The sequence below is a fragment of the Gastrolobium bilobum genome, unplaced genomic scaffold (genome assembly GCF_033153095.1).
Source record: "Gastrolobium bilobum isolate Gb01-03AN ecotype WA unplaced genomic scaffold, APGP_CSIRO_Gbil_v1 utg31179, whole genome shotgun sequence".
Lineage (NCBI taxonomy): Eukaryota > Viridiplantae > Streptophyta > Magnoliopsida > Fabales > Fabaceae > Gastrolobium > Gastrolobium bilobum.
This window is the reverse complement of record NW_026896052.1, coordinates 1-111270: the sequence shown is the minus strand read 5'-3', so window position 1 is coordinate 111270 and position 111270 is coordinate 1. Positions and strand designations below refer to the sequence as shown.

Below are 111270 nucleotides of genomic sequence, written 5' to 3'. Positions count from 1 at the left end.
GTATGACATTAATCATAAAAGGGTGAGTATAATAGATAAAGTGAATTGTATTATTATTATGTATTTTGTTTTAGTAAAAGTTGTGATGAATCTTTGATCTGTAATAATAAAGAAATTTTCCTAGTTAGGGTTTTGGCTTTTGAAAGTGCAATATTCAAAAATAAAATAAAAAAATTACGCTTGCAGCGCAAACCTTCAAATGATTGAGCGCTCAATGAAGCGCTGAGCATTAATTAATATATATATATATATATATATATATATATATATATATATATATTATATATTTACGTATATGCGTTAATAATAATAATAATAATAAAGAAATAAGTAATTACTAAAATAAAATAATAATAATAATAATAATAATAATAATAAGTAAATTGATAAATGAAGAAATATAGATATTTATATATATATATATATATATATATATATATATATATATATAAAAACTACATAAAACAAAAAAAATTAAGTTTTCAGCACTGAGGCTGCGCTTCTAGCATAGAGGTTAGAGGTATTGGATATGTATATATAATTACTTATATATATGTATATCATAATTGTAAAATAATTATTAAATAATAAAATATAAATAAATAATAAATATAACAGCAATATAATAAAAATAAAATAAAATACCATAGTAATAAATAAATATTAAAAAGTTAAAATAATATATATATATATATATATATATATATATATATATAGTGTATAATAAATTGAAAATAAAGGACAGAAATTAAAAACGCTACGTGGTAACACCCCACATCTCCAGCACAATGAAAGTAGAAGATTCTTTTAACAAAACAATCATTACATGATCTAGATATTATTTAGGAAAAGAAGAGATTACATAATATGAGTTACGTAATCTATACACGTAATACATTTTTCTCTATATAAATACGTCCTTGCATAAAATGAAAGGAAGAAGAATCAAGACAGAGAGTAAGAAAGAACATAAGAAAATCTTAAGAGAGAAAACAAGAGGAATTGGGAGGAGAAAAGGAAACAGAATCAAAAGAAGGTAATATTGGGTGATGACAAAAGTTCTCTCATTTTTTTTTATTTTTTTTTTCAAAACAAAGATTTATTTACAAGCCTCTGTTGTTCTGCCAAATTATTCTTTACTTGGAGTTTATTTCGTCACAGTAGTTTGATTTGTTCAGTATTTTATTTCTTACAGTATCTATAGTTTCTTTTAAATTTTATTTCCTTTCACATACTAATTATATAGTGGAGTAATTAATTGGTACCAAATAATTACAAAGAAAATGTGTAAATTTTAATAAATTTATAGATTGTAGGACCAATGTAAAATAACTTCCGTATGTACCTGACTTAATATTATCTATAAAGTAGTGTTGATAGATGTTTATATAGTTCCCTTTTTAATTGTTCTTATCATCAATAGTAAATTTTAATAAATCAATCTATATTAATTAATAACATTAACTCCTTTTCAACTTATTTATCACCGATTATGCATAAAGAGAAAGCATAATAAATTAAAAAAAATCATGTAATATTCCTTATAAAAGTTAATGTTAATGGATGTTACAGAAAGCAACTAAAGTGTCACTCCAAAATTCGAGGAGCTAGTAGATTTGTGTTGGAACAAGCCGCTTGCGAGGTTTCTCAAGAATTTGTGCTCTCCACACAACTATATGTTCTTCATCCTTTGAGGGATTAGGAAAATCACAGACATTCTAATTAAGATAGCTGCTAAACAAGAAGCTTTTCTTATTTGGAACTCTCATCTTGATTGTTGCGTCTCTCCCTACTTCTAGATACAAATATACGATGAGAACAAATAACTCCTTAGATGTCCTTTTCTTTGTGCCCTTTGCACCATAGAAATCGTATATGTTCCTGTGAGACAATGAAGTATAATAAATGAGGCTAAGCTTTGTATATTCTTTTTCCACCATAATTCGAACATAAATTCTCAATTGATCATCAGACATTCTCCCTATTAAATTCCATTTTTTTTTGGTTCCCAACTCCTCAAACTCAAGATATCCTACCAAGGTGAGCAGAATTTCTTACCACATAAATAAATAGCTGTTGATTTTTTAAGCTTTTAATCTGTGTTTTCGGACTTAATAATTAAATTTTATTTATTTATCTTTTCCTCATTCGATATTAATGTTGTAAAATTGGCACAAACCAGCTGGTTCAACTCGGAAACCAGCGAACTGGTTAGGTGACAGGTCCGAGCCTCACAATGGATCAGACATGCTACTGAACCATCGTGAACCGGATTGACTCGACAATTTTCTGCAAAACCCGGCACCCGATTGGATGGGGCATCAACTAGGTTCGTTAGCTTTTAGTGAAAGCAAAGTGGACATACGTGCGCAAGCTTCACATCCTGTTCATGCGGTCACATGGTTTATAAAGAGTAATTTCTCTCACATTCAGAATGATGTGGAAAAAACTCCTTCTTTATTCTCCATACTTTCCCACTGCCACTGGAAGGCTTGTCTCAATTTTTCCAGGCTCAGTGTAACGCGCTCGAAGGATCACTCCCCCCAAGTTCATTTACAGGTATAATAAGTTCAGTAGAATAATAAAATGTATAATACTAGATATATAGCATGTAACATGTGCAATATCACTATCTATTGACCAGAGGACAATGTAGGCATTACACACGTCTGCAACCTATCCAAATGTATAAGGATTCCCCTCATACCTTACTCTCAGGCATCGTCATCTCATGTAGGTACACACTATCACACCGCATATATATCAACATATTATGTCACAAATCATTTCCAAAGAAATCAGATATATTCAGTGCATAAATTATTTTCTAAAAACATATAATGCATATAAACCAACCTCCCATGGAGTTTGGTGGAACAAACAAAGGATTAAGCCTGAGAATCGAAAGCTTACCTGCCACAAGAGAGTCCTCCAAGAATAACTCGGTGTCCGAAGATCACCAACACGGTATCCAACAATGTCACAACCTATTTTTCAGAAGGTAAAGCCAGTCAATAAACATTTTCTAGTCTATCATGTCTAGAAAGACTCTATCTCTTTTTTGCGTCTTACGTTGAAGGCTTCTTCCAAAGCCATAAATACGGGTTACTTAAGTTATAACTTAAACATATTTTTACCAAGGTACTTACTGATCTCCTTAGGGTTCTTAATCATTAACAAGGGTTCATGAATCCTTCCGTTGAAGAACAATTCAAAGAAACGAACTCTGTTACCTGGTTTGGCACTAAACCATATTTGATCTTTTTAAAACTGGAGTTGCATCTCTTTATCAAAAATTCTAATATTCTAAAATGTTAAACTAGACATCTCAAGCTTTTCAATGATATATGATATGTCTCGTTTGGAGTTGTATAACTCTGGTTATGTCTTTCTCAAGGTGACTGCTGCAAACTGAATTTCCAGCAACCAAGTCGCGACTTCAAACTTAAATTTTGATTAATCCACTTATCCAATGGCTACAAAATTTTACAAGATTATAGTTCTATGTGTTAGATTCACATAGGTTTAAACCTCACTCAATTTGGAGATATATAGCTCGAGATATTGCGATTTTACTAAACTAGTTCGCTGTTGTCATTTTTCAGGAGGGAATTGATTCCTCCTCACTGGTAATCGATTCCCACACTAGGAAATCGATTCCCGATTGCAGGGAATTGATTACCACATGGAAAAATGCAAAAAATTGCGCTTTTTATGATTTTAAGGTGTTTCAATAGCATCCCAAAGCTTCCAACTCAACTTTTTGTTATCTAGCCCATCTTCTAACATGTTACCAAGATATAAACAACCTCTAATACTTAGGTTACCAAAATTCTCTACTTTACACACCCAAAACATGATTTTTACATGTCAAAATCCATTCTTTTCACAAAAACTCAAAGATAAAAGGTAATGGCATATACTCAAAGCTCAAAACACAGGAAATGAGAGTTCATTGAGGTCTTTTGTCCACTTTAATCCTCTCTCCAAACAAAGAGCAAGAAATGGCTTGACAAGTGGTGGTTCTTTCTCCAAAAAGAGCCTTAAAACAACATGTAGTGATACTCCAACCTCCTAAAACGAAGGGAGTACACCCTAAGTCCCCCAAGACAACAACAAGAATACCCCAAGAGTGGGTTTTTCTCACCCAAGACATTAACTTTTAGGTGTTTATGGAGATCGGATGGAGGAAAAGTGAGGAAAGATAAAGTTTTAACATAGTTTCATAGAGAAAGTCATAAGCTTTTATGGAGAAGAAGAGAGTAGTGAAAGTGTTTTCTAGGGTTTAGAAATATGAAGGAGTGATAATAAGAAAGAAAAAGACTAAGTCTAAGTCATTTAAGTGGGCCTTTTAACCCTAGTTTGCATTTATTCACTTAATTTTCACATTAACTCTCTCCTTAACTTAACTTAGACATTTCTTATCATTTTTAATTCCCTAACGTTTAGAAACAATACTTATTAAGTTATTTTAGTTACCGGGTAATTTTGTCTGTACACAATTTTACCGCGAAATAAACAGTGTTTGCACTTTTCTCCTAAAAAGTGATTTAATTCCAAATTATTATTTTCTTCTAATTATGCTATTTCAATTATGGAATAATTTTCCTAAAATAATTTATTATTATTATTATTAATTTACTAAAATTCCAATTTAACGGTGCGGGTTCTTACGTTCAGCCTCACTTCAACTTTAATGGAGGAATTGAAGCAATAACTACAAGGTTAGTGCAAATACAAACGAAATTGGAAAAAACAAATTTGAAAGCAAACAATTCCGTTACTTTTTAGTTTATGTCAAGGAAGTTTCTTGTTTTTTGAGATTGAAGGAAATTAAAACAAAATACACAAATTTCTCAGTAATCTAAGGCACAGAGCCTAGGCCAACGAACCCCTATCTATACAACCAGATGAAGGATTGTCAAACACTTGAACCGACCAGAAGAAGCTATATGCCTATACGAGTAACAACCAAGCCAATCAACAATGTTGGTCCATTCTTGGTGAGTGTGGGAGATATGGATTTGCCATTTCCTCTGCACCAGTCTTCTAATATGCTGCACCAAGGTAGTTGACGGATGAGAAAAGTGACTTCCATTCATCACCATCTACAACGCTGATAGAGAATCCCTTTCTAGCCATACCCGTCTAAATCCCCTGCTCCAAGCATGCCCATAGCTTTGCATCTATAACAGTTTTGGTTCCCATATTTTTGCAAATGTCAAGGAAGTTTCTGCATCAAAGTTAAACGACTTGAATTCGATAATATATTTATAAAAAGGTAAATGTAATATATATAGCGAATAGGGTGTATATTGAAAAGCAAACATTAATTCTTTTAAGATTTATAAAAAATATTAAATTAATTAAATTCATACATATTTAATAAATAAATATTTAGTTAGCTAGAGCAAAGAATAAATGTCAATGCTATAAACAAGAATATAATTATTTAATAACATCTGGCTACATTAGGTTGTTGGTTAAATTGCATTGTTAAAATATTTATTAAATTACTTTGTTATTTAATAACATTTGGCTATATTGGGTTGTTGGTTAAATTGGTTTGTTAAAATATTTATTAAATTACTTTGTTATTTAATAACATTTGACTATATTGGGTTGTTGGTTAAATTGTGTCGTTAAAATATTTATTTTATAATTTTGAGTATAAAATAAATTTATATATATCTATTCGGGTCATGCGGTTCGACTCGTAAACCACTGATTGAACCAATGACCTAGTACCCTGACTGAGTCGATAACCGATCCGAGTTTAATAAAATTATTCGATATAATACCCTCTTATCATTACTAATTGATTTTGTTAATGAAATAATATTTCTCTTGCAATGTGGAAATAACTTTATATCCTCTAGTCATACAAAAGTAAGTGAGATTTATGAGGAGAGGAGAGAGAAAGGAAAAAATGAATCCCACCCACTTTCACGTGAGCGCAGGAGATAAAATTATCTCTATTTTACGGGAGAAACATTAATTACTTCTGTTAACTATCAAACACTATATCACATTACGAAAAAAGTATGAAACCATTATTTTATCTTATAAAAATAAAAATTCAAAATGGTAAATATAAAAGATAATAAATAAGAATAGAAACTTGGAAAAATTATAATGATTATGTGTTTTTATATTAATCGAAAAATACAAACTAAACTAACAAGATTAAGAGTGTAAATCAGCCAAGTCAAACAAGACTTTGACCAAAATGGATTCCGTCTATAAAAATATTTCAAGCCCAATTTGACTTGTTAGTATAATACAAGTCAAATTATAATCTTGGCCTGACTGGCTTTTAAAAATAAAAGGCTTGATCTGACTTATCAAATCTTTAAAAATGACATTGCATTCTGTAAAATATATATTGCGATTATTATTTTTTATATATATTTAAATTGATGGAAAGTCAAAATAGTATAATAGCTGAAGCCACACAAAATGCAAAATATTATTTAATTAAAAAATAATAAAATATTATTTTATTAAAAAATACTAAAAATTTATTTATTAAAAAATACAAGCTAGGCCTTATAAAACCGACTTGTGACTTGATTTCTGAAAAGATCTTCTAATAAGGTTAAGTTTGTATTATTTTAAAAATAAACCAAGCCAAATCATGCCAAATGCAAGCCAAACTATAAGCTCATGACAATCCGCTGATTCCTTTACGCACCTAAACATGGCCTTAATCGAATTAGTTTAAGGGTTTTGATTTTCTCATATTAGATGAGAATTTTTTTTTCCTCAGTTTAATTAGGATTGACTAGACCCAATTGAACTTTATTAGTTTAGTTTTTTTTTTTTTGACTCACCCCAGCCAAATCTGCGTATAAATATCCCTAGACTTGCGAGTCCAAATCTAGCTGCATGAGACAGTTACCAAAAAAACACACACACACACAACGTATTTTTCTTAATATTTGTTCTTATTGCATGAAAATAAGTTAATAACAACCTTAAAATAAACCATAAATGAGACTAAATAATTGAGGGATTAATTTCGTAAAAATCATAAAATCCAAATATTATTTTCTCAATTTCTTTTTGATAGATAAAAATTAAATTAGGAGGAAACAAACCCGTATAAACTCATGAAAAATCTAAGAATCAAACTCAAATCATGATAAATATAAGCAAAAAGTTCAACTAGATATACCGAAGCTCATTGGATTATTCTCTCAGGGAATATCAAACGTTCTCAAATGATACTTTACAAAAGACACAAATAAAAAGTTTTGCATAGTCTAACTTCAAACGAAAAGGGGCGTTTTCCTATACCAAAAAAAGAAAAAGGGCGTTTCATATTCAATACAAAAAGACTAGTTTCCAAGCATTTTGACATTTTTCTAATTATATAATTTTTTTTATTTTATAATTACTATAGATTTAGTGTTTATTCTTTTAAAGGACATAATTTATATCATTTTAAATGAGAGAAAGACACAAGTAATGAAAATTATGGAAGAGAAAATGAGTAATTTTTTTTTAAATTTAAATTTTAAATAATAAAATACTAGATTGTGTCTTTCTCTCACTTAAACTGACACAACTCTATATACTTTAAAATGACAAATATTTTTCCCTATTACTATAAATAATTTTCTAAAAGAAAATAACAAACAATAGTCACGTAATACTGTCAAAACTTATTCCCCTTTCATAGTCAATTTCTTACATAAATATTGGCACGACAATAACATAAAAAATATCGAAAGAAATTTTTTACAGTAATGGCATCCCAAAACTATCCTGATGAAGTTTAATAAAATACTGCTTTTAGAAATAAATAAGCAAAAAAGCACAAGATCTTTGCTATTTTAGACATTAAAACTGTTATATTTCATTTTTTATTATGTTAAGTTACTTGGCTAATTGACCGTTTTATCCTTATTATAAAATCAATTTATTTTTTTATTTATTTTTTTAAACTATATATTAATCTGTGATTCTTTATTTGACTTTGAAAAAATCACTACAAAATATGAATTTTAGCCATGTTTAAATAGATTGCACCGACACCGACATCGACATCGACACGAAACTCCCATATTTTAATTCTAAAAAATATTAAATTTTGACACGTTAGAATATATTTTGATATTAAATAATATTTCTAATTTATACAATGTATATTATATTTTATATTCAATAATTTGACAAAAAAATAAAGCCAAACTTATAATATTCATCAATTTTGCAAATAAACATAAGATATTCCAAATATTTATATTAAACTCAATAAAATGATAATTATAATTCAACGAATCTAATAGTTAAAACTAAAAACACAACGCATCCTTTAAACTTTTTTTTTGAATACGTGTTGAAGTGTCGAATAGTGTCAAAAATGTCGAAATGTCAGAAAATTTCAGACACAACACATCAGATTTATTAAAGTGTCGGTGCATCATAATATATTACATCCATCAATCAATTAGTATATATTTTGCACTAAGAATTTGTATATACATGATTTATTACTATTATCCGTAATTTAAGATTTTAATTATCTCCACTATTATCAAAAGAAGATTTAATTTATTTAAAACTTATTACTACTTATTTTTCCTAAATATAGGTTTTAGTTTTAATTTCACCAATTTATATGATAAACAAACAAAAATAAAAATTCTAATGGAAAAAAAAAATCAATGAAAAACACAAGATTCTCCTGCGTGATGTGAGTTTCACGCAAGTGTAATTAATATTACAACAAACGCTAATGTACACTTGAAAAAAAAAAAAAAGCCGAAAGAAAGAAAGAAAGAAACCGAAGGTCCTATTCAATCGTTACAACAAAAGACTCGGAAAAAATGGTTAAAATACAAAGGAGGTGATTTCTAGCACCAAACAAGGACTGTACATATTATGAACGTCAACCACTTCTAAAAAGCAGTGCTTCAAGCTCATGGCTAATCACGACTCTAGTTATATCTTCGTGAGTTGTTGCTAGTTCTTCGTAGACTCCGCATCATGGTTCCTCATTGTTGTTGACTCTAGCCGATCAAGATGAACTGTTCTCCATGAACATGAATTGGAGGATTTCAATAACAAGCCCAGAGCAGCAGAGCATGTTGCTCTAACAACAGCATCAGGTGATCGACTCATTTTTCCCACCAGCATACCAAATACCTAAAAGAAGATATACATAGATCTGATGAAACTTCAGTTTTAGCTGAAATGTCAGAAAATTGCAAGCACATCCAGAAAATACCTGTGTATAGTAGACAGCTAAAATATGCTGATTATCCGATAGAGAGAGCATGCTGCTGCAGAAGTAAATAGCATTTGCCTGAATTATGGGCCATGGTGCATCAAAAGCCTGCCTCATCAAGAAAGTAAACAGCTAAATTCTCAAAACCTTGGAGATTTAATCAGAAGGAAAAATAATCCACAAAGTATTGGGTTGAAGTCTTCTCATGGCTTAGTTTTCAAATAAAAAATAAAAAAATAGTCTTCTCATGGCTTTATTATTATTGTAGAATTATTCCATGATGCACAATACTCTCAATGGGGGAAAATAGTCAAGCAGAAAGTCAATGAAAAGAAAATCCAGCTAAAATCGAAGCATGAATCAGATAATATTCAAGATATTAGGCCTCTTTTTATCCTAAATGTACCAAAGCATAATACTCTCAATGGGGAAAAATAGTCAAGTACAAAGTCAATGAAAAGAAAATCCAGCTAAAATCGAAGCATGAATCAGATAATATTCAAGATATTAGGCCCTCTTTTTATCCTAAATGTACCAAAGGCCAGCCATAGTTGAAAGATCATGCTTACTATTAGAACTACACGCATGAAAGAAATGTCTCGATATTTGTAGTCATACAAAAGGACAAAATGAAGAGAAGATGAGGAATGTGCAATACAACTAAACATAGAACAGTCGGAAATAACTACCAAAAAAGAAAAGGTGAAATTTACAAAAAACTGACAGTATCCTGTTACATTTGGGAAAAGGTTTAGCTCGCATAGATGGCCAAGGAAATTGGAGGATTTTGCAGTTTAAAGTCATGTGATAGCCAGCTTGGCAATGGGATATTAGCAATGCCACGTAGGATAGATAGAGAGAATGTTATTCATGTAAGTAGTTACTGTAGTTAGTAGGAATAATGGAGGGCAAACAGATGTATATAATAGCACTGTGTAACAAGATTTGATCATCAGAATAACAACTCATTTTCATCTTTCAGTTTCATCTCTTTTCTATCTCTTTAGGGGTTAAACCCTAACATTGTTGTTATTCAGATGATCAAATCCTGTTACACAGTGCTATTATATACATCTGCTTTCCCTCCATTATTCCTACTAACTCTATCTATCCTAATATCCCATTGCCAAGCTGGCTATCACATGACTTTAAACTGCAAAATCCTCCAATTTCCTTGGCCATCTACGTGTGCGAGCTAAACCTTTTCCCAATGTAACATATCCACATTAGAACCATACAGACGTTTGTGTTACATAAAACATTTGAGTCCTTTTAACTATAATGGAAAAAGAAAAATGATTACAACCCATAGGATCAAAGGAGAGAAACAGATTGTTTGGGAATGGAAAACAGCAACAAAAGAAATAAAAGGGCACCCCTTGATAACCCGAGTGCATGTTTGACTTTGATTAATTTTGGGAGTGTCAAAGAATGGTATAAACCATTAAAAAGCCCTCACCCAAAAGCTTAAACTGTTGGATTGAATTGGTTCTTTACATGATATCAGAGCCTCAGTATTCCAAATTCGATCTTCACCCCCCAAATTTTCTTTGTGGAATTTTGTAGCACAGGTAGACTAGACTTGATGCATCATCCACCTTTCAATTGGGCTTTCTTGTGAGAGGACATGTTAAAGTATAATATAAACCGTTAAAGAAGCCCTCACTTAATAGCTTAAGCTTTTGGGTTGAATTACTTCTTTACATGGTATCAGAGTTTCAGCGACCACAAGGTCACGAGTTCGATACTTACCGCCCCCCACTTTCTAGTGGAATTAAAAAAAGCACAAGGTAAAATAAAAAATTGGGCCTGTGTAATATCCACGCTTCAAACCCAAAGGGCTCTTGCGTGAGGGAATGTGTTAGAGAATAATATAAACTATTGAAAAGGCCCTCACCCAAAATCTTAAGGTTTTGAGTTGAATTGGTTCTTTATAAGGAGAAAAATTGTTTTTTTTTTTAAAAATAAAAATAAAAATCAAATGTTCTCTCTATAAGATTTTGATTATAAGCTATGATGAATACAAAATAAGCTAATCCAAACACACGTAATCTAAATTTCAGTCAGTAAAGAAATCATGACTGATTCAATGTTATAGCAAAAAGCATGTATTGAAACTAATTAGTTATGATGTAAAGCAGCATGACTTCAACACAGGTACGAGTCTGCCCCACCCCCACCCCCACAAGTATAGTGAATAAGAACCTGCATTGCTGATGCCATATAAGTATCAACTCTTGAGGGAAGATGTTGAACAAATTGTTTTGCAATGTCTCGGAGAAGGTCCTCGTAGTCACTCCTAAAAACACAGATGTAATATATTCTCATTGGAAAATTCTTTAAAGTAATTGCAAAACTACGAAATTTTAAGATCAGTCAAACCATACCGATGATCGGAAAGGAAACTGTGTGTGTTTAGCAGAGCAAGCAATCCTTCAATTTCCATTAATGGGCCAACCCGTTTCAGGGTATTCTGTCAGCCAGTATGTTTCAAAAAGATATAAATTATCGTGTTAGAAGTTTCTTTACAGATCTCCAATTCAAGAAAATTCAAGATGGTGGCTGATTACCCGACAGGCAAGTCGGACACTAACATCATCATCATGAAGATGCAAAACCAGGCGAGGAACAGCAGCATGTACCTTTGACAAACAATCATTGGCATGGAATGAGCTTGCCGAAATATGAAGCTAAAATATGACAATCACCGATTCAGTTGGTCAATCATGCAATCACAAGGTAATGAGAAGACATATTACCTTCAAATGTCATGCCAACTTGGTTGAAAATATTACGAAGATTATGCAAAAAAATTTCACATGCTGAAACTGATTATATAACGAGAAATTTACCTACTAAAAGTTCATTCGCACATAGACTTTATTATCTTTTTCTTTTCATTTATTTTGGTTCTTTTCTCAATTTCCCTGGTAGTTTATGAAATATTTCACCAAGTTCTGAAGTTGGTAAGTTGAACTTTCCAAATCGGGTTATTGGTTAAAAAACTAGCTTTAAATTGGAACTACAGAGAGAGTATAGACAAAAAATTCAAAATCAGAAAATCCGAAACTGTCATTTAAACAGATCCGCACAAAACTTTCTAGCAACACTACGAAGTAGATACGAGAGAAATTCTGTATTTGGAAATTGGTAGTTCATTTGAGATGATGGAGGAAAATGTCTGGGCGTTGAAGATTGCTCAGGGCTTTAGCATGGGTAAGAAAAGGAATCATTGGTTGGAAGTGATACAAAGGCAGTCCATTGGCAACAAATTAAAATGTGGCCAACTTTTTTCTTATGTTTTTACCAAATTTATAGCAATTATCAATTTGTTAGATTAGCCATGCACCACAATCACGAAAATGAACAAATCATGGAAACATTATTATATGCTAGTTATGTCACTAAATATTAAATGAAAAATAACAAAGAACTGCAAATCACACGTATGCCAGTATGCCCCCATGGAACAAGTTTTCCTTATTAAAAAAAGATAAATGCCTTTTGCAGTTCCCATCCTACAAATTCAATTATTGACAACCATCAACTACATATGGCTTTCCTGGTGAACAGATGGAACAGAAAGAACTGCAAATCATGTCAGTATACCGACATGGACAAGTTTTCCTTATTAAAAAAGATAAATGCCTTTTGCTGTTCCCATCCTACAAATATCAATTATTGACAACCATCAACTACATATTGGCTTTGCTTGTGAACAGATGGAGCCTAATAATTTATTTCGTAGTCATAATTTAGAAAAAGGAAGGAAAAAGGTTAAAAACTGTACAATCAGAATTAGCAACATACCTGCTCAACAAATGCCTCATTTAGTGCTCCGATTCCATAGTTGCTTAGAGCTCCAAATGCTGCAAAAGAACTGGCTCGCATCTTTGCATTCATGCTTGTCTGATTTTTACCAAAGTAGATTAATAAATAAAAAGATCTCTAATGCTTTTATAAAAACAAAATATTTATTAGTATATTAAGGGAGGATAAAATATCCTTTAAACAGAAAATCCCACAAACAAGAAGACACTAGCTTTAATGACTACCCTATTTACATAGTTCCTTCACTGTGAAGGTGGAAAGCCAATTTCTTAACTCCCCCATGTGACTCTCATTGGGATGCTATTCTCAGGATACTTTGATACATCAAAAGAGCATCAAGTAGAGGCTTATTATATGAAGATAAGGGAAATTTGGAGATTTGTGGTTATACAAATACTGACTAGGTAAACTCGAAGAAACTAGCTTTAATGACTACCATATTTACATAATTCCTTCACCGGAAAGGTGGAAAGCCAATTTCTTAACTCCCCCGTGTGACTCTTATTGGGATACTATTCTCAGGATACTTTGATACATCAAAAGAGCACCAAGTAGAAGCTTATTATATGAAGATAAGGAAAATTTGGAGATTTGAGGTTATACAGATGCTGACTAGGTAAACTCTCTGTAAAGAATCAATTTAACGCAAAAACTTAAGATATTGAGTGAAGGCCTTTTTAATGATTTATATTATACTCTAACACGCCCTCTCATATGAGAGCCACTGGGCTTGAAGGGTGGATAATGCACAGACCCAACCTACCTGTGCTAAGAAATTCCACAAAGAAAATGGGGGCGGTGAGGATTGAACATGGAACATAAGACTCTGATACCATGTGAAGAACCAATTCAACCCAAGAGCTTAAGCTCTTGGGTGAAGACCTTTTTAATGGTTTATATTATATTCAAATCCAATAAAAATGCTCTCACCCAATAGCTTAAGCTTTTGAGTTGAATTGTGTTGTAAATATTATTATTTATTTATTTGTTATTTGTTGTATTGGGCTTAGCCCATTAGGTCAAGTATTCTAGGTCTTGTATTCTCTATAAATAGAGAACCCTTTTGTACATATGATTTACAATTCTATAATATATTAGAATACTCTTTTTCAAGTTGGTATCAGAGCTCTCGATCTAAGGGTTCTGCTTCCGCGCCTATTTGCCTTTAGAGTAAAAAAAACCCTGATCCCTTTGCCTCTTGCTGCCATCAGCCGCCACAGGAATTCTTTACGTGATATCAGAACTCTCGATTCTGAGGGCTCTGCATTCGCAAACCACTGCTTTTAAAAGCGGAACCCTATCTGCCTCTCATAGCCACCGGAAAAAATTTTCAGGGACATTTTTGGACTGTGAGGACTACTGTTTCACTCTGTTTTTCTCAGATCTATCATTCTATGGAAGTTTCCCTTTCATCGGACGACCAACACAACTCCAAAACGACCAGACAACACTGTTCCGACGCAAAAGAGCACTGTTCCGGCAACTTTTTGACTCCAACCAGCTATGGACAGGTTCGCGCTCGTCGGAAGACCTCACCGTGAAAAGCCCAGCTCTGACAGACCTCGCCGTACGACCACAGACATGTAAGTCCTGTTGATCTCATGAACATTTTTTTTCCTTCTGTTCCAATTATGTAGAGTCTCCAGTCTCGAGTCTTTGGATGTGTTGCCTTCGTCCATATCCATAAACAACATCGGAGTAAATTAGAGCCTAGGGCCCTTAAGTATGTCTTCCCTGGTTATGCTCCCAACAAGAAAGGATACAAATGTTACCACCCTCCAAGTCGTAAATTCTGTCTCTATAGATGTAAGCTACCATGAATCTGAGTCCTACTTTCTACAGCCCCAACTTCAGGGGAAGAACAGTATAGAAGCTTCATCCATTTTCTTTGAGTCTGAGTCTCCATTTCCGTTGCCTACATCTCCTACCCTAGTAGTTACACTACATGACAATGAGAAGGAAGACTTACTTGTTGATGCTGAAAATTCATTTGATTCCTCATGTGACATGCCTCCTATCGATCGACAGAAAGTACGCCAAGCTGGGACACCCGAACTATTGTACCAAAGGAAGAAACAACCCACACTGCTCCACTAGCAGCTGCAATCGCCTGAACTGCTGGTAAGTATTGAATACACTACTTCTTTTATTCCTGAACCAGATATTAATTCTGATGACTTACCTATTGCTGTAAGGAAAGGGAAAAGGTCTTGTACCCAACGCTTTATTTCTCATTTTGTTTCCTATAAGAATCTCTCTATGCAACATAGAAGTTTTATTAGAGCACTTGACTTCATTTCAATCCCGAAATTAGTACATAAAGCATTACAGCATGATAATTGGGTTTAAGCCATGCATGACGAGATGAATGCATTGGAGAAGAATAATACATGGGAAGTTGTTGACAGGTCAAATGGAAAAAGGGCAGTAGGGTGTAGATGGGTGTATACTCCAAAGTATAATTCTGGTGGGACTCTTCAATATCTGAAAGGCACACCAGGAAGAGGACTATTGTTCCAGAGAGGAGGAAACCTATCCTTAGAAGTTTATACAGATGCTGATTATGCTGAATCCGTGACTAACCGACGGTCAACCTCGGGCTATTGTATGTTTCTCTGTGGAAATCTAAAAACATAGAGAAGTAAAAAGAAAAATATGGTTGCTAGATCAAGTGCAGAAGCAGAATTTCAGGCCATGGCTCAAGGTATCTGTAAGTTATTGTGGCTGAAAATCATTCTTGATGATATCAAGGTGAGATATGAAGGATCTATGAAGTTACTTTGTGATAACAAGTTAGCTATTTGTATAGCCCACAATCCAGTTCAGCACGACCAAACCAAATATATTGAGATTGATCACCACTTCATTAAAGAGAAACTAGACAGTGGACTGGTCACTACTCCATATATTCCTTTTGGTCATCAATTGGCTGATGTCTTAACTACGGGTCTTCCTAATGATAGATTTCAAGAACTTGCAAACAAGCTGGGGATGATAAATATCTATTCCTCAGCTTGAGGGAGAGTATTGTAAATATTAGAATTATTTATCTAATCATTATTTTGTGTCACTGTTTTGTAATAGTTAGAATACTCTAGAAGCTTATTTGGGCTTAGCCCATTAGATCTTTTTAGTCTCTTTAAATAGAAAATTCTTGTACAGTTATTAATACAATTCAATTATATACAAATCTTTCTTTCAATTCTCTCCCTCAGAGAGATGCTCTACGTCAAACTCCTGTGTTCTTTTTAGGGAAAATTTGTTTTCCTCGAAAAGTAAGAAGCAAACTCTGAGTATCGATCAATAGGAACTGCAACTTGTGAGCATATTTTGTTAATACTTGATCAAAGATTGAACATTTATGAAAAACAGAAGATGAAACTAATTTTTGACAATCTATCTTCAAAAAGCCAGTATTTCATGAAGGAGCTAAGCATATTGAAATTGATTGTCAATTTGTTCAAGAGAAAATTCAGTCAGGGGAGATCAAAACAACATTCGATCGTTCTGTGATCAACTTGCAGATTTTTCACTAACGATCTCAAAGATACCCGAGTCAACTATCACAAGCTAAGCTTGGTGCATATGATATATATGTACTAGCTTGAGGAAGTGTGTTAGGATTGTTAGAATATCTTACAAGACAAGTAAATAAAAGGAATTTGTGTATAAAATCAATTAGACAATTGTGTACAAAAGGAAGGAAATTATTGTAATTAATTCCACACTATTATATATAAAGCCATGTATGGTTGGCTGGTGGCAGAAGGTGTATCAGAGGCAATGCCAGAGGTAAACATGCAGGTTTGGGTGAATATTAGGCCTTAGGAAGCTAGGGTGAAACACTCAAAGATCTGGGTCAGAGGGTGAGGGACTGGCTCGAGTGAACAATTCATGAATCAGAATGAATTGGTTTTTTTATGTGGATCTTGGCTGGGAACAGTGAGGTGAGGTTGGAAAAGGATTGGGGTCGCTCAAAAAATATGGTGGCCAAAGAAAGCACAACGAGCTCACACACACTGGCATGTGGAAGGATGCACAGAATGTAGAACATTCATATGTAACTGCATGCGGAAGCCGGAGGCAGTGGATCATTGGAGGTTGGGCCGGTCAGCAAGTTCTACTGCCAATCTAGGGTTACTGGCGGTAGATGGTATCACCCAAAAAGTTGCAGCTGGTGTAGGCGCAGCTGGAATAGAGCATTGAAACCAATGTTGAAGCACAATGGTGTGAAGGATTGTTAAACCACCGCCATATAGAATTAGAAGAGTGGTTGAGGTAAAACCATGTGCTTAATCAGTCCACACAGTTAAATATTCGCACTATCTACAGTATTAATTACAATAGGAATCAATTCCTAACTTAGAGCTAATCAACGCTAATTACCTATGAGCCAATAACAGCTAATACTAATTATACTAAATCGAACGTTTAAATTTAATTCTAACAGTTATGAATATATTCCTGTGAATTTTTTAGAATCTTACCCGAAGACAATACTCAATAACTAACTTTTAACGAAAAAATGTTTGAAGCGTGTAGGTAAGCATGTTTGAATTTTATCTGGTGAGCTTTCGGTTGTACTCTTGGATCCCAAAAGTAAGAGACAGGGCGACATATTTTGTTTTTCAGCAACTAATAGGTTCAACAATAAAATTATTTTAGAATAAATCAATCCAGTGTGTTTCCTGCCAAAGCTAAACATGTAAAGACTTCCAGAAAAACTTCAATTGCACATTACAGAAGAAAAATGTCAGATGAATTGCCATTTTGACATTAATTACCAAAAATACAAAATAAAATTTAAATGATACAGAGAATAGTAATTGACGCACATGAAGATTTCGAAGCCGTTGTGAAAGATTAAGCAAAATGGGCTCAACTGCATCATCGGGTGAAGATTCTAGAATCTACAACAGGCCAAAAAGCAAAATAAATAACCAATTCAGAATGGATGAAAAAATAAACATAATCAAATACAGAGACAAAGAACTTCACCATCAGTAAGCATGACACTGCCGTTAATTGTACAGATTCATCAGAATCATCTAGCAGAGCTAATATAACACCCAAGACTTGAGTCGTATACTTCAAAATATGAATAGATGGGATCTGCAACTTCAATATTTGGAGAAGTCAATTCTATAAAAAGGGGAGCATAAGGAAGCACAGGGGAGTCCAGACAGCTCTCCAGAATTGGAAATCTAACTGAAAACATAGTTTAATACCCATACCGAGACACATTCACTGGTCATATCAGATGCACAATTATCATATATGTGGATTATTGAGATTGCATTACATTCAATAAATAAGCTTATCTAAGATGAAAGTTATTTTGCGCTTGTTTGATGTAAAATAGGCAATAGAAATTTTTTAGGCATCAATTCTTTAAATATTAATCTTCATCTCATGAAATATGAACAGGAAGTTGTGTGAGCATATGCATATTCCCTTATATTGAAGAATCAACCCTTTAAAGAAGAACAGAAAATTAGCAAGCAATAAACATTTAAAACAGCTAAATCAATGTGAAAATTACTGTAATTGAAAATGAAGAGAGCATGGTAACATGACAACATATCATAGGTTGAAACACGAGACCTGTACTAATCCTCTCAAACATAAACGCCGAACAGTTGAAGATTCATCTGTTACACGCCGCGATAAAACCTCGACCATTTGCTCCAAAAGTGAACTAAGTCCACCACTGCATAATTGAGGATTGCAATCAGTAAGAACTCCGACTCAAGAGTATGAACATCTTTTAGAATACGTCAAACTAACTAGTGAATTATTATTATTACGAGGAGAACACAATAAATTGCAATAGCTATTTGCTAAGAAGTGAGATCTTAAACTATTAGGTGGAGGCCCAAGGGAGTTTTTATATTTCTAATATACCCCTCACACAAGAACTGTAAAGAACCAATTCAACCCAAAAGTTTAAGCTGTTGGGTGAGGCTACATTAATGGTTTTATATATCTCAACACGCCCCCTCACACGAGAGCCCACTGGGCTTGAAAGGCGGACGATACACAGGCCCACCTACCTGTGCGAAGAAAGAAATTCCACTAGAAAGAAAGTGGGGGGCGATGAGGATCGAACCCGGTACACCGATGCTCTGATACCATGTAAAGAACCAATTCAACCCAAAAGCTTAAGCTGTTGGGTGAGGCTACATTAATGGTTTTATATATCTCAACAAGAACCATTTGGTCTGGAAGTGTGAATAATGTAGAAACCTGCTTTACCTTGGGAAAAATATTGAATTAAATTACAAAGGTGGTATTGATGTTGGTGTTGATAAAGAATAGGAATAGCGGGGACCAAAACTCATAACTTTTTGGTCATAGAAACTCTAGTACCATGCCAATGAACAACTCTCCCAAAAACTTCAACTATTAGGAGGAGGGCCAGATATGATTTTTTTTCTTTAACAAAAACCAAACATAGGAAGATCACCTAAGAAGTCAATAGCATCCATGTATCCTTCAAAAATTAGAAGTAATGGTTTATGCCTTTATGGTCATACAAATGTAGATCCTCAGTACCCAATATATGGACAATAAATCCTTTCCTGAAAATTACTCATGCCAGTTATATTCATTTTTCTTGTTTATGTATTTATCATCCCCTAAATATAAAGAATGCAGCCAGGTAGCATAAGAGAAAGGCAACATATCAAGTATCTGCAAAAAATCCACAATTTGGTAAAATATTCCAACATCACTAAGTAAACTATGACAACTTCCCCACCTGTAACGGACAAATTCTGACAATGCAGCAGCTGCAGCTTCTCTTTGGTATTTCTGGGGTCGATCCAATGATATTTTCAAAATTAGACAAATATTTTGTACCTACATTTTCAACAAGACAAGGAAATTTGTCCAATTTTTCATATGAGAACAACAAATAGTTATGTCTGGCCAACATTTTTCTGGCACAATCGTGTTCATGAACAATGCAACTTTGACTCAATAGCTTTCAAGGAAAGCAATTGATCCCTAATATACACCCTTTTCTATCTAATTAGTAGAAAATCATAAAGCACGAGGTTAAATGCCAGGTTAGTTGTCAAAGCAAAAATAAAACTGCAATCACTTCTGGTGGCAAGACAAGTTGTTTCACGCATGTTTTTTATTTCTTACTCAATTTCAGTCAATTTAATACTCAGGTAACAAAAGAGTAGGGAGGTGATTGGGTAGAGCTAAGAAAAGTAACCTATTCAAAAAGGAGAATAAAGCGAAGATGAGGCTTCCTCCCATGGGAAAAGAGAAGAAAAATTGAATTACAAGTTAAACATCAAACGAAAATACCACTCTAATAATGAAAAAAGGTATTTTAAACAATCAGCTAAAGTATTGTAGTAGCAGAACACTGCAGTGATGCCAAAATAACTTATCAACGTAAAGGAATAGAAAAACTGATTCTTGGAAATCATCGTATTTCATTCAAGAAGCAAAATACTCCATTACATTAAAACTTTCCATGCATACAAAGGCGTACTCCTCTGATAAGAACCTTGGGATATACCATCCCAAAAGCTAACTCAAAGGGTGGGAGTGCCCAAGGCCTTATAAACCCTACATTAGTTGCCCATACAACCAATTGGGATTCCAAGTCCCATACCTTGCAAATGGGTCCTAACATTCCACCACGCTCCGCAGCCCCGGCGCCCACACGGGCTGACTTTGCTCTAGTCTTTTACTAGCCCCGGGAAAACACTGCAATGCCGCCACTTGATTGCAACCAGAAGACATAGTGGAAGACTCTGACACCATTTGATAAGAACCTTGGGATGCACCACCCCAAAAGCTAACTCAAAGGGTGAGAGTTATAAACCCCACATTAGTTGCCCATACAACCAATGTGGGACTCTAAGTCCCATACCTTGCAAATGGGTCCTAACATCCTCCTTTATCACAGAAGCACAAAATAAATTAAAGGAAATCTTCATGACTACTGACTAGTGGGCAGGCTCACTGCTCAACAATGACATCAAACAGCCTGTTCCACATATGACTTGTAACTAAACAACGTAAAATTAAACTATTAAGAGACATTATCAAAGATAAAAACCACTAAATTATTGGCATACATTTTGATAATCAATTGATATAATTATCATGAAAGTATGTTAAAAACTAAAACAACCTAAAATGTAAAAGCTTAAGCTGTTAAAACTTAAGACCAGGTTCAAATATGGTTTTGATTCATATCTCCAACATACATACCACCTTATGCAACAGAGGCAGTGAGGATTGAACTCCTAGCCACTTGGTCATAGAGATTATGATTTATGATACCATGTCAAGAACTTAAATCAACCTAAAACTAAAAGTTTTTAGCTATCGGAGAATTTTTAGAAATGGTTTTGATTTATATCTCTAACACTAACAACAGGTATGGAAAGACAGTCATAAATCTACAATTTCTTCAATGTATACTGAGGGTCCGAGGCTATCTTATCAGCATTTTCTTTTTGGTCATGCAAATATGTATTCATCAGGATATGTAAATGTGTGCATCTATCTAACTGCATAGGAGTACACTTGAAACCATATTACCTCTTTTGGCCGTTTTATAGATATGCAGCCTGCTATGTCTCCAACGAGACTAATCCACCTCTCATTTTCAGATAGTTCCCCATCTCTAGCTAAAATCTGGATAAAGAAATATTTTACTATTTTGCTTTACTTACAAGACCATATATTATATCCATAAAATAGAGCAATTTTAAATGTTTATCTACCTTGCCCATCTCAAGGTCACCAACACATTCACAGAATGCCTGAAATGCAGTTAGAAGATTCCTGCACAAGGAGATAAAAGAGGACTTAAACATAGGATTTACAAGCACAGTTGTGCGTATAATAATATATTTGTGTGATAGCTGTAAAGTAATCATTTAACGTAAAAGCTTAAATTGTTAGGCGAAGACCATATTAATGATTTTATATTATATTTCTCTAACATGTCCTCTCACACAAGAGCCTATTAGGCTTGAAAGATGGACAATACACGGACCCACCTACATGTACTAAGAAATTTCACAAGATTTAATTATTTGTTAATAGAATGGAGCTAGTGAGAATCGAACTCGTGACCACTTAATCATAGAGACTCTGATACCATATAAAGCAACTAATTCAATTCAACAACTTAAGTTGTTAAGTGAATGTCATATTGATGATTTTATATTATATTTCTCTAACAATAACTCACAGATTTAAATATCTCCCTAATTTTACTAAAAACCTCCAAAACTAATATTACCTGTAAATTTCAAAACATACCATTTCTTATTATTATCTTCAACATTTAAATTTCATCAACCGCAGACTCCAACTAGTTTGACATAAAAGTGATGTTAATGTTCATGTATTTACAAGTTCAACAAAATCAAATAAAGGCATACTTGATATGCAGCACAAATGTGGATGCCAACATGCAAGTAATAATGCTAGAACCTTACCGCAATGGTTCATGCTGTCCAGAGTAGGCTAAACTATGACAACTTCCAAGTTGCAGCGTAAGCTCAGAAAGAACAGAAGCATAGTTTTGTTCAACAGCCCTTTTTCCAACTTTCCCCCCACCTCTGCATCAAAGAAACGTAAAAGTAAAAACAGAAGAAATTCTATTCTATTAGATATATTTTTCATGTTAATTAGACTTGAATACAAAATAATATGTTGTATATTGATCTGTGTCAGAGAGTTACAATATATAGAGACCCTAATGGGCTTAAGTGAAAGGCCCAAACCTAATCCTAATACAGTCAGAATACAGTCAGAATACAGTCAGAATATTTACGGATAAGACGAAATCCAATCATATCTAATCATATCTAATATTCTAACACTCCCCCTCAAGTTGGTGGGTATATATTATGAGCACCAAGCTTGTTACAAATGTATTCAACCCGAGGACCTCTAAGAGCTTTAGTGAAAACATCCGCTAGTTGATCAGAGAAGTTGACGAAAGCAGTCTTGATTTCTCCTGACTGAATCTTTTCTCGAATGAAGTGACAATCAATCTCTATATGTTTGGTCCTCTCATGAAAGACAGGATTAGAGGATATATGTAGCGCAGCTTGATTATCACAGATGAGTGTCATGGGTTGTTTCTGTTCACAAAGATGAAGCTCCTGAATCAACTGCTTTAACCAGACTAACTCACAGGTAGCATATGCCATTGCACGATACTCAACTTCTGCACTAGATCGAGCAACAACAGGTTGTTTCTTGCTCTTCCACGAAATTAAGTTTCCTCCAAAGAAGACACAATAGCCAGAAGTAGAGCGCCTGTCCGAGGGTGATCCTGCCCAATCAGCATCTGAATAACCACAAATTTCTGTATTTCCCTTATCTGAATACAACAAACCTTTTCCTGGTGCTCCTTTGATGTATCGGAGGATCCTCACAACAGCATCCCAATGTGAATCACAAGGGGAATCAAGAAACTGACTAGCCGTACAAACAGCGAAAGAAATATCTGGCCTAGTCACAGTAAGATAGTTGAGCTTCCCAATTAGCCTCCGATAACGTCCAGGATCAGATAACGGCTCCCCCTGTCCGGGCAATAACTTGACATTAGGATCCATAGGTGTATCAACTGGTTTACTCCCCAACATACCAGTTTCTTCTAGGATATCCAAGGCATATTTCCTTTGACAGATAGAAATGCCCTGTCTGGATTGCGCCACCTCAATTCCCAAGAAGTAACGCAGCTTCCCAAGGTCCTTTGTTTGAAATGTACTAAACAAATGCTGTTTTAACTGACGAATTCCGTCTTGATCACTTCCGGTGAGAATGATGTCGTCAACATAGACTAACAAATAGATACACTTATCAGGAGATGTAATCCTATAAAACACAGAATGGTCAACTTTACTGCGGATTAAGCCAAACGCCTGAACAGCAGAACTGAAGCGACTGAACCATGCTCGAGGAGACTGCTTGAGACCATATAAGGATTTCCGAAGACGACACACCTTTCCAGACTCCCCCTGAGCAACAAAACCAGGTGGTTGCTCCATGTAAACTTCTTCTTGTAAATCACCATGAAGAAAGGCATTTTTGATGTCAAGTTGAAGGAGTGGCCAGTGACGAACAGCAGCAAGGGCAAGAAAGAGGCGGACTGACGCCATCTTAGCGACCGGAGAAAATGTATCGCTATAATCAAGGCCAAAGATTTGAGTAAAACCCTTGGCAACTAAACGTGCCTTGAGACGATCAATATGGCCATCAGGTCCAACTTTCACAGTAAAAACCCAGCGACAACCAACTATAGACTTCTCTGGAGGAGCAGAAACAAGGTCCCAAGTGCCATTGGAATGAAGTGCAGTCATCTCATCAAGCATTGCTTGGCGCCACCCTGGATGGGAAAGTGCTTCACCTGTGGTCTTAGGAATAGAAATAGAAGAAAGACTAGAAACAAAGGTGAAATGAGGTGAAGAAAGACGGTCATAACTCAAAAAGGTATAAAGAGGATAAGGGTTACGAGTAGTACGTGTACCTTTTCTTTGAGCAATGAGAAGAGTCTCTGATGAAGGATCCGGAGGGGAAGAAGCAACAGCAGTGGGCGATGAGTCAGCAAGAGTCGAGTCGACACGAGGCACAGTTGTGCGACGCTGATAGGTGAGAAGTGGACGGTCCTCAGGTATAGAAGCAATAGGTTGCTCATCTGGAATAGAAGCACCTGCAGCTGGCAAAGACAAGTCAAGAAAAGGGACAGGAAGTACATGATCAACCTGTGACATCTGAGATGGGATAGAATTAAAGGGTTGTTGATCAAGAAAAGTGACATCAGCGGAAACTAAGTAACGCTTAAGGTCGGGAGAATAACAACGATAACCCTTTTGAAGACGAGAATAACCAAGAAAGATACACTGAAAGGCTTTGGATGTTATCTTATCCTTACCAGGAGTGAGATCATGAACAAAACAAGTACAACCAAAGACATGTGGAGTTAGAGGATAAAGAGGAACATCTGGAAGCAATAGATTATGAAGAATGTCATTGTGGAGCACAGATGAAGGCATGCGATTGATGAGAAAACAAGAGATGAGTACAGCATCTGCCCAGAAGTGAAGGGGAACCTGCATATGAATAAGAAGGGTACGGGCAGTTTCAATGAGATGTCTGTTTTTACGTTCAGCCACCCCATTTTGTTGTGGAGTGTGAGGACAAGTAGTTTGATGTAAAGTACCTTGTGTGGCCAAGAAATTAGAAAAATCAATAGAAAAATATTCCTTAGCATTATCACTACGTAGAATACGAATAGAAACACCAAATTGAGTATGGATCTCAGTAGAAAACTTTTTATAAATGGAAAATAACTCGGAACGATTTTTCATTAAATAGGTCCAAGTGCAACGGGAAAAATCATCAATAAAGGTAACGAAATACCGAAAACCTAAGACAGACAAGGTACGACTTGGACCCCAGATATCTGAATGAACAAGAGAGAAAGGGGCATCAGCTCGTTTATTGACTCGACTGGCAAAAGAGGAGCGTGTATGCTTCCCTTGTTGACATGACACACAATCTAAAGACTGAAGACCGGACAAAAGAGGAACCATTTTCTGCAACTTTGAAAGACTTGGATGACCAAGGCGACTGTGGATAAGTTGTGGAGATTCTGTGAGAGAGCATGCTACTGAAGGACGAGGCACATCCAGATAATAAAGCCCCCGTGACTCACGACCCACTCCAATCATTTTCCCCGTACCCGGATCCTGCACAGAAACAGAATGGTTAGAGAAAGTAATGGTGCAAGTGAGGGAGTGAATCAACTTACTAATAGAAATTAAGTTATAAGGGATGCCAGGAATGTAATAGACAGATGTCAGGGCCAAGGTAGAGGTCGGACGAGCTTGTCCAATCCCACGAACTGGGGCTTTGGTTCCATCCGCAAGGGTAAAAGACGGTAAATGATCAGAATAAGTAAGAGATGTAAAGAGTTCCTTATTACCACAGAGATGATCGGTAGCACCGGAGTCAAATATCCAAGTGCCAAGTGATGTAGAATGAGAAACACAAGCAACGGGATTACCAGTATAAGGCTGAGACTGAGGAGAAGCCTTCCTGAGAGGGGTTTGGAGTGCAGCATAGTCCGAACCTGAACCAAATGATGCATTGTCTGACTGAGCTATATTTGCAACAATAGAAGGAGAGTTAACCTCCGAGAGATCAGGAGATGCTGCTGCCATTTAAAAATAAAATATAAAAGCCGTAAACGAAGGCAAACGATATCCAATCAAGAAGAACCACGCGTCTAAGGTCAGACCCACAGAGAAACAATCACAGATCCAGAAAGGGGAGGAGAAGGCGAGCTTATCTGTCCAAGACCGGCCGGAAAAAGCCGCTGGAATAGTGCTCACGCGCCGGCAGAAGGTGGCGCGTGAAGCCCACGCGCAGAGAAGACAGGTGGCGCGTGACGGCGAGTGGAAGATGCGTTGCTGACCGGACCACCACAGACCTGGTCGCCGGGAAGAGAGGGTCCTGATCGCGTGAAGTTTGGTCGGAAAAGTGGCCGGAAAAAGTCTTTGGTTGCCTGAACAGTGATTCTGACGGCGGGCGGTGGTTCCGGTGGCCGTCGGAGGTGCTGACGCGTTTGGAAAAATCACTCAGAGGCTGTTTACAGCCCTAGAAGGCTTGCCGGAAGGACGCACGGCAAGAAAGAGGACTCCTAAGCAGTGGGCTTAGGTTTTAAAGCAAAAAACAAGGTTTCTAAGCGGAAGCGAGGGTTCCCAGAACAAAAGAGCTCTGGTACCAACTTGAATACAAAATAATATGTTGTATATTGATCTGTGTCAGAGAGTTACAATATATAGAGACCCTAATGGGCTTAAGTGAAAGGCCCAAACCTAATCCTAATACAGTCAGAATACAGTCAGAATATTTACGGATAAGACGGAATCCAATCATATCTAATCATATCTAATCATATCATATCTAATATTCTAACAATTAGGTATTGAATATACAGAATATACTTCCAAAAATAACTCCCTAAAACTATGGACATAATAATCAATTAAACAGCAACAGATATAAATGCTAATAATCAGAAAACTAACAGGGAAAAAATTAGAGCAAAAAAGCTAAACGGAATCTCTAAACAAATTTGTTAGGAATGTAATCTGTCTGTGTTCTGTCAATAGCTCTGATATTGATGTGAACAACATAAACTGTTGGATCATTTATATATCTTAAATTAAAGAAGCATAGCTGATAATACAGACCTGAAGAAAGCAGTAAGAGCAAAAATTGCAGCTTGCAGTTTTCCATCCTCTGTATGATTGTCAACCTGGCTATCCTCAACTCTATCTGCATCACCTTTAAGGATAGGAATCTGGCTAAGGACAGATATCAGATGTTCTAGAAACAAAATTGACAGTACCAGGTGCTGAGAAAATGCCTGGAAAAAAATGTACTCTAAATCAATCAATTTATAAACTTATTCTTAAAATAAGAGCATATATGACAACATGAAACTCAAACATCATACAAAGGTATTCGAAGAAGAATAGAAGTAACAAAAAGCAAGAGAAGGGAAAGTAGAAAGAGATAAAAATAGATTAAAATGAACTGGAAACTCATAACAATAATGCTCCTATGGACAATCAATCCCAATTATAGCACGCAAAAATCCTAAGTGTTGCAATCCCTAGTTTTCAGCATCTAGAATGTTTTATTTTTCCTCCTTAATCTTAGGAGTTTGTTTCGTTATTTGTTATTTAAATTCCTAGGATTAGTTTGTTTCTGATATTTTTCCTGTTTAGTTAAAATAGGATTCAGTTTTCTAGTTTTATCTCTTTCCCTGATTATAGGGATTTGTTGCACTGGAATATTTCTGGTGTCTATTTATTGTACGTTTTTTTCTTTTAGTTTTAATGGAAAAACTGGTTCCATCATTCAAACTTTCTATATGGTATCAGAGCTTGATTTTTAAGGGACTGATCCACCCATGGCTACCAATGTGCCACTCTTTGGCACCATGAGAGCCTACCAAACTACTTCTTCCAATACCACCGGTACAAATACCACTCCAACAACAACCCCACTCAATGTTTCAGCATCAAACCAAACCAACAACAACTCAGCAGCTGTCATTACCAACGATAGCCCAGCATTAGTCATCACTGGTCATCGATTCAATGGAGACAATTATTTGTTGTGGTCACGCAGCGTTCGTATGTTCATTGGAGGCCGTGGCAAGGGAGATCATCTCACCGGTACGGGTGATGCTGCTCCTCTGGAAACCAGTCATCCACAATACAAGAAGTGGTCCATTGAAAATAACCTTGTGATGTCTTGGTTGCTGAATTCCATGGTGCCTGAAATAGCTGAAACATACATGTTGTGCTCCACAGCCAAGGAAATTTGGGATGGCGTGAAGGAAGCCTTCTCTAAGGAAGATAACACAGCTGCCTTGTTTCACATCAAGGGGATTCTTCGTGATCTCAAACAGGAGGACAAGGATGTCACCAGCTATTATAATTCACTCCTAAAATTCTGGCAACAATTGGATCTTTATGATCAACATGAATGGACTACTCCAGCCGATACTCTTCAGTATAAGAAAATTGTTGAACAAGACCGCACCTACAACCTTCTTTTGGGACTCAATCCAATCTATGATGGAGCTCGCAGCCGCATCATGGCCACTCGCCCTCTGCCATCCTTGCGAGAAGTTTTTTCTGAATTAAAGTGGGAAGAAAGCCGCAAAGTTTTGACCAATAGCATCCCAAAAGTTGATGCACCTTTGGAAGCAGCAGCCTTTGTCTCTAGACCCAACAATGCAGACTCCAGACCTAGGCGAAATGGTAAGCTCTGGTGTGACCATTGCAACAGAACTGGGCATATTCGGGATACATGCTGGAAAATCCATGGCAAGCCAGCTGATTGGAAGCCAAGACAAAACAGAGACTTTAATCATGTTGCTGCAGTTGTAGAAGATGTTCCGCAAGCAAAATCCGAAGGCCATACATTTACAAGGGAACAAGTGATAGCCATACAACGCATGCTGCAAGATTGCAATAAGGACAAATCTAATCCCTCATCTGATAGTCATCAATCAGGTACATTCCATACAGCTCTCCAATCCGATCTTGATAAATGTGATTCCTGGATGGTAGATTCTGGGGCTACAGATCATATGACTGGTAATTCCTCTCTTCTTTCTGAATACTTTCCCATTTTCGAGGCAAAATCAGTAAAAACAGCAAATGGAGGCTTAGCCAAGGTTCACGGAATTGGTGTTGTTCACCTATCGTCAACCATATCTTTAACTGGAGTTCTCTACGTTCCATCTCTTACCTGCAATTTAATTTCTATTACCAAATTGACCAAGGATTTAAAGTGCACAGTCAAATTTACCCACGTTGATTGTATTTTTCAGGATTTGGCATCGGGGAGGACGATTGGCAGTGCTAGGGTCTCTAATGGTTTATATCAACTTTACACAGCCGCGGTTATGAAGACTCAAGACAGCACATTTGCAGCAACTAGCAATTTGAATAAGGCTCTTTTATGGCATTTTAGATTAGGGCATCCAAACTTTCAATATATGAAAAAGATGTACCCTTCTTTATTTAATGAGAATTCGAATTTTCCTTCATGTGATATATGTCAACTTGCAAAACAAACTCGGTCTCATTATCCCTTACAAATGCATGTTCCTTCTAAACCATTTGCCATTATCCACAGTGATGTGTGGGGACCTGCAACTGTTAAAAGCCTTACGGGTGCTCGTTGGTTTGTCACATTTATTGATGATCATACTCGAATGACATGGGTGTACCTATTAGCCAATAAATCTGAAGTCACATCCACCTTTAAAGTCTTTCACAAAATGATCCTTGCCCAATTTCAAACCCAAATCCTTACCCTTAGATCTGACAATGCACGTGATTATTTTAACTTGGACCTTTCAGCTTACCTAAAAGACCATGGCATCATCCACCAGAGCTCTTGTGTCAATACCCCACAACAAAACGGTGTATCTGAGAGAAAAAATCGCCATTTACTTGAAGTTGCTCGTAGCCTACTCTTTGCCTCAAATACATCCAAAAATTATTGGGGGGAAGCTATTCTTACAGCCACTTACCTTATCAACCGCATGCCATCTCGGGTATTACACTTCTCCTCACCTTACCAAACACTCCTCACTGCATTCCCTTCATTGACCTTAACCCCAAATCTCCCACCAAAAATTTTTGGTTGCACCGTGTTCATTCATAACTCTCAAGGTGGTAAATTGGATCCTCGGGCTCTTAAGGGCATCTTTCTTGGCTATTCCCCTACTCAGAAGGGGTATAAATGCTTCAGTCCAGCCACACATCGATTCTACATTACTAAAGATGTCACCTTTTTTGAACATCAGCCTTATTTTTCCCAAACCGCCATTCAGGGGGAGATCCCTAATTCCAAGGAATGGTTGTTTGTGACTAATACTCCAGAAAACTCTGCTTCAACAGCCCCTACACCGGTCTTAGGTGAATCTCAGGAAAATGACACTTCATCTAATGGCTTATCCTCTTCCGGCCCGCTCCAGAAACCGCCTGAACAGCAGCCCCTGCAAGTCTACACGCGACGGCCCAAATACAGAACAGCTTCTGAGATGCTTGAACATGTTGACAAACAGATTACCTTGGCTCCTGGTCCAACTGAAGAAACCATTAGTCCTGCACTTGACCAAACTGAATCCTTGCTGCCAAGTTCTGATGATGCTCTGCACATGCCAATTGCACTTCGTAAGGGGGTAAGGACATGTACAAGTCATTCCATCTGTAATTTTATATCCTATGCTAATCTTTCCTCCAGGATGCAGCATCTAGTCAAGAACATTGACAAGGAAACCATTCCTACATCCTACTTTGAGGCATCTAAGACTACTGAATGGTGTTCTGCTATCCAGGATGAATTGCATGCACTCAAAAAAAATGGCACTTGGGAGATAGTTACCTTACCACAAGGAAAATCAGTGGTTGGCTGTAAGTGGATTTTTACCATCAAATATAATGAAGATGGGAGTATTAATCGCCATAAAGCAAGACTTGTGGCCAAAGGATTCACTCAGACACAGGGCATTGATTACCAGGAAACCTTTGCTCCAGTAGCAAAATTTAATTCAATTAAAATTCTTTTGTCCATTGCTGCTTGCCTAGATTGGCCCCTTTGGCAAATGGATGTGAAGAATGCATTCTTAAATGGTGACTTAGAAGAAGAGGTTTACATGGAAATTCCCCAAGGAGTGGAAGATGGTCAAGGATCTCGAAAGGTATGTAGATTATTAAAATCCCTTTATGGTTTGAAGCAATCTCCAAGGGCTTGGTTTGATAAGTTTACTGCAGTTGTCAAAAATCAAGGGTACTCCCAATGTCAAACTGATCATACTATGTTTGTTAAAACTGCACCTCATCAGAAAATTACAATATTAATTGTCTATGTTGATGATATTGTGATTACTGGTAATTGGGAGGATGAGATAAAGCAATTAAAGGAGACGTTAGCTCACAAATTTGAGGTCAAGGACCTTGGAAAATTACGATATTTTCTTGGAATGGAAGTGGCAAGAACTAAGGAAGGAATTTCAGTTTCTCAAAGAAAATATACTCTTGATCTGCTGAATGAAACAGGGATGTTGGGATGTAAACCTTCTGATACACCAATGGAGGCGAACTACAAGATAGGACTCAAACAAGAATGTGCTTCGGTAGACACTGAGAGATATCAAAGACTAGTTGGAAAACTCATTTATTTAGCCCACACTAGGCCTGATATTAGTTTCCCTGTGAGTGTGGTCAGTCAATTTATGAACAGCCCAAATGAAGAGCACTTGGAAGCCGTCTACAGAATCCTACGATACTTAAAGATGACTCCTGGTAAAGGATTGTTCTTCAAGAAAAAATCCAGCCGTGATATTGTGATTTACATGGACGCTGATTGGGCAGGATCCATTATCGATCGAAGATCAACCACAGGCTATTGCTCATATGTGTGGGGAAATTTGGTCACTTGGAGGAGTAAAAAACAGTCTGTGGTAGCCAGAAGCAGTGCTGAAGCCGAATACAGGGCATTGTCCTTAGGCACTTGTGAGGGAATGTGGATTTTAAGAGTCCTAAAGGAGCTACACCTCGAATACAAGGATCCTATGAAGATTTTCTGTGATAACATGGCCACCATTGGAATTGTCAATAATCCAATCCATCATGACCGTACCAAGCATGTTGAACTTGATAGAAATTTCATCAAGGAAAAAATTGATGCAAATATTATTGATCTAAGTCACATTTCCACAGGGTCCCAGATTGCTGATATCTTAACCAAGTCTTTATCAAGAATTAAATTTGAAGGACTAATTTCCAAGCTGGGAATGCTGGACATCTACCACCCAGCTTGAGGGGGAGTGTTGCAATCCCTAGTTTTCAGCATCTAGAATGTTTTATTTTTCCTCCTTAATCTTAGGAGTTTGTTTCGTTATTTGTTATTTAAATTCCTAGGATTAGTTTGTTTCTGATATTTTTCCTGTTTAGTTAAAATAGGATTCAGTTTTCTAGTTTTATCTCTTTCCCTGATTATAGGGATTTGTTGCACTGGAATATTTCTGGTGTCTATTTATTGTACGTTTTTTTCTTTTAGTTTTAATGGAAAAACTGGTTCCATCATTCAAACTTTCTATACTAAGCAACAACAACAAAGATTTATCCCACTATGTTGCTTCGGCTACATGGCTCAATTGACCCTGTTGGGTTCTATCAGAGCCTAAATTTTCAATAAAACCATTTATATAGAAAAGTCTTCTTTAATGGATTCTTCTATTGTTTTCTTATGTCTTCCTATACACAGTTTAATCAGAATATCCTCCATTCGATCCACTTCTCTTATTCACATGACCCCATGAATCTCTTCATCACTTTGTAAAATGGATTCAATATACCTAAACGATGCATTCTTGTGATATGATCTGATCCCTAATTTTCACCTTCAAAATATTATTAACCTGTGCCTTATTTAACTTGCATTCCATATACTCCACTTTACTCCTACTTAACTGAAAATATTTTAATTCAAAAGCCTCTCTCCAGCTCTCCAGTTTACTTCTCTTATTCACTTAGAATTTACTCATTCTCTCAACCCAAACTAGAAGCATATCATCTGCAAAAAGCATGGATGGATGCATTGGCTCTTGGATATGCCCATTAAATACGTCTAATAATAAGGTAACAAAGGTATGAACTCATTGTCAACCCATGGTGCAAACATATTTTTATAGGAAACTCTTCCTAGTTACCACTCAATAGTTTGCACACTAGACTTTTGGCCATCATAGATATCCTTCAGGTTGAATATATGTAATGTAACACAAACTCATTTCTTCTCTAAAGCCTCCGAGACTTCTCGTGGCACCCTATCATCATAGGCTTGTTCCCAAAGCATGAATCCAAATTCATAAACACTCCCAATTATTTTAAATAAATACCCCTAATTTACCGCGAAACAAACAGACTAAAACAGCCAAATTCCTTTTGTTATTAAGTCTCATAAACAAATAATCCTCAACAAGATCCTGACAACTGCAATTAAAATAATTAGAAATTGCCTTTGCATGGCTAACATAGAGATTCATGTGAAATTATCACACAGAACCCTAAAAAAATGACTAAATATTGAAATATATAAAATCATTAATGTAGCCTCACCCAATAGCTTAAGCTTTTGGGTTGAATTGGTTCTTTACATGGTATCGGAGCTTCGGTGTACCGGGTTCGATCCTCACCGCCCCCCACTTTCTTTTTAGTGGAATTTCTTTCTTCGCACAGGTAAGTGGGTCTGTGCATTGTCCACCCTTCAAGCCCAGTGGGCTCTCGTGTGAGGGGGCATGTTGAAATATATAAAACCATTAATGTAGCCTCACCCAATAGCTTAAGCTTTTGGGTTGAATTGGTTCTTTACACTAAATTATCACAGCTATGAGCAAAAAAATTGTAAATCGAACAAGGGGAACACTATATAAGAGTGGAGTAAAAATGTTGTTGCTAAGGGAAAATGATGACAGACTTACATAGAATGCATCCTGCATTGGCCATCCACCACGTAGCCTAGATATATCCTTCGTGACTGTATCCCTTCCAGCAGTAGCCAAGACTTCATCAAAAACAGATTTTGGACTAGTGTTTTCAGCCAAAGAAGAAATCTTTTTAGCTAGTAAAGGATGAATATACCAGAGGCTAACATCTTGAAACCATCATACTAAGAGAGAGAGAGAGAGAGGGGAGATGCGGGAGGGGGGAGGGGGGAATTTCAGATAATATAAACAACAGCGTTGGTTCCAACAAGTCAAAAAAAATAATGACGAAAGACGGTCAACGAAATATACACCTTTTGAAACTTACAGGTATTAGATTAAAAATTTAAAGGAAAAAGGATACAGCACCAAGAGTCTCCACACGCAAATGCTTATCAGTTGCATGCACAGTGGCAGAGATCAATGATTGTGCTGTCCTGTAAACGTATACATTATGTGTCACCATAACTAATGCTTAAAGTTTACCAGGGCAAAAGAAAATACGACCAAAGGTGGTTTCTCGGGTAGCATAACATTGGTATACAAACTATGCTTTAAACCTTGAGATATCAATCTCCGTCAGTTCACTCGCTCTCTTTGTAACAAACTCAACAACAGCTTGAATAGCCCCTTCAGATGACTGCTTGATCTTATCACATATAGCTACTGAGCAACCATGCAGTGTAGCTACCAGCTGTAAGAGAAGTACATCAACAGGCTTGTTAATTATGACTTAAACACATGCACGCACACACATACACGCACATGGAAAATAAAAAACAATTGCCTCATCCTTTGTCAACAGAATGCAGAGGGAGGAAACAATCCTGTTGAAAACTTCTGAAGGATCAATTGAGGTATCCTGTATAAACATACATGAAAAACAAGAAAATCTGTGGTCTCAATTTTTTCTCTTCTGCAACTATAAAATGCAAGAAAAACGGAAAAAGAAGATGGACAAGAAAGGTAATAAACAAGGTGGTCAATGAACTTACATTCCTCAATATGGCTATAACATCCTCAAGAGATGACAAAGCACCATATGACAATTCTATATCTTCAGCAGACATAGATGAACCTGCAGGTCTTGGAAGTGAAAGAGAGATGCTGAAGAGTTGATCAAGCATCTGCACAACAAAATAATTAATTGGGTTATTCAAATCTGTACAATAAAACAATTAATTGGGTTGTTCAAGAACAAGAAAGCAATGTCCTCTTTATAGAAGCTAAGACTAGAGAGCATGCATTTTATAGACCATATAATATTTAAGAAACTATACAAGTATTTAAGGAGAGATTGTGCTTTTTTACATAACAGAGACAAGACATCTGAGGTCCTTACTTGCGCTGATATTTTTCTGACATCAGAATTTGTGTCTGCACAACGTGGAAGATACATTATTACCCTATCTCCCAAGCACAAAGCTTCGCGACTTGGCAATACAAATGCAGCTGGCAGTTAAAAAAAACAATTAAATATACTTTTTTTTTTTTTTTGTAAATAAATTAAATATACTTTAGAATATATAAAAGACTAACAAATCAAAGTCATGTAATGGAACATATTTACATGGAAGCTTTGAAAAATTCCCATATAGAGTACGGTCAATTTTCTTGTTATGAGCACAACTCCCGCGGCAGCCTAGGGCACAATGCCCTCTTACACAAACCATCTGAAACTTGAGAAGCATCTCATGGACTGCAAGACAACCTCTTTTCCTCTGATACTCAAGAGAGGAAGAGACAAATTGATCAATTTGCCTCAAGATAAGCAGTAGCAGCTCAGCTCGACTTCTTCCATCCTCTCCACTAAATATTAAGTTTTTACTAATTAGTACAAGTAAAAAAACACCTTTACAAACACAGGATGATATCATACAAAAGTCCTATAACTTTTTAATGGATCAATTGAGTGAGAGAGATGAAGAAAGAGATATTATGTTTCTTAAGTGTAAGATGCAGCACCAACAATAAATTACCAATGTGATATCCCAGGATGCAATTAAAACAGATATGAGAAAAGAGCAAGAAATGAATTTTTTCTGGATTAAAAAAAAAATTAATTTGAAAGGAGCAATGAAAATAAAATGAGGGCACAGATAAGAAAACAACAAATGAAGTTAAAAAAGTATTCAAAAGGATAGGTAACATAAAAAAAGTCAGAAACTTAAGCAGAATAATATGAAGCTTTTTACTTAAATTACCTTGTGAGAAGAATTGCACATAAAAGAGTGATCAGGTTGTCTATAAGGGGATTGACAACACCAATTGGATCATTTGGTATTGCAAAGAACCCCAATGTGGCCTGTCCGATTCATCGATAAACTCAGATGGCTGAAAAATTGCGAATTATACATTCATAAAATCAAATGAAAGCCCATACCTTCATTACATGGTTTCTAGTTTCAACAGTTAGTTTTGGCTCCACAGATACCAACGTAGTGCAGGCACTTATAGCAAGGGCCTAAATAAAATAAAACACATTAACAAACTCAAATTTTCTCAGATCAAATTCACTAGTGACTTCACCTTAAGCATGACTCATTCAACTTCATTTTATATACCTGAGTACGCAAAAGTTCATTGTAATCAACAAAGCCATCATTGTCATCTCGCCCCATTAAAGTTAAAATATAATCAAGCAACTCATCCCTTTTTTTCAATGGAAATGGTGCACCACTTTCAGCAGCATTAATGACAGCATTACCTGCATTACCAGAATCACATCATGAACACAATTATCAGGACAATATTATTAGCCATCACGTATATTTGTCAAACTGAAATTTGATGAAGGTTTGGTTACTCTCAACAAGAGGTGAAGCAAACTGGAAATCAGCTTCTAACACTCAAGAAGAGAGCATTAAGATGCTGCAATTGTTATTGATGAAATATAAGACAGAAATGTTCTTCATATATTGATTGACACCCAAAGGGTTCTATATATACAGATTACAAGGTAGTTAAGGAGTTGAAGTAATAAATAAAAATAAATAAAAGTACACAACAAACGAAAAGGCATCACACTAATCAAAGAGACTAGACTCTAAAAAGAAACTCTAGAATATTCTACACTCCCCCTCAAGTTGGGAGATATATATTGATCATCCCCAACTTGCAAATTAAATCCTCAAAGATGGGTTTGTGTAACCCTTTGGTGAGAATGTCGGCTGTTTGCTCCTTGGTAGGTATATATGACAAACAAACACTACCCTCCTCCAATTTTTCTTTGATAAAGTGACGATCAACCTCCACATGTTTGGTTCTATCATGATGAACAGGATTTTGAGCAATACTGACAGCAGCATTATTATCACAATAGAGTCTGACAGGTAGAGAATAAGATATCTTTAATTCTTCAAGGAGTCTTCTTAACCAGATTCCTTCACAAATGCCATGGGCTAATGCCCGAAATTCTGCTTCTGCACTGCTTCTGGCAACAACAGTTTGTTTCTTACTTCTCCAGGTCACAAGATTTCCCCAGACATAGGTACAATATCCTGAAGTGGATCTTCGGTCCATTGCAGAGCCAGCCCAATCAGCATCTGTATAGATTTCTATCATCCTCTTGTGTCCTCTTTTAAAGAGCATTCCCCGACCAGGGGTGTTTTTGAGGTACTTGAGGATTCTATAAACCGCACTAAGGTGTTTTTCCTTAGGAGAATGCATGAATTGGCTAACCATGCTAACTGCAAATGCAATATCAGGCCGAGTGTGAGATAAGTAGATCAGCTTTCCTACCAACCTTTGGTACAGCTCCCTGTCAACATCTTCTCCATCTTCAATTCCCAATTTAATATTGGGTTCAACTGGAGTTTCTGCAGGCTTGCACCCAAGCATACCTGTTTCTTGTAGCAGGTCTAGGATATATTTCTTCTGAGATAAGAAGATTCCTGTCTTGCTAGGAGCAACTTCCATTCCAAGGAAATATTTGAGTGATCCAAGGTCCTTCAGTTCAAACTGATTAGCTAAACCCCCCTTTAAAGATTTTATTTCCTCCCAGTCATCACCTGTGACAATTATGTCATCAACATAAACAATGAGGATAGCAATTTTACCACTATCAGAGTGTTTAAAAAATAAAGTGTGATCAGTCTGAGCTTGGATAAATCCTCTTCCTTTAACAGTACGAGTAAACTTGTCAAACCACTCTCTAGGGGATTGTTTAAGTCCATAAAGAGACTTCTTCAACATGCATACAGAACCATCTCCCTCCTCAAAACCAGGTGGTGGATCCATGTAAACTTCCTCATGTAAGTCCCCATTTAAGAAGGCATTCTTTACGTCCAATTGATGCAAGGGCCAATCAAGGTTGGCAGCAAGTGACAGTAGGACTCGAATAGAGTTAAGTTTGGCAACGGGAGCAAACGTCTCCTGATAGTCTATCCCATAAGTCTGAGTAAATCCTTTGGCAACCAATCTGGCCTTATATTTGTTGATGCTGTTATCTGCATTAAATTTTATTGTGAACACCCATTTGCAACCTACAGTTTTCTTTCCTTTGGGAAGTGCCACGGACTCCCAAGTTCCATTTTTTCTGAGTGCATCCATTTCTTCAAAGACTGCATCCCTCCATTTAGGGTCATTAAGTGCCTCTTGGATATTCTTTGGTATTTTTGTACCGTCTAAAATAGTGTTGAAAGCACGAAAACCTGGAGATAACTTTTCATATGAAATGTGATGAGAAATAGGATGAGCAGTGCAAGATCTAGTACCTTTTCGAAGGGCAATAGGCATATCTAGGTTAGCTGTACCAGTGTTCTCAAGTGGATTGCTGGAACAAGGACTCGGGTCAGAATCCTGGCAGTCTAGAGGATCTTGAGGAGATTTACGCCTGCTGTAGAATTTTCCCCATTTACCGGGAGGATCTCCAGTCTCTGGTACAGTTGCTGTCCTTGTCTCCTGTACATTAACTCCCCCTGTCTCCAAAGGTAGAGGAACAACAGATGTTTCAGATGTTTCCAAGGGTAAAGGTAAGACAGTAGAATTATTTGGAATCCAAGACATATCTTCATTTACACCAATAGACTCCCCCTGAAGAGAAGTCGAGGGAAAAAATGATTGTGTTTCATAAAAAGTAACATCCATAGAAACAAAGACCTTTCGAAGAGAAGGTGAGTAGCACTTGTAACCTTTTTGATTAGGAGGATATCCTATGAAGACACATTTAACAGACTTAGGATCAAGTTTGGACCTTTGATGTGGAGGAATATGAACAAAAACTACACAGCCAAACAATTTTGGAGGAAGGTAAGATAGAGCCCGAAAGGAGGAAAAAGAGCGGGTAAGGCAAGATATGGGAGAATGAAAATTCAGGACACGAGAGGGCATTCGATTGATGAGATATGAGGCAGTCAAGACAGCCTCCCCCCATAGGTATTTAGGGACATGCATTGTAAACAAGAGGGCTCTAGCAACTTCAATGAGATGTCTATTTTTTCTTTCAGCCACCCCATTTTGTTGAGGGGTGTTAGGACAAGAACTTTGATGGATAATACCTTGCTTGGTTAGGTAATCACCAAGAACAGAATTGAAATATTTAGTACCGTTGTCAGTTCGCAGGATTTGGATAGAAGTCTGGAATTGAGTTTGTACCATAGCATGAAAGTTTTTAAAAGTGGCTGCAGCTTCAGACTTATCCTTTAGAAGATATACCCAGCATACTCTGGAATGATCATCAATGAAGGTAATAAACCAACGAGCTCCAGATATATTTTTTTCACGAGCTGGTCCCCAAATATCACTATGAATCAATGTAAATGGAGACGAAACATGATAATCTCTGGGGGAATAAGAAACACGAGAGTGTTTTGCAAATTGACAATCATCACACAAAAGGAACTTGGTTTTTTATTGATAAATAAGTTTGGAAACAACTTTTGAAGATAAAAGAAATTTGGGTGTCCTAAACGACGATGCCACAACAAAACAATATTACAATCATCTGATAAACATAAAGAGTGATTGCAAAAAATCTCTTTTCATGAGAATCTTCTTCAAAATAGTAAAGCCCTTCTTCCTCTCTAGCACTGCCAATCATCAGCCCCGAATCCTGTTCCTGAAAAACACAGGTTTTGGCAGAGAATTTAGCAACACAATGCAATTCAGAGGAAAGTTTACTAATAGAAATAAGGTTACAAGTACGAGAAGGGACATGAAGGACAAAATTCAGAGTAATATGTTCAGAGAGCTTAATGGATCCCTTTCCCGCAATATTAGAGAAACTACCATCAGTAGTCCTTATCCGTGACTGGTGATAATAAGGGGTATAAGAACAGAACAAGGTTGCATTACCTGTCATATGATCAGAAGCTCCAGAATCAAGAATCCAACGACTACTACGATCAACATGGAATGCCATACCTTGTTGAGCAACATGGCTAGTTGCCTCAGCAGATTGAGACATCACCTTCTGAAATTGCTCATACTGAGCTTTAGGGATGAATACACCATCGGAATTTGGAGAGGCACGAGACTCCTCACCCTTATCATCAGAAGAGATTTGATAAGCACGACTCTTGTTCAGCCCCTTTGTTTTCCAGTTTGGTGGTTTTCCATGAATTTCCCAACATTTTTCGCGAGTGTGACCACTCTTATTGCAATGAGAACACCATCGGTCAGAACGTTTTGTATCACCAGGGGGACGAGGATTATGTTTTGCAACTAAGGCAGATACATCGGAGGATTTAGAGTTCTTGTCTCCCAACATTACCTTTCGGCGAAGTTCCTCCCGTCGTACCATAGAAAAAGCAGCTGCAATGGAAGGTAATGGGTTCTGACCCAATATCCTACCACGAACATCATCAAGCTCACGATTAAGGCCAGCAAGAAAATCATAGAGACGTCTTTTCTCTAAGTAACTCTTAAACCTTGCATTAGCTTCTAAACCTTGAAGATCTGCTGCATCATAAAGATCCAACTCCTGCCACAGAGTTTTTAAAGCAAGAAAGTATTCAGTGACAGACATCCCCTCTTGATGTAACTCTCTTACCTTGGTGTTGAGTTCAAAAGCCTGAGAAGCATTGCCCAGGTCAGAATAATATTCTTTAACGGCATCCCAAATTTCCTGAGCCGTATCAAGAAACAAATAAGTTTGACTGATATCAGGATCCATGGAGTTAGTTAACCAGGTCATGACCAAGGCATTTTCAGTCATCCATTTATCATAATCAGGTTCATCAGCTTCGGGTTTTTCCTTTTTTCCATCAAGATACCCCATTTTCCCTTTTGCTTGGATAAACAGCTTGACAGATTGATGCCATTGCACATAATTCTTACCGTTTAAACGGTGGTTTGTAATCTGTATAGCTGGGTTGTCTCCGGAAGACGAAAAATAGGGAGGAGGAGAGACACCGGAAACTCCACCGGGTGATTTGTCATAATGCTTATTCTCAGCCTCATTACTTTCATCTTCCATTGTAAAAAAAACGTTCAGAACAAAGCTTCACGAGCTTGACGAAGAGGAAACAACAAGACCCAGCAAAAAAAAGTGCTCCAATCGTGATTTAAACCCTCAGAACAGGAAGAGGGAGGCCAGGCGAGCTGTTCTGTGAAAGCCGCGTGTCAAACGGAGACCGGCAGGGCGGCGCGTGGCTCACACGCGCCGGAGAGGCTGCTCTGCTGTGGCGGCGCGTGGCTGACTTTCCGGCGACGGGGCTGACGTGGGTCGACTCGGAAATGGCTTCTGAGTCCAGTGGTGGCCTTGGTTTCGTGATTGGAGCAGTCCAGATATGAGATCTGGGTTATAGAAGACGAACAGTGAAAAGAAAAAATAGACGTAGAGGTTTACAAGATGACCACAGGATAACCTGCTCTTGATACCATGATGAAATATAAGACAGAAATGTTTTTCATATATTGATTGACACCCAAAGGGTTGTATATATACAGATTACAAGGTAGTTAAGGAGTTGAAGTAATAAATAAAAATAAATAAAAGTACACAACAAACGAAGAGGCATCACACTAATCAAAGAGACTAGACTCTAAAAAGAAACTCTAGAATATTCTACAGTTATCATGATTGCCCAAGAGCTTTTGTTAAATTTTAAAACTACATAAGAGAAGAAAAACAGTAGCAACCCAAATTACTCACAGACACAACTTGAAGTGAAAGATAAATAGCAATATTTTTGTAAGCAAAAAAGCTTCAAAACCAAAAGAAAACAAACAGCCAAAGAGGCTAAAATGTCTAAGAGGATAAAACCCAGTCCCTGTGTAGATCATAAATGTAATTTAAAACAACCATGAGCAGAGCACCAAAAATAGGTAAAAAACACAGTCCTATCCCATAAATATAGGCCTTCTACTCCAAATTAAAGACTTCACCTTCAAAGGGGCATCCATTGAATTTCCAATGCGAGTTGGCAGGAAGAAAACTGTGCCTGTCAGAAGAATGGGGGAGAAAATGGAAATAAGATTACAAGAGAAAAGTCTAGAGGAGCCTACAGACCAAACCTTTCAATCCAGGAAAGAAGGGGGACCAATAGAGGCAAGAAAACCAAGAACTGCTTCCAACTCCAGAGTTTTTCTATCAGTCAGGTCTCACAAAAACATGAAACTCCCAAGCAGAGGATGGGTTTAGTAGGAATAGAAGCTGCTAACGGGTTGATACTTGATAGTGTTAGAAGGATATCTTGGTTTCTACAGGAAACAAAAAAAGGGATATCTTGGACAGGGTTTAGGTTTAGAAAGTGGTAACTTAAAGAGGATATCAAGAGAGTGAATTCTCATAGATCTATGATTTTCTATCTGAGTGTTTCTATCTCATAAAAATCTAAACCCTTGATTTTTCCATCAACAATACTCTCAAAAGTATACTATGTACTTTGGACAATCCAGATCAAGATATCTTATTCTCATCTGATGGCCAACCCAAATTTCTTCTATTAAGAAAAGACTAAGGGTTATGAGAGAACTCAATATTATAGACAGCCTATGACAATACAACCAAACAGAGACTTAGATCTGGTATGCAGGATGCACAATATAGATAAGATGTAAGCTCCAATGCCGTTTTGAACTAAATATTTTCTACTTTGGCTTTAAGTGAATTATTGTGTTTCTTTGAAGTTTTCTTCTAAGCTTGATGAGCAGATCTTTACAAATATTCATGAGAAAGATCATTGAAGGCTGCAATGACTTGAGAAAGAACATTGAACGACTTGAGAAAGTTTCCTGAAAATTTGAGAAAGTACATGAATGACTCCTTTTTAATGGAGTGGGATACAAATTGGCGGACACTGTGTCTCAGGATGGATTGCAGGAAAGTTATTAGTATTGTGGAGTGTTAGACCCGTTTTTCTTTCTATATTCCAGATGGTCCCTTTTTAGTCTTTTTTCCCTATATCTTCCTTTATTTATTTCTTTACCTCTCCTTTTTTTCCCTTTCTTCTTTTCTTTTATTTCACTTTTTTCCCTCTCTATTTTACTTTTGTTATTTATTTATTTATTTTCTTTTTTTCTCTTTACTGTTATCTCTCAATTTCTTTAATTTTTTTATGTATTTTTACTTTTACTTTCTTTTTTTCTCTCTTATTTTCACTTTATTTTATTTTATTCTTCTTCTTAATTGTTTATTGCTATGTATTCATTTCTAGTATTATTTATATTTAAATTTCTTTTAATTTTATTTTATCCTTTCTCTTCATCAATTTTTTTTCGTACTTTTTATTTGGGTTCATCTGCCACCGACCCCAACTAGTTTGGGATAAAGGTGATGTTGATGTTGACATGGATGACTCTCAAATAGGTCCAAAGCCAGGACACTTGAGAAAATTCACATCATCCCTTGTGAAGAAAGAAGAATCTCACAGAAAAGATTAAAAGTCTCAAAGATGTCAAAAGAGCATGCTTTCCGACCAACAAAGTCAAAGTGTAGTTATATGCTGACTCTAAAAGATCTGTTACAATGGCTATTTGATTTTCAAAGAGGAACAGTCTGAATCAGAGGTACAAAGCAGAGTACATACTAGCAGCAAATAACACTGCTATTGAGCTGCCGCATGGGGCCGTTACAGCTTAACCATCATAGCTGGGTAAAAAGGAACCCACTGTTTTTTTTGAGTTTTCCAATCCATTTTTTAGGGATATTTTCATGATTTTCCATCTTTTTTGCATCATAGACATTTTAGAGCAGGTGCTTGTATAAAGCTCTGAGTGTTTCATGAGCTACTCTGTATGTAATTTTACACTTATTCATCTACTTTGATCTTGTGAGTTGAAAGTGTGAGGTTGTGGGATATGCAATTCATCTAATCTGTTTAGCCCTAAAGAGGCTGGGTGCCAAACAATACTAAAAAAAACTTGGAGAGGATGGGTGCTCAAAATACGGGAAAAAAATCCCGATGAGGAACTAGGACGGGACGTAAACATGTGGTCTTGGGCTGAATTAGTGGGCTACTGAAAAATAGAAGCATCTTGTTAGCATAGGTAATACATATTAATTTCTTTAAGTCATCCTCAACTGTATAGCCCTATACCTGCACAGCCTCTGCATCCCTCTCGTTCGGGTGTTGATTTAATTCATTCATGTACCCCTCTCGCTGGAAGCCTGCCAAAAGCCGTTTCTTGTCCGTGCCTCATCTCTTTTGCATCGGCGATCACTCCTTGTCCTTCTCAGCGCCTTTTATTTGGAATAGGTTATACGTAATCCTAATCCTTAGGGTATCCTAGGATAGTTTATTTTGGAATCTATTATAGGTAATCTTAATCTTTAGGTGATTGTAGGTTACTTTTATATGAAATTTGTTGGGTGTACCCTGATTGTTAGAGCATCATAGGTTAGTTTTATATGAAGTTTGTTATATGTAATCCCAATCTTTAGGCAATCCGTAGGTTAGCTATATATTAAATTTGTTATATGAATATGTAATCCTGATCCTTAGGGTATTATAGTTTAATTTTATATGGAATTTGTTATATATAATCATAACCCTTAGTTAATCGTAGGGTAATTATACATGAATATTGTTGGGAATTTTGTTGGGAATCTTAGCCTCTAGGAAATCACAAGATTAATTATATAATTATTTTTGGATATAATCCTAATACCTTAATGATAATAGGTGGAGATGTTGAATAATTGATATATGTGGTATGAATTTTACCTGTGATGATGAGATGTTGTATAATTGATTATGTATGGTATGAATTTTTACCTTTGATGAGATATTGGATAATTGATGTGAAAATTATGATACTCTTGGATAATTGATGTGGAAATCATGATACTCTTGGGTAATTGATGTAGAAATTATGATACTCTTTGAGGAATTTTCCAAATATGTGGTTTATGACAAGATTGAATATCCCTAATTGTGTGTGATTGTGATAATATAATAGTGGGAAGATAGCTTTTGGGATGGTACCTCTTGAAAGTGATGAACACAACCTTTGGGCTTTATGCCTTCAATGTTATATGATGCAAAATGATGTTCTTCCCAAAGTGGTACCTGGCAACAAGGTCTCCCGGGGTACTAGTAGCAACTTTGGGGGGAGAAGTGCACACTAGGATTTGATGTTTTGTTGATGGCCAAATTTGATTATACGTGGCTGGCAATAAAGTCTCCCGGGTCACGTAGGTAGGCTGGCAACAGGGTCTCCCGAGTCTACCATGGTTCTCTTCCCACTAAAAGAACTTAATGAAACTGAATAAGATTAATAATGGAAATGGCATATTTGAATTGATGCTTGAGTTGATTACGATGAGTATTTGAGTTATGATTATCATTAATGAAATATCTTCATAGATGATTGAGTTGATTATGATGCTTGATTGAGTTATGATTATCTTTATTGTGTTTTTGATTAGGATTACCAGCATTTTTGCTGACTATTTGTATGCTGCAATGATCCTTCAGGGAGCAGAGATTCGAAGGTTAGGAATAGCAATAGGCAGTGAGGATAACGTCTCAGACATTTCAAGCTAGGCCTGAAAATTTTAAATTCTATGCTTAGGATTTAATAACTGTATAAGACATATTTAACTTATACTCTGGATATATATTTGAAATTTTAAATATTTACATTGATTATATTTTGGTATGAGTATGTTAAAGTTAGCCTTGCACTTGTCCCTGTTACAAGTGCGGCGGTAACATTTCCCCAAATTGGTTTTAGATTAGCTTCCACAATATTTATGAGGTCATAATAGATAATCAAATGTGAATTTTGGCTAATTCTGCTATTATAAGAATATTTTAAAGTTGTTAGAAGATTGGGGGTGTTACAATAGGAGATCATCACTAGAAACTAAATGTTTATGAAAACTTAGCTTCGACAAGTTAGATCCTATAAAGACATGCTTGAAATTATAGGGAAGGAACAAAAGCTGGCATAGAGCTTACGAGAATCTAAACTATATAGGTAGTATGATATGAACAATGACAATCACACAAATTCATCAATGTTTCAATAGAGATATAAAACTGCTCATTCAATGAGAAGCATTGGTCACGGTCAAAAATTATCCCAGATTCCAATCCTTTAAGTGCACAGGATTGGAAGGCAGTGCAAAGATCATAGGATCACATTATGATCGTCTGATCCTATGAGTAAACATGCAATTTTGACAACCTCGGTATACATAAAAAAATGCTTGATGTAATAATTTTAAACCAGGAATTGATCACAAAACAACTTAACCACAAGTCTCACAAAACAAAATCATGTTATAAACTAAATTTATTGGCAAGTAGCAACTCATATATAAGCTAATAAATAGATAAGCATAACTCATAAGTAACCGAGTCCAAAATCCAATGTTTGTTCCTATTGAAATGATAGAGACATAGGTATCGAGGGAGGAAGAAAAGGGAGAATAAAACTGAATAATATTATACATTGACGTCATACAAAAGACAAATTAATAAGCCTTATTTGTACTATATAGGAAACTCCTAAAATAAGAAATAAAATCATGAAATATGTTAGTGTTGAGATATATAAAACCATTAATGTAGCCTCACCCAACAGCTTTTGGCGAAGCTCCTCCCTTCGTACCTCAGAAAAGGCAGTAGCAATAGAAGGTAATGAATTTTGCCCCAAAATTCTTCCACGAACATCATCCAGATCAGAATTAAGGCCAGTAAGAAAATCATAGAGACGCCTTTTCTCTATATAATTTTTGAATATTGCATTAGCGTCTAAACCTTGAAGGTATGCTTTATCATAAAGATTCAACTCTTGCCACAATGTTTTTAGAGCAAGGAAGTTTTCAGTAACAGTCATCCCTCCTTGGCGTAAATCTTTCACCTTGGTGTTGAGTTCAAAAGCCTGAGAGGCATTGCCCAGGTCAGAGTAGTATTCTTTAACAGCTTCCCAAATTTCTTGAGCCGTGCCAAGGAATAAATAAGTTTGACTGATATCTGGTTCCATAGAATTAGTCAGCCATGTCATGACCAAAGCATTTTCAGTCACCCAAGCATCATAGCCAGGTTCATGTTCTGCTGGTTGAACCTTTTTTTGTCCAGATACCCCATCTTCCCTTTAGCCTGGATAAACAACTTAACAGATTGACACCATTGCACATAGTTCCTACCCTTTAAACGGTGATTGGTGATCTGCATTGCTGGGTTGTCTCCAGAAGACGAAGAAATGGGAAGGGGTGAGGTTCCGGACGAAATTCCAGATGAATTTTCAACATTGTCAGTGTCCATGGCTTTCTAACAACAGTACCTAGAAAAAAAAGTTACTCCAAATACGATTTTGACCCTCAAAACAGGAAAAGGGAAGGCAGACGATCAGAACGGGGTATGACTTGCCGGAAAAAAATGATGGGAGGGTGGCGCGTGGATCACATGCGCCGACGAAGCTGAAGGATGGTGGCGGCGCGTGGGGGGGTTTCCGGCGACGAGTCTTTTGTTGGCTGGCTCGGAATTTTGTTCTGAATCTAATGGTGGCCTTGGTTTCTTGGTTGGAGGTGTCTAGGTAGTGATTCTGGCCTTGGCAGTGGCAAAAAACGAAAGAGAAGAGGAAAAAGACTTTAAAAAAAAATTTAGAACGGGGAAGAGACTGGAATATAACCAGCTCTTGATACCATGAAGAAAAGAAGAAGTGTTTTTCTGAATAACACAATTTTCTTGATTCATTGAGAGACCCAATAGGTCTTATTTATATTGAGTACAAAGAGCTATATTAATAAATAACAACAGTAAACTAAGAGACTTATTTACAATAACAAGAGACACTAATAAATAAGGGAATAGATAGTAAGAAAGCAATAAATGATAAATGATAATCTAGAATATTCTACAATTAGAGATATATAAAATCATTAATATAGCCTCACCCAACAGCTTAAGCTTTGAGGTTGAATTGGTTCTTTACATGGTATCAAAGCCTTGTGTCCTGGGTTCGATCCTCGCCGTCTCCCATTTTCTTTGGGAAATTTCTTAACACAGGTAGGCTGGGCCTATGCATTATCCATCTTTCAAGCCTAATGGACTCTCTTGCGAGGGGGCGTGTTAGAAATATATAAAATCATTAATATAGCTTTACCCAACAGCTTAAGCTTTTAGGTTGAATTAGTTCTTTACAAAATATAAGGGAACTATTTCTAAGAGATTATCTATGGTACTCCAAACTATTTTAAGATATAATTAAGATATTACGATATTTTCTAGGTATTCCAACAGTTCTTTTGCTTTTCTTTTTCTTACACACAGCAAAGGGAAGATTACCAGAAAAAGATGAATAAAATAGGTTTCTTTTCACACACCAAGGCAGAACAGTGCATATTGCCCATCTTCCCTTTAAAAAATATTCTGTGTCCTTTTGACTTGGGATCACATTGGATCATCCTCGACCCTCTCAACTCAGCACCACCCAGAGGATTCTGAATCATTAGTACACCATGATTCATGATTTCAGAACCATATCGCATGACTCCAGCTGTTTTGGTCGTCGTGCTATTAGTTCTCTGATTTGTATCGTTTCCCTCACAAATCATATCGAACCATTCGCTACGAATTGTGAATAGCACGAGTTCTACAACTATGTAGAGCAAAATAATCACAACTTTCACAGATGTTCATTTTCTAAAAGGGGTTTTTGTAGCAATCCATTTTAATTTATACATAAAATTTTCAATGAAGTGATGAGCTAAAAACATAAGAGAAGTTTTAATGACAAAAATAACAGCACAATCAACAAGAAAGATAACCTCAAGAATCAATAATAATAAGATTTTCAAAAGATTATTACAAACCTAGTAAATCAATTGCTGTGATGACAGCTTGTTTTGCTCTAGGGTGACGCACATGAAGAAGCCGTGAGAGCATGTTGGTTCCCTGCCCACAAACAAATAATACAATCAAATCATCTTTCCCTTATTATAAACATAACATAATAACCCAAAAAATATATGAACAAGAAGTTAGATGCCCAACCTACTCTTGTTTTGTCAAATTGTAGCTTTCATGCATAATTTAAACAGAAGATTAAAGCAGAAAACAGGAAGAGAAAAAAGAAAAAATTCAGGGTCTGCATACTGTTTCTAAAACTTTTTTTCATTTTCAAGAAGTACAAAATAATAAAATATGTTTAGAAGATTGTTTTCACTGTATAAAAACTAAGAACAGTTTCTATATTATTTGTTGAAAAAAGAGGGTGTATAACATCTTTATTTATGCTTTCTGTTTTGTGTTCCCTGAAATCTTTAAAAACTGAAGAAAGGAATATTGGAATTGCTTAGAGAACTCTCTGAAGCTATATGGTATTTATAATGAATACAATCACTAATAATGTACAAGCACTAATAATGAAAAGCATGGAGACCTATACTGGAATGGAAACCCATTCCTCAATTATACAACAAAATAAATAATGAAGATAACAGATAATGAAGGTATTCTGACAAAAACAAAGTAAACAACTTAAGAAAATTGTTTTCACTAATGAAAAAACTGTAATAATGAATTCTGAGGAAATATTATTATAAAGGAAAAGAAGAGTAACGCATCATTAGAGAAAATCCAGTACCCAGAGAAACTATCACAAAGCGCTGTGAAATAAAAAAATCATGTTGCTAATAGGCTCTGAACAAAGGAGAGTTCCAAAACAAGGACACTTGATGAGAATTGCTGAGATACCTTGGTCTTCTTTGATGAAATTAGCAAAAAGCCATATAGGTCTTGGCTTTTGGGTGTATTATAGAATAAAGATCCTTCCCTACTTGATCTCCCTCTTCTTGGCAGTGTCTATGTGTGATATCATTTTCCTTCAATCAAGGATCACCCAAATCCATATATAAAAGGATATCAACCTAGTTTAGAAACTTATTTTGTCTGAATCTTGTCGCAAATCACAACTCATTGAAGATACGTCCAGCTAGCAGAGCCTTCCCCAGTAAGATAACTAATCAACCTCATTAGCCACCCGTTAGGATTTCACTATAAATATGAGACAAATAAACTCTTCCCTTCAAACACTAAGGTCTCTTACTACTCTACAAAAGCTTCATTCCCTAGCTTATTTCAATACTGAAATCCCATCAAGAGAGCCGAAATTGCACTGACTCAGAAAGGGCTACTTCTTTTGTTACATGTTCTCTCTATCGTCAACATGAGGATACATCCTCACCATATATACTTCTCCTTGGTGTATGATAGGACCCCACTAATGATTTATCCTAAGAATTGCCACAGGGAATTATTTGGGAAGGATGACTCAGCTCATAAAGGGAATATTCAAGAGGTGAGGTTGTTGGAAGGCTCCAATTCTGTTAGAAAGGATGAGGTGGCAAAGAGAGAGGGGAGATGGTTAAAAGGCAGCAGGAAAGTGAGGAGAGGGATCTTTGGGCATTTGGAACTTGGGCATCTTAGGGTGATTTGGGAGAGACTAGGGGCTCTAGAATTCCTCTAGAATTATCCTTTACTGTTAAGCATTTCCAGATTTTGTAATTGTTACTTTTATTGTTAAATTGTCTCAGTTAATTGTCATAGTCCATTTAATTGTCATTTGAATTTCATCAATATATGAAAAACCTGATTACTCAGGCCAAAAACACTTGGTTTATTGTTATTGATCTATATTTGGGTTGAAGGTCCATATCAATTGGTATCAGAGCTCCGATCTAAGAGCTCTGTGGGATGGTTACTACCAGAAGAATGGAGAATCGATTGGAAAATTTAGAAGAGAAGCTGCGCAGGAACGAAGCACGACACAATGAAGTTATTCGAAGGATGGAAGCGAGTGAGTTGGGATTGACTGAAATCATCAGAAGGTTGGATGAGATGGAAGGGAGAAGAAGAAATCTATGGAGAAGGGAAGTTCCCAGGTTCTATGGAGAAGATGATGATGCTTGGGGATGGCAAATTTACATGGAACAATATTTCCAAAAAGAAAGAACTCATGAAGATGACAAGTTGGCAGTGGCTTTGAGGGGGCTTAGAGGTTCTGCACGGAGGTGGTCTAACTGTTGGTGTTGGCTCAATCCTAACACAACTTGGTGGGATTTTACTAAGGCATTCATACACAAATACTTACCTGAAATATGCTTGGAAGATGATGCAGAAGCAGAATGTGTGAATAAAAAAACAAAGAAGAAAACAAGTTGTGCAGAAGAGGAGAACCGATCAATTGTTCAAATAGATAAATCAAAACAGGGAAATGACAAGAATGATCCCGAGATGAAGGTCATGCCAGCCGAATTAAAATATGTTCCTACGGAGGTTTCAATCGGGTCAACAAAGAAGAAATTAGAGAGGAAAAACGATGGAGTTCAGATCGAGATCTTGTCGCGGTCTGAAGAGATGGAAGAGAAGAACTTGATGTCGTTGCAAGAGAGAGGGTGGCTCAAGCTCATGAACGTGAAGGAGACTCCAGAAAAGGTCGTTGCATTGCCAAAGCCACCGACGATAGTGGTCCAACGGCCTCCATTACCCAAGCCACCGGACTTGAAGTTGTCTGAGAAGGATGAAGGCATATTGCAAGGCAACTGTAAAGAACCTTGGGACACACCACCCCAAAAGCTAGCTCAAAGGGCGGGAGTGCCCAAGGTTTTATAAACTCCACATTAGTTGCACATACAACCAATGTGGGACTATATATCTCAACACGCCCCCTCACACGAGAACCCATTGGGCTTGAAGAGTGGACAATGCAACAGGCCCAGCCTACCTGTGCTAAGAAATGCCACAAGAGAAAATGGGGAGCTAGCTTTTGGGGTGGTGTATCCCAAAGGTTCTTTACAGCAACCATGAGAGGTATGTACTGCTGCAAACATGGGGGAATGGAGGAGAGGAACATTCTAGGTCAAAATTAGTGAAATTAGGCCAATGTGCTAGCCTTTCGGGTAAGGCCCAAAACACTCTCAACATATTCCAGGTCCAAACGGATATTATTTCTGTTATAACATTTTTGTCTAGTGAATCCATAGTTGGGTCTAAGCTAAATGGGCCCAAGAAGCCACAATCCAATGACTTACAGCAGCACTTAAATGATGGGTATTTCCAATCCCAACCCAACGATCCCTTTATTTGTGTTGGGAGTGAATGGGAATTTAAGCCCATAATTTTATCTCAAATCATTAAACCTATAACAACATATTCTGATCCAACAATTGAGAATTACACTTTCCCTATCATCAACTTCTGGGACGGCTATGAGGCGATGCTCCATGAAGACCCCTTTGAAGTCTACGTGTGCAAATCGGGTTCAGATTCGGGTAACAATAGGGGGCCTTGGAAACCTCACGACCTGTTGGGTTTCAAGCATTTAGCTCCGACGTCACTCTTCATTGGCGGCTGGAGGTTATGTTCGAAGCGACCTTGGTATAGACAAGCGGGGAAGACTCAAGCAAAGCAGATATGGACGATGGATGAAGCAAGGCAGCAGTTCCTGTATATATCGTGCCATGTCTTCATGGTGGAAGAAGACGATGATGGTGAGGAGACAAGGAAAGAAGGACCTCTGAGAGACGGTACTTTTGATTTCCAAAAGATTTCTATTTTTTTTAAAATCCTGGAAGCGATGGGTCTCTCCTCAAGAATGAAATTTCTATTGCAATTAATGTTGTTTATGCTGCAATAGACGCTGATTGGATTTTTAATTGTCAAATGGGTAAGAGTAGGACAACCGTTGTTATTGGTACAGCTTTCCTTGGGCAATTTCGAGTGGACACTAATAGGCCCTTTAAAATTTTGGGCAATATGGCCCATGCAAAATTGGAGGCTGGTTCTGTAAGTGGAAAGGAAGCTGGAGTTTATGTTACTGTGTTAACATCCAAAGCATGGTCGCTGGAAACACAGGAGAAATTAGATTATGTTGTTGATAACTTCTTGTTATTGACCATAACAACTTTTAATAATGATGTACGTGGCATTGCTGTTGTTGCACTTGCTGGAGTATTTGAAGATGAGCAATGGGATCCGGGTGGCGGTTATCATGTTTCAAGTATGTATGGATCTTTACAATTCAAGAAATGGGATTCCGGTGGAAGGCTCTTGAGGGCAAGGTGAATGTTTAGGGGGGGAGTATTGATAGGACCCCACTAATGATTTATCCTAAGAATTGCTACAGGGAATTATTTGGGAAGGATGACTCAGCTCATAAAGGGAATATTCTAGAGGTGAGGTTGTTGGAAGGCTCCAATTCTGTTAGAATGGATGAGGTGGCAGAGAGAGGGGAGATGGTTAAAAGGCAGCAGGAAAGTGAGGAGAGGGATCTTTGGGCATTTGGAACTTGGGTACCTTAGGGTGATTTGGGAGAGACTAGGGGCTCTAGAATTCCTCTAGAATTATCCTTTACTGTTAAGCATTTCCAGATTTTGTAATTGTTACTTTTATTGTTAAATTGTCTCAGTTAATTGTCATAGTCCATGTAATTGTCATTTGAATTTCATCAATATATGAAAAACCTAATTACTCAGGCCAAAAACACTTGGTTTATTGTTATTGATCTATATTTGGGTTGAAGGTCCGTATCAGTGTATAATAACCCAATAATCTATACACTGACTTCATTGAAAACAAGGGAAACAACTCATGAAACTGTTTTCATTGATGGAAAACTATAATAATATATAAACTTCCATTTGCCTTTGGTTTTCAAAAGCCATTGTGGAAATAAAATCAACCCAAACACTTTTTTTTCTCTTTCATTGGTCTTGAAAACTCTCTGTGCATGATACACTACAACAGCATTTAAAAACAAAACTGAGAACGGTTCCAAACACATCCATTTTGGTTCCTTTGGTGTCTGGTCACAGAGAAAACAAGACAAGAAAGCATAGATCCTCATATAAATACCAAGTCAAAAGCAGAGAGAAAAGATGACCTACAAGAAGGGCATTTATTCTGGCTTCAATTACTGTTGATGGGGCATACTTTGCAGCATATCCATACATTAGAGCTAAAGCAGCATGTATGTCATCAGACTCTTCTGTTCTGAAACTATCAGAGAACAATGACAGTATCCTGCAACAGATGAAAGCTACAAACAGGTCAAACAAATTCTGAATCCAATTGAATCTTAGAAAAGGGAAAGGAAAAGAAACATTCTAAGAGCATGTGAATGCACTGTTGTCATGTTCTAATGCAAAGTAATTGTTCAATCAAAGGAAATATAGATCTATAAACAGGTCAGGCATATACCAAATTTAATTCAATCTTAGAAAAGGAAAAGGAAAAGAAACATTCTAAGAAAGCTTGAAGGAAGGGTATGTAATAGTGACTCAAGACAGTACAAAGTTAGTAAGGGACAGAATGGGGATTTGGGCTGCAACAACCTCACCTACATGGCCAAGGGGTGGGAAGCGAGGAAGAAATGGTTAGGAGCAAGGCATAAAGGGAAGGAGGTGAGGTTGGATATGGGCATCAAGCAAGTGAGTAAATATTTGATAAGGGAAACCCCTCCAAGAGTCTTAAATCCTAATATCATTCTCTATTTTCCCTTTTCTACTTAGGAGAATCTATGTACATCCATTCCCTCTGTTTCTGATATCCGATTTTATTAATATAGAAACCTATAATATTACAGTGATATACAAGCTTTAATTATCATTTTCTTTACACATTTTAAAAGGCAGCACATCTCACAAGGAGGCACAATTTTAAAAGTTACAAATCAAAAGCACACTTGACTTTTTGACCTTCAATGTGAGATATATTGCACCGTGAGCATTCAAAAAGTGAAAATACACATAAAAAGGGGATAGAGGGGTGAAAGTAGATCACATGAGGGTGACAGTATGATCCCAACAATTTTAATACTTCATCAAAGAACATTTTGAAAGACACAGAACAGCATAATATACCATAGCAAGTAAAGATAATGAAACATTCAGACCACGATGAGGTACAAGAGGGAGCAGATTTAGAAAGAGACAATGATAATTTCTTGTCGTAAATAATTGTAATTAGTTATTTATTTGTAATTAGTTATTTATTTATTCATTCTAGAATCTTCTTAGGGCTTAGCCCATTAGGTCGTTTAATCTCTTTAAATAGAGAGCTCTTGTACAGTTGTAAAACACAATTTCAATAATATATTTCACTACCTTTTTCAAGTTTTCTCAATAAATTATTTCTTATATTCATATGTATAAGAATAAGTTTATGATGTGAGATGATAAACCAATCCAGAAAGAAAATTATATACACTCGGTCCTATAAGTCTGGCATAAACCTGTGAAATATGCTTTGTCCAACATTGTCTAGAATATCCTTCAGCTTCTCCAAAACTGTATCCAAGTGGGATGCAGCAACCTAACAAAAATTAGTAAGTTAAGAAGCAACAGAAAGAGGAAAAAGTATCTAACAAGATTAAAAAAAAAAAACTGAATTACCAATCCCATTGCTTTTGCCAACCCAAGCCTATTTGTTGGAATTGCAATGTTTGCCTGCTTATACATCCAATCTATTTTATCACGGACATAAGCTCTGTCATTAACCTTTTGAAGTAGAATCCCCAAGCACCTGTGTTCAAGTTCAATATAATTTTTCACACCCTTTCCAATCTTAAATGATGGGCATTTATTTTCACACAGCAGGGCATAGAGGGAGCCAAATTTCGGGAACCCATGGTAGTTGTGCCAATGAACTTAGAAACAAATACTGTGCTAGATAACCCGTTAAATACAGATTTGGAGTAAACAAAACTGCATGAAAGCATATAGGCCATTTGGTCAGAGCTGTTTTTCAGCTACTTCTCATTACATATTTCATCAGATTCCAAAAAGACGGATGATATATTTTATTGTATCTTAGAATAAAGTATGTTATATGATCTCTTAGGAATAGTTTCTTTATTTCTTTATATTTCATGATTTATTTCCGTATTTAATTTGGATATGGAGTCTAATATTATAATAAATATGGATTAGTACTTTGTAGTTTGGATCACGTCATAACACATCAAATCAATACCAGTTTATTTTATTTAGTCTTTATTCTCTCTTTTCTTCCTTCCCGACCTAAATCCCTATAATTTCAACAAAAGCCCATCATGTTTTTATATAAACATACATATATGTCAAGAACCTTGGGATACACCACCCCAAAAGCTAGCTCAAAGGGTGGGAGTGCCCAAGGTCTTATAAACTCCCACATTAGTTGCTCTTCAACTAATGTGGGACTATATATCTCAACACGCCCCCTCACGCAAGAGCCCTCTTGGCTTGAAGCGTGGATTATGCAACAGGCCCAATCTTTGGTTTACCTTTTTGTGCTTCCACTCTAAAGTGGGAGGCGGTGAGGATCGAACCTCAAGCTCTGATACCATGTCAAGAACCTTGGGATACACCACCCCAAAAGCTAGCTCAAAGGGTGGGAGTTCCCAAGGCCTTATAAACTCCACATTAGTTGCACATACAACCAATGTGGGACTATATATCTCAACACGCCCCCTCACACGAGAGCCCTTTGGGCTTGAAGCGTGGACAATGCAACAGGCCCAGCCTACCTGTGCTAAGAAACTCCACAAGAGAAAGTGGGGGACGGCGAGGCTTTGATACCATGTTTAAGAACCTTGGGATACACCACCCCAAAAGCTAGCTCAAAGGGTGGGAGTGCCCAAGGTCTTATAAACTCCCACATTAGTTGCTCTTCAACTAATGTGGGACTATATATCTCACCAATATACTTGTCCATAAAATGTGCTGTTGGGGAGGGGGGACTTCCACCACTTTACTTTAGCATTTTTCTAGAAATTATATGGCTATATGTGCTAAAGTAGTAGTACTATCCATGGACTAAAATACTATAGTTGAAAAAATGTGCTAAAAAGGGAAAAAAAAACTACACGAGCCCTAGTTTTATGCAAGCTATGGTTCCAAGTCAAAGCCTTTGACTTTTGAGGATTGAATCTCCATCAGATAGAATATTAACACCATCCTGTGTCATTGTACCTAGTAGCAACTGTCCAAAGTGTAATTTCCCCCCAAGTGTAAAGAATCCAAGTTTAATAGGCATATCATACAATAGTCCTAGCTGAACTGTAGATCACACTATCAAAATCATGGCATGAGATTAGGTGGGGCAAAAAACCATTTCTAAGTGCATACAGTCCTACAGAAGAACAGCAGAGGTCCATAAACAAAAGCAGGAAAAAAAGAGAGAAACTTCAAGGAACCAACGACCTGATAGTTGCCCAAACATTATAGCAACCTCTAGATTCCTTTCCAACGGTAGACAAATCATAACCAACCATTTCTAACCATTGGTTTAAAAACTGGTTTGACTGGACCAATGAACTGATGAAATACCAACCAGACCCCATACCAGTCTGGGTCAAACCATAAAACCACACTAGCAGTGCAACCACTTAAAACCAGAGAACCTGACCAGTAGAACCAGTTGAACAATGAAACACCATCCTCCCTGGTTCTCTCAGGTTTAACCAGTTTTTAAAATATTGGTACTGACATAAAGAAAAGCATTGTTGCTTTTTACTGAAATAAAAATTAAAAACAAAAAAGTACTGGGTTTAAACAGACAAACCATCATGAATCATCAGCTATCATTTTCTAGATCCGTAGCAAACCTAAATCTTACTAATATAAATGCAATTTATTTTCTGTCTCATTTTGAATAGATAATTTAAACTGTGAAGCAATCGACTTCTCATGCAACAGAGAAATTTTTAACAAATCATGTTTCTGTTGCATCTACAAAAGCACAATTTAGGTTAGAGCATTGATACCGGTGAAGAAGTGCAGCATGTTCATCATCAGATGTATAAAGTTCAAAATGTCTGGCAAAAACATTTCCAAGAGACATAATCCAATCTGCATCTTGAATCACATCCAAAGATTCTGCAAGAAACTACAACCCAAAAATAAAAAGATGCTATAAAAATCTCTTAAAGGCAGGAGGGTTTTGGATTTCACATTTGGCAATTGGCATAACATCGAGGACATCACGTGGTGACTTGAATTATTTTGCATAACCAGAATGAATATACTTATCCATCATTGTGCCTTTTTTTACAACCACACGAATTTCAAAAACATGTTTCACCACTTCAGCAACACCATTATTTTGTTGTTTAAATCAACCTAAATGAAGAGATATTTGAAATGCTAACCAATTAAAGAATCCCACCTACTTGAATGAAAACAGATCATACATTGACCAGAAAGTTTAACTTCACTGCATGTACTTCTTACAAATTATAACAATTTAAAAAGGGTAGAACAAGATGTTTGAGAGTCAATCACACTCACATTGATTATCATGTCATCCCAAGTCTCTTGATATGCTGGATCCTGTTTCAAGTCTTCCGTATCACTAACATATGCCTTCATCTTTGGAATCTAGAGCTTACCAAATACACAAATTAATTACATTTTGATCTATAATAAATAACCATCTCAAGATTGTAAGACTATGAAAAACTAAATTATAAAATGAAAATAAGCATGTGAATCTTTTTGCTGACTTTTCAATAACATTTACAGAATGATGCAGAAACATGTGATACAAAATTATGTCTGTTCCAGAGCGTCTAAATTGATTGCCTCATCTACAAGTTTTTAAGAGATCTGAAAGCCCAACAGCAATTGAAATTTTATAATCTCTGTATTTATATCAATAGATGCACAATTAAGAGATGACAATGCCAAAGCTCCATCAATGTTTATTTGCATAAGTATGACATACTGCAATAATAATTTATAACTGGAAACTTGACTGATTCTCAAAACCTTTAACAAAAGGTATATTCACAAAGAACTTAAGATGTCAATCTGATAACAAATAAATCCCTAGCACAAAAGGTTACCTCATCCTGCCAAAACAAATTGATATCTTTTGGAAATAGAGGTGCCAGAAGACATAGAACCTACAAAAAAAAATATGTTTGTATAAGTCATCCAAGGAAATGCAAGCATCCAAATAAATTAGAGCCTAGTCATCGATTCCAAGAACAATTCCATCACATAATATTAAGTGTTAGAGATATATAAAACCATTAATGTAGCCTCACCCAACAGCTTAAGCTTTTGAGTTGAATTGGTTCTTTATATGGTATCAGAGCCTCGATGCTAAGGTTTGATCCTCACTGCCCCCCACTTTCTCTTGTGGAATTTCTTAGCACAAATAGGTGAGCCTATGCATTGTCCACCCTTCAAACACAGTGCACTCTCGTGTGAGGGGGCGTGTTAGAGATATATAAAACCATTAATATATCCTCACCCAACAACTTAAGCTTTTGGATTGAATTTGTTCTTTACATTTGTTAGAATATTAGATATGATATGATTAGATATGATTGGATTCCGTCTTATCCGTAAATATTCTGACTGTATTAGGATTAGGTTTGGGCCTTTCACTTAAGCCCATTAGGGTCTCTATATATTGTAACTCTCTGACACAGATCAAAACACAACATATTATTCTTCTATTATTTTATATTCAAGTTGGTATCAGAGCTCTTTCGTTCTGGGAACCCTCGCTTCCGCTTAGAAACCTTGTTTTTTGCTTTAAAACCTAAGCCCACTGCTTAGGAGTCCTCTTTCTTGCCGTGCGTCCTTCCGGCAAGCCTTCTAGGGCTGTAAACAGCCTCTGAGTGATTTTTCCAAACGTGTCAGCACCTCCGACGGCCACCGGAACCACCGCCCGCCGTCAGAATCACTGTTCAGGCAACCGGAGACTTTTTCCGGCGACTTTTCCGACCAAACTTCATGCGATCAGGACCCTCTCTTCCCGGCGACCAGGTCTGTGGTGGTCCGGTCAGCAACGCATCTCCCACGCGCCGTCACGAGCCACCTGTCTTCTCTGCGCGTGGGCTTCACGCGCCACCTTCTGCCGGCGCGTGAGCACTATTCCAGCGGCTTTTTCCGGCCGGTCTTGGACAGAGAAGCTCGCCTTCTCCTCCCCTTTCTGGATCTGTGATTGTTTCTCTGTGGGTCTGACCTTAGACGCGTGGTTCTTCTTGATTGGATATCGTTTGCCTTCGTTTACGGCTTTTATATTTTATTTTTAAATGGCAGCAGCATCTCCTGATCTCTCGGAGGTTAACTCTCCTTCTATTGTTGCAAATATAGCTCAGTCAGACAATGCATCATTTGGTTCAGGTTCGGACTATGCTGCACTCCAAACCCCTCTCAGGAAGGCTTCTCCTCAGTCTCAGCCTTATACTGGTAATCCTGTTGCTTGTGTTTCTCATTCTACATCACTTGGCACTTGGATATTTGACTCCGGTGCTACCGATCATCTCTGTGGTAATAAGGAACTCTTTACATCTCTTACTTATTCTGATCATTTACCGTCTTTTATCCTTGCGGATGGAACCAAAGCCCCAGTTCGTGGGATTGGACAAGCTCGTCCGACCTCTATCTTGGCCCTGACATCTGTCTATTACATTCCTGGCATCCCTTATAACTTAATTTCTATTAGTAAGTTGATCCACTCCCTCACTTGCACCATTACTTTCTCTAACCATTCTGTTTCTGTGCAGGATCCGGGTACGGGGAAAATGATTGGAGTGGGTCCTGAGTCACGAGGGCTTTATTATCTGGATGTGCCTCGTCCTTCAGTAGCATGCTCTCTCACAGAATCTCCACAACTTATCCACAGTCGCCTTGGTCATCCAAGTCTTTCAAAGTTGCAGAAAATGGTTCCTCTTTTGTCCGGTCTTCAGTCTTTAGATTGTGTGTCATGTCAACAAGGGAAGCATACACGCTCCTCTTTTGCCAGTCGAGTCAATAAACGAGCTGATGCCCCTTTCTCTCTTGTTCATTCAGATATCTGGGGTCCAAGTCGTACCTTGTCTGTCTTAGGTTTTCGGTATTTCGTTACCTTTATTAATGATTTTTCCCGTTGCACTTGGACCTATTTAATGAAAAATCGTTCCGAGCTATTTTCCATTTATAAAAAGTTTTCTACTGAGATCCATACTCAATTTGGTGTTTCTATTCGTATTCTACGTAGTGATAATGCTAAGGAATATGTTTCTATTGATTTTTCTAGTTTCTTGGCCACACAAGGTACTTTATATCAAACTACTTGTCCTCACAATCCACAACAAAATGGGGTGGCTGAACGTAAAAACAGACATCTCATTGAAACTGCCCGTACCCTTCTTATTCATATGCAGGTTCCCCTTCACTTCTGGGCAGAAGCTGTACTCATCTCTTGTTTTCTCATCAATCGCATGCCTTCATCTGTGCTCCACAATGACATTCCTCATAATCTATTGCTTCCAGATGTTCCTCTTTATCCTCTAACTCCACATGTCTTTGGTTGTACTTGTTTTGTTCATGATCTCACTCCTGGTAAGGATAAGTTAACATCCAAAGCCTTTCAGTGTATCTTTCTTGGTTATTCTCGTCTTCAAAAGGGTTATCGTTGTTATTCTCCCGACCTTAAGCGTTACTTAGTTTCTGCTGATGTCACTTTTCTTGATCAACAACCCTTTAATTCTATCCCATCTCAGATGCCACAGGTTGATCATGTACTTCTTGTCCCTTTTCTTGACTTGTCTTTGCCAGCTGCAGGTGCTTCTATTCCAGATGAGCAACCTATTGCTTCTATACCTGAGGACTGTCCACTTCTCACCTATCAGCGTCGCAAAACTGTGCCTCCTGTCGACTCGACTCTTGCTGACTCATCGCCCACTGCTGTTGCTTCTTCCCCTCCGGATCCTTCATCAGAGACTCTTCCCATTGCTCAAAGAAAAGGTACACGTACTACTCGTAACCCTTATCCTCTTTATACCTTTTTGAGTTATGACCGTCTTTCTTCACCTCATTTCACCTTTGTTTCTAGTCTTTCTTCTATTTCTATTCCTAAGACCACAGGTGAAGCACTTTCCCATCCAGGGTGGCGCCAAGCAATGCCTGATGAGATGACTGCACTTCATTCCAATGGCACTTGGGACCTTGTTTCTGCTCCTACAGAGAAGTCTATAGTTGGTTGTCGCTGGGTTTTTACTGTGAAAGTTGGACCTGATGGCCATATTGATCGTCTCAAGGCACGTTTAGTTGCCAAGGGTTTTACTCAAATCTTTGGCCTTGATTATAGCGATACATTTTCTCCGGTCGCTAAGATGGCGTCAGTCCGCCTCTTTCTTGCCCTTACTGCTGTTCGTCACTGGCCACTCCTTCAACTTGACATCAAAAATGCCTTTCTTCATGGTGATTTACAAGAAGAAGTTTACATGGAGCAACCACCTGGTTTTGTTGCTCAGGGGGAGTCTGGAAAGGTGTGTCGTCTTCGGAAATTCTTATATGGTCTCAAGCAGTCTCCTCGAGCATGGTTCAGTCGCTTTAGTTCTGCTGTTCAGGCGTTTGGCTTAATCCGCAGTAAAGTTGACCATTCTGTGTTTTATAGGATTACATCTCCTGATAAGTGTATCTATTTGTTAATCTATGTTGACGACATCATTCTCACCGGAAGTGATCAAGACGGAATTCGTCAGTTAAAACAGCATTTGTTTAGTACATTTCAAACAAAGGACCTTGGGAAGCTGCGTTACTTCTTGGGAATTGAGGTGGCGCAATCCAGACAGGGCATTTCTATCTGTCAAAGGAAATATGCCCTGGATATCCTAGAAGAAACTGGTATGTTGGGGAGTAAACCAGCTGATACACCTATGGATCCTAATGTCAAGTTATTGCCCGGACAGGGGGAGCGACGTTATCGGAGGCTAATTGGGAAGCTCAACTATCTTACTGTGACTAGGCCAGATATTTCTTTCGCTGTTAGTACGGCTAGTCAGTTTCTTGATTCCCCTTGTGATTCACATTGGGATGCTGCTGTGAGGATCCTCCGATACATCAAAGGAGCACCAGGAAAAGGTTTGTTGTATTCAGATCAGGGAAATACAGAAATTTGTGGTTATTCAGATGCTGATTGGGCAGGATCACCCTCGGACAGGCGCTTTACTTCTGGCTATTGTGTCTTCTTTGGAGGAAACTTAATTTCGTGGAAGAGCAAGAAACAACCTGTTGTTGCTCGATCTAGTGCAGAAGCTGAGTATCGTGCAATGGCAAATGCTACCTGTGAGTTAGTCTGGTTAAAGCAGTTGATTCAGGAGCTTCATCTTTGTGAACAGAAACAACACATGACACTCATCTGTGATAATCAAGCTGCGCTACATATATCCTTTAATCCTGTCTTTCATGAGAGGACCAAACATATAGAGATTGATTGTCACTTCATTCGAGAAAAGATTCAGTCAGGAGAAATCAAGACTGCTTTCGTCAACTCCTCTGATCAACTAGCAGATGTTTTCACTAAAGCTCTTAGAGGTCCTCGGGTTGAATACATTTGTAACAAGCTTGGTGCTCATAATATATACGCACCAGCTTGAGGGGGAGTGTTAGAATATTAGATATGATATGATTAGATATGATTAGATATGATTGGATTCTGTCTTATCCGTAAATATTTTGACTGTATTCTGACTGTATTAGGATTAGGTTTGGGCCTTTCACTTAAGCCCATTAGGGTCTCTATATATTGTAACTCTCTGACACAGATCAATACACAACATATTATTCTTCTATTATTTTATATTCAAGTACATTAAGTAAACTTTGAAGAGCAGATTTTGTATGCATCTTAAGAGTTTTCTCATTTACTTTTACATTTTGGTAGAGAAACAGAAAAGAGAAAAAAAAATGCAGTTCTAAATACCAGGAAGGATACTGCACAACAGTTATGCAAATATATTTCAGTTTTAGCCGAAAGCTAATAATGGATTAGTAAATTTTGTTATATGCATCACCACAACATTACAAAACAATTATATTTCCCATTCCCACCAGTATTGAGTCTTACAACATGCTGAAGGACTTCAACACGAGAGTACACATCAAAGAATGATTCAAAAAGAAAAATGTGCAATATCTCAAGATGACATGTGCTCACTGTCAAAATCTGGGTGGCCAACTGCTCCTTCGCTAGAGGATCATGCAAAAGCACCACCAAACGGGCAAGAAGTTCCTATATCAACCATTAATTATTCAACCAGGTGGTATGTGCTGAATATAGCAAACAATGACTTTTTTAACCATTTGGAATGCAAGGAACTTTTTTTTTATAAAAAAAAAAAAAAAAAAAAAAGACTATTAAGTAGAGATCCTACCTCAGCAGTTGGTACATCAGGACAGGTTTTACACTCACTCAACATATCATTGCCATAAGATCTAAGCCGCCACAATTCTGAGATGCACCTGCAAACCTGTAAGTAGTAATGATGTCCCCTAATTTGTCAAGGAAAACTTGTGCAATGATAAAATTTCACTTTCAAAATAGTGCATGCACCTATCAATACATTTTGTAAGTCTTAGAACATGCATGAATAAGTCAAGCATCTGAGAATCGAATTGAACTTCCCAAGGAACGTTTAACAAGATATAGAATTTTTACCACGGCAACAGCACCAGTGTAGGTCCATGGAATAATCATCCTCAACAGAAAAGGCCAAAGAACGTGCTGTAAAATCCAATCTCAATTCAAAACGTTTTTTGGGGCAAAATTAGCAAATAGGGAACTAAAAGAAAAACAGGCCCCAGGAAGCAAGTTAATTCACTACCACAAAAGCAATAGATGAGGAAAGAGTAAGATTTACCTCCATTTCAGGAATTGTAATAGTTACCAAAAGAAGACCTTTTTCACAAACTGCTCTTAACTCCCCTGGAGTAACTGCTCCTATTTTTACCTGAAAATGATAAAGTCTGAAAATACAGAGAAACTGAAGAAGGGAATGAAAATGAGGGAAAACTAAAGAAAATGAGAGATATAACTTGTTAGGAAGCCTCTGCACGTGGATCATAGGAGGCACCAGAGGGGATCATTTCCCTAAATGAAATCAGCTGTAACTGATTGGGAATATTTGGGAGTGGGGAAGTGGTTACGATAGTGGAAGTGTTATTCATGAGAGGATATAAGACAGAGGGGGGGCTGTTAGGAGGGTATGCAGAAAATTAGAGAGTTGAATGGGAGAGACTAGAGCCTCTCGAAATCTAAAAGCTATTTGTATTGTTATTTCTTTCATTTTCTTGTTATTTTTTCTTCAGTCGTGGCTCTGTAATTCTTGTGAACATTTGGATATTTCTAACATCTATCAGATACAATTTTCAGTGTCAGTATTTTTCTTCTTGTTACACTAATTATCTGCCTTATCCCAATCTTAACTGAACCAAAAACTGAAGTTAAAGTTGTATTTTCTCAAAAGTGTTCCTAGAAAAAAGAACAGTATAATATTGATAGAATTGGTGAATAGAATAGGAAAGTGATAGAGAGTAGAAGAAAATGAGAGAAAAGGAGAGAGTGAGTTTGTGATCTGAAAACTGAAGAGTAAAAGTCGAGTTACACTGGCTGGGATTGTCGGATTTATAGTGAGATCAAAAACTGATTCTTTTAACAGAATCTGACTCAGCAGCTAACAAAATCTGACTAACTGTCTGACAGTTCAGCATGACTACCAACCAACTGAAGCATAAGACACATTAGTGAGTGTAAGTGTGGGGAAGCTACAAGAAATCACTACAACAAATATATATAGTTAGAGCTAGGTGGGTGAGTCAATGAAGTTCGATAAATAACAAACCCTAAGCTTGTCCTGTAATTTGCAGAACCTGCTAGTTGATAGATCCTTAGTCTGAATATATGTGCATTGATCCAGTGTAGGGATGTGAAGCACCTTGAGACTTTTGCTTATCACCTTTTCTCTTACAAAGATGAGGTCCTGTTGCATATGCTTTGTTCTGGAGTGAAACACCAGATTATGGGACAAAGATACTGTTGGAAAGAATATATTTAGAATATTTTTATTATTTGTAAAGATCTATCTCCTTATTTCATTAGGATTTAGGTTAGGTATGAGCAAAGCCCATTAATGTTTCTTTATATATTGTATTCTCCTGAATCAATTCAATATACAGATTTATTTCAATGTTCCTCTCGTCTATTGTTATTTTACATGATATCAGAGCCTAACGAGAGGAATTCTTGTACGCCTTTCCTTACTCTTTTTCATAATTTTAATATGGTAGTAAAGAGAAATCACCCACCATGAAGGATTGACTTTCCCAACTTTTCCCTTTCTCTTTTTCTCTCCGCTTCTCTTAATTTCTTCTTCTCGATCCTACCTTCGCCGCTGCAAGTGTTGTGCTCCGTCACCATCAATGACCCAGCCACCTTCCAGGCCTCTGTCCGTTTCCGTCGCCACTAGCGTCGCTGTTGCCGTCCTCGACCACCGTGCCAGTGTTTGCACGCCGTCTCCCTACGGTGCTCCTCCTCAATAGGAACTTCTTAACACTTCCACTCAAGATGGATGATGAATAGCATGAACACTCCATCTTGGGAAGAAAGAAGACTAAAAAACAAAGCTTTGTGGAACATAAGCCGGAGAAATCGGTAGCACAGCAAATCAGCTGGATGACTATCAGTCTAAAGAGTTGGTAGCAGCGGATGACCACGGCGAACGGATGCAAAACGAGATCAGATGCAGAGGCGGTGGCAAAAGAGAGACCCTCTCCTCCTTCACTTTGACCTTGCTTTAAGAAAGCAAAACAAGAAGAGTGATGAAGCGACAACAGTCGCAAACAGAACCGCATGGTGGTAGGGAGCGGCGGAAAGACAGCAGTGTCTGAGCTTTGCCGGAAAACAAGAATGAGGGACAAAGACGGTGGACAGATGTAGATCCACTAGATCTGAGAAGAACGAAGTGAAGGTCGCAACCCAAAAGATGCACCGCGACCCAAACAATCTCCGTTGAACGAAGTAAAAGAAGATATGGAGAGAGTACATCTGGGTGACCTCGTCTGGCCTTGGTTGACGACGAACTGTCGCCGAAAAACGCTACACGCACCGGAGGAAGGTGACGTGTGTCAACCACGCGCAGAGAGTGAAGTGATGCGTGAGAGCTCTGATGACGGTTGGTCTGGCGGCGTTGGATAGATTGGCTTCTTTTAAGTCCGTTGACGTACTTATTAATCAGAACGGTCATCGAAAAAAATTTCCGGTGGCCGGTGATGCTGGAAACTGATGATGGGTTCGATAGAGACAAGAGCAACATGGAAGATTTGCAACTGAGCGAGAAGATCCAATGAACAAGAACAACGGAAGAAAATTCCTCTCAAGAAGGATGATATCTTTCTACTATCATATTAAAATTATGTAAAAGAGAAATAAGACGCGGCTTTTGAGTTTTCCGACGATGTGCTGCCGGTTTGATGGTGGTTGTGGTGGCTGAGCTTTCTTAAGACCAACTTGCTCTTGATACCATATTGAAAAATGTGAAATAAAGAGTTTATTACATTGATTCACTTGATTTACACTGATAGGAGGTATTTATACAAGTGTAAATAAGGAAAAGAATAGATAAGAATGACTCAGCAATGAGTCGTCAGTCTTATCCTATGGCTCAGCAATCCTATCCTACATGACTCAGCAAATTCAAAATTTCAAATTAAGAAGAAAAAAGTAAATCAATTACTAATTTAATAGAAACTGAGAAAGTGAAGGAAAGCAAGGGAAAACTAAAGAAAATGAGACAACTGAAACAAAAAAACTTAAGCTAAAGTTTTATTCTTTCAAAAAGTGTTCCCTCAAGAGAGAACGGGTACAATATATAGTTAGAGCTATCACTCTGACTTCACCAGAATCTATCAACAGAATAACAAACTGAAAATGACACAAATGACAGCTCATAATTCAGATATTTGTGCACTTGCAATTTTTTGTTGAGGGAAGAAAGGGGGAAAATTGTACCTCCGTTCTCTTATATGGTGTGGTCTCAAGATCATTCCGATTTTGATCTGTTAGAGCGCAATGGCGTACGAGAAATTCAACGAACATCTCCCCAGATGAACCAACCAAGTAACAGTGGGAAGCCATGACCACAATTAACTACAAGCAAATGAGGAAGACAGAAGCCAAAAGATATAGGCTTACCAGTGAAGGGTAACATATTGTATTTATAAAAAGAAAAAAAAGTAGCTAAAACAATAAAGAGAAAATGGTTCACAATGACCTACCTCAGAAAGTGCCTTCCGAACACCTAAATTCTGCTCCTCTAGCAAGGACTTTACAGCTTCAACTAGTAGATGTATTTTACTATGCCAAGCTTCAGACAGCCTTCCAATAAGAATTGTAGGTCAGCTTATAATAGATAATTACGAATTATCATCATTACAATTAGAAAAAGCAGAAACCTTGGCAAAAGATGCTTCAAAATGAATAGTGCACCAAAAGTCAATGGTTCTTCCCTCAACCTGCATTTCTGGGAGCAGAGACAAGACAGCAGACAGAAGCAGAATTATTATATCATATTAGAAGAAACATTAAGAATTTTGTTATTCTTGGAAAAAGAAGAGACTTTAATAAAAACAGAGAACCAAGGAATACAAATATGAAAGATAAGGTGCCCTACTAAACTGAACAGACTAGCTAACAACAATATATACGAGGCATAGAATATGATAAATTTTAAATTAAAGTGTTGAGATATATAAAATCATTAATGTAGCCTCACCCAAAAGCTTAAGCCTTTGGGTTGAATTGGTTCTTTACATGGTATCAGAGCCTCGGTGTACCGGGTTCAATCCTCACTGCCCCCCACTTTCTTTCACTTGAAAAAGGGTATTCTGATATATTTTAGAATTGTAAATAATCTGTACAAAGGGTTATCTATTTATAGAGAATACTTGACCTAATTTTGACCTAATGGGCTTGGCCCAATACAACAAATAAATGACTAAATAATAACTAAATAATTATTATTTACAACACTCCCCCTCAAGCTGAGGAATAGATATTTATCATTCCCAGCTTGCTAGTAAGTTCTTGAAATCTGTCTGAAGGAAGCCCCTTTGTTAATAGATCAGCTAATTGACGCCCAGTGGGAATGTATGGAGTGGTAATCAACCCGCTATCAAGTTTCTCTTTGATAAAATGGCGATCGACCTCAATATGTTTAGTCCGATCATTTTGAACTGGATTATGAGCTATACAAATAGCGGACTTATTATCACATAGCAGCTTCATAGGTCCCTCACATTTTATTTTGAGATCATCAAGTACAATTTTCAGCCACAGTAACTCACAAATGCCTTGAGCCATAGCTCGGAATTCAGCTTCTGCACTTGATCTGGCAACCACATCTTGTTTCTTACTTCTCCATGTCACCAAGTTACCGCAAAGAAACATGCAATAACCAGTGGTAGAACGACGGTCAGTCACGGATCCAGCATCTGTGTAGACTTCTAAAGATAGATTGCCATCACGTCGGAATAACAATCCTTTACCAAGAGTACCTTTAAGATACTGAAGAATTCTCTCTACTGCCTGCATGTGTTTTTCCTTTGGATCGTGCATAAATTGACTGACAACACTAACAGCATAAGCTAGGTCTGGTCTAGTATGGGCCAGATATATCAATTTCCCAACTAACCGTTGATATTGTCCTTTATCAACTGGAGGACTCTCTTCTTCATAGCACATCTTGTGATTCTGCTTAATAGGAGTATTAGAGGGTTTACACCCGAGCTTTCCTGCTTCTTTGAGAAGATCAAGAACATATTTCCTCTGGCTGATAAAAATTCCTTTGCTTGAATGAGCTACTTCTATCCCTAGGAAATATCTCAGTTTCCCAAGGTCTTTGACTTCGAACTCAGAGGCAAGCCGTGTCTGCAGAATCTGTCTCTCCACAAAATCATCACCTGTGATAATAATATCATCAACATATACAAGGAGCACAGTAAGCTTCCCATTTTGGGAGTGCTTGAAGAAAAGAGTGTGATCTCCTTGACTCTGTCTATATCCTAAGGTCATCATAACCTTAGTAAACCTTCCAAACCAAGCACGAGGTGACTGCTTCAATCCATACAAGGCCTTTTTTAATCGACAAACTTTATTTTCCCCCTTCACAGAATCAAAACCAGGCGGGATTTCCATGTAGACTTCTTCTTCTAACTCACCATTGAGGAAAGCATTTTTCACATCAAATTGATTTATATCCCAATTGTAATGGGCAGCAAAGGACAACAAGATTCTCACTGTATTCATCTTTGCAACTGGAGCAAAGGTTTCTTCATAATCAATGCCATAGGTTTGAGTGTAACCTTTGGCGACTAATCGAGCCTTGTATCTCTCAAGAGTGTCATCAGAATTATATTTTAGGGCATAAACCCATCTGCACCCTACTGCTTTCTTTCCGTTGGGTCTATCAATAACCTCCCATGTTTTATTTTTCTCCAACGCATTCATCTCCTCCTGCATGGCTTGAGCCCAATTCCTATCTTTCAAAGCTTCATGTACTGATTTTGGGATTGAAGTAGAATCTAGTGCTGAAACAAAGCTTTTGTGCTGCACAGAAAGATTAGCAGAGGAAACAAAACGGGAGATAGGGTATTGAGTACAAGAGGGACAGGAAGAACAAGATTTCTTGGAACAAGATCTTTTTCTTTTTCTTAAAGCAATGGGTAAATCATCAGAAGCAGTAGTAATGGGTAACTCATCAGAAGTTTTAACATCATGATCAGAAATATGAGATTCAGGACTTACCAGTGGTTCAGACGATTGAGGTTGCTGTTGAGGCAATGTGGGCTGTTTCCTTCTTTGATATACCAATTCAGGTGTTACAATCTTCCGTATCTCTGGTGTACTTGATGTATCAGTCATAGGAGGATCAGTCAGAGGAGGATCAGACATAGACACATTAGGAACAGGAACAAGAGGAAGAGACACTGACACAGGTGAAGGAGTAGACACTGAAGATTCAAAGAAGAAAGGTGATGAGTCTTCTGGTGAATTATTCTTCCCCTGAAGATGAGGACCTTGGAAAAAGGACTCAGATTCCAAAAATGTAACATCCATAGAAACAAAAAATTTCCGACTTCCAGGGTGATAGCACTTGTAGCCCTTCTTATCAGGAGCATATCCAAGGAAGACACATTTAAGAGCCCTAGGATCCAACTTACTGCGATGCTGTTTATGAATATGAACAAAGACAACACACCTAAACACTCGAGCAGGAAGACTTTGCAAAGTTGGAACAGAAGGAAAAAAAGAAGTCATGGAGTGAATAAGACTTACATGATCGAGAACCCGAGTGGGTAGACGATTGATCAAGAACGCTGCAGTAAGAATGGCATCTCCCCAATAGCATTTGGGTACATGTGTTTGAAACAGTAAGGCACGAGCAACTTCAAGAAGGTGACGATTTTTCCTTTCAGCAACCCCATTTTGTTGAGGGGTGTCTACACAAGTAAGTTCATGAATCATACCTTGATTTTGTATAAATTGGGAAAAAGAGTGATTGACATATTCAGTACTATTGTCTGTCCTTAGTCTTTTGATTTTTTTACAAAATTGAGTCTCAATCATTTTATAAAATTGAAAGAACAGTTGTGGTACCTCAGACTTTTCATGCATTCAGTAAACCCAAGTTACACGAGTGCAATCATCAATAAAAGAAACAAACCATTTATTTCCAGAAGAATGAGGGACCTTAGAAGGACCCCAAACATCAGAATGAATAAGATCAAAAGGTTCAACACTTTTAGTAATACTAGAAGGGAAAGACACACGATGATGCTTAGCAAACTCACAAACATCACAATGAAAAGACTCAACAGACTTAGACAAAAACAAAGACGGAAATAAAGACTTGAGTAAACTAAATAGAGGATGTCCCAAGCGCTTATGATGAAGCCAAATCAGAGAATCAGCAGTTGACTGGCCATGTGACAGCAAGATGTGATCCTTAACATGAGTTGCAGGAGATTGTGACACCAGATAGTACAGCCCACCTTGCTCTTTAGCACCCCCAATCGTCTTCCCTGTGGCGAGATCCTGAAAAACACAGTGAGTAGGAAAGAAGGTTACAGTGCAATTTAAATCTTTTGTGATTTTATGAATAGAAAGAAGATTAGTAGAAAGTTTAGGGACATGAAGAGCATCTTTGAGATGTAAGGAAGGCTGTAATTTTATGTTACCAGAACCCGCAACTGATGTATGTGAGCCATCAGCTACGGCTATCGTATGAGTGCCAATGGTAGGGTTATAAGAAACAAAGGGGTCAGCACAACAAGCCATATGATCAGTAGCACCAGAATCAACAACCCAAGAATGTTTAAAATCAATACATGAAGTAAGAAAAGAAGAAATTTTGGAGCTCATACCAGTCATAGCCAAATCACTAGTACCAGATGGCTACTCAGAGAATCAAGTATGGTCCGAAGTCGTTCCAACTCATTTGGACGAAATGCAGGTTGGGTCTCATTAGGTGTAGGAGCTATATCAGAAGAAGTAAAATGCACTTGACCACGCATCCTTGCCATCTTTTCTAAGACAGTTTGTTTTCCATGGAGGCAATAGCATAGATCCTTGATATGACCTGTTCTTTTACAATAAGAACACCAGCGATCATCTTTCTTAGGTCTAGAAGATGCTCCATCAGAATATTTTGGAAAGGAACTCCTGTAAGTAGAACCATCCTTTTTTGTTGAAATCATAGCAGACCCATCAGTGGGTTTAGAAGCAGCACCATCATTTGATGATAACATGACAGATTTATCAGGGTTCATCATAACACCCCGACGATTCTCCTCTCCCCGAACAGTATTGAAAACAACAGAAAGGGATGGAAAAGTTTCTTTGCTAAGTATCTGAACCCGAATAGGATTATACTCGGAATTCAAACCAGCAAGAAAATCAAAAATACGCTCATTTTCCACCTCCTTGGCTAAAGCAGTAGCATCTGCAGTACATTTCATCTTCAAACTCTGAAATTGATCAAGTTCAGTCCATAACTCCTTCAAGGTGCCATAGTACTCAGTCACGGATAAAGAATCTTGTTTTGTAGTGAATATTTTATTGCGCAATTCATAGCGCGCAGCCATATCCTGTTTCAAGGAATAAGTGGAGCGGACAGTTTCCCAAATCTCCATAGCAGAAGACAGGAACATACAGTGACGACCCACTTCAGGAGTCATCGAATTCCACAACCAAGTCATGATAAGAGAATCCTCATTATCCCAAACAGCAAAATCGGGATCCGTGGCAGCAGGAGCAGGGCCATCAAGATGAGCAATCTTATTGCGACTCTTGATGGTAGTACGAATGAACTGAGACCACGACAAATAATTTGATCCGTCAAATCGATAACTCTGATGTAGACTTGGAAGATCATTGTGACCAAGAGGGGTCACCACAGATGGGGTAGAATTTTTTTCAGATAAGTTTAGAGTTGAATCTGCGTCGGAAGCGGCCATACTGCAAAAAAACTCGAAGAATAGTACCAAGAAGCCAAAAAATCACGAAAAATTACCAAACGACGTCCGATCAAAGAGGTGAGCACAGATCCAGAACGAGCTCGGAGAGTCGATCAAGACTGCACCAGTCCGCAGCCAATAACCACCGTCACGCGCTGTCACGCGCCAGTGAAGCTGGCGGCGCGTGGGATTCACGCGCAGGGAAAGGAGCGGCGCGTCTGACGTCCGGTTGGGCTGGGCTTTTCAGGCGAAGGTCGTCCAAGGGTTGCGAACCTATCTGGGGCTGATCGGAGTTGAATGGCCTCTAGAAAGAAGGTCAATCGCGATGAACAGTGTTCTTCGTTATTGAAAAACGCGTTTTGTTTGAAGGTGACGATGAACGGTTTTGTTTGGGGTCTTGCTACTGAGGAAGATGAGAGAAAAAAAGAGAAACAGTGATTTCTCGGTCCAAGAGGTCCCTGGAAAATTTTTCCGGTGGCGGCTGATGGCAGCGAGAGATAGGCAACAAAAAAAAAGGTTTCGTAGGCGCGGAAGCAGAGCCCTCAAGATCAAGAGCTCTGATACCAACTTGAAAAAGGGTATTCTGATACATTTTAGAATTGTAAATAATCTGTACAAAGGGTTCTCTAGTATAGAGAATACTTGACCTAATTTTGACCTAATGGGCTTGGCCCAATACAACAAATAAATGACTAAATAATTATTATTTACAACACTTTCTAATGGAATTTCTTTCTTTGCACAGGTAGGTGGGCCTGTGTATTGTCCACCCTTCAAGCCCAGTGGACTCTCATGTGAGGGAGTGTGTTGAGATATATAAAACCATTAATGTAGCCTCCCCCAATAACGTAAGCTTTTGGGTTGAATTGATTCTTTACATAAAGAAACAAGATACTACAGAAACTTAAGAGTGCCTTCGGCTTGTGTAAATGTTTTTTATTGTTTTCACCATTTCCTGTACAAATCTTTGTAAACAGAAAATGGAAATAAAACATTTCCTTACGTCAAGCAGGTCCTAAGGTGATGTTCGATTTATTTTCTGCTTCTAATTTTGATTGATATGTCTTAATAATTATAAAAATGCCACCTTGTTTTAATGCAGTTTCCTAATTTCAAAATTGTTGAGATATATAGTCTCACATTGGTTGTATGTCCAAAAGTTGCACATACAACCAATGTGGGACTATATATCTCAACAAAAATTTACTTCACAATTTTGAAAACAAGGTGGCATTTTTGTAATTATAAATGAAACTATATAAACTGAAAATGAAAACAGAGAATAAACCAAACACCCGCTGATTTTATTGATTATTTTCTGCTTTCATCCAATTTGAAGTTTCTATTCAAATTTCTTCATAATTTGATTAAATTTACCTGATGTTTTATTCGTTGACTTGGTCTACCCTCCGCTACTTATATAATTCCTCTTTTGACTCAGTAAAATATCTTTTTTCATCAACAAAAAAGGGGGAAGAAAAAATACAAACTTTTCAAGAATTAACACAACAGAGATAAACTATCAAGATTTGCAAGTACTTACATTTACAAGGAACAAAAACAAATCATCTGGATATACCAAGCCAACTGTCAGAAAGCAATGCTGCACCTCATTATACATCTGTTATACATAATTGAATAATTTAAACATTGAACTCTTTTTTCTCTGGATAAAACAAAATCAATGGAAGAAAGACTACCAGTACAAGTCAAAGACAACATCCAACGATATTCGCAAAAACGAAAAGAACTAATGAGAGAATTATCAGCTCAAAACGCTCTCCAAATCCTTTTATACTCATCTCTCCAAATCCTTTGATATCTCAAAAAGAAAAACCCTAAAGAATCCACGTTATCTAACCTGGATAAGGATCCTCTAAAGAGAGCAATTAAGGATGTATCGACTATCCACCCTTAATGTAATTTAAAAGGTATCGTGATCTTAACCCACTAGAATTCAAGTGAGACAAGCTCACTTTAGAGGAACTTTCATTGAAAAAGGCAGCATAAAAAAGTAAACTAATCATCATGCCTCCAACTGGAACTGAACTCCAAGCAACAAACGTCAACAATAATGACTAAATCTCAGGAAGAATACAAACCCATAGACACTAAAAAGACATACACCACAAAATTAGCAGTAACAAGTGCTACAGAAGTTATTATACTCAGATAATCAACAAATGAAACGGATAGTATTACCTTCAGTCCCACAGAGAAATCTGATTGATCTTTGCAGTCACTATTGATAGAAACCACAGATAGAAGTGTCGATAAAATAAGAATCAAATCCTACAAATCACCAATGAGTTTATTTGAATTTATCAAGTGATTAATCCCAGAAAGATATAGATAAAGCAGATACTTATAGAAAGAGAAACGTGAAATCGAGCAACATTTATATAGCGCCTAAAGTTGCACAGGTACGAGCCAGATAAAATAGGGTACAAGAATCCAGAAAAATTTACAGGCACGGAAATATATACTGCATAAAATATATAATTATATAGATGAAATTATGAGAGAAAAGTAATTAGAAAGGAGAAGCAACATGCCAGAGGTTGAACAGCAGAACTAACCTATGGGACACTGCCAGCAACATAAAGGCAAATTTGGGAAAGAAACAAGAAAAAAGGGATGATCAAAGTATCAAACTATATAGGCAAAACAAACGAGTGTCAATTGCATAATTAGTTCATTGAAGAGGTGATTCCTAAAGCATCCAGTAAAGAAGAAAGAAATATATCCGATATTTCAAGTGACAACTACTTATGAGTAGCATTTTAAAAACTGGTTGCACTGCCAAGCAGACACCGCATAGTCAGGGTTTAATTCCACAACCGCTGAAGTCGTTCAACCAGTCGATACCAGTAAAAACTGGAGAATCAGCCAGTTTTTTAAAAGCTGGTTATAATAAGAAAACAAATAGAAAAAGATAAACTAATTATACTAAGCCATTTCATTGGTGATGAATAATGAATGAAGTCTCAGAAATCTGCAGCCACAACGCAAAAATCTATGTTCCCTTCATCTTTGACGTCCAGCAAGATTTTGCTCTGTGGCTTAACTTCTACTCTGTCTTCGTTTTTGCCAATCTACTTTTGTGTGGTTGCTTAGGGCTGATTGCCTCCCTTCATTCACGGCAGGCTCTCTCTTGTTTATTGAAGACCAAACCAAATCATAGAATGTTTCTCCTCATTAATGTCTGACCTTTTATAGGTGAATGCAGCATGCTTTTCTTAGAGTCAACAACAAAGTCTCTGTCAACGTGAGGTTTAAGTTATCCTTTACTAAAATTATTTATTTATTTTCTCTTTATTTTATTATAGTTTACTTTCATTTGGTTATTTGTTCATTTTATATCACTATTTTAAATAATATATATGCTATAGTAAAAATGATATTAGAGTTATATAAAACCATTAATGTAGTCTCACCCAACAGCTTAAGCTATTGGGTTGAATTAGTTCTTTACATGACTGAATTTAAAACCTCATGGAAATCCCGACAGGTTTTGACTCTATGGATGGAGAGAATAAAATTTGTAGGTTAAAGAAGGCCTTGAATGGATTGAAGCAGTCTCCTTGTGCCTGGTTTTGGAGATTTACTAAGGTTATGATGACCTTAGGATATAAACAAATTCAAGGAGATCACATACTTTTCTTTCAGCACTCCCAAGTGTCATGACATTATTATAATAGGTGATGATATTGCAGAGAGACATGTTCTACAACTACGACTAGCTTCTAAATTTGAAATTAAAGACCTCGAAAGATTGAAATATTTCCTAGGGATAGAAGTAACTCATTCAAAGAAAGGAATTTTTATCAGTTAGAGGAAATATGTCCTCGATCTTCTTAAAGAAGCAGAAAAACTTGGATGTAAACCCTCTAGTACTCCTATTGAGTAGAATCACAAGATGGGTTATGAAGAGGAGAGTCCTTCAGTTGATAAAGGACAATATCAGAGGCTAGTTGGGAGACTAATATCTCAGGCTCATACTAGACCAAACCTAGCTTATTTTGTTAGTATTGTGAGTCAGTTCATGCATAATCCAAAAGAAAAGCACATGCAGGCAGTGGAGAGAATTCTTCAATATCTTAAAGCCACTCCTGGTAAATGACTGTTATTCTGGCATGATGGCAATCTCTCTTTATAAGTTTATATTGATGCTAATTATGCTAGATCTGTGACTGATCATCGATCTACCACTGGTTATTGTATGTTTCTTTGTCGTAACCTAGTGACACGGAGGAGTAAAAAGCAGCATGTGATTGTTAGGTCAAGTTCAAAGGCTGAATTTCGAGCTATGGCTCAAGGCATTTGTGAATTATTGTGATTGAGAATTATACTTGATGATCTCAAAATAAGATGTGAAGGACCTGTGAAGCTGTTTTGTGATATAATAAGTCCGTCATTTGTATAGTTCATAATCCAGTTCAACATGATCGGACTAAGCACATTGAGGTCGACCGCCATTTCATCAAAGAGAAGCTTGATAGCGGGTTGATTACCACTTCATACATTCAATCTGGACGTCAATTAGCTGATATTTTGTCGAAGGGACTTCCCTTAGAAAGGTTTCAAGAGCTTACTAGCAAGCTGGTAATGATAAATATATATTCCTCAGCTTGAGGGAAAGTGTTGTAAATAGTTATAATTATTATTTATTTTTTTTTATTTTTTTTTATTTTTTTTTTAGAATCTTCTTTGGACTTAGCCCATTATGTCATTTAGTTTCTTTAAATAGAGAATTCTTGTACAGTTGTAATACACAATTCAATAATACATTTTCCTTATAAAAATTTTACATGGTATCAGAGCCTCAATGTCACAGATTCGATTCTCACTGCCCCTCATTTAATTAAAATCTCTTGTGGAGTTTTTTAGTACAGATAGGCTGAGCCTGATATATCATCTACCTTTCAAGCACAATGGGCTCTCGTGTGAAAGGACGTGTTAGAGTTATATAAAACCATTAATGTAGCCTCAGCCAACATTTTAAGCTGTTAAGTTGAATTGGTTCTTTATAAATAAACATCAAAATAAATCTACGATACCCAATTTGACCACCAATTCAATCAATCAAACCATGAACCACTCTTTTTCAATTCTCCAGGTGAACCAATTTTTAAAACACATGTTTTGACTTTTGAAGACCACTAAATTTAATTTTTGCATTCAAATAGAATTATGACATTTAATTTGACCATGGATTCAACCAGTTGAACCATGGACCACTCTCTTTTTCGGTTCCCTGATAGAGCCAACTTTTAAAGCATTAGTTTTGATTTCTTTTAGACCCATCAATTGAATTATTGCATTTAACAACCAATCACCAAACTGGAGTTTGATCATTGGAATAACAACTTTGGCTATCATGTTACAAATTACAACTCAACAATCAGAGTATATATTTTTTGAAACAGCAAATTTAAACTAAACCACAATGGTCCTTCTAAATAGTAAATGTTTAAGAGGGTTCTTGAATATAATCCTCCTTTATATCTATTTACCTTTTACTATGAACATTAGACCAACCGACATATATCCAGAAATTATAATATTATATAAATAAAGAAACAGATATTCCAGTATGCCTATGAAGTTGTCCCCACATCCCGGTGGGAAAAGGGGAAAAAATCGTTTTTTAAGACTACCATATTACGTAGTAGAACAACAAAAAGCGCACTCAACAAAAAACCAGTAACCAATCTTTTTCCACCACTCTTTTTCCATGATCATAAGGAGATATAAGTATATGTGATATTTCGGATATTCTGAAATAATGTGGTGATCCTCCCATCACTTAAATGATATTAAAAGTGAATCAAAGATAAATTGTAAGTTCTAATAAAGACTACCACAAAACCTGAAGTAAGATAAAGAAAATCAACACACCGGAAACATTTAAACAATAACGTTTTAGTATTCATTACCTCAAAATCAAGCATAGGAGGGCCACTTTCCGACTGTAAAGATGCATTTAACAGATTGTGGAGACTACATGTAGCCAGAAAAGAGATATCTTGATCCTTTTTATACCTGACAGCAGAAAGGATGAATATGAATCTATGCTATAATACCTGTTGATATTATGAGTAGTTTTTACATTCTGGTCTGATGAGAGTGCATTCATTAAATAAGAACACCATAGTAGTTAATTGCGTCGCAATAGCGCCGCGAGCCGCGCCGTATGGGCGTTGCGGTGCCTCGCCGCAAGAAACCGCGTCGCGCCGCACTAGAAAGCAATAGCGGCCATTGCGATCGCATTTGCGGCCATATTGCTGTTATAAGGCAAAATGTCAATTTTGTCCAAAATTTAAATGTGTAATAGAAAATATTTAAGGGTTTTTTAGTCTATCCGCATCTCTCTTTGTCACTTCTGCTATCTTTGCCTTTAAAAAATGTTTCTTTTTATCATTATTTATGTCATATATCTATTCCGCTATTTCTGCAACCGCAACCCGTTATAACGCTATAGCATTTTTCGGGGTTGGCCGCGACATGCCGCAATCCGCATTTGATAACTATGAAGAACACTAGAAAAATAAAATACAAAATGTTTTGCCCACAGTCCAATAAGGCTGTTGTCTGGAGCAACATGTAGATGAATCTTACAAGTCCAAAATTGTCGGAACAAGCCTTGGTAAGGCCGCCTTTAGTTGTGTTCGTGTTATGAGACCAACCATCTGCCCCAGTGCTTCCACAGATGCTGTACGAGCCTAATTCCAAATAAGTTGAAATAACACAACACAAAAGAAAATGCACTACAATTAGGTTACTAGATCTTGTAAATGATACATTACAATAATTATCTACAAACAATTCATCTAAACGAACACCATGTGTTCAGAAATTCAGAATTTATATAGAGTGGTTTGACGTTATACTTCATATTAACTGTTAAGACCAGAATATTATTATCAATTTTCTTGTCTGACTTTTAGGTTAATGAAAACATTATAATGTCTAATTAATCCAAAAATATTGAGGGGGAAATGCATTTGTCATGCCATCTATGCAAGAATATATAAAAGAACAACATTATTTTGTAAGAATTATAGATTTAGTGATAGGGAAGAAGGAAAAGAGAGAAAGACAGTTAGTTAACGGTAGTAAATTAAATTTATGACTGATGATGTAATATGTTATAATTATAATATCCTAACCTTATACTCGTATTCATACTAATAATTAGGTCAAGTACAAGAACTACTAGTATAAGCCTAAGCCCATCAACAATAACACTAAAACCTAGAAACCCTAATATCATAACAAATTTCTTAACTTTAACTGTAAAGAAAATCATGATCATTTGGAATATATTTTATATTAAAAAAAACACTTTGGGATAAAATTATAAACAAGGAGTTAGATCTCACACAAGAGTATCACTTAATGTAAGAAAAACTTATGGTGAAAAAGGATGATACAAAGTAAAAAATAGAGAGCCACATAAGCAATTGAATGTGTCGTGCAACAAACTCTCCCAAAAGTTTAAGTTGTTAAGTGAAGACACAAATGACTTTTTTATATTATATTATTAATACGCCCCCTCATGCAAGAGCCCTTTGGGCTTGAAGGGTGGACAATTAACGAACTCTAAATCACTTGGTCATAGAAGCTCTGATACCATGTCATGCAACTGATTCTCCCAAAAGCTTAAGCTATTACGTGAAGACGCATGAATGATTTTTATATTATATTTCTAACAGAATGCAAAACCAAAAATTGAACAACATATTGGAGACAAACCTTTAGGTCCCGTGAAGCTGCCCAAACTCTCAACAAAAGCTCAAAAGAAGAATTTAGAAATGACCTGCACTAAATAGAGATATCTCTCACCCTCAGACAAGAAATAAGGGAAATGTGATGCGGTGAATCAGAAAATAAATTAGAAGACTATGCATTGATCTCACATGACATCACCATCCTGGGGAAAATGTGAAGGGAAATCTATATTACATTGCCAAGCAGCTTGACACCAACACTTAAATGCTGCAAACAATAACAAATGCTATGAGTTAAATAGATCGGTTTATCAGTAGCAATTTCACCTTTTGAGAAAAGTTAGCGTTAGGAAACTAGTAGACAAGCATGGATAAGAAACAGATTCTATTATTTTCACACTGGAAATCCCCTTACTCCCACTGCTATAGGATGTAACAATGGAAGAAGATGAACAGTACAAAGGAAATTAAAGCACTGCCTTGAGGGGCTGTATTCTCTTCTTTGTTTGGTTGAGAACGTGGAAGAAACTGAAGGAAAATGTAAGAAACTCAGCTAGAGTAGGGAGGAAGCCAGAGAGAACTTTCTGTAATCTGGGATTCTCTATTTCTCAAATGAACTCAAGCCTGAGTTCTTACATTTATACAATCAGTTAAGAACAGTTGAAGACAACTATGTTAACTAAATACAGGAGGTAGTTAAAGTCTGTTACAGCAGAATTGATACAAAACAAACTAGCTCTAGTTTGGTAGAAACAGAAGCTAAGCACAGAACTAATATATACACATGTGACATGCTCAAACAGTAGTGTACCTCCCCTTCCCCCCACCCCTCTCAAACTCAGGGGGGATGAATGAACTGAAACTGATCAAACACCCTGAGTTTGACTCTTAGACAGGAAAATCAGAGCTTAGACAAGGACTCGGTCAGAAACAACAGTAATCTGATCTTTAACAGGAACATGAGCAACAATTAGGCTCTTGTTGAGGACCTTCTCACAAACACAAAAGATGTCAAGTTCCATATGCTTGGTATGGGTGTAAAGAATTTGATTATGGGAAAGAGAGATTGTATTCAAGTTATCACAGTAGATCACACGAGTGGTGACTGCCACATGAAGTTCAGTCAGTAAAGTCTGATTCCAGAGAAGTTCTGCTGCAGTTAAAGTAAGACTTCAATACTCAGCCTCAAATTCAATGCTGGAACAAGCAACTAGATGTTGCTTTTTGGACCATCAAGAGACCAAGTTTGGTCCTAAAAACACACAGGATCCAGAGGTGTATCTGTGGTCATCTGGGTCAGATACCCTATCAGCATCACAAAAGGCTTGAAGAGAGAGAGAGAGAGAGGTTAATGGTGCAAAGCAGGGTGAAGGAGAAGACCATGTGTTAGGGTGCCCTTAAATAACATAATATTTGTTTAACCACCTTCCAATGAGATTTCAGAGGCAGAGAAGAACTGACAGACTGTTAACACTATAGGAGTTCTCAGGTCTAGTAATGGTGGCATATTTAAGTGCTCCGACAATGGATATATACAAGTGAGTTGATGAGGAAGCCATGCCAAGACCAGATCAAGCTCTGGATACCATACTATCTTTTGTGTATGAGAGAGAAAGTGAAATAAACTGAAGGAAAATGTAAGAAACTGGGATAGAGTAAAGATGACACCAAACAGAATTTTCTGTAATCAATGGATTTTCTACTTCTCAAATGAACTCAAGTTTGAGTTCTTATATTTATACAATCAGTTAAGAACAGTTGGAGACAACTATATTAACTGAACACAGGAGCTAAGCAAAGAATAATATACACACGTGCGACATTCTCTAACAGGCTTCAGCCTCGCTACAACCTAAATCACTCAATTCATGCTTACCCACTCTTAGCCTTCCCACTACATTGAACCCACTAGCCCATAACAGACTCCCTTATCTTCTATCCCTCTTCCTTGCCACTTGAACATTCTGTTATAACAATTAACAGTAACCCTATTCCCACTCTCCCCTCTCCTTGCTCACATGCTTCTTCTTAGTGTATACTTAGGTAATTGGGGATCTAACAGTTAGCCAAAGTTTTCCTCCCCCCATCTCCCCACCACAAAAAAATGCGGCCATAAATTGAAGAGAGGATCATAAATTTATAAAATGCATATTTACAATGCAATTTTAAAATATTGCATTGGTTCATCAGCAGAAATATATCACATTATCCACCATTATAAACTAAAGCTAGAATGAACTTTAAAAAGAGTGCAATGAAAATAAAATCACCAAAATTGACACATTTCAAAATGAAGGAGCCAAAAGTCTTCATCTCCAGGCTAAACTAGAAATCTCCAACCAAACTTTACCATTCATTCAAGATGTTACTCTACTAAGGAGCCCCAATTTTATCACACTAAAATTTTACCACACGATGCGCTGTCATTTAAAAAATCTATAAGATTTTCAAGCTGTTCCACAAACAAGTATATTTAATTGATTACGGTCAACCAGTTATACATTCATCCGTATTACATTATATCCTAATATGGCAAGAAATTTACAAAAAGTAATTTCACATTCAATTAAAATTGGCCAGGCAGCTTAGACATGGACCGCACTTGTTTGCAACTTCAAACTTCTAGACAATTTACCAAAGGTTATCAAAGATGGAATCACATGTTACACATCCATCAACAAAGCAACAGAAAAACTACCAGACCATTTGCAAAAATTGGCCTGTGCATGTCTCGCACATTTCCAAGAATTGGCAAAATTCGTGAAAGTACACCTTTCCAACGGGGAATGAACTGCAAGGCTGTATCAGATTCGTAAGGAAGAAAATACATCAGTGTTTACCACAGAACAAATACATATATATATATATATATATGATAGCTTAAGCACATAGTTAAGTTTGATTACTAACGATCAGTTGAAGCAAATTCTGCAAGGATTTGAACCATAGCTGGTAATGCTGAATTTGTCCCAGTTAAATGAAGAAAAATTTCCTCCATCATCTGAACACCAATTCAAGGGGGAGAGATGTTAAAGACAGAAGACCCTGTAACTTTATCTTTCCTTTCTTTATTGAACATTGAATATTTTAATACATCAACATCAACAACACTTTTATCCCAAACTAATTGGGGTCGGTGGCAGATAAACCCAAATGAAAAGTACAAAAAATTTGAGAAAAAAAAGGATAAAAATAAAAGGGATTAGTGTTTGTCTTTTTAAAAGACATAGAATTATGTCATCTTAGTCAAAACTACTGTGTTTTATAGTTAGAGAAACAGAAATCATGATGGGAGAAAGTGGAAGTTTTTTTTTTTAATTTAAATATTAAATAAATAATAGTAGTTTTAACTAAAATGGCTGTCCTTTAAAAGGACAAATATTTTTCCCAAAATAAAATTTAAAAAATATATATATATTATCCATTAAAAATAGCAATAAGCAATTAAAAGGAAAAATAAATTAAAATAAAGTGAAAATAAAGATACATAAGAGGGCAAAAAAAGAATAAGAAAGTAAAAATAAAAATAAAAGAAAATAAAGAAAAAAGAGAATGCATAAAAAAAAAATAAGAGAAGAAAGATTGAGAGGAAAAAAGAAGGAAAGAGAAAAAGGACAAAATAAAAGGGAGGTGAATTTCTTTTTTTAATACGGAAAATAAATTATTTTTAATGGTTCAAAAGAAAAAGATGATAACTCACAAGATCAGGCAAATGTGAGCCTATTGCAACAAGTAGGCTTGTTGCTGCTCGTTGCCAATCAGAATTGAATTCCTGCATAAGACAATCAATGTGAATCCAATAGAACATGGGCAGTAACATAGAAAATCTGGTGAAGCCATCGATAGGAATATCCTCAGATGACCATGATTTCAAGAAAATAGTACACAAGGACCCAATAATGAGATCAAGAGACTGACAGTCATTTCAAATAATTCATGGGAAGACATAAAAGTCATGGTAATTAAAATGTATTCTTCAGTAAAAGAGCAACTATCCTTAATCAGATTGTATTCCAATCATTGTTATATTAACAGAAATTATAGTACTTCCTGGTGAAAAATTATTGTCAGGGCTACTAGAAAACAGCTTCAACTCATAGATTTACTTATTTAATATCCAAATCTCAGTTTTTAGAAAGTAAATATATTAGAACAAGCAACAGAGTTGCACACTGTCAAACAGTTAAAACACAAAGTCAAGCTACACAACCTTTCATACTAGTCTGCACACCCACATAAACCAAGTGATCAAGCAGATAAGTCCCTGATCTCCTAAAAACCTTGTCAGATTAGGCAAGATCTCATAGTTTATAATATAGTACAACTTGTCTTGACTTGAGCTCCTTACTCATAAACTTCCGATGGCAATTATCTGGTTTCTCACTGATGCCGAAAGCACAGGTAGGCAAAACAGAAGAATTGGTAAAGATAAAGAGAAAACCTCTAGTTTCGATTACAAAATATTCAACTACTTACAATAAGGTCTTTAACACCCTTTAATAGGCCAAGTACAAATCAATTCAAAATTTAAAATCCTAAAAATAAGTAAAGTTCCAAAAGATAAACAACAATAGCTATCCCCTAAAAATACGGAAAATTTCTAAAAATAAAAATAATGAATTACATTTAAATCAACCTATTATTCTATAATTACAAGTTCAAAACAAGTCACAAATCTTAGCCCTCAAATCAAGCCCAATTTGTTGCCTTCCAATTATTGCCCAACATATTACAATCAAATATGCTGCTTCATTTAAATTGGGATTTGATTGTAATATGTTAGATTTCAAATGGCTGTTTTTTTTTAGCATTTGAGCCATGCTTAATGGGCCATAAATTTGAGTCCAAATTTCTTGAATCAACCCATTAATTGCTTGCGCCATACATAAAGGGCCAACTCTGAGTGCATCACTCACCCGCAAGTCACAACACAAGCTAGATCATCACAGGTTTAGCCATAAGCCCTTTTCTTTTATAAGTGCATTCTTTAATGTCTCCCAAGCACAAATCAAAGATGTAAGAAGGTTCAAAATTTTATTTAAATGAGAATACAGCCCAAAAACAAATCTGGGCTCCTTTGTCCTCAACCATGCAAGTTCCAATCCAACTATATATACAGTAACACATTTTTCCAATTTCATAGTGATCAAACTCCAATGTTATCAATGACTGTGTATTAATCATCTCACCATGACTAGCCCTTATTATCTAAAACCATCAATTAACATGCATTGCATGTTAGCCAACTTGTTTTTCTTCCAAACTCAATCTTGACACCCAAAATCCCTTTTATCTTTTTAATACAAATCTTTGTTTCTTTGCACACTTGCTTCCCCCCTCAACTCCGAGCAAATCATTTCCCCATGTGGGAAATGAAAGAAAGGGCTGATAAATAATTTACTTATAAAAATTGTACAACCAAATTGAAACCTTGAATCATGATTTGTAAACCATTATTTAAAAAGTAAACCATATACGTTCAACTTAAAATCTTAATCTGTTAGATGAAGATCTAAGTATGGTTCTTATATCTCTAAACATTATACCTAAATGGCTTCAGCCTTCAGCAACCAGTCCCCAAGAATCAGACGGGTTTCTTAATAAGGAAATTATCTTTCAAAATTCAAATAACAATCAACAAATAATCATGATCAACTTAATCTTCTTTACCTCTTCTATTGCAGGGAGCAAAGAAAGTAGATCAACCGAAGCATGATAGTATAACATCAATTATCAAACCTTCTAAACCCTCAAACACCATTGTTTGGGTCTTAATTTGACTGTACCCAAGCAGCAACAGAGACAAAATCTATATTACGTGTAGCACGATGATTTTTCTTCAGCTTTTGTATTTCTCATGTGCTATGTTGTTAAAATTTTCTATCAACAAAGTGAAAAAAGGTTGTTAAAAGGTATGAAGTTATGTTTTGGTTAAAGGAAAATAAATGCATCTTCTAGTAGCATTTTATAATGGCATAAGTCCCAGCCTCCCAGATGATCAAAACGAGTCCTCAGACTTCATAAAAAAAATTTCCTCTTAAGCACGAGGCAACTCCATCTAAGTGCTCCATTCTATAAAGTACGAATTAGTACGAGGTAGAAAGCAAGCTTATCGAGAGTAGAGTAGAGTAAAACACAGTCTCCAAGTACAACACACAAATTTATTTTTTCTTATTAAACTTTAGAAGTTAAAAGGAAAACTCATTTTTCACTAAATTGTGTACTAGCATAGGACTACAACAATCTGATGCAAAGTAAAATCATGTTATATGGCCATTACTGGCAGCTACTCCTGCATGAGAACAGAAAGCACCTTAGAGGATATTATCTCAGCGGTAGCAATCTTAGCAAGCTTAGACATGAAAGCAGAATCAACGTCTCTTTTGTCAAGAGCTCGAACCCCGAACGCCATCACTTGAAAAACTCCAGCCATATTTCCAAATCGCTGAAACACAAAAAAAAAAAAAAAAAAAAAAAAAAAAAGGAGCGGAAGTTAGTTAACACTTAACAGCACCAGCCAATCTATCCGTCCAACCGAAACAAGTAATCTCAAGAATCAGCACCCGACGTCCTCCGCGAGAAACCGCCGCAGAGCACTCCAGAACCAGAAGAGGATTCCTACAAATTATTCAAAAATTCGTAAGGTTCAAATAACTTATAGATAACAATAATCACAGGAGATATAGAGATAACGATAATCACAGGGCGGCAATGTCCTTGAGAGAGGACATGGAGGCCTCTCGGACGGAGGAAGAATCATCGGCTAGTAAGGAGAGGAGAACTTGAACGACCTCTGCAAAGAAAGCGAACCAATGATGTGAGAGATCAGAAGAGGAATCGAGGGAGAGGATTGCATTTGCTGAAGGAGAAGGTACCTGGTGCGGGAATTGATGTCGACGAAGCCATGGAAGATGCAGGAATCGCATGGAATGGAAGTGCCGGATAAACGTAAATATAAGTAGAGAAGCCTCTCGACTTGTGTTGCCTTGGAAGGAAATTATCTTTACTGCATTCAATTAAATTTAATAAACGACTTTTCTTCTGCACACAAGTAAATGGAATTTTTTACGGAAATCCTCTATTAAATTTTTCTTTTCCTGAATAAATAAAATTTTCAATTTGCATCCATGTTTAACTGCAAGTAAACATAAATCCTCTATTAAATTTATTTATAAACGAAATAAGGGAGGATATATTTATTGACACTAGAATGAAAATAATGAGATTTAAAGCTCATTAAATTATGTATTAATATCAAGGGTGTTGGCGGTCTGGATTGAATCGGGTTTAGAAGCAAAATTCATCTGATCCAATACCTTCGGTTTGATCATTTAATCATCCATTCGGTTTGAATTTTTTTTCAAATCCGATCCAATCCAATTTTTTTGGGTTTGGATTGGATCGATTTTCGATTTTTTGAAAATTCTAAAATTTGTTTCATGATTATTGTGCAAATAACATCTTTTTTTTTAGGTTTCAAATAACATCTTTTTGTATATATTAGCTTTGTAATTTTTATTTTTATTTTGAAATACAAAAGCATCAGTAAACGATAATATAGTTTTTTTTCCGATAATATAGTTTTTTTTTTTTTGGACAATGAGATATGAAGTTCTATACAGATGAAATTTTGTTGATGAATGTTATCAAAAAAAAAAAAAAATATTTTGTTGATGAGATGTGATTAGATTTTTTCTTGGGTGTAGTTGATGGGTTAACAGGTCTTGGGTTTAGAAATTTTTGGGCTATGATTGGGGAAAAACTCAAGTAGGTAGAGAAAAATTAATATATTGGATAGGTTTTCATCAACCCATCTGAAAATCGATCCAATCCAATTAAAATTTGCGATTTTTTTCGATTTTCGGTTTTCTGATTTTCGGTTTATTCGGTTATCTATTTTTTCGATTCGGTCACCACGGTTTGAATCGGTTTGGATCCGTTGATGAACACCCCTAATTAATATACTATGGGATGGGTTATTCTTACACCGGTAAAGAGTAAGAAGTCACCAACAAATCTCAGCATAGTTGGTAGATAGCTAGGTTTTTTAAGCATACTCGTGTGTATAGAAAGACTTTATTATGGAGGTTTACCCACTTAATGTAATCTCCAGCCTCGAAAGGATTAGTCTTCGACATGTCGGCCAGAAGAAACCTTAGGAAACCAAAAAAAATAAAATAAGAAGTCTTACATTAAATCTTAGCCATTAATTTGCTTGCATCTAATAACTCATATATCTAATGACAAACATTTTTCCCATATAATGTATTAGAGTTGTTAAATATAAATAGGATCGATGGCTAAGATTGAAATTGTAATTTACGTAGACGTAAAATGATCCTGACTCATATATTATTATATTACACTATCAATTCATTGATAATGAATCAAAAATTAAATTTATATGTCACCGTAATTATCTTTTTCATTAATAATTTAGATATATAATTAAAGTTCAACAGCATTAGGATTAGAAATAAATTATAATTTTAATATATATATATATATATGAGCTTATCGTTTCTCAAGGTGCTTGAGACAACTTTATCTCCGGCTACTAAATCATAACCGTACAAAGATGGATCAATGGTGATAAAGAAAGAAAGAGAAAAGGGAAATCATAACAATTCAAAGATGAATCAATTAATATAAAAAAATAAATAAACAAAACGACATAGTTTTGGGTAGTCGGAGATAAATATATCTTAGACAGCTTGAGAAATATTTTTCTATATATATATGGGAGGGGTTATATTGACAAACTTTTTTCTTACAAACTATACTAAATATGACTAGTCAGACTTCAATCAAGAGTGTATGACTAGTTAGACTTAGTGTAGTTTGTAAGAAAAAAAATTTGTCAATATAACCTTTACCTATATATATATATAGGGCAGGATCCTTTGACACCAGTGTCAAACTTTGAAATTTGACATCAAATCCTAACCGTTGATTTCCGCCAATCAACGGTTATCATTTATTAGGAATTACACTTATTAATTAATCATTAATTCCCGGAAATCAACGGTTAGGATTTGGTGTCAAATTTCAAAATTTGACACCGGTGTCAATGGATCCTATCCCTATATATATATATAGGGGCAAGATATTCTTACACCGGTGTAAGAGTTAGAAGTCTTACACTCAATCTTGACCATTGATCCACTTGTATCCAATGGCTCACATTACTAAAAAATTAGAACCCTTAGATATAAGTGGAATCAACGGACAAGATTGAGAGTGTAACTTACACTGGTGTAAAATGATCCTGACCCATATATATATATATATATATATATATATATATATATATATATATATATATATATATATATATAGAGTATGATCCTTTGATACTGTTGTCAAACCAAAAGTTTAACATATCATCTGAGAGGTGTTAAATCAAGAAAGATAAACGGTGTCACATACTTAAAATCAGAATCATTAGATCAAGGCAATACCAATGACTCTCAGGTGAGATGTCAAACTTTTTATTTAGCAGTCTTATCTAGTATACACATGACGATATTATTATTACACTTAAAAGGTGTGGGAGGCTCGTAAAATCAAATTAAAAACAAATACAACTTTTAAATAAAAAGGATTAAAATTTAGGAGATAAAGTTATTCTTACACACATATATAGGGGTTTGATTTTTTCATGTTGCATGAGAATTCAATTCTCATGTTGTGACTCAACTAGTGGTGGGCCTCACATTTATTAAAAAGAGAAAAAGAAAAAAAAAATTTGCATGCAAATCGAAGGGTCACAACATGAGAATTGAATTCTCATACAACATGAGTAAATGTTTTCCCATATATATAAAAGTATATAAAGGGATAAACAATTGTTATGTTGCAAGAAGGAAAATCGTTTTTCCATCTAACCCAAACAATGAGGTAGAATATTTTTATTATCAAATATTTCTACTATCAATCCACTAACACTCTAATATAACTATGTACTTCGAGGAATACATTAAAAATTATTTTTTTCTCTCTTCAGAAATATTTTAGAGATTGTCGGCTGAAAAGTGAAATTCGACAATGATTAGAGTAATAGTAAATTAGTAGTAGAAATATTCGGTACTAAGAATATCCTATCTCCCAAAACAATTGAGGAGAGAGAAAAAGTTGATGTGTATTTTTGGAGCACATCTTTTGGTGCTACAAGCATACATACTCATTTACTTAAAGTAAAAAGATGTGGTAATTTAGGGAAAAATAACCATACAAGATCCGGTAAAATGAGAAAGAAAAATATATTACTTTTTTCATATTTTGTAAAAGATGCACTGAGTCTTCAGTACTCCCGTACTATCAAAGATATTTTCATATTTTTAAGTCAGTTGGAAAAAAGTTTTTCGTTCCTGCAACATAAAAACATATATGAAATAATTTCAATTCCTACAAAACTTTAAATTAAATAACTGGGAAGAATGATTTATAACTTATCCTTTACAGTCTTTTATCTTGTGTGCAATGAATATCAAGATTTTCGTTTACATTCATAAATAGTGCCCATTGTTCCCCTTTTGTTTTTTTCTTATTTATTTTATTCTTTTGGCTGATCCAACGTCCAGCTTATCATTTGGCCTTTTTTATCATGTTCGTATTGGTAACTTTATTGTAAGGCGCTGCCAATTTGAATAAAACACACATATGAGACTGAAGATTTGGCGAATCATTTAAAACACTGACTGCTGTGAATCACCAATAATGCAGATCTAAGTGGTTGAGTAGTCATGTTCGCTATATCATTGATAGATAATGTTTCATTGATAAGTTCACCTTTCCCCTCTTTCATTCATAATGTTTCGTTGATAGGAAAGATTCCCTTCAAAGGTAAACTGTACTTGAAATTTCGAGCATGGTACAGTAATGAACCTCTCAATGTAATACTTTCCTTTTTGTTCATTCTTAATATAATGCTTTAGACCCCATAGTACTTATATGTTATCTCCATTATATAAAGGAACAAGTTATATTTACAAACTTTTTTTGTTTACAAACTTTTACAAACTACACTATGTAGGACCGGTCCTACATTAATCACACAGTGTACGACCGGTCCTACATTAGTGTAATTATAAAAAAAATTTGTAAACAGATCATGTCCCTTATATAAATATCCATTAACAGATGCCTCCAAAATCAGATTGTTCAAATTAGACCTGGAGTGTTTTTATTTCAATTTTTTATCAAATTTTTCGAATTGGTAGTTTGATAATTAACTTTGATTTGATAATATAATAACTAAGAATTGGCAACATATTGCCCAATAATAGATCAAGAAACAAGAATAAAAGTTTAAGACTCTAATCGTAGAACCAATGTACTCAAAATGAAGATTCTAATAATGCAAGAGTTTTGATGATAACAAATAAACTTGAAAGAAGACTCAAGTGTGATACATCTTACAACAATCAAAAAGAAGTCTAAGGAAGCAATTCAATAAGTCAACAAAGGCAAAACCGTTAAGTCAAATGACCAAGTCCAAAGAGAGATCAAGAATCCAGCCATCAATAGAAGAACCTAATTCCAAGAACTTAATTTACAAAAAAAAAAAATTCCAAGAACTTACTAGTAGTACATCCATAGGACTTAGATTTAAATGTAAAGGTAATTGATTAATATTGCATGGATGGGCTCAAAGAATATCTAATTTTATGCATGAATTATCAATGTCTTTAAACACTTAAAAGAAATTTGAAAATCTCATGAAAAACATCTTTGACATGCTTTATAATTTCAAAACATTTTCATTAAGTCAAAGATTTACATAAAAAGTGGTTGGAGGTAAGTTGGGATGCATTTGAACACAAAAAAACTGTATCTTTACTTGTTGTCAAGAAAATAATCGAATACTTCCTTGACAAGTAATCGAACACTTATGCTATAAACAAAAGTAATCGAATACTTTTATGGAAACAAAAGTAATTGATTACTTCTCGAAAAGTAATCGAATACTTTATGTCCAGTAAGCATTCCAGCAACTATAAATGGCTAGTTTCGGTTCAACACTTATATATATACTCATTTGTTACTCCTCCAACGAGTTTAAGTCACTATTTTATTGAATATATAAGCATTCCTTACTATTCTTCTTGAATCAAACATATCAATTACTCATTCTTACATATCTTGATCATAAAATCTCTTTGAGCTCTTTTTTTGTGATATTCATCAATAATACCTATAAGTTTCAACTTGTTTAATCCGTATTTTAAAAGTACTTACTCATTTCTAAACACTTTTCTATTGATTACTTGAGTTGAGGTAGTGAAACTCTTTGTATTTGAGAGATTACTAAATCTCTAAGTAAATTTGGAGTGAAGTGTAAAGGCATCCAAAAGTCTGAAGTCTTATAAGATTATAGTGATTTATTAAGCACCCTTAAAACTTGATAGTTTGTGAAAAAGATTGATCGAGCGACTTCAGTCTGAACGTAAGTCACAGTAATAATGACTGAACCAGAATACATCTAATTTGCAAGTTCTCTCATTTTCACACCATGTAAGTAAAACACAAATTAAAGAATGAAAATAACTTTCATTATCTTATTCAGAACCAAAAACAAATGAAAAATTGTATCCAGAGAAAATTATTAGTGATAAAAATTTAAGTTAACAAAAACACCGCATACTCTCTTATTTAGATTATTTGTTATTAAATGCAACTTTTATTGGAGAACTAATCTGATATTCCTTCAAATTGTCATATGGTTTATACAGATAATAATGAAATAAACGAGATCAAATGATACTGAAAAGTGGTAGGTACAAATCTAATGGCAAGAACTGTTAAGCAAATTTTTGAAATAGCGTAACTCGTGATTATACTGATTACAAAAAGGAAAAATCAAGTAGAGCTGTTAGGCCGCAATTATCTGAAATATACATTTATATCCGTAATCATGGTCAAAAAGGAGAACCAATTGGAGCTACAAGGCCGAGGTAACGCATTATCTTCAACCGACGAACCTTTCTTTCTGATTTCATTGGAGCTATCACCTCCTACAAGATAATTTATTCATTTTATGCACGTGACAAATAAGTTCTAAAAGTGTTCATGCCATAAGTTTTGAGTTAGCAACTCACATCAAAATGAACTTTGCGTTTACGTTCCCTTTTCCCTCTTCGTCTCTCTTGAAAATCATCGATTGTTCTGCTTGAGCTAGGTGAAGTACATTTATCTGTTCAAACCATAAATGCATATTAAAACGGCAAAAAGAGAAACAGGAAGAGTAAATCATTGTTGGTAAATGCATAGTCATAATCTTCTAATGGACATTCCTAGTTAGAAGTGCATATGAAGCAGTATCCCGTATGTGTGTGTGCATGTGTGATATGTGTGTGCTTTTAGAGACAAGAGTCCTAAATAGTTCTGTTATTGAGGCTGACAAATACACAATTTACAAGGACATAAGAAATGATATATGGATAACAATGCATGTGAGACTTTTAGAAGTAAGTGGTCCGTGTTTTTTTTAGTTAAAAATACTCGTAAAATAGAACTTGGGGCTTATGAAATCGTATCATTGTAAATGAGTTGAAACATTTTTGGGTCTACTATTTCTATTTGAAAAAATTAGAGTTTGTAACTAAAGAAAACAATCCAAGCAACAAAAATTGTCTAGGGACAAGAGGTTTTCATGGCACAAACAAGAATGGAGCATATTACTTTAGGTTAAAATATTATTTCCATTAACTCATTAATATAAAACTGATTATTCTTATTTATTCAGTGTGTTTATGCAGCCATAGGACTCAGTAACGCAATATTTTGTTCTGACACACTTCATAAAACCAAACACAATTCAGAGTAGAAATCAGAAATGTACCAGATGAACGCTCATGCTGATCAGAGTGAGCAGAACTACCAGGACTCAACTTTTGGCAAGAACTAAGTTGTGTCTTTCTCTCTAAGGCCTAGAATCATATCAAATAAGAAGACAAGTGAAAAATCTGACCAAGACATTGAGAGCCTAAAAAAAGAGAGATTAAAAAAATGCAAATTCTGCTGGCTGAAATTGTAAAATTAATTGGAGCCAAAACATACTGAACTTCTGCTAAATACTAAACATACTTGCTTTAGAGCCTTTTGAAAATCTTTTGAAGGGTTATTGCTCCTTTCTTCAAAAGACTGCAATAAAAAACATGCACAGACATGAGACGATGACAATATATACTTTAAGCAAACAGCTATAAAACTATCTCCTTTACCATTGTTGAAATCTACACCCTGTTCAACAGAAATTTGTGTAAAAAAAATCCACCCAATTCTCTAACAACCGACCTCAACAGAAAAGAAAAGAAGAATTTAAAAAAATAAATATAAAAAAAAGGTAGAATAGAAGGATTTGCTGCAGAAAGACTAGTTTGATACTCCACTACAAAAGTTTTGAGACATACTGCTGAGCAACACATTAGCTAAATTACAATTAGGCAAAATAAGCCCCTCTTCTCTTCCTTTTGTGGCTGAGGATGACAGATTCTATCTAACCCCTTATCTAGCACGACTTTATAAATGTTATCAAAATGTAAATACAAGGTAGTGACTTCTAAACACCATTAACTTGTATGTACAAAAGCATAGTGCAAGAGAAAGATCAAACTCACATCCTCAAATGATGAAATATCTGTCATCCGATCAACCCAAGCCCTGTAAAGCAATAAAGTAATATTCAGTACAATCAGTAGACAGGTTATGCAAATCCAAGAAACTCCCATGTGGAAAATATTTGCTACAATACCTGGGATGATTTCCATAAAACTGCACCAAAACATGTCCATCACTAACAGGGTTAGATAATGCAGATCTTTCTTCCATGATCTGGAAAAGTTTATTTTTTTTAATTAATATAGATGAATGGGTTATGAAATTCAAAATAAAAAAGTGACACGAAATAATCGGCTCCACACCATAGTCATAAGCTAATCCATTTCATTAACTAGTATTTTGAGAAAGTTGAATTCAAAACAATCTAAAGAAGTAAAATATATATACCTCAATGCAACATCAGTTGAAAAAGAAAAACAGAAATATTACTAATCTCTTTTGGTGAGAAAACATGTACAAAGGGTTACACTATTTATAGAGAAATTAATGGGCCCAAAGGAGTAAACCCAAATACTAAAAAATAAGGAAATACAATCTAGCTAATAAAGGAAACAATCTAGTTAATAAAGGAAACAATCTAGCTAATAAAGGAAACAAATTAGTACAAATATTTACCTTATTTACATCAAAAAGTATGACAAATTTCCAACAAGAGTTATAATAATTGTTGTTAAAATGTAGTCTCGACCCGGTAGAAACAGAAGAGTCTACGTTTCTGACACCAAAAATGTGTTGAAACGGTAGTAGAAACGGATTTTGAGTTGACTCGGTTGAAACGACGAGTCAACTCGTTGACTCGGCGAGTTTACCGAGTTGACTCAGTTTTTTATGCTAAGATTCTGCAAGTTTGTTAGCCCCTAGAAGCAACCGTTAGCGATGGAGGTGAAGTTGTTGCCGTCGAGGTAAACGGTTACAAGCATGGTGAGGTTCGCCAAAGAGGGTAACGAACTGGAGAGAGTGTTGCCTTGAAGCGAGAAGTAGGTGAGTTGAGAGAGTGAGTTCAGATCAGGTGGGAGTGTTCCACTATGTGACTTTGAAGCCAAATTGATGGTTGTTACACGGTTCGAACTATCATACTTCACGCCGCTCCAGTTGCAGAATGCGATGCTCGCCGACCACCCACTTGGGCCGATGGCTTTCGCTAGCTTCGACATGAACGCACCATCGTTGGCGACAACAGTTGTGGAGAGGAGAGAGAAACACAACAAAAGCGTAGAGAGAGAAACTAGGCCTTTGGATTTTAATTCAGGATCAGCCATTCAAATCACACTGTGTTGATGAGATTTGAGAGTATTTGTGTTGTGGAGATGAAGAGTTTAAGTAAAGCAAAACAAGGAGAACAAAAACCGCTGTACTTGAACGAGTTTTTAGGTAAAAACCAAAAAAAAAATGAAAACGTGGTTTAGGCAAGTGTGGACCCCAAGAATGCCAACTGTAGCTTACTAGATTATTTTCCCGTGTAGATCACAAGGATTTTCTTTTCTTTTTTTGGTACATAGTAATTATGTTTCGTTTATGTTTCTCAATTTTACGATTTTGCTCACCCCTACCATTTCTACGTAGAGTCTACGTTTTAACAACATTGGTTATAATAATGTAATCCATAAAAGCATTCAAGGAATTGGGTTTCCTTGTCTCTGTAGTAGTCTAACAAAATGAGAAAATTTTGACAAGTTGAGCATCATTATGTATAGGAAGTGAGTTTGACACAAAAATCTTCAATAAATTGAATGATTAAATATTTCCAGTGCACAATAATGGATTTAAAAGTTAAAACATTAAGTTTAACTTCTAGAGTTCCTGTGAGAGAACATTGTCTTACAAATCTCCAAAGGGAGAGAGAGGAACAGGGTAGAAGAGTAAACAGAGAATTAAAAAGCGAAGTTAATAATGGTTTACAGCTAAGATAATAAAGAAGATACCATCTTATATTTATATCAGTAAGTCTTAATTTTCATTATATTACATTAATTAGATACTATTAAAAAGGGAAAAAGGAAAAGATCATGAGGATTAAACTGATGTATAAGTTATTCTGATGATTATAGCAAATGCCATTTTAAATTTTAGATGCACGTTCTCCAAATTGCAAGAAAAGGACATGTTACAATATCCTGATGCCTGTGTATTTTCCAGTGAACAACTTAGGTAGTAAGTGAAGTGCAAGCAAAATCAAGATCCTTTAAGGATGCCAGAAAGAGAGGGCGAGCTCTATAACTATGGATCCCTTTTGTCTAAGTACATTTCATATTGCCCTATGCAAAAGCACATAGATCGAGGCAGAAAATAACAAATATGACAGGATAAAAAAGTAAATACCTCAGCAGGCCACCACATTTGACAAGAGGTTCTTGCCCAGACAACACTTCCCGGGGTTACAGCAAGAGAACTGTTATCACTGACAGATGATTCGCGAGGGGTAGATTCTGATGTCTTGAAAATATCAATTTTTTCATTACAACCATCCCTATATAAAAACATGAAACTTAAAAGTTTCAGACCACTTACAAAAAAAAGTAAAAAAATGGAAGGTCTCAAACAACTTATTAGTACTAGCATGCCTGTACAAAACAAACCTATTGCCACCAAGGTCGAGACCATCATCTTGGATGGCTGAACCAACTTCCATAGCTGGAGCATCAAAACATTCAGATGAACACACTGGTCTACCCTCTTGGTAATTGCTGCATCGAACCAGTGTATCTTCAGGAAATTGTTTCACTGCCATTCTCCTCTCCTGCAAACCGCTTGCAGTGACATTGGACAATCTCAATTCAGAAGATGAACCTGGTGAGGAACCTGTATGAAAGAATTGGCCAGATGAAAGATCAACCATAAGTTTCAACAAAATTCAATCAAAATTTGCTTATGACGGACAGATCCCGGATTTAAAACCAATGGAATAATTTAATTCAAATTACAGGTTACATTTAGCATGCTTAACAAAACCATGATTTTACTCCATTTTCAGAACATGCAACTTATCAAAAGCAAAAAGCGCGAAACTACATTGTTATTTCACATAGCTTGACAATTCAAACACCATAAAAGTCACATGAAACAAAATGCGTGAATGCTTACAAACAAACTATCGTCCTAACAAATTTTTAAAATAATATTATAATCCAGTATAGATGTGACATAAATAGGAAATCACACTGCACTAACCAAGGAAGGAGGAAAGAGAATTTTATAATCTCAATTAGGATTGCTTGTCTGAGTCTGACTATGAAAATTTGACAATTCAAGCCGTTTTCAGATGCATCGAAAGAAAAAAAACACACAAAAAGTAAAAATTCTAATATATCCATGTTGGAAATTGTAGTGTTACATTAAAGGCACTAGCTTTACAATTAGCAATTGAGAATTAATTCAAAAGTAAGCATAATTTGGATCCAGACAGAAGCACTTCAAAAGATTGAGATAAACATGCAGTGTACAGAGCAAGAAGTTAAAGAAGGTTAAACTACACTGATCCCCACAAGAAAAACCGATCGCCCTTAATGAATTGACAATAATAAAACCTCACAGTGAATAATCAAATCTGTAAACAAAACAAATTCAAGAAAGACTATAGCCATTAATTGAAGAAATCATGAAAGTGAATGGACCAAAATTCAGAATCCCCAATTGGAAAAAGAAAAAAAGAAAATCCTGGAATGTGATAAAGGGGAATTGAGAAGAGGCATAAGAACACGGAGAGAAAGTTACCAGTAGGAGAATTGGAAAGGGAGGAAGGAGTACACATAAACACAGAGAAATCAGTGCGGCGTTTAGGAGGTGAGCTTCTTGGCTGTTGAGAATACTTTGGTATACAATCAATTGGGGTCTTCTTTTTGTTGTTGTTGTTGTTCTTCTTCTTCTCACGTGTGTTCCTCTTCTTGGCCATTGCTGTGAAGAACGGAAGCAGCACAAGAGACGCAAAAGAAAATTACAAAGAGGAACCCTAGAGGAAAAGGAAGAGGAATTTGACAACAGAATCTGGTGGCATTGACAAGTGACAACGTTGATACTATGAATTACAAGACTTGGCACATTTATAATGGGCTCGGCCTTCTATGTCTCTCTATCCCATTGTGGTGGTGGTGTAAGTATTGTAGAATTCCTAGTCCTGACTACATAAATTCGAATTCTAGAAGGAATCGAATTCCCAAAAACTTGAGAGTGCCGACCAAAATACAGCCCAAACATGGAAAGAAACTACCGGAGATGTTCCATAATCGGGACTATGATGTATTTAACTAATTTTTTTTGTTTTAGTACAGATGTTTATTCACACTTAGCATGTTTTTATTTTATTTAAAAAAATTAAAAATTACAAAAATTAAAAATATTACAAATATTTTTTTGAAAATTTTTTAGAAAAATTTCAAATCAACTAAATCATACCATGTGTTTGTCTGAATAGTTGTCCTTTTATATTGTCTGCATTATCCTATTTTCCTACCGATATTTTTTTATTTGAATATTATGATTTTAATTGATAAAATACAAAATTTTTATTTACTTTATAGGTTATGATAATGACTCGCACATAATAAATGAATAGTTCATTTTTTCCCATGCTGAAATGATATTTGATTTTTATAAATCGCGACTCACAATTTTTATAAAATGCATGCTAAGCTTGTGTTAGCATGTATAGCATTACACAACTTTTTTTAGTAAAAAATGTCATTCTTATGAATTTTCAATCGAACAATAGATGAATCTTGATATTTGGTATCACCGCCTAGTAAAAAAGATGATTGTGAACCTCTTGTTAAATCCAAGAGCAAGAACTAAAAGATGTTAATACATGGAGGGTTAGCATATATGTAAAAATATTTTTTTTTTTTTGGTAACAAAAGAGGGTTAATCCCAAAACAAAAGAAAACAAACAACAAGACAAGAACAAGATCGAGACAAAATCATCTCATAATGAAATCCCTAGGCCTGAAGACCCATGCTGCATCGGTCTGCAGGAGCAAAAAGTGTCAAACATCATCCAACTCCGAGTGATCCAGGAGTTAATTAGCCAACCAGTCCGCACAACAGTTCGCTTCACAGAAAACATGCACTAGACGAAGTTGCCAGTCACGATCCAAACATTCTTGTATCTGAGTCAGCACTCACGAGCATCATCACCAGGCTTGGCAAGGAAATAACTGTTACCACATCACATTCAACAATCAGACTTCTCCACTCCGTTTTCCAAGCATACTCCAACCCTCTCAAGACCCTCTCAAAGTTCTACTAGTAGCGCTGAGCAACGCCCTACCCTGTAGGAAAATCCACCTAGCCATCTTCCTTGCGAACCCCGCAACAGGCCACCACAAGCCGCAATCCCTGTATTTTCCATTGTAGCACCATTTGTGTTAAGTTTCACCACATCAACTTTCGGAGGCTGCCAACAGATCGCCATACTTGAGACTCTTCCCCTCAAAAACCTTTTATTAACCACTTGTAAAATATCATGGATCTCAATGACCTTGTCTCCTATCGTCTACACAGAAGCACAATGCAATATTGACCTGTTGCCATGAACCTTCTCGTTCCTCCAACCCCAGATCATCCAGCAAGTTATCATAAAGGTAGAGTACCAGGGAATGTCATTGCCAACCAATCTCTGGCATTGTATGTTCATAGCCAACCATTCTTCCGTAGAGACGGAGAAGAAATCAGCCCCCCAGGTATCGGGCCAAAGGTCTTTCCAGACTTGTTGACCGAGATAGCAGTCACGCAAAGCATACAACAGCGTTTCGTTCTCCAAAGCACATATAGGACAAAGAGGGCTGCCATCGCCCTATTCTATCGTTCATGCCTTTGTCGGGATACACTCATGTATCACGTTCCACATGAACAATTTAATTCTTTGCGGCCCCTTCCACTTCCAAATCAAATTTCAAACTGTCCCGTCCACCCTCGAAGACACAACCTCACTGTCAGCTATACAATAATGATACAGAGCTTTAACCGAGACCTGAGAGCCACCCTCTAAAAGCCAGAATTTCCTATCCAACCCATCGCTCGCTCTTAGAGGAAGAATGCTTTAGAGGCGTTGGACAACCTCTTCAGGGAGAACATCTCTCAACAAGTTCAATTGCCCATTGAAAAAATATTACTTATAAGAACATCAAGTTACATCAAATTGCTATAATATTGAGTAAATTGTATTAGATTTATTTTTTATTAAAATCATTAAATTTGTTTGTTATCTTTTTTATTAACTCTTATAACTTTAAATATTTTTAAAAAAATTATATGATTTTTTTTTGTAATAAATTATATGATTTTTTAAATCGTATCCGTATTATTCTTTCAAAATTTGTAAATTTTAATAATAAATTTTATAAAATTTTGATTTATGATAAGAAAAATTAAAAAATATTGAAAGACATTACTTTTCTAAATAATCTTTTAAAATTTACAGGATTTTAAATCCCAAAATAAGTTTTTAAAATCTTAATTCAATATACATTTACATTTCTAAATTAACATGACTTTGAGTTGATTTTATATTTTTAAAATCACACTTATTTTTCTAATTGTACTGGAATACATTAGAGTGGATCTTTTTTCATCAAACCAAACATAAATTTTTACAATTTATTTTTTAACTGATTTTTTATTTTACTTAATCTGATTGTCATTTTCATTTTATTTCAAAGAATAAAATAATATTTTAAATTTATTCATAATTTACATGATTAACTTAATATTACACAATTTATTTAGGAGTGTAATAATATTAGGCTTTCACTAGACGACACAATCAAACCCTCGAAAATCTAAAATTTAAAAGACTCGTTTTTCAAAATAAAAAAATTAACTTTTTCCAATTTAAAGAATGAGGACTCGAATTTATTTATTTATTTATAATAAATTTTGGTTGTCATGTTGACTAGTACTTCGGACACCAATCCGTGGAGAGTCTGGAGACTGTCAAGTTCTATTGTTTTTTTTTTTTTTTTTTGGAGATACAATCTGGGTGTATTTCTATTCATATCAAACACCAACCCGAGACGAATATAACCCATCGAAAAAAAATTACCACTATCCGTTATCCGTTGCGCCCTTGGAATGTTACACAGCTATTATAATGAACATCGGATATTATGTTTATTTTGTTTATGTTTACTTTACTTATATATATTCAACACTATTGGATCAGATCTCATGAGAAGAGACAAAAAATGAAAATTAGTTGAGATTATGATCCAATAATCTTAAAAATAAATATATAAGATAGGTAGAATATCGTATTCTATAATAACATAATATAATGGGATAAGATATTATGTTTAGTTTTTTTTTTCATATTTATTTTATCTACTTATTTCCAATATCATTAAATCACACTCTGGACCACCCTTATTATTTCTCATCCCTTATATTATGGTCTAAAGATTTAAAAAGAAAAAAGGTAGAATAAACATAAAACAAGGTAGATATAATATTCTGTTTCTGATAAAACTCAGTTGTGTAATTTGGGGATAAATACCGAATAAATCAAAGTAGTGAATATTGTTTGTCCAGCTTATAATTAATATGAATGTAAATTTCGACAAATATTCTAATTTCTTAAACTATTTAGTATTTTTATTTTCAAAATTACTGTAATAATAATACGAATGTCAGAACATATTATTATTTAACACGTCTCTCATACTAAACATTTAGATTTGTTCTAAAAAAAGTACATATAGGTTTGTCATGCTAAAATTTAGCATTTTATTTTGGTTATAAACGAACTGATACTATATATTCTATGAAACTAAGTGCGTGAATGGTTTTAAGGGGAAAAAATATTATTAATGGATGGCTCTCATATCATTTTGCAAATGAAAGGCCGCGAGAAAAAAGCTCGTGTTTATATCAACGTTCCACAAAATGGCAACCTTAACTGCACCAACCTCCTAAACGAGCACGCAAGTACTGAAAACATTACCATATATACTCGCCAGCACCAAGCTAGGAGAAAATCTAGAAAAACACCAAAAACATCAGAGATACCATATTCCGAGAATCTCTAATCAAACCCTGTACGTAGCTGCCATGGCGTTCCCTTTGGGAGCCTTTCTGACCTCATCATTGCTCTTTCTAATTGCATTGCCAATTCCTGAAGTCCATGCAAACATTGTTGGAGGACGCAACAAAGCGCTTACCCCCAAGCATCATCGCCCCAAGTTTAGGCCTGGCCCATGGAAGCAAGCTCATGCTACCTTCTATGAAGGAGGCTCTGGAACATTTGGTATGAACAATTATGAATTAATGCTAATCGATAAACAATATTTAATTAATCCATTATACACACGTGTGATAATTGGGTCACGACCTGATATCAGAATTTCTATAACCTTGTCTTCTATAATTCAGTTTTTGTCACCTCCTATTTTTCTAATAATTAAATTATGGAATTCTATCACAAAATAAGTGAGTTTGAACATTATTCATGCTCTTACGTAAAAGAATATGCTAGAAGTATAATATAAAAGATCTCTCGTGTGACCAAATAATGATAGTTCAGTTGGCGCTAGGGAACTAAGCAGGTAGGGATGAAAGCATTGTTCGATCCTTATCCGTACCATCTTTGGGAGAGGTTTAAAGCAGCATTAATCAATCCCGGGACCCGCCCTGTATCGGACTAGTTCCAAAGCGATGAACTGATTGAAATATCTCCAAAGAAAAAAAAATCTTTCATATAGTTTTACCCCACAAATTAAACTTTTGCCATAATTGATTCATGACATAGAATATGTTTAATTTATAAAAAAAAAAATCGAAAATTGTAGCGCTTTATCATTTTATGCATACACATATATGGTTTGTTAACGAATTAACTAGAATAACTTGATTGCAGGAGGAGCTTGTGGGTACGAGGATGTGGTTAAAGACGGTTTTGGGCTTGATACTGCAGCATTGAGCACAGTTATGTTCAACCAGGGTCAAACATGTGGGGCATGTTACGAGATCAAATGCACAAACTCTCCTCAGTGGTGTAAGCCAGGCCAACCCTCTATTATTGTGACAGCAACCAACCTTTGCCCTTCTGGAGGATGGTGCAGCCCACCACGAGAGCACTTTGATTTAGCCAAACCATCATTTCTCAAAATTGCAGAATACAAGGGTGGCGTCGTGCCAGTCCAATATCGCAGGTTAGATATATATATATATATATATATATATATATATATATATATATATATATATATCATCTATGTTCATATATATACATTAATTTGCATGGTAAAATAAAAAAGGACGGTTATACTTACTACTATTTTAGTCTTACTACCAATTTGATTTCAAGTTGAAACAAGGATAACCAAATAGTTAGTGAGGATAATAAGGTTAAAATGATAATAAATATAACATTTTCCAGATTAAATATTTAAAATGGTATTAATAGTGTTTTTGTTCTAATATATGCAGGGTACCATGCAAGAGACAAGGGGGTATTCGGTTCACCATCACTGGGAATCCTTATTTTAATTTAGTAAAAGTGTGGAATGTTGGAGGTGCTGGGGATATCATAGGAGTTAAAGTGAAGGGTTCTGATAAGCTTAAATGGACAGAATTGAAGAGAAATTGGGGTCAGAAATGGGAGACTAATGCTATGTTAGTGGGAGAGTCATTGACCTTTAGGGTGAGAGCAAGTGATGGCAGATACTCTACAGCATGGCATGTTGCCCCCAAGAATTGGCAGTTTGGTCAGACTTTTGAAGGCAAAAACTTCCCTTAAATGCTTCTCCGCAACACCAACCATGTAACTGCCATCATTGGTGTTTCTATAGGTTTTTCTATACATAGGCATTATGTTGAGAATTAAATCAAATTTCTCATTAATATGAGTGATCATATCCCTTCAAATAGATCATTTTTATTTTTATTTTAATTAGAGAGATGAAAAAAAAAATAAAAAAAATAAGAATAGATGATTTGAATCCATATATCATCTTGCAATATTGCTGTGCCTCTTTGGCCATGTAGTAAATTTAATTAAGAGTAATTAATGTTATTTATATATCATGTATTTTTATTTTTATTTTTGCAATAAACGTAGTAATATTATATTATAATGTATGAATATCATTTTTTTAAATTTAATCATATCAATCAATGTCATAATAGCACATTGGAGTTTATCTTTGTCTTCTTTTCTTGACTTCTTATCTTATCATTTATTTAGTGTTTTTTTTTTGTCATTTTATCATAAGAACTTAATTACACTATAATTTTAGTTATCTTTTTCTTGCACAAATGGTTTTAAATGACATGTATATAATTTTCTAAAGTACGTAGTGTAAAAATATTTACATATTTATATTAGTTTGTTTTACTTTTCTCTTGCTCAGTTTTTGTGTCAATTGTATTAAGGGTTCATTTTTTCTGCAGTTACTGCAGATAAGTATCTGCAGTAAGTCTAATATGACGTCATTTTGGGGCAGAAATCATGATGTTTTTGTAATTTTAATTTATTTCAAGTTTATTATAATCTTTATAATTATAATTATTTAATCTTTCAATCCCAAAATGACGACGTTTTGGAAATAAATATAGATAACTTATCTATAGTAACTGTAGAAATATTATTCTGTTATACTAATTTACTAAATAATAAATTCAATCTAAGCGAACTAATGAATGTACCCTCTCATTTTTTAGCCTAATACATAAGATTTTTAATTTTTGTCCCAATTTGTTTCATTCAGAAAAAGAAGAAAAGCTTATGATAAATATTATAAACAAAAAAATTAAGTATAAAATAAATTAACCGAAAGCATATTTATATTTTTTAGTTTGCACGGAAATTCCAGGCTTGGGCTTCATTTTCATGTTGAACCTCATTTTGACCAAAAACACGTGTTAAGCTATATAAATTATTGTAAAAAAATAAGTTCTTGGTTAACTTTTTTTTACTTTTTCAACAAAAAAAGTGATTCTAGATTTAAAATTTGTAATAATTTTTTAAAAAATGTCTATTCGAAAGTGATTATAATTCTTAAATTATTAGTATACCAATAATAATTAAATCTTTTAAAAATATATATCTACATTATTATTATTCTTAATCAAAAATAAATTATTTTAATATAAATTTTTTTAAAGTTGATTTTTTTATAAACTTTTCAAAATTATTCTAAAATATAATCAAACGAGGCCAAATATTATAAATGAAATCGTAGATTAAAATATAAAATAATTTCTACTGTTATATAAAATATAATAGAAAAATTATTATTAAAATTTATGAATAATTATAAACTCAACTTTATTTTGTTATTTTAAAACAATATTTAATTATATAAATATAAAAAAAACGGTCATGTTGCAACGTTTCTCCAGCTAGTGCCAACCTCCTAAACCAGTAATATAAGTTCTTATTTTCCTAAAATAACTCCTCCATCCCCATTCAACTCCAAAAAAACTATCAAAATATCTCTCAGCGTCACACCTTTTTTTTTTTTGGAAACCTTGGGCGTCACACTTTAGTTTTGTTGGCCACATTAACAACACCATAGTACCACGGCCCGCTGGTTTAGCAAGTCTCAGTTATGCTGTCACATGGTATCATCATCGTTGTTTGTGCTAAATTTCCCTTTTTTCCTCTTTGAGTATTAATTAAAATCATAAATAATAATTAAGATTGGAAATGACACAACTATATTGTTTTAAAAATTGTATTAAACTTATTGAATTAAATAATAATTAACACTATAAATAAGTTTAATAATTTACCACCCTGACTCGTTTACCACCCCTAAACACAAGGATTGCAAGAAAAACTATTTACCTTTTCTAAATTTTATTTAACCAAAAAATTTAAATAATAATTGGATTCTCCAAACCTTAAATAAATAAATAAAATAAAATCAAAAATAATGAAAAGTAATCATGCGCAGCTAAAGGATATAATGTACAATCAAGAGAGAATCAAAGAAATAACAAAAATATAAAATAACAAACATTGATTAAAATTTCCTGAACTATGAAATAAGCCCAAAATGACACGCGCACGCACTGACAATATTTCTAAACCAATATTAAATGCATCAACAAGAAATTGATGTTTCATTAGATGAAAAATGGTTATTCGAGGTCCTCTAAATTTATTAAATTTTAAATTTAAAAAAAAAATCAAGAATTAAATTGTTATGATCCACAATAAAATTTATATTTTTAAATTTGTGGTACTTCTGAAAGATAGCATCACACAAATAGTTGTCATCTAACAACATAGTAGTTATTTTTTGACTAAATGAGCTTAATACATTTTTCAGAATATTAATGGAGGATTTAATGATATTAGTTATTATATACTAATTTTTAAGATCTAATAGTAATTGAATAATTTTTTTCACAAAGTGGATCACATCAAACTTTTATTCTTTATATATTTCATTCATATTTCTTTATGCACTACTTTGTATATGTCATGTAAGGTTAACAATATACAAAACCTACTACTATCTTACATGAAAAGAAACAAATTAAATAATGGTGCTTATAAGGAAAGAAATAAATGAAAATAATGATGATTAGTTGATTACTGATTTGAAGAGGTGATTGAGGTGTTATTTTGCAAATGCCATCCAATTAGACTATAAATATACATTCTTTCACTGCTATCTTAATGTGAACGAAACAAACTAAAATATCTGTGATTACAAAGACACGATTTTTGAAGGAATATATATATCTTCAATAGTAACGGAATAATATAATTACTCATTTACTAGAGAAGGAAAAAGTGGAAGTTCAGGATAAATGGAGAATAAATGCAATTAAATAGGTTTTTTTCCGCTTCTGTAATTTGAATGAATAATTCACAGAATCGTTAGTATTAATGGAATACTGGATATATTTTCCATTTGGAGAGGTGATTGCTGTGTCATTTCCAAAAACATTAGACAAAGTAAGAACCTTGGACCTTATATATATATTCGCCAACACCAAGCTACAACATAATCTAGAAGAATACTTCTAATCAAACCTGCAATTCCCATGGCATTTCCTTTGGGAATTATTTTGTTCTTTCTTATTGCATTGCCAATTTCTGATGTGCATGCAGACATCATTATCTCCCCATGGAGATATGAAGCGTATAACAATTTTGAAGGGGGTCACAGAGTGGGCGTTACCCGCAAGCATCATCGCCCCAAGTTTAGCCCTAGCCAATGGAAGGAGGCTCATGCTACCTTCTATGAAGGAAACTCCGGAACATTTGGTATGATCAATTTTGAATGTTGATCAATGTATAGTTTTCATTTAATCCATTACATATACTACAAACTTTTTCATCATAATAAAATAGGGGTTTATACCTCTCATGTCACTTCATTCAAAAAACATCTACCGCTCTCACATCGATTCTTGTGCCCAGCTTTTTTTCTTTTTCTTTTTCAAAAAAATAAATGAGACCCCAGCAACTGTTTCTATTGCATAAGATGGTTGTTCTCCTTTGAAAGGAGAAGTTATTTTTCCAATAAAATATGTTCGTTTCTTATTATTTTTAGGGAAAAGTGTTTATATTTGCTACATTGTATAAAGTTATCTCCAGCGACCCTAACACGAGACGTCGTTTTGGGATTTGGATAAAGAGTAATTAGTGTATTTCAGAAATTGTACTTTTCTTTTATATCATGAATTTTATAAAATTATTCAATATTTAAGTCCTAAAATAGTGTTGTTCTAGGGTTGAATGATTATTTTATGTAATTGGAGAAACGTTAATTTTTTTTTTATGCATACATGTCTTTTACTTACGAAGAAAAAGAATAACTTGATTGCAGGAGGAGCTTGTGGGTATCAAGATGTGGTTAAAGAAGGTTATGGGCTTGACACAACAGCATTGAGCACAGCTTTGTTCAACAATGGCCGGACATGTGGGGCATGTTTCCAGATCAAATGTGTAAACTCTCAATGGTGTAAAGGCCAATCCTCTATTTATGTCACAGCCACCGACCTTTGCCCTCCAAATTATAGTATACCAAGTGACAATGGAGGATGGTGCAACCCACCACGCAAGCACTTTGACTTAGCCATCCCTGCATATCTCAAATTTGCAGAATACAGGGGTGGCATTGTGCCAGTCATATATCGCAGGTTACATATACATGATCTATTTTCATAGGAGAATGATTCGTTTACAAATTTTTTTTTTACAAATTAAATTAAGTATGACCTGTCATACACTTTTGATTTTAATTAAAGTATGACCGGTCAGACATAATGTAGTTTGTAAAAGTTTGTAAATATAACATTTTCCATTTTCATATATATATATATATATATTATAAATTAATTTGCATGGTATATATTTGAAATTAATAATGTTTTTTTGTTACAATATATATGTATATGCAGGGTACCATGCAAGAGGGAGGGAGGTATTAGGTTCACCATGAATGGGAATCCTTATTTCAATCTAGTAAAAGTGTGGAATGTTGGAGGAGCTGTCAGGGTGACAGCAAGTGATGGAAGGTCCAGTGTCTCAAGGCGTGTCGCCCCTAAGTATTGGCAGTTTGGTCAGACCTATGAAGGCAAAAACTTCCCATAAATGCTTCTCTGCAACACCTACATTTGGTGTTTTTCGATTTGTCTCTGGGCATTATGTTGATAATAATATAAATCATCACTAAACATTGATTAAAATTTCCTGAACTATGAAAAAAGCCCAAAATGACACCCGCACGCACTGATGCACACAAGAATATTTCTAAACCAATCTTAAATGCATCAACAAGAAATTGATGTTTCATTAGATGAAAATTGGTTATTCGAGGTCCTCTAAATTTATTAAATTTTAATTTAAAAAAAAAATCAAGAATTAAATTGTTATGATCCACAATAAAATTTATATTTTTAAATTTGCGGTACTTCTGAAAGATAGCATCACACAAATAAATGTCATCTAACAACATAGTAGTTATTATTTGACTAAATGAGCTTAATACATTTTCCAGAATATTAATGGAGGATTTAATGATATTAATTATTATATACTAATTTTTAAGATCTTTGTTTTCAAAAATTTGAATTCTTTGGGAGAAAAGTCAATCTGGTCATTGATAATTTAATGTGTTAATTATTATTTGATTGAACGAATTTAATGTTGATT

The 111270-nt window shown here is 35.7% G+C and overlaps 5 protein-coding genes across 8 annotated transcripts; 3 read left to right on the top strand and 2 right to left on the bottom strand.

The window, feature by feature from the left end:
- Positions 1-8650: 8650 nt before the first annotated feature.
- On the bottom strand, positions 8651-88520 carry LOC133297463 (protein SHOOT GRAVITROPISM 6). Of its 4 annotated transcripts, none has more exons than XM_061496608.1 (51): positions 88421-88520; positions 88248-88338; positions 88109-88163; positions 87859-87990; positions 85246-85317; positions 84456-84546; positions 84249-84344; positions 81735-81813; positions 81571-81634; positions 80434-80537; positions 79752-79857; positions 76015-76104; positions 75356-75433; positions 68752-68819; positions 68575-68674; positions 68309-68446; positions 65163-65252; positions 64961-65026; positions 64677-64772; positions 64460-64534; positions 59367-59426; positions 58810-58899; positions 58287-58408; positions 55933-56062; positions 55773-55852; positions 54427-54562; positions 49354-49435; positions 36710-36852; positions 36529-36609; positions 36350-36450; positions 35716-35954; positions 35488-35597; positions 35141-35272; positions 34933-35007; positions 34706-34839; positions 34510-34582; positions 34143-34274; positions 27319-27494; positions 22546-22668; positions 21823-21883; positions 21638-21733; positions 19827-19927; positions 18671-18776; positions 18065-18178; positions 17902-17976; positions 13046-13144; positions 11806-11877; positions 11623-11708; positions 11441-11534; positions 9236-9343; positions 8651-9153 (listed from the first exon to the last, which is right to left on the bottom strand). In XM_061496608.1, the coding sequence occupies exons 1-51, from the start codon at positions 88449-88451 to the stop codon at positions 8971-8973; spliced, it is 5136 nt and encodes a 1711-aa protein (XP_061352592.1). In that variant the 5' UTR covers positions 88452-88520; the 3' UTR covers positions 8651-8970. The 4 variants fall into 4 exon arrangements, with proteins under 4 accessions (XP_061352592.1, XP_061352593.1, XP_061352594.1 ...); XM_061496609.1 differs by having other exon boundaries at positions 19827-19879; XM_061496610.1 differs by lacking the exons at positions 84249-84344; positions 84456-84546; positions 85246-85317; ... (1 more) ...; positions 88248-88338; positions 88421-88520 and having other exon boundaries at positions 87859-87880.
- LOC133297478 (uncharacterized) lies at positions 28249-29724 on the top strand. The gene is made up of 2 exons (XM_061496639.1): positions 28249-29157; positions 29478-29724. The coding sequence occupies exons 1-2, from the start codon at positions 28272-28274 to the stop codon at positions 29510-29512; spliced, it is 921 nt and encodes a 306-aa protein (XP_061352623.1). The 5' UTR covers positions 28249-28271; the 3' UTR covers positions 29513-29724.
- A 5747-nt stretch (positions 88521-94267) lies between the features above and the next one.
- Positions 94268-100351, bottom strand: LOC133297476 (uncharacterized). The gene is made up of 9 exons (XM_061496638.1): positions 99879-100351; positions 98744-98966; positions 98487-98634; positions 96301-96380; positions 96167-96209; positions 95634-95690; positions 95389-95476; positions 94646-94740; positions 94268-94561 (listed from the first exon to the last, which is right to left on the bottom strand). Exons 1-9 carry the CDS (start codon positions 100054-100056, stop codon positions 94466-94468), a joined length of 1008 nt encoding a protein of 335 aa, XP_061352622.1. The 5' UTR covers positions 100057-100351; the 3' UTR covers positions 94268-94465.
- Positions 100352-104204: 3853 nt separating this feature from the next.
- LOC133297465 (expansin-A9-like) lies at positions 104205-105891 on the top strand. The gene is made up of 3 exons (XM_061496623.1): positions 104205-104400; positions 105010-105304; positions 105582-105891. Exons 1-3 carry the CDS (start codon positions 104205-104207, stop codon positions 105889-105891), a joined length of 801 nt encoding a protein of 266 aa, XP_061352607.1.
- Positions 105892-109154: 3263 nt separating this feature from the next.
- On the top strand, positions 109155-110709 carry LOC133297474 (expansin-A16-like). Its single transcript, XM_061496635.1, has 3 exons — positions 109155-109377; positions 109943-110255; positions 110517-110709. Exons 1-3 carry the CDS (start codon positions 109155-109157, stop codon positions 110707-110709), a joined length of 729 nt encoding a protein of 242 aa, XP_061352619.1.
- Positions 110710-111270: the final 561 nt, after the last annotated feature.

What these genes read in the sequence shown, in the direction of transcription:
- LOC133297474 (XM_061496635.1), top strand. Translation starts at nt 109,155, where the DNA reads ATGGCATTTCCTTTGGGAATTATTTTGTTCTTTCTTATTGCATTGCCA. An exon ending in AGGAAACTCCGGAACATTTG is followed by an intron (nt 109,378 to 109,942) that starts GTATGATCAATT and finishes ACTTGATTGCAG; the next exon opens with GAGGAGCTTGTGGGTATCAA. An exon ending in GTGCCAGTCATATATCGCAG is followed by an intron (nt 110,256 to 110,516) that starts GTTACATATACA and finishes ATGTATATGCAG; the next exon opens with GGTACCATGCAAGAGGGAGG.
- LOC133297465 (XM_061496623.1), top strand. Translation starts at nt 104,205, where the DNA reads ATGGCGTTCCCTTTGGGAGCCTTTCTGACCTCATCATTGCTCTTTCTA. An exon ending in AGGAGGCTCTGGAACATTTG is followed by an intron (nt 104,401 to 105,009) that starts GTATGAACAATT and finishes ACTTGATTGCAG; the next exon opens with GAGGAGCTTGTGGGTACGAG. An exon ending in GTGCCAGTCCAATATCGCAG is followed by an intron (nt 105,305 to 105,581) that starts GTTAGATATATA and finishes TAATATATGCAG; the next exon opens with GGTACCATGCAAGAGACAAG.
- LOC133297478 (XM_061496639.1), top strand. Translation starts at nt 28,272, where the DNA reads ATGTTCATTGGAGGCCGTGGCAAGGGAGATCATCTCACCGGTACGGGT. An exon ending in ATCTGATAGTCATCAATCAG is followed by an intron (nt 29,158 to 29,477) that starts GTACATTCCATA and finishes TGTATTTTTCAG; the next exon opens with GATTTGGCATCGGGGAGGAC.
- LOC133297476 (XM_061496638.1), bottom strand. Translation starts at nt 100,056, where the DNA reads ATGGCCAAGAAGAGGAACACACGTGAGAAGAAGAAGAACAACAACAAC. An exon ending in CTCGACCTTGGTGGCAATAG is followed by an intron (nt 98,635 to 98,743) that starts GTTTGTTTTGTA and finishes GTTTTTATATAG; the next exon opens with GGATGGTTGTAATGAAAAAA. An exon ending in TCAGCATGAGCGTTCATCTG is followed by an intron (nt 94,741 to 95,388) that starts GTACATTTCTGA and finishes TGGTTTGAACAG; the next exon opens with ATAAATGTACTTCACCTAGC.
- LOC133297463 (XM_061496608.1), bottom strand. Translation starts at nt 88,451, where the DNA reads ATGGCTTCGTCGACATCAATTCCCGCACCAG. An exon ending in TCAGAAAAATATCAGCGCAA is followed by an intron (nt 35,273 to 35,487) that starts GTAAGGACCTCA and finishes TTTGTTGTGCAG; the next exon opens with ATGCTTGATCAACTCTTCAG. An exon ending in ATGAGGCATTTGTTGAGCAG is followed by an intron (nt 11,878 to 13,045) that starts GTATGTTGCTAA and finishes TGTTTGTCAAAG; the next exon opens with GTACATGCTGCTGTTCCTCG.